This window comes from Carcharodon carcharias, chromosome 9, assembly GCF_017639515.1.
Source record: "Carcharodon carcharias isolate sCarCar2 chromosome 9, sCarCar2.pri, whole genome shotgun sequence".
Taxonomy (NCBI): Eukaryota; Metazoa; Chordata; class Chondrichthyes; order Lamniformes; family Lamnidae; genus Carcharodon; species Carcharodon carcharias.
This window is the reverse complement of record NC_054475.1, coordinates 42,047,907-42,192,085: the sequence shown is the minus strand read 5'-3', so window position 1 is coordinate 42,192,085 and position 144,179 is coordinate 42,047,907. Positions and strand designations below refer to the sequence as shown.

Below are 144,179 nucleotides of genomic sequence, written 5' to 3'. Positions count from 1 at the left end.
TGAAGTCAGGAGCTGGATGGCCCTGGCAGAACTCAAACTGAGCATCAGTGAGCAGGTTATTGCTGTGTAAGTGCCACTTGATAGCACTGTCGACAACCCCTTCCATCATGTTACTGATGATCGAGAGTAGACTGACGGGGCGGTAACTGGCTGGGTTAGATTTGTCTTGCTTCTTGTGTACAGAATATACCTGGGTAATATTCCACAAAGCCGGGTAGATGCCAGTGTTGTAGCTGTACTGGAACAACTTGGTTAGGAGCGAGGCTAGTTCCAGAGCACAAGTCTTCAGTACTATTGCTGGAATATTGTCAGGGGTCATGGCCTTTCATAGTATCCAGTACCTTTAGCTGTTTCTTGATATCAGGTGGAGTGAATCGAATTGGCTGAAGACTGGCAGCTGAGATGCTGGGAACTTCAAGAGGAGGCCCTGATGGATCAAGCACTCGGCACTTCTGGCTGAAGATGGTTGCAAATGCCTTGTCTTTTGCACGAATGTGCTACACCCCCCAACATTGAGGATGGAAACATTTGTGGTACCTGCTCCTCCCCTCTAGTGTGTTGTTTAATTGTCCACCACCATTCATGACTGGATGTGGAAGCACTGCAGGGCCTCAATCTCATCCTTTGGTCGTGTGATCATTTAGCTCTGTCTATCACATGCTGATACACTGTTTGACTAGCAAGTAGTCCTGTGTTGTATCTTCACCAGGTTGATGCCTCATTGTTAGGTATGCCTGGTGCTGCTCCTGGAATGTCCTCCTCCACTCTTCATTGAACCAGGCTTCATCCTCGTCTTGATGGTAATGGTGTAACGGGCAATATGCCAGACCATGACGATACAGATTGTGCTTGTATAGAATTCTGCTGTGGCTGATGGCCCACAGTGCCTCATGGATGTTCAGTTTTGCGTTGCTAGCTCTGTTAGTATGGTATTAATGCCACACAATACAACCAAGGATATCCTCAATGTGAAGATGGGACTCGTTTCCACAATGACTGTGCAGTAGTCACCCCAATACTGTCATGGATAGATGCATCTGCAATGGGTAGATTGGTGAGGATGAGTTCAAGTAGGTTTTTCCCTCTTGTTGATTCCCTTGCCACCTGCCGCAGACCCAGCCTAGCAGCTATGTCCCTTAAGACTTGGCCAGCTCGGCCAATAGTGCTACTAAGCCACTCTTGGTGATGGACATTGAAGTCCCCCATCCAGAGTACATTCTGCATCCCTGCCACCCTCAGTGCTTCCACCAAGTGGTGTTCAACATGGAGGAGCACTGTTTCAGCAGCTGAGGGAGGGCAGTACGTGGTAATCAGCAGGACCTTTCCTTGCCCATGTTTGACCTGATGCCATGAGACTTCATAGGGTCCAGAGTCAATGTTGAGGACTCCCATGACAACTCCCTTCCAAATGTATACCACTGCGATGGCACCTCTGGTAGCTCTGTCTTGTCGGTGGGACAGGGCGTATGCATGGTAGTGATGGTGGTGTCTGGGACATAGTCTGTAAGGTATGATTCTGCGAGTATGACTATGTCAGATTGTTGCTTGATTAGTCAGTGGGACAGCTCTCCCAAGTTTGACACAAGCTCCCAGATGTCAGTAAGGAGAACTTTGTAGGGTTGACAGGGCTAGGGCTAGAATGCACAGGAGAGAAGGAGGCAGTAGAGAAGTGCAGATTGCAGGAGGTCATACCCAGCACACAGGGTCTACAGGATGCTAGTTATCTAGGCTGTACATCCCAAAGACTGGTGGGTCATTTCAAACAGCATGTCCCAGCTGCTGTTCGCAATGGGCAAGGCACAAACCGTACCCAACCAGCCTGTGTTTGTAAAACTCAAAACATAGGGTAACATTTTTAGCTCGGTGGGCAATGCATGCCTGACCCACTCGAGTGTAAAATAATGCACATTGACGTTGGACGAACGTCCTGATGTCAACGCGCAGTCGCACGATATTTCATTTGGCGGGTATGCGCCAAAGTCAGCAGCGCACCCACTGACAATTAAAAGGCCTGTTAAAGTCATTAAATTATCGATTAAGTTGATTTTTTTGCTGCCCATCCAGCCTTACGGTTGGCAGGCAGGCGAAAAGGTCAAGCAGCCTTTACAAGTTTTAAAAAACCTCATCCTCAGGTAGAATGAGGTTTCCCAAAGCAAGTAAAAATAAAATAAAAATTTTAAAACTTAATTAATAACATGTCCCTGCTCATGTGACAGAGTCACATGAGGAGGCATGTTTTATAACATTTTTCTTTTTTTTTTATATAACTGCTTATCTCCCTGAGGCAGCTCTGTGCCTCAGGGAAAGTAGGAAGCATGCCCCGCTCGCCCTCCTCCCCCGCCTGAACAGGCAGCGCTGCCACTCACATTTCATGTTGGGTGCGCCTTAATTGGCCCACCAGTGTGAAATCGCCTCCGGCCTCAATCGTGGCAACAGTTGCCTTCCCGACCGTCCTGCCCACCCCCACCAAGTCCGCCTAGCGTGGGTGAAATTCTGCCCATATTGACCAACATTAGATGTGATTCCATGATTGGACAACATTTGCTAAATAATCCTCCGTTCACTAAAAATTACGCTGAAAACCAATTTAAGGTAGTCAGTTGTGGTCATAGTGTGGTGTATTTGTGTGTACTAGAAGCTATATATATAATGCACAGGGCCCTGTTCTTTACAGATAGAAAGAGCATGTACATTAATTGTGCTTGTTTCAGCTAAACAAAATAAGTGACATCCATTCGCTGACTCATTCCTCAGGGAAATGCCTTGACCAATCAGGGTCAAGATGTCTGGTTTAAGTTTCAAACAATGCTTGGCAGTTAACTGTCAGTTACCATCACTGGTGTATTCTCCATGACAATGCATCTACCAATCAGAGTCCACATGCCAAACAATCAGCACTCTCTTCACACACGGTATAAACTGTTGTTTTCCCCTTATATTGTCATTCTTGCGAAGTTTGCTGATGAGTGCTTTGATGAAGATGAAAAGCTTTGACATGTTTCTTTTTCAGCAATATTCAATGTGACTAGTGCAAACACAGTGGGCCAAATGGCCTCCTTCTGTGCTGTAACAATTCTGTGATTCTGTGATATGACTCTTCTTCGGAACCAAGTTCCAAAGAAGAGTAATGAACTCAAAATGTTAACTTTGTTTCTATCTCCAAAAGCACTCAAGAAACTTGACATCATCCAGGGCAAAGCAGCCCACTTGATTGGCACCCCACCTACAGGATGCACAGCAGGAACTCACCAAGGCTCCTGAGCCAACATCTTCCAAACCCACAACCACTACCATCTAGAAGGATAAAGACAGCAGACACATGGGAACACCACTACCTGGATGTACCCCTCCAAGCAACTCACCATCCTGACTTGTGCCTTGAATTTTCAGCTCAATGGGTGGACATGATTGGTGGGCTGGGAGCGGTCGGGAAATGGACTGCCGACCACGATCGGCCCTTGACCACTACCTCAGCGCTGCTGGGGTGGGGGGGCAGGAGGAGGGCAGGTGACGATGTCAACACGGGCATGGGCAAGTACTGACAGAATGTTCCCTGAAGACAGAGAGCAGCCTCAGGGAGCTGAAGAGCTGAAACCCAGGAAATAAAGTTTTTAAAAATCAGGAAAAAACTGTCCAGGCATCAGAATCAGGCACCTGAACATATAGATTATAAAAATGCAGTCCACAGATTTCTATTTTTGTTTTATTTTATAATGGAAACCTCATCCACGCTTGGATGAGGTTTGATGAAAAATGTAAAGGCTGCCTGGCCAATTCACCCGTCCGCCAACCATAAGGTTGGACGGCAACGTAAAATGACAGACAATTGCACCATTAATGGGCTTAATTGCCCTCTTAATTGTCAACAGGTGCGCCTCCGTCAACCGAAATATTGCGTGAGCGTGGGATGACGTTGGGACGCTCGCCTGACATCATCTTGCGCAATTTCACGCTCAATCGGTTCAGGCACACACCTGCCCGATCAGTGTAACATTCAGCCCCTGGAAATATATCGCCGTTCCTTCACTGGGTCAAAATCCTGGAACTCCCTTCTGAACAGCACTGTGGGAGTACCTACACCACATGGAATGCAGGGTTCAAGAAGGCAGCTCACCACCACCTTCTCAAGGGCAACTAGAAATGGGCAATAAACGCTGCCTAGCCAGTTATATCCACATTCCGTGATGAATAAAAAAAAGATACTGCCAGACCTGCTGAGTTTTTCCAGCACTTTCTGTTTTTAACCCAAGAAATCAATCAGCTCAAATAGGCAGTCATGGACAAGCACCTTAGTTTATCAGCAAAGATTGTTTTAAGTACAGTAAATGTTAATAACTAGCGATGGCAAGCAAAGTAAACAATGAGATACATGTTGTTTGCCCAAAGTTCTGCAACTGCTGTTTTATAACAGCCAGTATATGCAATTGTTTAACTGGATATTGGATAGCAAAGGATGCAGAGGGACGATGAGTTCTGTTTACGGGAGTGACAGTCTCAATAAAAACTGAAACTGTGACACCCCACAACAATACAGAAATCAGACAAGAATCTTTTGTTTGTCCCATTGTTACGTGTATCCACTTAATAACCTATCCATTAACTCTGTGTTTTCCAATCTACCTTAACAGGAAAATCTTCTGTCCCACTAATGCATAGATGAAGTGAGATTTGAGTTTTGTGATGTGTGTCACAAGGACCCCTGAGATGAACAGCTGTCAGCATGTATTTTTACTCGGAACATAACAATGGCTATATAACCATTTTTTAATCAGAGGTCATATCAAAAGTTTATTTATTTCATTAGTTTGCTATCAATTTTTTAGTTAGTGTGTAACTAAGCTAGTCATAGGGACACTCATAAATGCCCTAGACAGAAGTGGTTAGATAAAATGAAAATAACATGACGTAGTCAAGCTATACAAACATACACAGTAATGCTTTTCCCTTGTGACCCACGTGATTTAAGCTATTGTCTCCAACTTCAGAAAATGCTAATACAATGCGGCAATTTTCATATCAGCAAGAAATCAGTTATTCATTGGGAAAGTATAGGGAGAATAAAGTCGTTTAATGTCTTTTGTGATTATCTTTCTCAGGGATGGATCCTTTGCACCCCATTTTCATTCATCAGTTTTAGCATGAAATCTCCAACCACAGCTACAAATGTGTTACACACAGCATAAATCTGACAGCTTTCCAGAGGAGAAATCTTGTCCTATTTGTTCCCTTTCAGATGAGCTTTTTGATACCTTCCTCCACAGGCTTGGTGTTCTCAGATTTTGTCGAGTCCAATTGTTCATTTAACATTTCAGTTCCTGCTCTGTGTTATGAGAGAATCAATTACATTATAACCCCAGCAAAACTTTCAGCCAATTTGTATATAGGATATATACGTAGGATATACAGCAGAGAAACAGGCCATTCGGCCCAACTAGTCTCTGCTGGTGTATATTCCCCACACGAATTTCCTCCCATTTTATCTACCTCATCCTAGCCATTCAGTATCTGGTTCTATTCCTATTTCTCGCACGGTTCTTGTTTCCTTGATTTTATCCAATATTACTATGAAAGAACAATCAAGCAAATCAAACTATTAAGGATTATTATTAATAGTTCTATGAGGTGAAGTGACTAAACCTGCATGTCAAACTCCAGAACTGGCCTCAGCATTTATCCGCAGAATGTGAGCACACCATTTCAAGATGGACACTATATACCAACCAGATGATTTCAGAGTCTTACTAATGGTCACTCTGCTATTCCCATTTACATCTCCTCTCAAATCATTTTTTGTTTCTTTACCAGCTTTATTACTTTTCCCTTTTGCTTTACACCGTCTTCTATTCTATAATTTAATCTCCCATGCCTTCCAGCCCATCACAGACCATCCCTCTAGTGCTTTCCTGTCCTCCCCCTTTTCCCTGATTCTATACTCGCTTAAAACCTGTTACATCTCTAACATTTTCCCAGTTCTGATGAAAAGTCTTCTACCTAAAACATTAACTCTGTTTCTTTCCCCACAAATACAGACTCTCCTGCTCAGTATTTCCAGCAGTTTTATTAATATCTCTATAACCCGCTATCTCCTTATACAATAGATACTGATCCACTTTCTTTGAAAGGTCCCAGCTTCACCCAAACCAACAACCCTCACTGGGGTCTGTTAACAAATCCATTTTCTTCTGGGGATGGAGGGCTGATATAATCTTAAACAAAAACAAAAACACCTGGAAAAACTCAGCAGATCTGGCAGCATCTGTGGAAGGGAGCACAGTTAACGTTTCGAGTCCGCATGACTCTTCAACAGAACTAAGGAAAAATAGAAAAGGGGTGATATATAAGCTGGTTTAAAGTGGGGTGGGTGTTGGGACAAGAGAGCTGGATAGAGGGCCAGCTCTCTTGTCCCAACCACCCTCCCCACCCACCGCCCCCCTCAACCAGTTTATATTTCACCCCTTTTATATTTTTCCTTAGTTCTGTTGAAGAGTCATGCGGATTGAAGTGTTAACTGTGCTCCCTTTCACAGATGCTGCCAGACCTGCTGAGATTTTCCAGGTATTTTTGTTTTCGTTTTCGATTTCCAGCATCTGCAGTTTTTTGCTTTTACCTTAGTGATATAATCTTAAACATGGCTTGAGGAATGTGAACTTCATACTTGTGATCAGTTCTCTGTTCATGGTTTAAGTCTATTTTTTCAGATGATCTGGACTTTTCACTACTTTGAACAGATAAAATGTCCAAAGAAAATATATTCTTCCAAATAGTAGGCCAATTCTCTCCAGACAGACCCCAGTACTCAAATTAGTAATTGAGTCATACTGGCCAGGTGCCTTCAGAGTGTGACTACTCATCATTTCTAAATATTTTTGACCACCATTATCTGTTTCTACATACATTATCCTACGTTTGTCCACATTAAATACAGTTCGCCATGTCTCATACAAAGTAGCCTAAGCCTCGTCAAAGACAATCAATTTCCTTCCTACTATCTAGCTGCCCACTGAGCTTTGGGCAAACTGAAAATGCAGTGCAACTTCCACAGTCATCAGTTACAGATTACCTGTAAATGCTGTAAGTAGCAGAGCTTCAAGAACAAATATCTGTGGGTATGCACAGGCAAGGCATTTCCATTTCCATTTATTACCATCCACTTCTATTGTCAAGTCAATTCTCAATGTGTCACATTGAGAAAACTATTTGTGTCTCGGCTTTGTCTGGTCTCTCTGCTTTCAGCCGCATTGTCAAGACTTTCGTTCTGCATGCTTTCATTCATTCCTGATTGGTCCCCTGTTAGTATGTCAGTTGATACATTATTTGGATTCAAGAGATTGCTGTTTGAACTAATCTGCGAGCTAACTGAATCTGCACCATTAGATGGATTCTGCTGAACTCTTTGGTTAAGTTCAGAATCAGAATCATTATCCCTTAGAGAGCTTAATTCACCAAACCCTGTCATAATCTGATGAAAGACAATTAATTAACCATTTCACTGAACTTTAAGCCTTTTGAAAATATAAGGGTACCTCTGTAGCAGAGATTAGTTCTACTGGATTGTCCTCATCCATTAGTTTAGTTGCTTCCTTAAGGAATTTGAGTACGTTTGCAAGGCATTTCCTTCTAAGAAGAATCTGATTGTGCCCTATAAACAGCATAGGTATTAAGTATTCAGTTACAGTATTCTTTAGAACACTGTTAGGCTAAGTAGTCTGCAATCATCATATGATATTCATCTAATTGTTTTGCAAAAGTTTCAACAGAGAAAACAGCAACAGTCACTAGCTGGCACTGAATCTCCAATCGATATTTTTTCAATAAGTACTAACATAATTTTAGATATATTGTGGTAGGATTTAGTGCAGCCCACCACAGTGGGAACAATGGCAGCCAGGCCAATTTAATGGTAGGAGAGCTCCATGTCAGTCTCCCAGTGGTGATGGAAGCTCCCCCGATTAAGTCGGAGGGCAGAAGGGGCTGGCACGGGATTCGCGGCTGTCATGATTCTGAGGTCAGTAGATTTGAAAGGATAGGATAAAGGTGGCTTTCCATAAGTGTCGTGGTGAACCCTTCGCCACATTAGCATCTCTAAAATCCTCAAAGAGCAAGTTGGACTGTAACTGTCCAAGTTGTGATTCTAAGAGAGTTATTTGTACCCAGGCATATCAAAGGTAATTTCTTAAAAAGGCTCCTAACTCTTAAACTAGAATTGAACATAATTTTATGGCATCTGAGGATACTTAATGAACAAATTTAAATAAGGCTTCCGCAATGCAATTGGCTCATCCCAACACTGCATTATAGCTCTCCCATAAGGCCCTGCACAAGTTGGGCAGCACTAGGAATTCTTCAGTTTGCAGCTTATAACTGCCTCTGCAGACAGACTTCAACAGCAGCAGCACTGACAGAATTTGATTGGAGTGGAGACTGCATTTAATTTACATTTAAAGACCTTATTTTTTAAACTGTTGATTGACCCCACCCCTGCTGACCAGCCCCTCCCAATTGCCAGAGACCATCCCCAAGGGTCCCTGACTGGGGCCTCCTGACGCTGGTTTGCCCTCTCAGCCGCTGGCCAGGCTGTCAACTTGGCCAGATGCCAAGTGGTTAACAGAGCACAAAAAAAATTATGCTAGAGTCCAGCCACTTTGTTTAGCAAAGTCTCCGCATTCCCAGCCTTGCCAGGGTCTTTGGGCATTTTCAGCCTCCCTTACCTCCTGTAGATATTAGGGCATAAATCTGCATATCTCTTGAGTGGAGTGTGCTTGAACTCACAATCTTCTGACTCAGAGGCAAGAGTGGTATAACTGAGCATGGTACACTTATGTGGTCACATATACAATGTACAGGCTCCAACTCCAAAACCAAAGAAAGGCATAAGGTATAGCGTCTTATTATGTTCCCAATCTCTTTCCTGCCAAAGAACTTTACTATGTAGAGTTCAATTGTTGAACAGCTTCATGTAGAATCGAGTTATTGAACAATTCCAACAAATCCTTAACTGTGAATTTGAGCAATGCTTAAGCAATAACAAAGCAGGATTTTGTGGGTAGCTTTGCTTGTGGGGTGTCTGCAATGTGCTTCCTCCACTCTCAGTTTGTAGTTAAAATTAAACTCTCACTTAATCTAGTGCCAGTGGTTTCCACCTGGCCATCTCACTGCTGGCAGTCCCTTCAATATTCATCACCATCTGCTCTATTCATCCTCTTTGGAAATACTGAGTTATTATTGTTAAAGGACAAATCCTTGTTACAAAATGGTTTCTTCAATGATCGGCCATGAAGTTCTCTACAAAGAAGGCAATTTGCATTTAACCCTAGCACAAGGTCAATTCATATTTATAGTATATAAATTCCATAAATATGCAGTGGTCAAAGCACTTTTATGTCCAATTGGAATTATTTAAGATAATCTCTCACGGACAATTTTCCCCATAATTGTCTAGCATTTGGAAAATGACCCTCATTGTCTTGTAATGGTTAGTTAATTTCTGGCTTTGGAATAGTGTAAATCTCTCCCATTGATTGTTCTTTTATGTTTCTCTCTTTTTTGCTTATTTATTTTTAGGTGGAAGGCAACGGGTGGTGTGGTGGAGATAGAGCGTGCAATTGCTTGGTGATAAATTTGCAAAGATGACACACATTAAAAATGTGCACAAAGGAATTTATAATGGAAACAACTTGAAATTGAAATATGGCAGTAAGAAGTCAGGTTGTGCAGCCAGGAAATAGATGCAGATGTAAGTTATTTTATATACATTGTAAACAAATATTGCAGCCAAAAAGCAGCCAATTAAATTCAGTAGGCTGCAGGCACAGAACAAGTATGGCTAGGTGTTTTGTCTATAGCATTCATGGTTAGCGAGTATAAAATCTGGAAAGACAAAAGCTCATAAATGCACAATAAAAAGGACGTTGGAATGGTGGCAGAAAGGTCAACTAATTGTTCGCAAGGTCACAGTGAAGAAATGTAGGCAGCACTGTTTTCTTTGATGCTGAAAATCTTGTTGCAGAATATGCACCAAAGGTCAGATGGTTCTATTGGAGATGAAGGCCACCCTTAGTAAAAACACAGACACCAACTATATGGGAAGAGTCTGCAAACCAAATCAATGCAGTCAGCAAACTCCATCTTCCTCAGTGCAAATGAAGTCCAAGTGTATAGATATTTAGAGCAAAGGTGAAGATTAGTGTACTTCTCATTTTTGTACATATTTCTTGTGACACCCAATGACCATTGCATAAGTCTCAGTTGAGAACGGCCTCCTACACTCAGTGGGTGGGGCGGGAGGGGGGGGGAGGCGGCGGGTGGGGGGAGGGGGGTATCATTTGAAGCACTATGTGCAGCCACTTCTCTTTTATACACAGTGTTTCATCACCCCTAAGCTTCATGGACCACATCTTTTGAAGGTGGGGATAGCAGGTGAAGAGCAGCAAACAGATCATGGGGAGTCCAGAGATAAGTGCTCTACTATTGAGTTTTCAATGTACTTAATAACCATGGTTACAGAGGATAGCCTAGTTCTTTAAAGATCCATTTGTTGTACTTCTGTGTTTGCTTAATACAAACTTACAAACTTCACACAGGACTGGTAAACAAAATGTAGGCTCAGTATATTTGAAGATGTAGTACAGGATTGTTCAGCAGACCGATTTGCTATAAAGATTCAACAGCTATTATCAACAGAGAAGAACAGTTGCAACTCCTTCACATTACATGCTACTAGCTAAACTGAAAGCTCCTCTGAACAATGTCTGCTGGTCACATGGTTTACATCCTGGCTACTTACTCTTAAACATATTCTGTCTTAAGGCATTATCACACCATTCACCCAGTGTTTCTTTTCCTTCAAATAATGTGGATCTCATGGAAAGTCATAGATCAAAATGATTTTGCATGATTCCATATTATAGATTTTAATCTATAATATCCACTGACATGAATAGCCATGTCTCTTTGGTCAGATGCTACCTTAATAGGATAGTGATGGGTGAGACCAAAATACCTGCACCTGCATTTTCTAGTACTTCACGAGCACCTCTTCCTCAACTCAGTTACACAGCCTTGTTTTGAATCCCCATCCTTACCTCTTAGGAAGGTGCAGCATCAAAGCCAGCAGCAATCAAAAAAAGTGTTAACAAAAGTGGAGACCCACCCAAAACACAATCAATGTATGGAGCAAAATGCAGCAAGTAATACAGAGAAATACAAACATGTATTTTTAATTCTACCTTCTGTTCAGCTTTTTTGAGCAAGGCTATTGCTGTGGGCGAGACCCGAGGACTTAACCCTAATGTCTCAGTTAAACGGACTTTCATATTTAGATGAATCCATCCATACCAGGAGTGCAGCCTTATTGTTTATGCTTAAATCATCTGTCAGAAAACCACCACCACTGCCTCTCATCCAAAGGAAGTAAGGAATTGATCATGTGAGGTTGTGAGCCAAATCTTCTGACTCGTGACCTCTGTGTGCAAGGTTTACTTGACTACAGTGGTCCGTGCATAATTTAAACTTGGTTTTTGCATGATTCCATCTAAAATTCAATTGAAAGGCTTAACTGAATGTTGGTGGGAACTTAAAATGCCAAAATGTTAGTATACTTCCAATGTTCAAGCATTCCAAATATGGTCAGTGCACCCACTGTACATTGCCTAGACACAAGATAACTTAGTTATATCTTCTCAGGAATTATTATTGACCTACTTTTACACTGATGCTAATCACATGTATTATTTCTCCCAAGCAATTTAATCAGGTTATATTATGTGTTTTTAGTATTACTGCACAATTCTTTTCACTTTGCCAGGAGATCTGAAAAAGCACGCTTTATTAAACTAATTTGTTCTCTGGAAGGTTTGACGGGGTCAAGCACCTCTTGTAATCATTACAATCACTCCAACTAAATTTGATAAATATTCTATTCTCATTTTTGAAGATGAAGTCATGTAGTGTGAACTCTCTATTCAATGTTAGATTAAGTGAAATGGTGACCCAGATCTTCCCGGCTCCAGAATGTTGGAGATCAGGCGAATGACCCAAGATGCACGTCAGGACCGGTAGAAGTTCCAACAAGCTGGCCTCCATGGGAATTGCCCAGCAAGATTTGCCCAGGGCAATTCCCCTGCTCCCTGGGACACTCCGTGAATGGTTCTGACTCTCAGTTAGAGTTGGAGACTTCAAAAAATTCCATGGGATGTACTTGAATAGTTACCCAGGAAATGTTAGACAGAAAAATTCTAGTCTAAACCCTGGGTAGCTACAGAACTGCAACCCCACCCCCCTCTCCAATCACTTAAACTGACTCCCACTCCCACCAACACCCTGGCTATCCCCAAACCGCCTGACTAATGCCCCAACTACCCCCTTGCCACCCTACCCACCTACCACCTCATCCACTTGCCACCCTTCCCACCTACCACCTACCACTTGCCACCTCACCCACCTAACATCCTATCTGCCTTCCACACCACCCTCCTATCATCTCACACACCTGCCTCCCTACACAACAACTATCTCACCCACCTCCCACCCTAACCAGCTATCACCCCGCCCACCTGCCACCATACCCACTGCCACCCTACCCACCTACCACCCACCCACCTGCCATGTCACTCACCTACCATCTCACTCACCTGCTCACCCCCTACTCACCTTTCACCCTAGCTACCTGTCAGCTTCTACACCTGCCACCCTACCCATGCACCATCTCACCCACCTGCCACCCTGACCACCTGCCACCCTCCCTGTAATATAATGGTCTGGCACATATAGGGTTAATTTGGGACTGAGTACAATGTGCCCACACAATGATATAAGACAGCACATGACCCACACCTAAAGGTCAGTCTAGTATTGGACAGAGCCATGTGAACCAGCAAGCATGGAGGCAGCTCCTAGCTTGTATCCTTTACTATATTTTTATAAGTAGTTCTAATAATCAATAAAGACTTACTTATGAGTATGAAGGCTTCTTTGAGATTAATGGAACATGACCAATGCCCTACAACATTGGTGGCAGCTTGTGGAAAAAACTAAAACCTCACAGAAAATGCAGAGAACAGCTAAAATTCTAGAAGACTGAAAAGAAAATTCAACAAAACATTCTGACCTGAAAAGAAGCTCCTGAAGCAGAGGGGCAAAGGAAAAATCACCAGGAAAAAGCTCCAAAGAAAAGCTTACAAGCTGAAGGCAGAAATTTTAAAAATCCTTGCTGCAGCAGGAGACTCCATAGAATCTGTCTTAGTAGAGTTTCAAATCTCAGAGTGCAGAGCCAGCACACCTTCCACAGGTGAGCTAAATCCTTTAAAATTCCATGATAGAACAAGTCCTGAGAATCTTTTAACTAATTCAGTAGTCAGAAGTGCATTTTGAAAAAATCCATTGCTAAAATCCAATCCCCAAGTACGAGCTTGCTCTGAAACAAAATAATAATAATAATTTGGGATAATCGTGACTTAGAAACTCAACTAAAGGCAAGCAAAGGCCAGGTTTCAAGGAATTTGTGACTCAAAAAGTAAAGTGCTGAAGAGGAGAAGTCTGCAGGCAGTTGATCCAGGCAGCCATTGTTCCAAAATCTTTTTCAAGCTAGGCACGATTGCCATTGTAGCGGAAACTGCCAAAATCAGCAAAGGCAGGAAATCCCTTTGTCTTTAAATAAATGGTGATGCTATCTTGAATTTCAGAAATCTCTTAAAGCTGAAGCTACACTTTAAAATTTTAGCCATGGATCAGAATTCCACTCTTCCAGAACAATTTGGAATTATCCAAGATGCAAACCTAATGAAAAATCGGGCGTCCTGAAGAAGAGAATTTCTAAACTGTCGGATCACTTCTAAGTAGAAAGTCAGAAAAAGGCCAGATTAATACCTTTTTATACTGGTTTGGTGAATTTGCTGATGAAATAATCCTAATGCAGTGCATTGATGAGTCTTCAGCCAGCTTCGATTAAATATTAAAAGCCTTTGACAAATTCTTTAACCTTCAAGGTGTGGAGCGCACCGAGATTAAGAAGAGGGACAGAAAAGATTAGTCCTAATAGTCAATAAAGACATACAATTAATCTATAGATGACTACACAGACTTCTTCAAACCCTACCAAAGTGTAACCAACACCCTACAACACTACCCACATACTATCTCACACACCTGCCTCCCTACCCACTTACAACTTCACCCACCTGCCACCCTACCCGCTTACCTCATCTATTACCTAACCTACCACCATACTCGTTCACTCATTCATCCACTCAGCCATGCACTAACATTCACAGTGGACACTTAAACTTAGCACATAGCAGCTACTGCTGTAAAAAAGGGGCGTGGTTTCTCTCTCCCCACCGCCCCCCCCAGCCCCCCCCCCCACCAACTGCCTCCCACACCCCCACACCCCCCCACCCCCACCCCCACCCCCCCGCCGCCTCCCGACTCTACAGTGCAATGAAGTTCTCTGATGGACGCTGCACTCCACTTTTCTGGAGAAACCAGTCTCAGAAGACCCAGCAAGAAATGCAGAGCAGCATTGAAGTATGGAAAAGTTCGAGTGGACAGCAATCCAACAATGATTGCCACTTTGTGGAAGGTGTAGGCAGGTAGATTATCTACACTACAAACAAACCAGTAAAATGTTAGTTATATCTAAACCTTCATTGGTTGTTCATTTATCACTTGCTGCTTTTTTTTTTTTGCCTTTCCTCTATGTATCAATACATTTTGGGATCTGATTCTTTAAATGTTCACCCAGACACTAGTGTCTGCAATTTATTCTGCAATTAGTGGGCCAAGCTGAAGTTTGATCCTGTCCTTGTGTGGTCCATGTGTACTTTCCAGCAGTGGTCTGTGAAGTGTGACCAGAGCTCTAACCCTGGCTCCTTTCAAGGATGTCATTAAATATAAGCTACATTTGTCACGGTAAAACAAAAATATTCTGTGGGACCTACCCACTTGGCAATATCCGACCTGCACCACCTGATGCCAGTGAAGGTGAGTACTAAGGCATGATGCACTCTGCATTAGCAACTCCAGTGTTGGAGATTAGATTATACCGGAACAAGAGAACTGGTTAGCTTCCCCCTGCCCCACACACAATGCAGGTCACCTTACCAATCTTGTATAATAACTGTGTTATGTTGGAATGTGAAAATGACTTTAATGTGATCTATACTGTTGGCTGACAGACCATTTGTCAAGGTGCTACATGTCACCAATAACGGGGAATGAAAGTGTTGGTAGTCTACATGAATAGCATCACTTTCTTACCAGTTTGTTAAGGGAAGAGGGCACATCCCCCCCCCCCCCCAACCCCTTTGGCTAATTGAGAGTTAATGGGTCTGATAGTATAAATCTGATGCAGTACTACTGGGATCACTTTACCCAAAGCTTTCAGTGTGCCAAAGTGAACTGATCTTGCATAATATGACACTGGTTAATTTAAATACATCAGTGATGCTTCCAGCCAAAATATATGATGTCCTAAGAGCACCATGGGCATCTGGGGCTGAAAAGAAAGCGTTGCTGGCGACCAATTCACTGCTGCCATTTTGTTTTGTATTTCCAGCCACTGGAAATTTAAGACCTCTTACAGGATTTGGTTGTGGAGAGTTAGGAATCTTGGAATAAGGAGTAAGGATGAGGAAGATTAATTATGAGATCCGCACAAAATCATAGGCCCAAATCTTCCAGTCTTAGGATGGTTGCGCCCCAGAGATACCCCGGAAGATGCACTGGGGGATCTGTCAGAAGTTCCCAAACAGTACACAGGAATTGCTTGGGAAGTTTCAACTTCCAATGGCCAATTCTCCTACATCTGGAACCCTCTGAAACTCTGATTTAAAGTCGGAGACTTCGGATGGTTTTGACTCACTTAGCAGAATAATTACCCAGGAAAGGTTAGTAGGATTAAAACCAGTTCTATCTCCTGGGTAGCTATACTACTGACCCCCCAAATCCCCACTGGACCACCCGACAACCCTCCCACCCTACATCCCCCTGCCCCGACATCCCCCTAACCCCCGACTATACCCCCAACTATTCTCCCAACCTGCAGAATACCCCATGAGCCCCTCAACTACGCTCCCCAACCCTGACTATCCCTCAGCCCCCCTGACCCCTCATCCCTGACCCACCTACCTGCCAGCCTAACCCCCCACCCACCCACCTGCCACCCTATCTCCTCAACCACCTACCTGCCACCCAACCCCTCACCCACCCACTTTGCACCCTACTCCCGCACCCATTTACCTTACACATTTACATTCTTTCCATAGCTTGTCAAGATGCTTTTGGAACATTTAAACTTACTGGGGTATGGCAGCTGGTGCTATAAAAAAGACATATGATTTGACTTCCCTCAACACCCCTGCACTACGAGGGAAGGATTCCAGGAGCAGTTGTGCTCCACATTTCTCAGAAGGCCCGCTTTGGAAATCCAGGAACGAAATGCAGAGCTCCAGTGCAAGGTACGTAAGTAGGAGCAGTGACAATCAGACAGTGATTGATACTCCTCAGAAATTTTGGCCCAAAGAAATTAACTTCCCACATATGTTCCGTCTAAGTTGCCTGGCTATGCAGCAAACAGAAACCAGAAAATTATTGGGCAAGTGCATGCACAACCATGTAAAAAACAGTAAAAGGGCTGGACACTTAAACAAATCACTCATGCACTGAAAGAAAATTCGAAGTAACATTGCTCCCCACTAGTCTATCCAAATCACCTGTTTCAAATATTCCAGTTACATTATGGAGATGCTCTTGATTTAAATCATTTTGAGGGTTTTAATAAACCTGGATGACAGTTTGTATACAGGTTCCTAACACGTTATATATTGACAGACTACTGTATTATTTGCCCTAGGGACCTCAGGTATGTTATAGGCCTTGTGCCTCTGGTGTCCAATGAACCATCTTCCATCGCGTTATTGGGCCCAATGTATATTAGCGCCAATTTTGCTGTCACATCCTTGGCTGATTTCCCTTGTTCCCTTTATTGAATCCAGGAAAACTGGAGGCCAATTGTAGTGCCCCAGTTGCTGTTCTAGCAGTAATCAACAGCTAATGATCAGAGCTGGGCTCTTCCCGATTTATACAGGTCAGTAACAAACCAAACACCCCAGTGATTCATCAGCTGAGCCCTTCAGGAGCAATGTTACACCTCAGTGGTCAAAATGTGCCTTTGAAGTCAAACCCAGTCTACTTGCACATCCATTAGCTCTAGAAGGAAGCAGTCTTGGCTCATGTCTCTGCCCCAGCTCCAATTTCAATGCTCAACAGTTACTGTACTTACTTAGGTTATGCTCATGTATTTTTCATCAGTTTTGATTCACAGGAGTGAGCAGACCTTCAGGTCTTCTGAGTTCTCTGGTAACAACATCCATAGGGCCTTGAAGTTTAAAAAATTATTTATGTTACATTGTTGTCACCAGTGTAAACAACACACCAGCTGAATTTGTGATTTGAACAATGCTCTTTGATAAGTGTTATTTTGTCAACATAAACTGCAAAGGGCAACAAACTTTGGTTACTTATATATTACTTTTACATTTGTAGCAAGTAATACACAAGGAGGGAAAGTTAAACCTCATTCCCTGAGGTACGTTCATATTGTTAATAAACATTCAAATGATTTATTTGCGGTGTAAGCTGTGGTTCAGTAACAGCACTCTCATCTCTGAGGCAAAAGTTCGTGGGTTGAAGCCCCACCAGAGATTGAGCATATAATCCAACTTGATATTACAGAGTAATACTGGGGGATAAAAACAGAGATAAAAACAGTTCTGTGGAAGGGTCATGAGGACTCGAAACGTCAACTCTTTTCTTCTCCGCTGATGCTGCCAGACCTGCTGAGTTTTTCCAGGTAATTCTGTTTTTATACTGGGGGAGTGCTGCACTATCAGAGATGTAATCTTTCAGATGATATGTCAAACCGAGGCTCCCCTGGTCTCTTGGATCCCTAAAGAAGATCCCATTGCACTTCCTGTAGAAGAACAGGGAAGTTCTCCCGATGTCCTGACCAAAATTTACTTGACCTAAACCACTAAACCAAGTCATCTGATCATTATCCCATTGCTGTTTGGGGAAGCTTGCTGTGCACAAATTGGCTGCTGCAGTCCCTACATTATAGGAGAACATAAAGACATAACCAAATAGGAGCAGCATAGGCTATTCCAACCCTCTGTATCAACGCCACCTTCCCACACTACCCCATCACAACATAACTACACTTCAGAAAAAAGCTTCATTGGCTGTAAATTGCTTAGGGTCATCCTGAAGTCAGGATAGGTTTCAATTAATTTAAGCTCTTCTTTTTTCCTATTTTTCAATAGCTGCAACACAAGTCAGCATTGAATGTGAAATGGATGTTACTCTTTGAGCGGCATTTAAGTGATTTGCTGAAGGGCCACCATCCAGGGAAGACCCAGGTTTACTCCAGTTAGCTTATCTCTTATGTCACACTATTCTCATCTCTGCTTTCCCTTGGATAAGGTTATCCAGGTTTCCAGCTCCTGATTGATGTCCACTGAGCCCTTCTGGAATGAACAAGTGCAAACATCAAATGAAAATTGGCTCAGGCCTCTCCGTGATGCTCCCTATAGTCAAGGAGGCCATTAGCACTGACTATATACTAATGAATAATAGGACTCCTTGGGAGAGGTATCAGAGAGTTTTACCTGCTGCTTAAACTCTCATCAATGATTTTGTTACTTCGAGACTTGATTATTCCAATGCGCTCCTGGTTGATGCCTCAATTCTACCCTCTGTAAGTATGAGGTCATCCAAACTCTGCTGCCCATGTTCTGCTTCCCTCAAGTCCTGTTCATTTATTATCCTTGTGCTCGCTGACCTATGTTGACTCCCAGTTGAGTAGCACCTCAAATTTAAAATTCTTATCCTTGTTTTCAAATGCTTCCATGACCTCGCCTCTACCTATCATTGCAATCTCTGCCAGTCCTACAACCCTCCAAGATATTCCGCCAATTCTGGTGACTCGAGCATCTCCAATTTTAATTGCTCCATTATTGGTGGCCATGCCTTCAGCTGCCGAGATCCTAAACTCTAGAATTTCCTTTCTAATCCTCTCACCTCCCGATCTTTCTTTCCTCCTTTAAAGTGGTCCTTAAAACTTACAACAAGCTTGAGGTCATTTGGCCTAATATCTCCTAATATGGCTCTGTGTCAACTGTTGTGTGATAACAATCCTTTGAAGCACCTTGAGAAATTTTATTATGTTTATGGTGATACAAAAATACAAGTTGTTCTTGTTGCTGGTCCCATGGTAAAATACCCCAACATGAGTCAGAACCTCTAGAAGAGGAAGGAATGGTGGTGGGGTTGTGGGGGGACAGGGTAGCTGCAGTGGTAGGGTATAAAACTGTAAAGCTGCTAAGAAAGCACTTCATGGGAGTTGTAAAGGAATGAGTGAGCAACGACACAGATAATAATTTATTAATTTCTCTCTAACTGCTGTTTGTTGTGCACAGCTGACTTGTTGCACTGTGCAGTCCTTTTAAGATTGACAAGCAGCTGTGCATGTGCACCTCTTAAGAGGACCATTGTTTGTGCAAGGCTTGTTTGTTCACTGAGCTGCACATTTTGAATTGCTGTGTGGCCATTCATCCTTATAGCTCAGAGGGAACACCGAATACCATCTCATTCCAGATAATATCTGCCACTAGAAAATGTCAATGAACTTTAATTCAAAGCAAATCTGAAAATCATTGGATAGAACACCAGTTTCAGCCAGAACACGCTGGCATTGCAGAACCAGTTGTTCCTGTCTATTAACCAAATGTTCCCAATGTAATGCATGGTAAATGGTACACCATGAACTTATGCAAAGAAACTCAAACACTCTGCAATCCAGGAGCTTGTCACACAACATTTGGACTTTGCCCCTGATGTAGTGTAATTCAAGTCTAACATGAAACCAGGTACTCGTCCTAGTTTGTTGGACCTTGTGTATTTTATATACTCAAGCCTGCAAATTCTTCCTTAGGCACAAGCTGGAAGTCATACCCAAAATGAGCCAAAAGCTGTGTACCTGAGCTTTTCCAGCATTTTCTGTTTTTATTTCAGATTTCCAGCATCCACAATATTTTTCTTTTATATTAAAATGTGTGCAAAAAGGCATAATTCTTAGAATTTACATTTCAACTCAGTTAATCACCACTCCCACAGAAATCAAGCAGAGCATGTCTAATAATCTGCAATGGGGAAAGCTTTTCAATTTTGATGTGACTTGTAAAGGAATTTTAATGGTGAAGTATAAGAAACAGAAAACGCACAGCAGGTCTCAGTGAGAATTGTGTTTTTTTTCAAATGTTCAAAAAAACTGCAATTATAAGGGCAGAAAAATTACTTTATTTGCCAGAAGATCTGGCTGTAATGCTGAGTCAACTGCAATTGGAGGAGTCTTGCATTTGAGAATTGGGGGCATGAACATTTTTGGGTTTTTTTTCATATTTGCTCATGGGATGAGAGTGTCACTGGCACTTTTTTCCCGTCCCTAATTTCCCTTAAAGGTAGGGGGCGGGTGTAGTTTGATGGTCGAATCTATAAGACCAGGGAGGCTTGTTTGTGTTGTTGCACATGCAAATCAAGCTAAAGATTCCGCAACCCTTTACATTTGGGTGCAAATGAAAAGGAAACTCTAGACGTGTGCAGTATTGAATCATTTTAATGTTAGGAGAGCATGTGTGCTGTCATTTTACTGTGCTAACGTTAAGACATATTCTTGCACTGTAAGAGAAATTCACATTTGTTCCATCACCTTTACTTAAACTTAGGGTAGATTTTAAAAAAAAAGTGTTCCTAGCATAAAGTGCCAGATGATAGAAAAACATATCAGCATCAAGTTCAGCTGGAAAAAACAACCAAGGCATAAAATGCTTCATGCTTGAAATCCTGATGTGCTATCCTGTTGTGTGAAGCTGATCTGCATCTGATGTCATTAATTCTCAAACTCTACCTTATAAACAACAGCAACTTGCCTTTATATAACACATTTAAAACACTAAAACCCTCCAAGGTATTTTTTAGAAGATCAAGCAGACAAAAGTTGACCTCAAGCCAAAGAAGGAGACTTCAGAACAGGTGACAGGTCACGGAGGTAGATTTTGAGGTGTGCCTTAAAGGTGCAGCAGAGAGGTTTAATACGATTAATGCAATTATACTACAAAACGCATCTGAGATGTGATATGTTGTGCCATACTCTGCCCACCAGAGGACAAGTTACCTGTATGTGCAAAGCAGCTCCAAACCTATCCCCCGACACAACTGCCAATCCCTCAACTCCTCCCCGACCCCCATCCCCCACTGCCTTACTGGTAGCCATTTTTAATGTTAGGATGGTGGAAAGCCAGCACCATGATTTATTATGTTAACAGGACTAAATACAGAGCATATAAAATTCCCAGGAGATTCAGCCCTTTAACAGAAACAGTTAATAAAAATCAGACTTGAGTTACACTGTATCTAGTGTAAAGTCCAAATGGCATGAGACGACCTTGAGGAGAGGTCACACAACGTTTGGCTTTAAGCCAAGATGCACTTCCTCACACAGAGGATAGTAGAAATCTGGAGTTTGCTGCCCAAAAATGCTGCAGAGGCTGGGGTCAATTCATGCTTTCAAGGCTGGGATTGATAGATTTTTGTTAGCTAAGAGTATCAAAGGACATACAGCAAAGACTGATGAATAGGCTTGAGGTACACATCAGCCATGATTTAACTGAATGGTTGAACAGGCTTGAGGGGCTGAACTGCCTGCTTCTATTCATATTTTCCTACAAATTCTGGGGTCACATCTGAGCATTGCCCTTGACTACACACAACATGCACCCAAATCAGACTGGGATCGACACTGCAGTGAAGTTGCAGCCACAATTGTTCTTCCTTTTGACTGAAATTTCATTTACAAGGGACCCCTGGCTTTATAAATAGAGGCATAGAGACAACTGCAAGCATGTTATGATAATCTTTTAATAAAAACACTGATTTGGTCCCAGCTGGAGTATTTTAACGTATTCAGCACACCATATCTCAGAGAAAATTTCAGCCTTTAGAAAGGGTGCAGAGGAGATTTACTGGAATTTCACTAGGGATGAGAGACTTCAGTTATGTGGTGAGACTGGAGAAACTGGTTTCAGAGGGTATTTGCTAGAGGTGTTCAAAATCATTAATTATTTTGGTTGAGTAAGTAAGGAGAAACTGTTTCCAGTGGTGGATTAGAGAGCACAGATTTAAGATAATTGGTTAAAGAACCAAAGGTGACATGAGGAAAAATAAATTACACAGGAAGTTATTCTAAACCATCTGAACGTACAGTCTGAAAAGATGGCAGAAGCAGGTTCAATAATGACTCTCAACAGTGAGTGGGATAAATATTTGAGTGGCAAAATTTGCATGGCTATGGGAAGAAAGCAGGGGAGTGGGGCTAATTGGATGACTCTTTCAAAGAGCTGGCACAGGCACAATGGACAATCTGGTCTCCTCCATGCCGCATGACTATATAATTTCAAAAGGGAAACTGTTCTAATTTCAGTAAAGAGATTTGCATGCAGATAATTAAGAAGTGTCCACTCCCTGTCTCCACCACTGATTTGGTTACATACAAAACAATCCTGCATTGCAAGTTTCTTTATGAAAATGTTTTAACAATGCATTTTCCACCCAATGCAGTCCCAAAGGACACAAACAGAGAGCACATCAGGGTGGAAAAAAATACATTATATATGCATTTAAGAAGAAATTTGCGCTGCTGGCAACAGTTCATAGTCGCACAGATTAATACAAATTAACTGTGAAAATCTGGCGTCATCATACTTACAAGATTTGATTTTTTGGAGGTGGGTGTGGGGGAAGGATAAAGGAACAGGAAATAGTGGAAATTCTACACTTAATTCAACTGCAATCAGATGATTTTGATGGCATACTTGTGGAGGACTGGTATACTGGTGCCCTGTCCCAGGCTGCCTGCAGATTTCATTGATAATGGAGATTCTTGCATATTTTCCTACAAATTCTGGGGTCAAATCTGAGCATTACCCTTGACTACACACATGCACCCACACAGTACACTTAGACTGAGATGAACACAAAAGTAGCAGTAAAGTTGCAGCCACAATTGTTCTTCCTTTTGACTGAAATTGCATTTACAAGGGAGACTTGTCTTTATAAATACCGGCAAGCGTGTTATGTTAATCCATTAAAAAAAACAGATGAGGTTCCAAATGGAGTATTGTAACCAATTCTACACACCACATTTTGTCCCCTTTAACAGAAATGCATTATATTTATATCAGTTCTAGTGGAATAATTAAACGTTTAGCTCTTTGGGTCGTTTTAAGTCCACCTGCCTGTTTTTTTGTGAGATGTCGTGGGTTGGGAGCGAATGTGAAATTAACAATCCTCATCTGTTACCGGAGGGTAAGCCATGTTGATTTTCAGTGGCAAGGAAAAGTGGGAAGAAGTTGCAATAATATTTCCGATTAAATAGTTCGATATCAAACCGAGTTCTCAAATCGGTGGCGGAAAAGTAAATGTTTTGTTTGTGGCATCAGCGCCTTTCCACTCATTGTATCAATTGGAAGTGGCTACAACAGTTTGGTTGAAATGAAAGTTGCCACCGCCTGCCTTTATTTCAGAATAGCTCCCTCTGCTGCATCAAAGTGACATGTATGTGAAATCCCTGTTTCCCAGGTCACCCATCAATCATGAATGAACAACTTCAAAGATTGCTCGCTTGTGGGGACGTTTTGTCTGCTATATCGCTTCGCGCTCTCTAACATCTCGTTTACATTGAAGATTACAGCTAATGGACAGAAGGGACACCAACCTTGGCTATCCTAACTTATTGCACCACGTGGCTCCAATACTTTTTCTGACTTTAGATGGAAGTGCTCCCATTCAAATTTTAAAGCAGTGTCATGTTTGGTTTTCTTTTGTAATATGATTATCATACGGGGACCGCTTGTCCCTGTTATTGTGTGAAAAAGGAGCTAGGAGTAACCTATATTGTATCTCTTCCAACTATTATTAATTTATTCAGAGTGATTAATTTTCAAGTACACTATTGCATTCTATAATGTATTTCAGTCTATCTATAAATAGACAGAAAAGCAGGAACATATCACGTTTAAAATTAATTTGGCTCCAAATAGTAAGTTTACCTCCCCACACATTGTTCAAAGTATGTAAGTACATAAATTAATTTCCAGTTAAAAACCTTTCTTGTGCTCCCATTCTGGATTTGTATTTCCTATCGTTCAGAGAAATAACTGCTTACTAGCACAGTTACAGGTTAATTCTACACTGTAGGTTATATCTACTCCACTGAAGACTAATCAGAATTCCAGGGATTTGGAACTGGACAACTGCCGGGCACTCCTTTAACCTTTCGGTTCCCCTACAGGACTGCACCCATCTGACTGGGATTGAAAGGTGAGCATTGCTGTTTAAAATTACCACATAAACATACACTCCTAAATCAAACAAATTAAACGCACACTCAGAAATGCACTCACAAACCACGCACACTCACAAACACACAACTACAAACCAAACACACGACCAAGCACAATTGCAAGCCAAACACACTCACAAACCACATACACACATTCCCAAATCTCTCATTCACAAACCACATACAGACTTACAAACCAATTCACAAACCATACATACACTCGAACCACACACACACACTTACAAACCAATTCACACACTCACAAACCGTACAAACACAGCTCACAAACTACACACACGCTCACAAACCACACACATTCAAACCGTACAAACACAGCTCACAAACTACACACACACACAAGCTATACAAACACATGCATTCACAAACCACACACAAACTGCACACGGACTCACACACCAAATACACTCACAAACCGCACATATACACATCAAACACACTCAAGCACATACCACATTAATACCAAACGCACAGGCAGGCACACTCAGAAAGAGGGGTAGATGAACATCAATGGAGCAGCAAACACTGAAACGCTGAAAGCCACGGCTGATCAGCTAACCTGATCAGACTGGGAAGGACACAATTCTGCCGAAGTCAGCCTGAAACGTTAACTCTTTCTCAGTCCACAGATGCTGCCAGACCTGCTGAATATTTCCAGCATTTTGTTTCGATGAGAAAGAGCCTCTCCTTGCGTGAAGCTGCTTTTCCCGAAGTGAAGGTTTACCGAATGACAGCTGAATTGCAAATGTGCCATAAAAAGACTGAAAGGGCTGACACATTTCAGAGAGAGCCGCTGCTTCTGACTGCTGAGATATGGATGAGAGACTCCCTTAAATCTTGTCACTGTGAAGCTGGGAGTTGGCCAGTTACCAGGACCCGCTTATAGTGCCAGTCCCATTCCGGTAAGGCAAAGGCAGTGAGTGGGCGATCCGACCTCCAGCGGTGACCAGATGCAGGATAGTGGACGGGAGACAGGTTTGTGAAATCGCATAAGTCCCAAGGGGAGAGGGGGCTGAGAGCTGACAAGACAGAGCTACCTCTTCCAGTGACATTTGGTCAAAGCGGATCAGAGCTTGGCGCCTCATCCAGCACCGGACTGGGGCGGATTGTGGGGCGGATTCAGGATGACGGCTTCTCGGGAGGACGTAGCTGGGACCATCAACCCTTCTCTAGCCATCTACATCGGGATTGAGGTGCTGATCGCGGTGGCCTCAGTCCTGGGCAATGTGCTGGTCTGCTGGGCAGTCAAGATCAACCGGGCTCTTAGGGACACCACCTTCTGCTTCATCGTCTCCCTGGCCCTGGCTGACATCGCCGTGGGCTCTCTGGTTATCCCTTTGGCCATCACCATGAGCATCGGCCTCCAGATCCACTTCTATAGTTGCCTGTTCATCTCCTGCACCGTGCTGGTCCTCACCCAAAGCTCTATCCTTGCACTCCTGGCCATCGCTATAGATCGATACCTCCGAGTCAGGATACCGACCAGGTAACCTTCACCTTCCTGTGACATTCCTTTGAGTTATATAAAACTTGAGTGAAGTAGAATTGAGTACCTGTGTGCGGCTGGGACCCGCCGGCCTGCACGTCAGAGGGAAATAACCAACTGTCCTTCACCCATTTACTGCAAGGGCATGTTAAACTGATAGGAACCGACCAACCGCCGCTCTGTCTTTCCAACGCTCATTGTAGATTTCTTTTGAGAAATAACCTTAAATGCCGATGACCGTAAACGCTCTGTTATTAATGAGCACCCCCAGTCCCGTGACAGTGAAAAATTGCCCGCATTGCATTATCATCTCTCCCCATGCTGGGATATTGTTTCATTCCTACGGTAGATCTGGTTCATTTGCTTTTAACCTCTTCTCAGCCCCAGCTCCTGCCAATATGAAAGTGTATCTGTGGATAATACTTTTACCCTCATTAATAAGACTCGTGCTTCAAAGCGAGTTAAAATGAAACCTACAAATTGACTTCTCGGCTGATAGTGATCGTGTTGGGCATTTTAATGTAATGTTGGAAAACCCCAGGGACCATCATTAGACTGTAGCCAGCAGGGAAACCATTGTCTAATACAGGATTAGACCACGACCAGTTTCACTTGATTACGCTTCGGGGTCAGAGAGAAATATTGCCAGTCCAACATGCAGTAAGGTGGACAGGGCCATTGTGAAACATCGGCCCCTTCTCCCGTTGTATTTTTTCTTATGTTTGAGAGCACTGGAGGGCGTCTTCAGAGCATTTTCATTGAGAGATGCCTATAGTTCCGATAGAGTTCGTGACTGGGGTTGTGAAGCTAAGACCTGCGGGGAGTTGAACTTCAGCCTGAGTTAACATCCAAAGATCATGCACAATGGCTGAACTGGAAGAGCTCTCAGATCCAGCTTGTTGCTCCAGAATGAAGCAGCATTAACAGTAGTTGTACGGTAATTGTTACTGCCCTTTAAGATCAGGACTAGCGTGGAGCTGGGGAAGGAACGGGGCGGCAATATAATTTGAGGCGTTTAAAGATGTTGAACGTCCAATTGAAAAGTGGTTTTTGATTTCCCATCAGGTTTCTGGTTTCCTTCACGATCAAATATCACACAGAAAAGTGCTGGTAAAACTGACCTTATCAGCATCCCAGTCTGTTCTATATAGTAATCAGCCATATAAATAAATCTAAATTAAAAGACCTTCATTGCAGTCTTGGTTTAATTTGAACGTAGGCAACCTGCAATGCAAACATTGTTGTTTAATAATCTAGAAGGCTTTATTGGATTATAAACAAGTTTTAGAAAATTATTTCATTTCATCAAACAGTGACCTACTATTGAACATGCCCATTATTGGAAAGATTAATGTTATGTATTTTCCAAAAATCAAGTAGGTGGTTGTTTTTGGTTTGTCATCACTTAAGCTACAGCCAATGACTAATAATACAATTGAAGGATTTGGTTCTCTGAAGGCTGGTGCAGCATTTAATCTCAGCATCCAAACTAAAAAGCCAGCTGTTTACATTATTCCCCAAATACTGTGAAGTAAGGAATCTTCTTATGCATAGAGAATAAGAAGTCAATCTTACATTAACCACTGAGGTTGTTTAAAATTCATATCATTACATATTTCATTTACAGGAAAGGATATTTCTCAATATCTTTCCAGATGTGTGGCCCTTTGAGATATCAATTAATATGGCATTAATTGCTGAAAAGCAAAACAAAATAAGGATCTGGACTCGAAGGATCTGTTCTTCTCTCCACAGATGCTGTCAGACCTGCTGAGTTTTTCCAGCAATTTTTGTTTTTGAAAACAAAATAAGTGACAACCACTTGCTGGTTTATTCCTCAGGGCAATGATTTGACAAATCAGAGTTAAGCTTCCTAATTTAAATTTCAAACAATGCTTGGCAGTTAACGGTCAGTCACCATCAACTGGCACATTTTCCATGGCAATGCATCTACCAATCACAGTCCACTTGCTAACCAATCAGCACGCACTTCTCATTTGTACAAATTGTTGTTCCCTTCACAGCTCATATTCTTGCGAATTGTCCTGATGAGTGCAAGATAAAAAAGCTTTGACAAAAAAGTCTCTTTTTTCAACAGTACTCAAGTTCTGTACTACCAAATGTCTATGGCATTAATTATAATGACTCAGTAGGTATTTGATTATACTTCATACTACGCCATAGTTGTCACAAGTACTCAGCTCTGGAATTTCCTCCTTTAAGCTTTTCTGTCTATCAACCTTTCTTTCCTCCTTTAAGACATTCCATAAAAATTGCCTCTTTGACCAAGCTTTTGGCCATCTTCTCTAATACCATCTGATGTAGCTTGGTGTCAAATTTTGCTTCATAACATTATTGTGAAACAGTGTGGGATGCTTTATTACATTAAAGCCACTATATAAATGCAGGTTTTTGTTGTAATTTACAGGAAATAATTTCTGCAAATATTATGTATTGCATTTATTTTTATTTTCCAGGCTATTCCAAACATTAGCAACAATTCATGTGCCGTGTTTTTGCCTGCAATGTGAGTAGAACATGTAGGGGACACACATACACACACTCCCCCCTCCCCACACACACAGACACCCACATACACTCCCCCACACATACACCCACCCACACACACACACACACACAGACACATACACTGCCCCCCCCACACACACACACACCCCCTATACACACGCACACGCCCCTGCACACATATACCTACCTACACACACACACAGACACATACACTGCCCCCGCTACACACACACATACATCCCCCACACACACAACCTCCCCACACACACACACCCTCTCCACAAACATACACCTCCCACACACACATACAACCTCCTTCCCCCCACACACACATACCCCTCCCCACACAAACGCACATATGCATGCACACACACACCTCCCCCCCACACATACACACACACTTACAACGCCCTCACACACAAACACAGATACACCTCCACGCACACACACAATCTCCCCACATGCACACACCCTCCCCACACAAACACACACACACACATCCACCCCCCACATATACACACACACACACACACACACAGACACATAAACTGCCCCCTCACACACCACCCCCCCACACACACAACCTCCCCACACGCACACATCCTCCCACACACACATACAACCTCCTTTCCCCCCCACACACACCCTCCCCACACAAACCCACATAGACATGCACACACACACCTCCCCCGACAAATACACACACATACAAACCCCTCACACACACACATACACCCCCCCACACACACACATATACATAACCTCCCCACATGCACACACCATCCCCACACATGCACACGCACACATACAGCCCCCCACACATACACACCCCCACACACACAGTCACATACACTACCCCGACACACACACACATGCACAAGCTCCCCACACACATACACATACACACAACCTCCCCACACACACATACACCTCCCACACACACATGCAAACCCCTCCCCACACACACATACATCTCCCCTCCCGTGCGCAAACACACACACACAACCCCACAAACACACTCACACACATACACCTCCCACCCTCATACACACATGCCTCACACACACACCTCCCCCCACACACACACCCAACACACAAACCTCCCCCCCACACACACACACCTCCCCCAACACACCTCCCCCAACACACAAACCTCGCCCCACACACATACCTCCCCCCCACACACCCCACACACACATATACCCCCCTCCACACACACATACACATCCCAACCCTCCACACACAGGCACAAACACTCAACTTCCCCACACGCACACACCCTTCCCACATGCACACACACCCCCACACACACACCCACGCACACACTTCCCCCCACACTCACACCTCCCCGCCCCACACACACACACCCCACACACACACACACACACACATCCCCCCTCCCCACACATAACTCCCTCCCCACACACACCCACACACGTATATATACAAACCCCTCCACACACACACACAAAACCTCCCCACATGCACACACATACACACACCTCCGTCCCCACACACACACACACACACACGCACACCCTCCCTACATTCACACACACACACACACACACACACACACACACTTCCACCAAGATAAAGCACATGGCGTTGCTTGTCATGTGGCAGTTGATTGGGCGCAACCTCTTGATGAATACTGTAACATAAATTCTGACATGTGGAGATGAATAAAACACCTTAACATATGATAATATTAGAGACTAATCATGTTGCACATATAGTTTGAGTTTAGGAAACTAAATCTAGATGACTGTTAGGTACTTTTCACCCAAGAATTTATAACATGTATTAATAAATCTTCCTTGACATTGCACACAGTCAGGCAAGTCAAAGTAGTCTTCAGGTGAAGTGTGATTATTGTACAAGGAATAATGCAACTAGGATGCACAGAAGTAAATTGTTATCCATGGTTGAAGAGCAAGGAGTGCAGTGGTTTTGGAAGTAGAAAAGTAGAGATGCTTGGCTCATAGAACTGTCTCTACAATACAGGTCAAGGAGCTGGGAAGTACAAAACTCAGGTTCTACAGTACCACCAGAGTGTAAATAGAGCATGACATGATTGCATGGGCAGTTTCCATTACAAATGTGGACATAGGAATTTATAATGGTTAAAAACTGATATGGGAAGTACATACAGATGTAATATTTTTAATGTATTATATTGGTTGATCTCCTAACTGTGGCACAGCACATGGTAAGTCAACACCAAGTGCAATCTTCAGCTAAAATAGTGTTAGAGGCCAAGGGTTAATTGGACAAGGTGTACAAGTGTTAAACAGTATCAATTCTCTAAACATATACTCTACCCTTCATATATTTTCGTTATAAACTCTCATGTTCCTCTTAAAAATGGAAACTGCCTATCTAAACTTGTCACATTGTAATTATAACCTCCTGACTCAAATGACATTGCCTGCAATGGAGGGAGGGTGTAATTGCAGCTCTTCAACTTTACATAGGGCAGAATCTTCGGCTTGGTGAGCAGGGGCAGGGCCCACTCGCCAAGGCGTAAAATGATGAGCGATGACATTGGGTGTGCATCCTGACGTCACTGCGCGAGATTTAGACATTCAGTTCAGCGGGTGCGCAGCCGAGTTGGCTGTGCACCCACCGACCTGTCAAAGGACTATTAAGGCCATTTAAAAAGTCAATAAAGCAATTAGCTGAGCCGCCCGTCCAGCCTTAAGGTTGGCAGGCAGGTGAAGAGCCCAGGCGGCCTTCGCATATTTCATGGAACCTCATCCATAGGCGGGATGAAGTTTCCTGAACATTTTTAAAGTGTTTGAAAAATTTTTAATAAAATTAATGGACATGTCCCAGCTCATGTGACAGTTTCCCATGAAGGGACATGTCCTGAAAATTTTTTACCTTTCTTCAATGTTTCATAAATGAAAGTAATCTCCGTGAGGTACCTCTGTGCCTCAGGGAGATTTCTGCGCTCTTTCTTGCGCATGCATGAAAGAATGCACTCCCTGATTCAGGCAACCTCCCCCACCTGCACAGGGAGTTCAGTGCTTTCGGGTGTGCGTCATACCCGCCTATGTAAAATGGCAGCCCCCAGCTGATCGGGGGACACCGATTGGCTGTGCGCCTGCCCCCGCACAAATCGCCCTGACAGGGAGAAAATTCTCCCTATAGCTATAGTTTTGGCTTCAAATGTGGACCTAGAAATTCAAAATGAAAAAAATATTTCAAGTATACTTTTTTTTTATATGTTATATATGCATAGATAAGGTTCTTCAGCTCCATTTATTTGTAATATACTCAGATGGACAGAACTGCAAGGTATATAAGCTAACTCTTTTTCCATGCATTGGTTCGATCTTTCCATGACCCCAATCCATGTGATCTCTTCTGATTTTTTAAAGCAATTTTTTACAGGCTAGGGGAACGGCTGTTCTGGTAGGTTAGAACAGCATTCTGTCACGTCTGGTATCCATTCAAGACTGATGTATTGAAAGTTTTATTTTTCTTGGCATCCGTTAAAGTTATAATTGAAATTAATTATGACAGTCCTGATTCAGCTCAAAGTGGTTGTGGGCTTACAATTAAAACACTTTTGATTTTATACTAATTGCTATTAAATTAGTTGCGCTCAAAGTGGTCACAAAGATGGGTTGTATAAGAGATGGAATTATGTACCGAATGAGTGAATGAGAGAGTGAGTGAAAGTGAGGTCTCTTGGGGTAAGGGATGAGGCACATTGATGAGGCATACAAAGGAAGTTTTAACCTGGATTTAACCTATTTAATCTGAGGTTCCTGACAATGCCACTGAGTACAACAAAAGAAAAAAAACACTAGTACAATTGCCAACACTGACGTCTTTCACCATGATGTATAAATAATAATTTTCTTTTCTTACAGGAAAAGTTTGTACTGATTTTGTAAATATGGTTTCAGTCATCTAACTCCACAAAAACTGAATATGTTAGCAGAAAGGAATAAAGTAGTTATGGTGAGGATTTAGAGGTGAAGATACATGAGTGCTGTCATAATGAAGCTTAGTCACTGTAGTCTTTTCATGTCAGACAACACTGAGTTTAAACATTTATAATGAGTTACAAGGTGCATAGATGTTTTAATAAATTTAATGACGCTGTACCCTTGCAAATAAATGAACATTTTGTCAAAGTCAATGATAGGATTTATTTTGTATTCATAAAAAATGCAGAGATATTTTATATCTTTATAAATTAACAATCTGCAAAAATGCAGCGGTTATCTAATAGGCAGCTAATTATTTTTTAAAAAATCCCTCTACAGGCATATCTAATCCAATCAACGTGAATCATTCCCAATGGATCAATATCTTAGATGAAATAACTGTGTATTACCAGAGGTGTTTATAACCCATAGTTTAGCAACAAAATATTCCATTCATCAAACATAAGATCTTGATTGCTATTACAAGGAAGGTATAAATGTTTTTATTCTTTCACAGGATGTGGATGTCACTGGCTAGATCAGCATTTGTTGCCCATTCCTAATTGCCCTTGGGAAGGTGGTGCTGAGCTGCCTTCTTGAACCGTTGCAGTCCATGAGGTGTGAATACACCCACAGTGATGTTAGGATGGGAGTTCCAGGATTTTGATCCAGCCTCAGTAAAGGAACAACGATACAATTCCAAGTCAGTATGGCATGTGGCTTGAAGGGGAACTTGCAGCTGATGGTGTTCCCATGCATCTGCTGCACTTGTCCTTCTAGCTGGTAGAGGTTGTGGATTTGGAAGATGCTGAAGGAGCCTTCTGCAGTGCATCCTGTAGATGGTACACATTGCTGCGACTGTGCATCAGTGGTGGAGGGAGTAAATGTTTAAGGTGGTGGATGGGGTGCCAGTAAAGTGGGCCACTTTGTCCTGGATGGTGTCAAGTTTCTTGAGTGTTGTTGGACCGGCACTCATCCAGGAAAGTGGAGAGTTTTCCATCACACTCCTGACTTATCTCTTGTAGATGGCAGACAGGCCTTGGGGAGTCAAGAGATGAGTCACTCACCACAGAATGACCTGTAGCCATGGTATTTTTATGGCTAGAATAGTTCAGTTTCTGGTCAATGGTAACCCCCAGGATGTTGATAGTTGGGGATTCAGCGATGATAATGCCATTGAATGTCAAGGGGCGATGGCTGGATTCTTTCTTGTTGGAAATGGCCATTGCCTAGCACTTGTGTGGCATGAATGTTACTTGCCACTTATCAGCCCAAGCCTGGATATTGTCCAGGTCTTGCTGCATTTGGAGTGGACTGCTTCAGTACCTGAGGAGTCACGAATGGTGCTGAACATTATGCAATCATCAGCGATCATCTGCATTTCTGACCTGATAGAGGGAAGGTCATTGATTGAGCAGCTGAAGATGGTTGGACCCAGGCCCAGGGGTAATGATCAATTAACAATATTATCATTTATATCTTCTCCATTATCATGCTATTCATGGAAAGATATTCTGTACCCACTGCAACCCCCATGGGTTATGTGATGTTCTGGTGACTTCCCAAACACACCTTAAATAACAAAATATTCAAAATAACGAAGCAAGCAAGCTGGAATGGTGTTTGTGGCCCTTTTGCAATTGGTTCATCAATTGAGTTCAAATAATTAATCAATGGCCAGATGATGGCTACAGTAGCCACGTTTACTTTGACAAATACAATTTATATCCTGAATTTTATGAGCACAGAATTATGGTGAGAACCCTCACCTGTTACCATCACATATCAAAGAATCACAGGCTTCAGCATGTACTGAGAAATTAACTCCTGGATACAATCAATGGTAAACATAGAGTTGGGTCTTGACTAGCCTGTAGATTCTCTCCTGTCATCAAGTAAGCTACAATGTCACTTGAAATTTTAGAACATATTTTCTTCGCTTACTTGGAATATTATTATTATTATATTAATATTATCTGTTGGATTTGACCCAAATGTTTATTTGGCACCAGAGAAAATTAGATTGTCATACTGCCAGGCAGTGTTGATCAAAGTTTCAGTGTATTTAGTAACATAATCCTAGTCAACCTAAGAGTCACATTACAAATCTAAAGTGGTTTTCAATTTGGAGGAGTGTGGGTTGAATTTGATGACAGTAACATAGTTGGTTAATGGCATTAATGTTATGATAATTAATGACAGCAGCAGCATTTGAATGCAAAAATAGCACAGTATTTTAAACACTCAGTACAAGAATCTTATGTTACTTTGATTTCATGGTTCAAATTCAAAGCAATAGGGTTTAATGTAGCAATTGCTTTCTCCCATCTCACTTCACTTGTGTTAACTGCAAAAAAAAAGCTTCCATAGTCGCTCTGCACCTTCTATTAACTAGAACCTGCAACCTTATGTGTGATGTGAATGGGGTAAAATGACCCAGAATGAAGAATTTCTCTTTTCTGATGGGATGATGTACCAGCGATTACATGGATTGCCATGTAAGGGTTTGAATCTACTTTGAAAGGTGGAAAATTCTACACTGTCACTGTTGTGTTCAAACCAAACTAATAGTTGAATGTAATTACAAGCAGGTTAATTACACAGAAGTGAGACACAAAGGGAAGCTAACAATCCAAAACAATAAGGAGTTTGAAATCTTTGGAAATCCATTCTACTGTTTTTGATTTGAGCCTTTCCTGGAATTTTAAGTGGGCAGACGACTTACAAACCTCTTTAACTGGAGACAGATAGGAAGGCACAAGAGTCTGCAGAATCAGGGGAACAAATGTAATTCTTTTGGATCTCCAAAAACAGATTTCAATATTGAAGATCAAAGGCCTTTTCTTACATTCATGCAATCAGCCTATTAATCATTACTACTATTTGAATAGATGAAGTGTGAACATGAGATTCTTCATTGTCAGCTATAATCATTCTAAAAACCTAATGCAAGTTCAGAAGTTGCATACAATAACATTTTAAAGAATGACTCATGAAACGCAGCAGCCAGTTTTTGCAAAGCAAGCTCCCACAAACAGTAAAGTGATAATCACCAAAGAATCTGTTTTAGTAATTTTTATTGAGGCATAAATATTGATCAGGGCGCTTGGGATAACTCCCCTGCTCTTCTTCAAACTATGGCATTGGGATCTTTTCTGACCACGTGTGAGGGCTGGTGGGCCCTCATCCAAAAGACATCTCCACTGACAGTGTAGCACAGCCCTAGTACTGCAATGGAATATCAGTCTTGATTTTTATGTTTAAGTCCTGGAGTGGGACTTGAAGCCAGAACCTTGTGGGTCAGAGGTGAGCCACAGCTGACAACTGCAGCTTCATGTCAGACACAGTGCAGATTAAACCTTTCTACGTCCTCCAACAGTTTTCATTAACCTCATCCTCCAATATGCTAACGTATATCTGGTGCAAACACACATTAAAAAAGAAGAATATAAAAAGACTATCCCATTCAATCTGTCCTATCCAGTTATGTTACAACTAGCCAACATAGCCCCTAAGGTCCCCAGCACTAGCAGCCATGTAATCTGCTGGGAGAGGCAAAAATGACATATAAAAAACAAAGTCTGGGTCAATTAAGGGGCAAAGGGATTCTGGTCAATTCCTCTATGACACTAAAGGTTATCAATAACAAATTCAATGAGACTTACTCCCTGCAGCTTCTCTGAATTCATATTCAATGCCTGTTATTGCTGAATTATGAAAAGCATGAATCATGTCCTCTGGGAGCTGGGTTACAAATTCCTTTAAGCAGTTAATCAAATCGAGTATGAGAAGTGAGGCATTAAGGAGTCATTTTTTGACTTATTACTCTCACCCATTGGGAGCGCACATCAAAAGTGAGGACACAGGATGTGTTTTTCATTAAATATTCCTGTTGCATTTTGGAGCGCTTACCTGAAATGATCCAAAGTTTGCAAGCTCACCATATTATCTGCAGAATCTTGAGCTAAGCATGTTCCTGATTAAAGGCTAATATTATGCAGGAGCACCTTCGGTATGTCCGCAAGCATGACCCAGACCTTCCGGCTGCTTGCCATTTCAACACACCATCCTGCTCTTATGCCCACATGTTTGCTCTTGGCCTGCTGCAATGTTCCAGTGAAGCCCAATGCAAACTGAAGGAACAGCACCTCATCTTCCGATTAGTCATTTTACAGCCTTCCAGACTTAATATTGAGTTCAACAACTTCAGACCAAGAACTCTTTCCTCCTTCCTCATCCCCTTTTTTAATCCCCTTTTTCTACATTCACTTTAATTTTTTATCCATTTTTATTTTAATTATTATTCATTTATCTGTGGTTTTATCCTCTTTTTTTATCTCCCCTTCTATCCCATTTTCTATCCTTTTTTTCCCTACCACTGCCCCCTCCCCCCACCCCATCCCCGACAGGGCCACCTGTTACTTGTTCCATGTTGATCATTCACACAATGCTACCCTTGTTCTGCTATTACCACATTTTGTTTTCTTACTTTTATGCCACTATCAGCACTTATTGTTAGCACTAACCATTACCATTAACACCCACTTTGTCCTTTAGTTCATGACATCTTTCTCAACCCCTCTTTTGTCCCCACCTATCACTGGCTTTCTATCCAGCTTCACCTGCCTCACCCCCTTAAACAGTATAAATTTAATCACATTTCCGCTTCTCTTCAGCTCTGAAGAAGGACTCGAAAAGTTAACTCTCTTTCTCTCTCCACAGATGCTACTAGACCTGCTGAGTTTTCCCAGCATTTTCTGTTTTGTTTCAGATTTCCAACATCTGCAGTATTTTGCTTTTATCCAGGAGCTGCCTAGATGAGTGCAGCTCCAACCACACTCAAGAAGCTTGACACCATCCAGGACAAAGCCCATTTGATTGGTACCCCGTCCACAAACATTCACTCCCTCCACCACCAACCCACGGTGGCAGCAGTGTGTACCATCTACAAGATGGGCTGCAAGAATTCACCAAGCCTCCTTAGACAGCCCCTTCCAAACCCACGAACACCACCATCTAGAAGGACAAGGGCAGCAGACACATGGGAACACCACCGCTTGGAAGTTCCCCTCCAAGCCACTCACCACCCTGACTTGGAAGTATATTGCTGTTCCTTCACTGTTGCTGGGTCAAAAACCTGGAACGCCCTCCTTAATAGCACTGTGGGTATATATACACTACATAGATTGCAGCGGTCCAAGGAGGCACCACCACCTTCTCAAGGGCAATTAGGGGTGGGCAATATACGCTGGTCTAGGCAGCAATGCCCACTTCCCATGAATGAATAAAAAAAATTAAGTAGCTACAAATTTGTACACTTAACAACGTTCAGATGCTATAGTAATTCATTGTATTTTTTTTGGAGTTTCTAGAAATTATGCATTATTTGATGAAAACTAGATTGTTGAATTGCTGGAGTTGGCTTTCCTGAGTGATTTATATTGCAAGCAGGGTTCTGATAATTCACCTGCATTCTGAAATACACCCCTTGCGTTCAGCTGGTGCACATTGCATCATTGGTTTGGATTTTAACTTAGCTGACATGCCAATGTGTGGTGTGCGAGGCAGAGGCCTGTGGGGAGAATTAGAAGCATCGTAGGGAAGGCCAGGCAGAAATTTGAAGAGTATGGAGCTGCCCTGTCATGTGTGGTTGCCCGTTTGTGCAGGGTTTGCCCAGGTAGGCACACTAAATCCAGCAGGTAATTGAAAACGCGCTCACTCCTGGATCCATCAACCCCCCAACTGGGTTTAGCTGCTGGGTTTCCTGGTCATCCACAGTTTAGTTTCAAAATAATGAGACTCATAACGAGACTCACAACCTCATTATCATGTTCAAAGTGCCCACCCACCTCCTTGGAACAGGCTGGCCACCTGCCCACCTTTACACCAGAAGTGAATGGGTTGCAGGAGGGCTTGGGTCACAATTCAGGTTTTTAACACTTTACCCTTCTTCTTGTCCCAAATCCATCCATTTTTTGAGTTAAAACTCTCCCCTTGATCTTCCAAAACATATAGGCTAGGATTTCCCAGTCAGTGAGCTGGGTGGGGGGGCAGGGCCCACTCAGCGACACGTAAAGTGACGCAGGATGACATCAGGCGGAACTCCCGACATCACCCCGCCTCATTTCAATTTTCAGGTTGGCGGGGGTTCAGCTGAATCAGCTGTGCACTCGCCGACCTGTCAGTGGCCTCAATAGACCATTGACAAATTAGTTAACGTAATTAATGGGCCTGCCTGTCCAACCTTAAGGTTGGTGGGCAGGCCAGGAGCCCTGGCGGGTTTAAAAAAAAGCATGAAACCTCATCCTTGGGTGGGATGAGGTTTCATGCAGGTTTTTAAAAAGTTAATAAAAGTGTAAGTTAAAGTGATGGACATGTCCCAACTCATGTGACAGTGTCACATGAGGAGACATGTCTGGGAATTTTTTTTTTCTGTTTTTAAAATTTTTTATTGTAGAACTGATCTCCCTGAGGCAGCACTTAGCCTCAGGGAGATGAGTGCTCATGCGTGAAAGAGTGCACTCTTGGCTCAAGGGAACCCCCCCCCCCCCACCTTCCGCACAGGACGTGATGCTGGGCGGGCCTTAATTGGCCTGCCCACTTAAAATGGTGGCATGCCCCCGATTGGGGGCGCCGATCAGAGGCACACCTCCACGTCCCGCTCCTCAACTTCCCCCCCCAAACGGGGGGAAAATTCTGCCCATAATTGTCAGTGAAATCCTGCTCTGTTCAATGAGCCAGAGTCATACTAAGTTGGCCAACTAGGATCAGCTCATTAACGTGGCAGCATGGTGAACAATGGTGAAAGGAAAGAGAAAGCAAACTACTTATTCATATCATTTAGCTAAAGTGACATCTCCCACTGATTTATAAGTGATCAGAATTTGTGGCAAATAATAGGAAGTTAATAGCTGAAATCATGGCATTCGTTGCTGAAAGCTGTGGGGAGGTGAGAGGGCTCAGCAGGAAGATGGAATTTAAAAAAACCTTCCCTTCTACTCACCATCCCTTGCTCCTTTTTGTGGAATAACATTGACAATTTTTTCTCTTGTCTGTACAGAATTGGGAATGCCAAACTAAACACATTTCAGTTTATTTTGTGCTGGAAACACATGCCAGTGAGACTGATACTGGAACAGTCTACATCCTTTCTGTTAGTTATTCGCAGTCACAATGAACAGTTACTCACCTTTATGTCTACCACTGTCTGGATTCTACTAGGAGACTTTGATTTCCAACCATGTTTTAGACCGAGTCCAGACCACTTCCCAACAAAAATAGCCACGTGTTGCCTACAGCCAGACACTTTCTGTCTGATCTTTGCTTTATTTCATTCCAGTGAGAAGATATCATTAAACTAAATAGCCATGAACAGATTAAATTCTGATTCACCTGCGGGGTTATCAGATCAACAGCATTGTGCAGTGATTTAGTGACAAAGTTCTTCTTTATAACAAATTATTATGGAATCACTGAAGCAATTGGCATAAATATAACTTATAAATATAAAAAGCATTAAAACAATAATTTCTGGAAACCGAACATAAAATGTCAACCTGCCTTTCACATTCATATGATAACTGACCAGCTATACATTTTTCAACATTTTTTGTTTCACTTTATAATTTTTGTTTGAGATGTAAAAGCATTAGTTTACACAGTTGATTCTCAGTTTATGTTTAAATTTTAAAAAAAGCAATAAAGGTTTTGTTGAACACAATATTGATTATTTGTGAGCTACGGTTGCCATGAGACAATAAATCAATTACAGTGAGTGAACCCATTCAGCCCATCTTAGTCTATCCCTTCTTTGCAGCATTCAGTTGTTTCTGAAATATCTTCAGGGCTTCCATCTCCACCGATCTATTTGGGAATCTATTTTTTTCCTCTTCATTCTTTCATGGGATGTGGGCATCACTGACAAGGCTAGCATTTGTTGCCCATTCCCAATTGTCCTTGAGCTGAGTGACTTGCTAGTGCATTTAAGAATCAGCCACATTGCTTTGGGTCTGGAGTCACAAGTAGGCCAAGACAGATAAGGATGGCAGGTTTCCTTCCCTAAAGGACATTAGTGAACCAGATAGGCTTTTGCAACAATTGGCTACGGTTTCATGGGCACCATTACAGATTTATACTCCAGATTTTATTAAATGAATTCAAATTTGATTAGCTCACATGTTGGGACTTGAACCCATCTCCCCAGAGCATTTGCGTGGGCTTCTGGATGACTAGTCCAGTACTGTTATCAGTAAGCTCCCATCTCCACATTTGTTGATTAATCTTGGTACAAAGAAGAATCTCCTGATATCAATCATAAATTTGCCTTTTACTAATTTGAACCAATGTCCTTTGACCTCCCTGAAAATGTATTTTAAAGTAATATTCCAGATTATCTTTTCCATGACATCTACCCCTTATATGGTCCTTTTATTTGAAATCTCAGATGCCTCCTGTCAAGGGTTGAAAAGCTTAAGGTTCTCCAGTCCCTCCTCATAACTCAGACATTGAACACTTGGAATCAACCTTAGCTCCCTCCCCCACCCTCTTCTGTCTTGGTGTCTAGAACAGGACATTGTTTAAATGCCTTTTGAACAGACAAGTGTATATTTGCTCACCACTTCCTCTAACTCATATTCTATGGGGAGGATTTTCCCCTCGTCAGGTGGGCATGGTGGGTGGGCCTGGGAGCGGCCGCAGTTGTGCCCCAACCATGATTTCACACTGGCTTGCCAGTTAATGGTCAGCCAGTGTGAAAAGCGCACTGGGAGCCTCAGCACTGTGGGGGTGGAGGTGGGAGGAGTGCGAGCGTTGAAGTTTGCGTATGCGCACGAGTGCATTCACAGAAAACTCTCTGAAGGCACAGAGCTGCCTCAGGGAGCTGAAGATTTTTAAAATGAAAAATAAAGATTCGAAAAATAAGGAAAACATGCCCCCACATGTGACTCTGCCACATGAACAGGCACATGAAAAATGAGTTTAAAAATTTTTATTGTTTGTTCAGTCATTGTTGGAAACTTCATCCCGCCTGTGGATGAGGTTTTGCAAAAAATGCAAAGGCCGCCTGGCCCATTCGCCTGCCCGCCAACCGTAAGGTTGGACAGGCGGCAAAAAACACCATTTAATTAATTGATTAATGGACTTAAAAGCCCTCTTAATTGTCAGCAGGCGTGCAGCCGACTCTCATGCGTGCCCACTGATTGAAATATCACGTGGGTTCACAGTGATATTGGGGCACTTGCCCAACGTCATCGTGTGCTATTTCATGCTTATGCATTTCGGGCGCTCACCTGTGCGCTGAGCTGAAAATCTGGCCTTATGATTTTTGCTGTATGGCTCAAGATTCTGCTGGCTTTGATGATTGTAGATCTGTTTAGGTTAAACATGTAGGCCCAGATCATCCAGTCCTTCTTGAATAATGGGACATCCACAACCTCTGAAGTAGAGAATTCCAAAGACTCTCAACCTCTGAATGATGAGATTTCTGCTCATCTCAGTCCCTCTATCCTGAGACTTTGCCTCTGTGTTCTAGTTTACCAGGCAAGCGAAACAGACTCTCAGCATCTACCCTGTCAAGCCCTTCCAGGATTCAATGAGATAATCTCTCATACTTTTAAACTCCAGACAGTATAGGCCCAATTTATTTAAACCTTTCATCATAGGACAATCTTCTCATCTCAGGGACCAACCTAATGAGCCTTCATTGTACACTTCCAATGAAAATATATTCTTCCTTAAATATAGAGACCTGCTTAAAGTACTTCAGGTGTGGTTTTATTAAAATCCTATACAATTGTAGGAAGATTTCTTTATTCTTGAACTCTAACCCCCTTTCAGTAAAGACCTATATGCCATATGCCTTCCTAATTGCTTGGATGTTAATTCTTTGTGATCCTCGTATGAAGGGTAAGCTGGTAATGCTGCAAAGCTTGGTGGTACTTTTTTTATTATTGCTATAGTATCTGTTATATAGAGACTTGTTTTTCTACTTTGTAATCTGATTACTTAATTTTACTTTCTGAAAATACAATGAATTGCAGCACTGATAAAGAAAGTGCACGTGGATGGAATTTTAAAAGGTGACTGATAAAGTGCCTCTGAGCTTAAGCAACATGATATTGAAGGAAATGTGGATAGGAATTGCTTCAAGCACAGCCATTGGAAGGTTGTGTAATTGTCAAGATTATGGAGAACATATAGAAGAGATTCACTAAGTTATACCAGGGTTGGAGGGCTTTAGTTATGAGGAAGGATGAGAGAAATTGAACTTTTTTCAGTAGAGCAAAGGTGCTGAAGTTTCCCAAATAATGAGAGGCTTGATGAGGTACATCAGAAAAGCTAATTTCCATTAATTGTTTATTCCATTGTCGGTGCAGACTCGATGGGCTGAAGGGCCTCTTCTGCACTGTGTGATTCTGTGATTGATAAGGCAGTAAATAAAGGGTATAAACTTGGGCAGTTACCAAACACATGGAAAAGGTGCAGGAAATTATTTATGCAGAAGCTAAAAAACAATGGAAGCAAAATCCATAATAACTTAAAAAGGAAAATTGATCAATATCTGGAAAAACAAGAGAAGTAAATTAGTGGGTAAAGCAACAGGCAGTTGGAATAAAGTAGATATCTTTATCAGAGATCTAGCAAGGCACAATGAGTTCTTTCTGTGTTCTGAAATGTTACGACTACATGACCCCCATGAACGTTTTGATGGATATGGGTGGACACTAAATCCCTACATATGCTTGATGATTTCTTTTTTATCTGGTATTTAAATCAATGTGAAAATAACCAAAGAAAAATAAATACTGAATGACGTTATTAAATTAGTGGAGGGTAATTCAGTGAAGATTCTGGCCAGACCACAACAGGAGTCCAGATTTAGTTGTCAAAGCACAAGAGGAACTTTCAAACACTCAAGGCAGTGAGAACTGGATGTATAAGGCTAAAGCTTAGTAATAGAGGATTGAGTTGTGAAGAAAGGTGGAAGAAATGGCTTTTCAATCTTGAAAGGAAGTGGCTGAGAAGGGACCTATATTGTATATGTTAAAATGACATGGTACAATGAAAGTCAATCTAGAGCACTGGTTCCAGATAATTCAGAACAATAGTTGAAAGGTAACATTGAGGGAAACTTTTCCACATAAATTGGGGTAAAGTAGTAGAGGCAAAATCTCAGATTAATTCACAACAGAATTAGATTAGGAAATGTAAGCTTTTTATTGGTGAATGAGCTAGATCCCTCATCTGAGTCTATCTTGTGATTGTGAAAATACATATTGTAAGATTTTGCATAATCTCCAGTGTCTGTTTGGTTTACAACTGTCCCCTTACTGAAGTCTCTGATGAGGTGTGCAACTTGCATGGGATTGATTTCTCACAAGCAGGATATTAGAAAGAGGTGCTAGATGGATAGAAGAAAGGGGTGAGGGCAGATGCAGATCCACTACCTCTCTCTCCTCTTTTAAGACACTCCTTAAAACCTATTCCTCTGACCAAGCACCTGTCCTATTATCTGTTATGTGGTTTAGTGTCAAATTTTCTTTGACAACACTCCTGCGAAGCACCTTCGGATGTTAAACAACATTAAAAGAGCTATATAGATGGAAGTAGTTGTTGAGAGCCCTGGAATGCAACCACTTTCTAGCTCTCCTGTTGAAAATTGATTGCTGGGAATTATGTATCAGATTCCTGAATGTCTCGCGCTGATCACCCCTCCTTCCAGCTCAGCACCCTTCCAATATATGTGGCCAAGAAACAATTTCAGCTTTAAAGATAATGGGGGTGGAATTGGTCTTTAGAATAACGTAAAAAGCTGTGCAATGGATCATTAATTTTACATCCAATTTTCCTTACCATTGACTTCAGCTTATTCCATTGAGACTGGCAGAGATCAATTTTACCCAGTAATATTTTTAATTCTGTCTAACGAAATTATGTGAACACAAGTTGTGATTGATATTAGTAATTGTATCTATGCGTTTATGTATGTGCACAAATCTCTTGCTTCTCGCACAACATGAATGTAACAGGGTGGTATAATCAGCGTTTCCCAGTGGCATCTCTGATAAATATAGTCAAGAGCATACTGATGAGTGCTGCACTATGTGTACGTATAATAACATAATTGATATTTTGACAGAAGGGGGAATTCCTCTCTTTCATACAGCAGGTCTAAAATGAAACATGATGTAACATCATTTACAGTTACTAGTGATATTTTTTATTTTAATTCAACGTGGGTCTATCTTCTGAGGAGCAGCAATTGCCATCAGATTGACATTCCACTGTGTTTTTTACACACACTGCTGGAGCTCCGCATTCTGGCTTGGACTTGTGAGCCGGGCTTCTTCAGAGATACAAAGCGACCCTGTTCTAGGAGTCCTTCCTTGTGGTGCAGGGTTGCCCGGAGAAACCATGGCATTCCCCCCCTTTCTACAGTACTAGTTGCCATATTTTGGTAACTCTTCATTCACTAACACAATGAGAAGGTTTGGGATATTTAAATAGCTTTTCAGGCTGATAGTGAATGAGTGTGAGTGAGGTAAGTGGGTAGGGTGCGTAGGGTGGTAGAGTGAGTAGGGTGCCAGCTGTGTAGGGTGGCTGGGTGGTAGCAGGGTAGGTAAGAGGGTGAAGTCAGATCAGGTTGGGTTGGGGGGTGTCAGAGGGTCAAGGGTGATCAGAGGGTCAGGGAGAAGCCAGTGGGTTGGTGGAGTGTGGCAGGAGCTGGGGGATGGGGGGAGGCATCACAAGGTTGTGGAATTCGGAGAGTCAGGGGGATTGGGGGAATCAGAGGGTCGGGGGGAGTCAAAGGTGTTGGGGCTAAAGGGTCAGTGGGAGTCGGAAGTTGGGGCTAGTCAGGTGGGAGGTCAGTGGGGAGTCATTGTGGGGGGTCGGTGTCAGTTTTATAGTTAGGCAGGAGTTAGACACAGTTTTTTAGTCTAACATTTCCTGGGCAACTATCCAGGTAAGTGAGTCAGAACCATCCAAAGTCTTCGGTTACAACTCAGAGCTGGAGACTTTTTCGGAGGTCCCGGGTGGAGGGGAATTGCCCATCAGAGGTTGAAACTTCCTGGGAAATTCCTGTGGAATCCTTGCATTGAGACTTCTGAGGGGTCCAGTGGATATTGGAAGATCAGGGCCAATATCTCCTCATCGCATTTGATTAAGTTTCCTCAGTATTTCCAAGAACAACAATGGCCTGAATTTTTGCCAAGTCAAAATGGCTCCACGCCTTAGCCAAAATGGCACCAGACTCCTAAAGCCACATGCCCTGCCCCCATATCTGTCACCCATCATTTTCACTGGTGTGAGGGAATGGGGGGGGGGACATACTTTGCATATCCATGGTTCACCGAGGCAGAGGCACATTTAAAAGTGCAGCTGCCTTCACTTGGAAGCAGTTTTGGTCATCTGGACCTCGGAAAAATGATGTGTGAGCTTTAGACATTTGAAGAAAATGTCTAAACCTGTCAGAGTTCTTTGGAGAAGTAATGTATCCTTTTTGAAAGGTAAGTTACCCCTTTTGGAGAGGTCAGGCACCCCTTTGGGATTGTTGAGAAGACATGAATGTGCATAAAAAGTGAATAAACTCTGTGGAGCTGTCAAGTCATTTAAATCCGCTGCTCTTTAAAGTTTTGAGAAAAATACTAGCCTGCAGTTGAAAAAAAATGCTTGCAATTTCACTACTGTTTATTTAGATAAGTCAGAGGGCTATCATTATAGGATTGGTGCTGCCTGACCACTCCCACAACCTACTGTTACCATGGTAGGGGGCCTTATGTTCACACTTTGACAACACCAAGTATTTATAAAGAGATTAGCTGTCTCCGATGTGGGGCTAGAGGGGCCAAACACCCTACTTCTGCTCCTATTTCTTATGTTCATACGTACTTGAAGGGATTTAAATATATTGAATGGGCTTTAATCAATGATAATTTTTTTAATATAGTGAAGTATGTAATAAATACTTAGAACTCTATTTTATGTCATCTCAGCATGGCTCCTCAGGATGGCCTTGGTGGATACTGAGTAGCAGTAAGGACAAATGATGATGTGTGGGAGGACATAGGTTGGCATGAAATGGCACTAAGTTGTTAAAGAGGCTATAAAAGGGCCATGGGGTTTGATAGAAGGACATGGGTTAGCATTGAGGGTATGAAGGGCCATGGGAGTGTGTGGGGGTATGAGGTAGCATGAGTTGGCATGAATGGGGCATGGGGAATGTGTGGCCCATGAGGAGAGGTGAGGGCTAAAGGGCTGCTTTTTGTTTACTGGTCTAAATGTTTGTAAAGGTGGAAGGCCCCTGCTGCTTAGCTCAAATGGTGCTGGAGCCCCTATTCCAGAAGTCCCATCCCTGAACCCAGCACCCACAATTTTTGCAAGGATGGGGAGAGGTACTGCAATACTTCTACACATCCGTGGTTCATTGAGGCAGCTAGTCTCAGTAATGGTGACCACGACAATTATCATCAGTTGTTGTAAAGCCCCATTGGGTTCACTAATGTCCTTCTGGAAAGGAAATCTGCCATCCTTACCCAGTCTGACCTACATGTGACTGCAGACCCACAGCAATGTGGTTGACTCTTAACTGTCCTCTGAAATGGCCTAGCACGCCATTCAGCTCAAGGGCAATTAAGGATGTGCAACAACTGCTGGCCTTATCAGCAACACCCACATCCCAAGAAAGAATAAATGAAAAAAAAAATGTACATGCCTTCAAACAGAGGCAATTTTTGTTACAGGGATGTCTAAGGCACAACTGTTGGGCTTTAGACATTTGATGGGGGGGAAGAGTTATTTGAAGAGGTGAAGTAACCTTATAAAGAGGTCAGGTACTTTGCGCTTCCGACTTGGGACCAAAAACTCAGCCCCCTCTTTTTATTACAACTGTGACAACATCCCTGAACACTGAGGCAAGCCTTTTAACCAGCCCACTTGGCAACTGGTAGCCCCGGTGGCTGTCGCCGCATTGTTTCCTGTGTCGGCTGGCCTGACTGCGGTTTGCACCTCCCCTCCCAGCACCTGAACAAACAACCAACGGGTTGCGGCAGTTTCTCCTGAATTGGGTTTGCAGAGTTGGGAAATTTCCCAACTTTGTGTTTCTGACTCAGGAACGAAAATTTAGCTCAATGACTGTAAATGGCAGATATTGTAGTATGAATCTGAAATGTGGCAACTTCTTTTATCCCCAAAGGAAATGGGATACTTTTGAACATTGTCACATATTTTAGAAAGAAGAATGGTGCACTTTAATGATGGAATCGTCAAAATAAACAAGGAATGAGTCCTTGTTTTTAGTGTACACAGATAAAGGAAATGGAAAATCCTTGCCAAATTCCTTCACAGAATTAACTTTGATTTTAGTACAAAGAATTATGAATAGCTGGCCCTGTATTTATTTATCGTTTAAGAATGTTCAAATGGAGTCTGCAAAATAGGCCTTAGTTCTGTCACTTGACACGTTCCCTGTGGAATTATCAAATATGAGTGTTTCTAGAGCAATCTTTAATGGGTTCTTTAGTTTCTTTATAGTTCCAGAATTGAATTCATTCAGAATTGCTCAGGATCTTGAGACCAAACATGAAACAGCATTTTCATGGAAAAAATTGACTCTACCAATCCACCAAAACAGACACCCAACTACATGTGAATTTGCTTTGCTACTTTAGGAAGTCAGTGTCATTTCTTTCATTGGAGAATGCAATTAATCAAAAGCAAAACTTACTCAAAGCTAGCACACAATCAAAATGAGCAACTCTTGCAACTGCCAATTAACATACAGTATAATCAAAAATATATGGTATAATAATGTAAAAGAAACACTTAAGTATGTCAAACCAGAGAGGGATCTCATTTCATGCTGTTACACTCCTTTCTGAACAAGAATGAATTATCCTATTTATGTATGAAATAGAACAAATATACTCAATAACATTATGTTGCATATTTTTGATTAGAAGAGTCCACTTATCAGTAATAGCAACCATCTTTTTTCAAAAGGATTATTCATAAAAATGCATTTGGAGCCTTTTTAGATTAGAAGTAAATAAGGTTAAGTGATCTGGAGCAGGGCGTTACAGCAGAAATGTTTTATGAATTTTAGAATTATAGATGATCAAATCTCTCACTGATGAAGTGTGTTGTCCATTTGAAGCCCAACTTGATAGGCTTCAACAGCACCTCTTCATTTGATGAGATCTGATTAAAGGTATTGGAAGGTTGGTTATTACAATTGCTGACTGAATCGTTATCAGCACTAATATGTACAGATGTGGTTGCCCTTTTCTTTAAACCTCTGAAAGGGTAAATAAATGCCCTTTTTTCTGTAAGATTGCATTTGCCAACCAGTGCAAAAGTTATATTGAATATTGTGTCAGTCTAACTTTGGAACATTAGCAGTGATTGAATATGGCAATTTTGTTTTTAGTTTAAAAAAAAGTCAGTAGTTTGGTGAACTGATTAAATGTACAAATTCAGTTTCCTTTTCAAAGGAATTCCCAAGTCCACAAATCACATCTGTAAAAAGTCAGAAATGTTGTTGCCTTCCAGGAAGTGACTTCTTAAAGGGGCATCGGAGGTATTTTTCAGTTGCTAGCACAGACGTTTCTAAAATGGGTATTGCGCCTCTTGATTGAATGTTTGGGGAGCTGAAAGAAGTGAATGAAAAAAGACATGTGAGGGAAATGTACCCTAATTAGAAGAAGTGGTCTTTCTACTACCATTCCTCAAGCAGCTCTACTACTGAGGAATCTCTATGGCGAACTGCTTTTGCTGGCTACAGTTTATTGGTGAGGTAATGGTGGAATTATGCACCTGCAACAATAAATCCTGCGTGCAACCGTCATGGCAATTCCTTCCAAGCTACTGCATACAACAACATCTGCAACAACAACCGATAGCTGGTGTATAGATATATCAAGCAGATCACTGATATAAGCTCAAATCCTAACGTTGCAAGTTGAGAGGCTGAATTAAATAAATTTGACAATTTAAGGGCTAGCATCAGAAAAATGATTATAAACCTGCCAAATTGAGACAGAAACCCAATTGCGTGACTGCCATGTGCCTACAAGTGACCAGTAACCTAATTCAACGCATATATCCATGTTAAAAATAAATGCAGTTCAATATGCTTGAATCAGATTACAATCTGTGTCATTTTTACTGATCACGAGCTGATATAGTGAGGAAAAAGGAGAGACATAGGCTAGGAGGTGGAAAGAGAGCGCAAACAATTCTGTTGTAGAAGGGGCATGGAATATACAGAAAGATAAATAAGAAAAGCAGGAAAGAAAATAAGAGTTAGCACTGGAGTCAAGATTGAGTACGTGTGTAAATTCATAATGCATTCAAAACAAAACCTGGGAGCTAGAAGCATTACTAGCTACAGAGGATTATGATATAGTTATTCTCTGTAGGGGGAGATGGTGATGTAGTGGTAATGTCATGGAGCAGTGGTCCAGACTAATGCTCTGGGGACGTGGGTTCAGATCTCATCATGGCAGGTGATGGAATTTAAATTCAATCAATAAGATCTGGAATTGAACACTAGTCTCAGTACTTGTGTCCATGAAATCATTATCAATTGTAATTTTTTAAAAAACCCGTCTGGAAGGAAACCAGTCTGGCTTATATGTGACTTCAGACCCAGAGTAATGTGGTTGACTCTTAACTGCCCTCTGAAATGGACAAGCAGGCCACTCAGTTAGTTTTAGGTTAAGGGGTGGTAGATTTAAATCAGAGATGAGGAGGAATTACTTTTCTCAAAGGGTTGTGAATCTGTGGAATTCATTACCTCAGAGTGCAGTGGATGCCGGGACGCTGAATAAATTTAAGAAGGAGATAGACAGATTTTTAATTAGTAACGGTTTGAAAGGTTATGGGGAGAGGGCGGGAAATTGGAGTTGAGGACGAAATGAGATCAGCCATGATCATATTGAATGGTAGGGCAGGCTCGAGGGGCTGAATTGCCTACTCCTGCTCCTAGTTCTTATGTTCAGTTTAAGGGCAATTTGGAGTAACAAATGCTGGCCAGCAACACCCACAACCCATAAAAGAATACATTTTTAAAAAGTTAATTTGGCTGGAAGAGTGTAAGAGCCTTATTCTGCTCCCATAAAATTATCAACCTCTACCAAATGATTTATTGTAAAATTGCAGCATCCTCAATCTGGCCTCCACTGCCTCTGATATCAGTACATTTACTTCAGAATCATAACCACAAACAAATGCAGGGTGGTATGTGCTGTGATCTATTTTGGTAATGCTTTTATCTGGCCTGCAAGAAACAGATTTTTTCTCGCAAAGTGACAAGTTAGAGATTAGAGATAAAAGCTTTAAAAGTCTATTTATAGTTTACAAAGCTTTAGATAAGAAAACAACTATTAATGTACTCATGAGGTCTCCTTAATTACAAACACCACAGTCATTTCATTAGCTTTGAAAGTGATATAATGGAATGTATTTTCCTGTGTGTTGAAGTTCACTCGCCTGGAGCTTTCACTCAATTGTTCTGGTTTTCTTGGCATGTTTTAGCAGAACTTGGCATAATTCTACCCTTAAATTTTAGGTCAGCCAAAACTCTGCTGTCCATGTCTTAACTCGCACTAAGTCATGTTCCCCTATCACCCCTGTGCTTGTTGACAAACAAGGTTTGATCTCTAAATTTTCATACTTGTTTTCAAATCTATCCATGGTCTCACCCCTAAACAAAAACAGAATTACTTGGAAAAACTCAGCAGGTCTGGCAGCATCGGCGGAGAAGAAAAGAGTTGACGTTTCGAGTCCTCATGACCCTTCAACAGAACTAAGTAGAAATAGGAAAGGAGTGAAATATAAGCTGGTTTAATATGTGTGTGTGTGGGGGGGAGGGGGGCGGTGGTGGGGTGGTGGGGGGGTGGGGGTGGGGTGGAGTGTGGGTTGAGTGCGGGGAGACAAATGGAGGGGGGTGTGTGGTTGTAGGAACAAGCAAGCAGTGATAGAAGCAGATCATCAAAAGATGTCACAGACAACAGAACAAAAGAACACATAGGTGTTAAAGTTGGTGATATTATCTAAACGGATGTGCTAATTAAGAATGGATGGTAGGGCACTCAAGGTATAGCTCTAGTGGGGGTGGGGGGAGCATAAAAGATTTAAAAATATTTAAAAATAATGGAAATAGGTGGGAAAAAGAAAAATCTATATAATTTATTGGAAAAAAAAACAAAAGGAAGTGGGAAGAAACAGAAAGGGGGTGGGGATGGAGGAGGGAGCTCAAGACCTAAAATTGTTGAATTCAATATTCGGTCCAGAAGGCTGTAAAGTGCCTAGTCGGAAGATGAAGTGTTGTTCCTCCAGTTTGCGTTGGGCTTCACTGGAACAATGCAGCAAGCCAAGGACAGAAATGTGGGCAAGAGAGCAGGGTGGAGTGTTGAAATGGCAAGCGACGGGGAGGTTTGGGTCATTCTTGCGGACAGACCGCAGGTGTTCTGCAAAGCAAATGCCCAGTTTACGTTTGGTCTCTCCAATGTAGAGGAGACCGCATTGGGAGCAACGAATGCAGTAGACTAAGTTGGGGGAAATGCAAGTGAAATGTTGCTTCACTTGAAAGGAGTGTTTGGGCCCTTGGACGGTGAGGAGAGAGGAAGTAAAGGGGCAGGTGTTACATCTTTTGCGTGGGCATGGGGTGGTGCCATAGGTGGGGCTTGAGGAGTAGAGGGTGATGGAGGAGTGGACCAGGGTGTCCCGGAGGGAACGATCCCTATGGAATGCTGACGGGGGGTGAAGAGAAGATGTGTTTGGTAGTGGCATCATGCTGGAGTTGGCGGAAATGGCGGAGGATGATCCTTTGAATGCGGAGGCTGGTGGGGTGATAAGTGAGGACGAGGGGGACCGTATCATGTTTCTGGGAGGGAGGAGAAGGCATGAGGGCGGATACGCAGGAGATGGGCCGGACACGGTTGAGGGCCTTGTCAACGACCGTGGGTGGAAAACCTCGGTTAAGGAAGAAGGAGGACATGTCAGAGGAACTGTTTTTGAATGTAGCCTCATCGGAACAGATGAGACGGAGGCAAAGGAACTGAAAGAATGGGATGGAGTCCTTACAGGAAGCGGGGTGTGAGGAGCTGTAGTCAAGGTAGCTATGGGAGTCGGTAAGCTTGTAATGGATATTGGTGGACAGTCTATCACCAGAGATTGAGACTGCGAGGTCAAGGAAGGGAAGGGAAGTGTCAGAGATGGACCACGTGAAAATGATGGAGGGGTGGAGATTGGAAGCAAAATTAATAAATTTTTCCAAGTCCCGACGAGAGCATGAAGCAGCACCGAAGTAATCATCAGTGTACCGGAGAAAGAGTTGCGGAAGGGGGCCGGAGTAGGACTGCAACAAGGAATGTTCCACATACCCCATAAAGAGACAGGCATAGCTGGGGCCCATGCGGGTACCCATAGCCACACCTTTTATTTGGAGGAAGTGAGAGGAGTTGAAGGAGAAATTGTTCAGTGTGAGAACAAGTTCAGCCAGACGGAGGAGAGTAGTGGTGGATGGGGGTTGTTCGGGCCTCTGTTTGAGGAAGAAGCTAAGGGCCCTCAGACCATCCTGGTGGGGGATGGAGGTGTAGAGGGATTTGACGTCCATGGTGAAGAGTAAGTGGTTGGGGCCAGGGAACTGGAAATTGTTGATGTGACGTAAGGTGTCAGAGGAATCACGGATGTAGGTGGGAAGGGACTGGACAAGGGGAGTGAGAAGGGAGTCAAGATAACGAGAAATGAGTTCTGTGGGGCAGGAGCAAGCTGAAACGATCGTTCTACCAGGACAGTTCTGTTTGTGGATTTTGGGTAGGAGGCAGAAGCAGGCCGTCCGAGGTTGGGCGACTATCAAGTTGGAAGCTGTGGGAGGAAGATCCCCAGAGGAGATGAGGTCAGTGACAGTCCTGGAAACAATGGCTTGATGTTCAGTGGTGGGGTCATGGTCTCACCCCTCCCTATCTTTGTGATCTTCTCCAACTCCACAAACCTCCAAGATATCTGCCTGCACTAATTTTGGCCTCTTGTAAATCCCTGATTTTCATTGCCCAACCATTGGTGGGTGCACCTTCAGTTGCCTCGGTTCAAATCCCAGAATGCCCATCCAACACATCTCTGCCTCCCGACAGCGCTTACCTCCCTTAGAACCCTCCTTAAGAAACTACCTCTTTGACCAAGCTTTTGGTCAATGACCCAATATCTCCTTACGGGGTTCTGTATCATATTTTATTTTATAATGCTCCTGCGAAGCATTTTATTCCATTAAAAGTGTTATATAAATATAAGTTGTTGTTATAACTGTCACAAAAGATTCTGGAATATTAAGCACAATTTTCATTCAGAGTGACTCAAGATTCCAAGTTTATTTGTGCTAGTTTTAAAAACATCACACGAAAATCAGGCACCACCCACAAACCTGGCCACACCCTGAGGCTGAATTGATCCCCATTCGGGTTTCTGCTGATCGGCCTGCAAATGAGCACATTCAGGAGGCTTCAGAAATTAAACTGGATCTTTTGGGCTCAAATTCTCTAAACAATACATTTTAAAACCTCTTAAATGTGATTTTTGTTTTAATTTACTAAGAAACTGACTAACACGTTAATTATTTACTTATTGTGTTTAATTGTGTGCAAATGGTGGGCATTAACTGGGGATTCACTTGTGCCCCTATAATTAGGCACAGACAAACCATGGTTGTTGGGTTAGAAGGTATGTGCTTGTATTCTGTAACTCTAAATAAATTCTTCTATCCTTCACTAATTGGCTTTATGGAGTATTAAGTAATGTAGCCCAATATAGCTAGAAAATAGTTTTATATATTTTAAAATATATTTTAAAAGTGAATTTTAGTCATTTAAAATTGGGTAGTGGGTTGACACTACGACTAAAATGGTTATGTTTTGTGATAAACCTATTTTCAAAAAATTTAATTAAATTTTATTTTACAACTGAAGGAATAATTTAAGGTTAAATCCCTGCTCGACTGCATTGGTTCATGGCAATTTTTTGTTCAGTAATAGGCAAATGCATTTGAGTAGAAACTCAGGAGAGGGAACACTATTCAAAAGGATTGTCATGAAAATATTATAATTCTCATAATATTATTGTGATTTATTGTAAAAGTAGGTTAATAGTGTGTGCATGCACATGTGCGGGGGGGCGGTATTTAATTGAACAGGAGACAGATGGTCTGGAGCCTTTGACTCAAAAGAAATGCTAAATACGGAAACATGGCTGAAGTCATAGAATATGAGGTGACAAGAATTTGCATTTAGATCAATCAGTTTAGTTTGAATTTCAAAAGAGATAGTTGGATGTTACACCTAGCCAGAGAAGCTAAGCCAAGTAGTGTGTTTATTTTTCCCAAAGGTTACTGATAATATTAGCACCATGAAATGATTTATATTATGAGAAAGGTAAAGTTAAAAAGACATATGGGAACAATGGGATTTACATTAAAAGGGAGAAACATGTATAAAGGATTGAGGCTGTGTTAGGAAGGCATTGTAAGATCCACCAGAAGTGTGAAAAGCCTCCAGTATTTGTGCATCAAGCCTGTTGTCAATCGAAGCTGGGAAAAGCCACTTTGAATTCTACTGTCCAGGATATTGTGTTGACTTGCCTGGATCTGTTTAAATCTATTTGTTTTTCCTGTTGCCTTAACAGGGGTGTAACTGGAAGCCCGATTAATTAGGGGCTTTACAAGTTATTATAGTAGTAATTTGTAGATCTCTGTATGTTTTCTTTTGTTAATAATTGTTTAGTTTAGATTTCTAAAAAAAACTCAAGTCTTGGTGGGCTTATTACTACTGAATTCAGGGCACACATCTTAAAATAAAATATAAATTGCAAAACCGTTGTGACCACGTGATCAGGTTTCCCTTGTGCATTTGATCTGCTGACACACATCATCTGCCGCATCATAACAGGATACAATATTGGGCCAATTTATGTTAGAATCAGAAATTGAGCCCAAAGCAGCAATTCTACCTCACTGTATTTAATTGCCATTATATGCTTCTTACAACTAAATGAAAGCTCAAAGAAAATCTTACCCATTCAGACATGTTCCGATTTCTCATATCAATGCTTTATCAATCTTTTTTTTTTTAGCCTTATCACCATGCTTTGTCTTGTCAACAGAAACTTTGTAATCGATATTGTCATTGAAAAATAACTTCCCTGAGAATCCACAGGCTACAAACTGTATAACTGCTGGGATCACACTGGCCGTGCTGTCAATTACTCAGATGGGAAGAATGTGTGGGAATAGTGGCAGTGACCTCACTTGCTGTAGGTTATTAGGTGCTTGTGGTGGTGCAGGGGGCAGGGGATCAGGGTGGGGGGGGGGGGTACCCAGGGGCCCTCACAAAGACCCCTATTAAACTTCTCATGTAAAAGAGAAGGTCCCCAATTTCTTTAAAGATTACTACCCACTTGCACTCATCTGGAGGCTGCCAAGCTTCATTGCTGTCAACATACTAGCTTCTAGTAAATATGCCATGTCATTTCTGAGCCAGTGAAAGAAAGAATTTGAATTTATATAACACCTTCCACAACCTCAGCTCATCCCAAGGCAGTTCATACCCAATAAAATACTTTAGAAATGAAGCCACTATTGTAATGTAAAAAAATGTGGAAGTGAATTTCTGCACTATAGAATTTCAAAACAACAATGAGATGATAGTCAGGTAAGCTGTTTTTGTGATATTGGTTGAGGGATATATATTGGCTAGGGTACTGGGAAGAACTCATCTACTCTATTTTGAATGGTAGCATTGGATCTGTTACACCTAAAGAGGGTAAATGGAGCTTTGATTTAATGGTTCATCTGAAAGACAACACCTCTGACAGTGCAGCACCCATCAGTACTGCAGTGTAGCATCCACCCAGATTATGTCCTCTAATCACTGAAGTGGGGTTTGAATCCTTCTCACACAGAAATGCTACCATTGAACCATGGCTGACATCTTTACAGCTTCTCACCTTGTATATTTTTCTAATATGTAATTTTGAAGGTTTTTTTAAAAACACAAACGACCATCCACCTACCCTATTTCGTAAAGCATTGCTAAAATATACCTCTAAATTTAGCCCCACTTTTTTTCTGCAGCCTGACCCTGTTTTGTAATATTAGTGCGCTAGTTGTTATGAGACAGCCTTTTGGTAAAGCAGAGTTATTTAAGAATTCCAGAGGGAAACTTTAAACAACTGTCATAACCTATATTTTTAAGTGGCATGTTTGAAATGCAACTCTAAATTCAGGAATCAGACCACCAGTTCGAGAGGTCTTATATTAAACTAAATGTAACCTTTCATTAATTTCCACAAGTTAAAAATATATAAACATGGCTCCAAATTACAACTATCACAACTTTTAACAAATTACCAAATTAATCTCCATTAAGCTGACAGCAACCCATAGACTTAACCAGACACCAGGCAGAGCACTTTCACCTTACAAATTCAAAATTGGGTTCTTTTCACTTAGGTTCCTGTGGAGGCAGTTGGAAGTTTACAGCTGCTTTGATATTACATTGCCTCTGCCCCGCACATAAAGAACTGGCATCCTTATACCTAGCACATATAAAACTGCTATCCCTATACCTAGCATATCTCATTCAACTTAGATTCTCATTGTCTCACCAGACTCTTTGAACTTCACCTCTTCTAACAATAAAACCCCTTTCATAGCACCAATCTTATTAGTAATATAAACATGTTGCTCGGTCTCTGTTAGCTAGATGCCAGATTTGCCCCACTTCTTGAATGCTCTATTCAAAAAATGCAAATGCACTCTACCTCTCTTACATCTCAGAACTAATTCTCAAAGCACACAGACTAGCTGGTTTTAATCTAATTAAGACATCCACAGACTGAACCTCTTGTTTTAAAAGAAAAATAGTTTCCAATAATATTTATACATTACTAGCTTCATGACATCCGCTTCCCAATTGAAGAATGAACCATCATAATTCTAAAAGATAGCTTCATTTTTAATAACCCATCTCACGTTATCTCCTATACTTATTATGCTATTACATTCCAGATACGTGTATTAACATAATATATATCAACAGAAATCACTCCAGTTCAGTGTCCAGGTTTTGAAAAAAAATTTCCATTTTCCTATAAGCTTCAAACTCTTGATTACATATATGTGAACAGATTCTCTTCCAGCAATATGTATAATACATAGATTAAATGGTTGCGATAATAGACTCCATCTGAAAAACCTTGCATTTTATCTCAAAATTTGTTCAAAAACTTTAACGGATTATGGTCTGTACAAACAATTGTTTCTGATGAATTGTTTGCAACAAACTCAAAGAGCAGAATTTTCTGCTTGTCGGGCGGATGGGCCCGACCCAATCTCCTGCGGGAGAAGCGGGCCCCACGCCATTTTATATGGGTGGGTCAATTAAGGCCCGCCCAGCGTGACGTCCAGTGGGAAGCGCTATGCTCCTTCCTTTGCGAGCGGGGGGATTCCCCAAAAGCGAATGTGCACTCTTTTGCAAAGTGCTGCCTCGGGGAGATCACTGACACTTTTAAAAATATTAAAAATAGAAAATAAAAATTCCCTAACATGTTCCCCTCATGTGAAAATATCACATGAGATGGGACATGTTCATAATTTACATAATAAGTTTATTAAACTTTTTAAAACCCTACATGAAACCTCATCCCACCGGTGGGTGAGGTTTCATGTCTTTTCTATTGACCGCTGGGGCTCCTGGCTGACCTGCCAACCTTAAGGTTGGACGGGCAGGTCCTTTAATTGTATAATTGATCCTGTCAATGGCCTCAATTGGCCATTGACAAGTCGGCGGGCCCGCAGCTGATTTTGCTGTGCCCCCACCTTCCTGAAAATTTAAATGGGCCGGGATGATGTCAGGGGTTCCGTCTGATGTCATCCCACGTCATTTTACGTGTCGGCGAGCGGGCCCCGCCCCCTGCTCGCCGACGACAAAATTCTGCCCAAAGTCTCTTTTTCGATCATTGAATATCTTCTCTGTTGCACATTCAGCTTCCGTGAAAAATACCCTGTCGGTTTTTCAATTCCAGTGTCATCTTCATGTAACAGTACAGCCCCAATGCTCATTTTGCTTTCAACAACAGCCAACTTTAATTGCTTGGCATAATTGGGTACTGACAAAACTGGTGTCATAGTTAATACAGTTTTCAAACTATCAAATGACTTCTGACACTCCAGTGTCCATTAAAACTTTTGTTCTTTAATAGTTCAGTCAGTGGAGCAACCACTTGGCTAAAATTTGGTTCAAATTTCCGGTAAAACCCATTCATGCCCAAAAATCTCAAAACTTCTCATTTTGTGGTAGGCACCGGAAATCCACGATAGCCTTGTCTTTCCCATCTCTTGGAGCCACCTCACCATGTCCAATGGTATGGCCTAGATATTCAACTTATGCTTTTGCAAATTCACTTTTAGTCAGGTTCATCACCAAATTAGTTTCTTGAAGTTGAGTAAATAACTCTTCCAGGTGCTGTAAATGTTGCTCCATGTAGGACTGAAAATGATTAGATCAATTTAAACAGCACAATTGTTTAGACCTGCAATTAATTTGTGTGTCAGTCTTTGAAATGTCACAGATGCATTCTGCAAACCAAGTGGCATGACCTTAAACTGACATAGTCCATTTGGCATTACAAAAGTTGATATCTCCTTTGCTCTGTCTGACAACAGTGCTTGTCAATATCCTTTCAGCAAGTCAGTCTTTGTAATAAATTTCAATTGTCCCACTTTCTCAATGTAATCTTCCAGTCATGATATGAGATATGAATCCACTTTTGTCACCACATTCACCTTTCAATAGTCCAGATGTGTGTTCTACCCGGTTTCGGCACCAGTACAATCGGTGAACTCCAGTTACTGCAACTAGATTCAATATCATTTTGAAGTATGAAATCAATTTCTTTTTGTAAATGTGATAACTTTGCCAGATGTAATCTATAAGGAAGCTGCCTTATTGAAAATGACATTTTTATACATATATCATGTAAAGCTAAATTCGTCTTTCTCAGCTTATTTCCACAAATAGGCTTGTGTGACTGCAATTGCTTTTCCAAATCACTTTGACACTTGCGTGGAAGGTAACTCAATACTTCATTTAAATTTTCAAGCGCCCCTTCATTATCCAATTTGATTAGAGGAAAATCAGTTTCAGAGTCCTGCACTTCTACCTCTTTCTCATCATCCACCATCACCAATATCTCATTTTGTTCCCCTTCCCTGTCAAATTCCTTTCAACACATATTTACATGACACACTCTGTTCTTCTTTCTTCTATCTGGAGTATTTATTAGATAATTTACTTCACTCAATTTCTTTTCAACCATGTAAGGCCCACTAAATCTTGCATTTGATGAATCACGTAGTACTGGTAACAAAATTAGTACTTTCTCCCCAGAAACAAAACTGCGAGTTTTAGCTTCCTCATTTGCGATCCAGCTATATCATTACCCAGATTAAATTGTACCCCTGCAATGGGTAATTTTTCCACTACTCCAACTACAACTTCACCTGTCTTTCATTAGCTCTTTAACTTTAACTTCCACAATGGAATAGATTTAGCATCACCATGAACCCCACTTACCCTTTCTCTTTCAATACTCCCTTTGAACAACAAATATCACTATCCCACAACATTAAGGATTGATTAGCCCCGTCTCTTAAAATTTAAGATCTTTACCTACTCCACCCTGTACACATGGAAAGACTTTTCCTTCACAAACAAAGTCTTTAAACATTTCTGCAACCTGCTCCTCAATTCTCGAGTAAATTGTGAACACACTCCCACTTCTTTACCTATCATCGATTCTCCCTATTTCACTTGTACACAAACCATGGGTTTCTGCTGTGCCTGAACATCAGAACCCACAGCACTTACTTCCAGAGCTTTCCGGTATCCCAATAATTCCTACAGATTTTTCCTGCAATCTCCAGCACACTGACTTCATGTGCCCCACTTTATTACAATGAAAACACCTCAATTTTCGAATGTCACTTCTAGCTTCAGCACCTTCCTTTTTATTCTGAGAAAAAAACTTCCTGGGAACTTCCAGCTACTCCTTCTCTTCCCTGACTATCTGCTTTCCTTTCACCTTTTCCCTTTCTATCCTTTTCCAATTTAAAAGGGTGACGAGAAAAGGTTTAGCTCTGTGAACTAACTCAATCATCAGCTATCTCTGCTGCTTGTCTGACATAATCAGCCCTCTGTTCCTCCACATGAGTTCTCACTACTGAAGGGATTGAATCTTTAAACTTTTCCAAAATAACTACTTCCCTAAGAGTTTGGTTCTATTTTTAACACCCATATCCATCGGTCAAAATTACTTTGTTTTACTCTTTCAAACTCAATATAAGTTTGCCCTGGCTGTTTTCTTATATTCTCAAGTTCCTGCCTGTATGTTTCAGGAACCAACTCATATGCACTCAAAATATCCTTTTTCACTCCATCATAATTCACCAACATTTCTTCTGATAGAGAAGCATATACCTCAAGTGCCCTAACTAACTTAGACTGTAATAATAACATCCAGTTTTCCTGTGGCGATTTCATCTGCTTAGCTAGCTTCTCAGATGAAATAAACGACGCTTCAATATATTTTTCCTCAAACTTTTGAACCAAACTTGTACAAATCTAAATATCTCCCCACTTGGTTCGACTCCAGAGATAAATCTTTCTTCACCTACAGGTATCTCTTTTTTAACTGCCAAAATTTTCAGTTGGAATTCTCTCCTTTTCTTTCCTCCTTCTCTATCTTCATAATTTCTAATTCCCCTTTAAAAGCCATTTCTCTGTCCTTTGCTTCTAATTCAAACTTTTTCATTTGCAACTGAAGTCTTGCTACCTCCAGCTGTGACTCATTAGTATCAGGTTTCACTTCCAATTGTAGATGCTGTGCTATACTTTTAATTATATTGGATTTCCTAGCACCCTCAGGTAACCCCAATTTTAACTTATCTACCAAATCTGTTAACTTACTTCTGGTTGTTTCTTTTCCAACCCGATCAGAGTTCTCTCTTCTACTTCCAGGCAAGCCTTAGCAATTGCCAAAGCCATCTTGTAGTCTCACCACTTCTAAAATACCTCACCAACTCCTGAATTCAAAGTGCTTCTCATACTCGTAACCTTAAGATTCACTAATTCCAAACCAATCAAGGAATTAGAAATATTTTTATCCCGGACAAGCCTCCAATTGCTATGAGACAGCCTTTCGGTAAAGCTGAGTTATTTAAACAACTGTCATAACCCATATTTTTAAGTTGAATGTTTGAGATGCAATCCTAAATTCAGGACTCAGACCACTAGTTCAAGAGGTTTTATATTAAATTAAATGAAACATTTAATTAATGTACACAAGTTAAATATATACACGTGGCTACAAATTACTACTATCATAATTTAAGTTCCCAAACTAATCTCCATTAAGGCAACAGCAACCCATAGACTTAACCAATCACCTTGCAAATAATTTTCACCTTACAAATTCAAAATAAGGTTCTTTCTCCTTTGGTTCCTGTGGAGACAGTTGGAGGCTTACAGCTGCTTTGATCTTACATTGCCTCTGCCCCACAGACACAAAACTGCTATCCTTATACCTAGCATATCTAATTGAATGTAAATTCTCACTGTATCACCAGCCTCTTTGAAATTCACCTCTTCTAACAATAAAACCCCTTTCATAGTACCAACCTTATTAGTAAAATAAACATATTGCTTGGTCCCTATTAGCTAGGTGTCAGATTTCACCCCACTTCCTGAATCCTCTATTCAAAAAATGCAAATGCACTCTACCTCTCTTACATCTCAAAGCGCCCAGATTAGCTGGCTTTAATCCAATTAAGACACACCCACAGACTAAACCTTTATTTTAAAATAAAAATATTTTCCAATAATATATACATTAATAGCTTATATGACAGTGTATAAATGTTTGAATGAAATTTCTGTGCTATTTTAACAGAAGGGTTTAACCAACAATTTCAGGATCCTAATACTTTATCCCTTTTCTGTTCAAAAAGAGAAACATTGCATTTTATTTAACTTTCTCCTACATTATGGTTCTGCCTACTTAAGAGATGGGGGTAACTTTGCAAAATAGCCTTTCAAATTATTGTTGTGAATGCATCAACCTCCAATCCTTTTTCACATGTTAAATTAAAAACTTAATGGGATAGAATATCAACTTGGTAGTGAAGTGATTTGAATCCATCAAAAGAAAGTTGATGTCATCACTACCTAATCAATCAGGACTGACTGCAACTGACATGGTGGGATATTGAGTTTAATCAGAGCTTAAGACAGGATGTAATATGCTAATTAGATTGCGAAAACATTCAATTATGACAAGTCATGAAACCTGGTCCAGATCAGGCAGGAGTGCTGGCATGCACGAACAGCTCTTTCTTTCTTCTTCCTCCACTTCTTTTCTCGGTGCGCCAAGTCTTTACGACTTCTCGAACCACTAAGGAATGTTTGATCATTCTCTACTGCCTACTGCACTGGGCTCTCCTAAAGTCTTTTAATTTTACCCTGTTTCAGGGGTGGTCCTGAATGGTTTATTGCCAAGGTCTTTTTGACCTATAATGGTTTATTTTATTTCAAAATAATCAAATGTGGAATCCTTTATCTAAGCCTCAATTTGAAAACCCCACCTTTAATGTTGTTCACTACCTGTTAGCTTCTTGAACATTCGCATGTAGCTTCTGGTCCTAATAATCACTCTTACCTCATCTTTCCCTCATTGCATCTCAAGCTGTCCTCCCTGGCAGTTTCATCCTCCCAGTAATATTCCTTCTCTGATATCAAATCAACTCCCAAAAGTTTTGTTATTTGTATCTATTCCACGATTAGTTATTTCTGTTCAAGGCTGTTCAAAAGACCTGTGAACAAGCTGCTCATGATGGCCTGTCAGTTCAGCTGTTCTCATTTCTTATCAAACTTTTGAACCATGAAGTTATTCACTAAAGTAACTTCTATTCTACTTCCGCACAATAATGAACTCACATAACCATCTTAAAGCCTAGCACAGCTTTGTTGTTTGGTTGTTTTGGGTATCTGTTGCTGTCTCACTAGGCCTCCTCTGCCCATGGACCCCTCTTCAGGCAAGGTACTGCTGTAATCACCTAAGAATAATCATTCCATTGGCTTTGTTTCTATGGAAGTAAAACCTTAAGCAATTCTAGTAAAACAAACTTCCAGCACTAACTTATTCCTGTACCATTAGCACATCCTTTAGCTAATATCACCACCATCAACAACCCTTTGACCTTTTGTTTATAACGTCTTTGGCCATCTCTCCTTTGCCTCCACCTATTATTGGCCCTCTATTCAGCTCCACCTTAAACAGTTTATATTTCACGACATTTCTATTTCTCTTTAGTTCTGATGAAGAGTCATACAGACTCGAAAAATTAACTCTGTCTTCCTCTCCACAGTTGCTTTCAGACCTGCTGGGCTGAATTTTCCCCCCGTCAGGGGGGAAGTTGATGGGCGGGCACATATGGGTGCGCTTCTGATCGGCACCCCCGATCAGAGGTGCGGTGCCATTTTACGTGGGCGGGCCAATTAAGGCCCGCCCAGCGTAACGTCCATGGGGAAGCGCTATGTGCTCCCTGTGCAGGGGGGATTGCCAAAATCAAGAGTGCACTCTTTCACGCATGTGCACGATAGAGCGCACTTATCTCCCTGAGGCTAAGTGCTGCCTCAGGGAGATCACCTCTACTTCCAAAAATATTTAAAATAGAAAAAGAAAATTTCCCTTACATGTCCTCTCAGGTGACAAAGTCGATAATTTTTACAAAATTTTTCTTAAAATATTTTAAAGCCTTCATGAAACCTCTTCCCGCCCGTGGATGAGGTTTCATGTTTTTTCTACTTCTTGCTGGGGCTCCTGGCCTGCCTGCCAGCCTTAAGGTTGGACGGGGAGGCCATTTAATTATTTAATTGACCCTGTTAATGGTCTCAATTGGCCATTGACAGGTCGGTGGGCGCATAGCTGATTTCGCTGTGTTCCTGCCTTCCTGAAAATTTAAATCGGGTGCGGTGACGATGGGAGTTCCCCCCGACATCACCGCAAGTCATTTTACATGTTGGTGAGCGGACCCTGCCCCCTGCTCGCTGACTTGTAAAATTCTGCCCGCTGAGTTTTTCCAGAAATGTTTGTTTTTGTTTCAGATTTCCAGCATCCTCAGTGTTTTGCTTTTATTCCTGTACCTATTTAAAGCTGATTATAAATACACACATATATAATAGGTATTTGCTTAATTTCCAACAGTAGCCCAGGGAATTTAGTTGCACCCAGAAAACGCTGGTGAATTAACAGGGGCGGCGCATCCTCCACCGCAACCCCCCTCCCCACCCTGCCCCCCCCAATGGTAGAAAAGTCAGTCTAAGGACATCGACTTTAAAAAGGGCTGCCCCACAGCGATAATATACTGGGGGCAGCCTTAACTAGGTAATAGTGGGACTTGCACCCCTCAGAGGCAGCAGGTCTTGCCCTCAAGAACTGCCAGCCAATCTGATTGGAGCTGAAATGTGGGTTTGGGCTCTAGAGGTCAGTTGGTGGGTGGGTGGGGTGGTTGGAAGCACAAAATGGGGTGCTCCAATGGAGGCAGGGGACCCCCAAAGGAGGTACTCCTCCCTTTCCTTCCCTCTTTTTAACCGGAGTTGGTAAAGTAGCAGGCTGGCCACTTTCCTTTCCTCCACCCACCGTATTATGGTGGTGTATGTAGGAATAGGCCCGTACAAGCCTTTAATTGCAACTAAATTACCTTAATAGGCCCAAGAGTGGGCATGCTGGCTGATGCCTTACCTACTCACATTAATATGGTGGACAGCTTGGGCATGGACAGGAAGGCAGTGGGCTAGTCACCCAATTTATTTTCTGTGCCCACCCCACCTTCAGTTATGCCAAAGAAGGGCCGTAAAACTCCCCCCACAATTTGTCCATCACATACTAATGTTTACTGCTCTATTTTTGTTCCTTCTATGTTTATCCATTTTGCATAACAGTGGTTTCATCAATCATGGTATGCAGACGTGGCTGTCTCTTTAGGCAGTAGATCACGTCAGACTCTGTACTCTTTATGACGAAGAGCTCTCAAAATCAAAATCTCTCCAAATGCTTTGTTCTCTTGTAATCCTGGACGAAAAGTAGCTGAAAAAATTATATGATTTCCCTGTGTAGTCTAGTAGGGCACTTAGTAATTACAGTTACCACAACCAGAGATCTGAAGCAATAAGTTTGTTTGCTCAATATGGTATCCTTCTCCTGATACTCCATCTAATCAAAGATTAATCTTGGATTGAGAATAGAGCAAAATTAAATTTATATTTTCAAAATAAAATCTCGACAAGTGCAGAACTGTAATGTGATATTTTCCATATATTATAAATAAAGTTACCATACAAAGTTTACTTTTATAGGCTGGAATGAGAAATATCAGTGACATTAATACTTATGATGGAGTCAGTGCTGATAGGGGTCTTCCTTTGATTCCCCTGCCTTTCAGAATAAACAGCATTTACTTCAGGCTGGACTTACACAGCAATCTGAAAAGAAATATAATGCACCAATTATTCACGAGTTCCACTACCTCAAAGCAATGTGAAACAGCACCCACAATCATTGGTCTGAATTGTGCGCTCAGCTGCAAAGCAAGCATGTGCTTTGCTGTTGACCTCCAAGAAAGTAGCTCACAAAGTGCTGGTGATCTCTGTGGCAGAAATTTTGCCTTTCCCCTCGGCAGTTTAAACTTGGCACTAAGTTAACGGATGTCTTGGCATGCAACAGCAGTGATATCGGCAAGTAGGTAGGCAACCAAATTTTGGATATTCACGCACAGCAAACCAGGAAGTTAGAAGCACTTCAATTCCTCCATTTTTAATTTAAAGTTTAGGAGCAAAATAAATGCACAACTGCATTAAGATAGAAGTTAAAATAAAGTTAAATGGACTGTTAAAAAGTTAAAATAAAATGATTTTCTTAAAATGTGGAACTTTTAGCTATAGTGTTAGAAATGTGATACTTCATAAATATAAAATTAGCTTTTCAGGGCCAATGAGGCTGTTTAGGAGTATTTATGAAGTTAGTGCGGCATTAGTAATCCATTTATACCCCATTCAACAAGGTGTCACTTTTTCTAGGGCTTTCCCTGTGAGACTAACAGTATAAGAGTAGAAGTTCTCATTAAATCATGGTCGCAAGGGAGTTAGCAGTCTATGGGAAACCTTACAGTGCATGCATGATAGCGCTGACAGGACATCAACTTCTGGATTTCAAGTCAGGAGCATGCTGGAATACTTTCCACGTGCCTGGAATGAGTACAGCTCCAACAACACTCAGGAAGCTTCACACCATCCAAGACAATGCAGCCCACATGATTGGCACCCCATTCACAAACATTCACTCTCTCCACCATTGATGCACAGTGGTAGCAGTGTGTACCATCTACAAGATACATTGCAAGAACGCACCAAGCCTCTGTAGATAGCACCTTCCAAACCCATGACTGCTATAATCTTGAAGGACCAGGGCAGCAGACACATGGGAACACCACCGCCTGGAAGTTCCCCTTCCAACCTGACTTGGAAATATATCGCCATTCCTTCACTGTCTCTGGGTCAAAATCCTGGAACTCCCTTCTTAACAGCACTGTGGGTGTAGCTACACCATATGGACTGCAGCGGTTCAGGTAGGCAGCTCACCACCTACTCAAGGGCAGTTAGGGATGGGCAATAAATTCTGGCCTAGTCAGCAATGCCCATATCCCAGCAAGGGATAAAAAAAATTCTGCATTATTCTGTGCTTATCTGAGCCTGAAGTTGCTGTCAGTTTCAGTGGAGTAATGACAGCAAAAGCTGACAGTTTTGCTGTCTTTACCCGAGCAAAATCCAGACCATTAATTGTTTTCATTAGATAATTATATAAACGTTATTTCTAGAATTTGCTTTTGCCCTGCAGTTATAGGTTAGGACTATGAATCATATCCTCTTCAGACTGTAATGTGGTTGTCATTTTGCAAGTATCGTTTCAAATAAGTCCACTCCTAGAGCTCATTTGTTCAAATAAATCATTACTTTCCATGTGCTAATCCAGTGCATTCACTTGTAGGATATTTTAATTTGATGGTGTCTGTACAATTCTTTGAAGGATTTCAATTCTTATTGGAAGCTTCTGCAAGTATTTTATTGCTCAACAGGGACAAACAGGTTTTAATTGTCTAAAAATGCTGGAAATAAACAAGGAGTTAGTCAAGGTCAAAGAAGAGAAAAAATAGGTTCTCATTTCAGGAATGTACTCCTCATCACAAATAAGGACTAGGAAAATATGAGCAGGCATTATGGTAAGGTGGAAAGAAAAGCAAGAAAAATGTGAGGAGGAGAACCAACAAGTTCATTAATCACACCAGACTAATTAGACCAGAGGGCTGTTGAATGCCCTGCAAAAAGATAAGGCACTGTCCCTGGACCATGAGGGATTTTCACCAATTCTTAGAATGTAGGCATTGTTAATATGGTCGGTATGTATATGTAATTGGCAGTTTTGATTCAATTGAATGACTTACCAGGTCATTTGAGATGAAATTTTCAATATTTGTTCATTGGAAAGAGTGTGTTGCTGGCAAAGCCAGCATTTTTTGCCTATCCTTAATTACTCTTGAGGTGGTGGTGGTGAGCTACCATCTTGAACCGCTGTAGTCCATGTGGCTAGGGACAGCCACAGTGTTGTTAGAGAGGAAGTTCCAGGATTTAGACTCAATGACAGTGAAGGACAGGAAAGTAGGGAGGGAGTTCCATAGAAATTAAAAGAACATCCCTAATGGGTCAGCAGAGGGAGAGGGGCACTAAGCAATGATGTTGAGTTGGAGAAGCAAAGCATCTGTTTGAGATTTACAGCTGGAGAAATTTAGTAAGGAAATAAAACAAGATCATGGAGTTAATTGGAAGCAATGGCCATGACCTTGAAGTTGACGCACAGGGCAATAGAACATTTATGATAATAATTCCTTGCAGCTACTTAAGTTTAGTATTGAGAATTTATAATCTGTTCCCTTCATCCCACCATTGGTGGTTGTGCATTCACTGCCTAAGCCCTTCAATCTAGAATTCCTCTCAGCCTCACCATCTCCACCCCCACCTTTGAGGTCAATCTTAAAACTCACCCATGACCAAGCTTTCCCTTACCTCTCCCAACATCTCCTTCTTTAGCTTTGTCCATTCTCTCAATTGTGCCTTTGCAGGCTGCCTTGAGTTTGAACTATTTTTCTATGTAAAAGGGGCTGTGTAAAAGGGACTGTAAGTTGCTGCAGTAATCACTTAAATAAATGTTTTACACAAATCTGTCCAGAACAAGTCTTAGTGCAGCATGATATACAAACAAAGCATAAACATAAATAGCAGGATTAAATTAACAAAATGTGAAGAATACTTATTCATTCTTCCACATTATTCCAGCAGTGAACTTCCAAGAAATCCTGCAACTCTAAAGGAGAATAAACAAGTCATGCAGATACCTCCACTGCGCTGTGTTAACTCAATGTCATTACAATTACACAGCTCTTCTGGAGGCATTTTCCTGCCAGATTGATACTCTTGTAAAGATCCTTGGCCAGACCCCAGGTTCTGGTGGAGATCCAGTTCGGGACCAATGATATTTTGTTTAAAGTTGACAAAGTTTGAGATTCAAGGTGCTTACTAAGTGAATAAAGCCACAAGATTTCATAGGTTTTGAACAAACAAAAATAAACTTTACAATACAAACTCAGAAAGACAAAAGAATTTACAACATCTATCTTATACTCCAATATTCAGGGCAAGTATGAGGTGCATGTGAATTAACATGCAAACTGTGGTCGAATACACAACAATGCACAATAAATGACAGCTGCAACCAAAATGAATTCCGTAGATTTCTCAGCAACCCACCCAGACGTTTGTCAGATTGTGAACCAACCAATCTCACTGGCACTTCATCTTTCTCACGAGGATTTCCAATCTCCATGTTCGAAGATCTTGCCTTGCAATTCTCTCCATCAGTCACCCCCCTCGAACAGCATCAACAATGGCCCATCTCGCAGTGTTTCAATCTCGCCTTCTGAGATTTCTTTCCCCGGATTTCCTGAGTGCACTCAAGCATCAACTTACAAGCACAATTTCAGCCCTTTAGCCCTGCCAAGCAGATCACCACTGCTCCAAAGGGGTACCTTCGACCCAACATCCCACAGCATGGATTCACCAATCTTAGACTTCATCTTGGAGCTTCAGGGCTTCTCTTGAGCTTTCTTCAACTATCAGGGCTTTTTTTGAGCCTACTTCACTCAAAATCTACTCCTTGCAGTTTTCTCTAATTAGTGACGGGTTTTCCTTTTTTTTAACTCAAATGAGACCTCTTCCTGTCTCCTCGCTCTCATCTCTGCATCTGGGACAGCCTGTGGATCTCTCCATGCACCCCCCTCCCCCCCCATCCCCCACCGTCCCTTGAAAATGGCACTCCACAACTGGTCGCCTGACCTGGGTTTTTGCACTTTTTTTCCCTGTGCACAAGTGTGTAAGGCCAGTACTCAACCTGAAGAATGTAAAGATGTTGAACCATGCATGCATAGGCTGGTTCTGGCCTACCCATTCACAGGAGGCCCAAAGACCGTCAGGACTTGAAGTTTTCAATCTCTGTTCTCAACAAGTAGATAAGCATGAGTTTCATAACACTCCAACAACAAAGCTGAAAAATAAATATTTTTATTAAGGGCTTGCATCTCACTGAGGATGCTTAAGGAAAATCCACATCCAAGAACCTACTCTGAAAACTCTGCTTACATCGTGACAGCTGTAACAAATTGCATCACAGAAGCTGAGACATCTATAGCATTCTAAAACAATCAACAAAATTCTAATTGAAACAACACACAACATTTTAAAAGAAAAACATCAATTCTCCCTATATTAATAGATCTTTTAAAACATTCATAAATCTAGGTCCAGGTCTGTATCTTTGCCAAAAATAGATAATCTTTCCTTGCTCTATCTGTATAGACAAGGATCTGTATACAAAGCTTTGTTGAAAACTATCCATTAGTTTTTGAGATACTGGACCAGATTTTTGTAAAGTCGGGCCAACTCTGGAGACCATTAAAAATGGTGGGAAGAACCTGATGGGCAGTAGCCTCGCTTCCATTTCCATTAGTTTCCATTTTTCCTGGCAGTGGGAAGGGTGCAGGGTGTGAATCACACAGGCAGAAAACACAAATTCCGTGGCATAATTTGAAATTAATGCTTAGTTCAAACGGACCCCATTTTCACTGTTCCAAGTGCCTTAACCCACAGTGTGAGAGTCAGGAATTCATGAGTGGATATAAATGTTCTTGAAGCATGGATAAGGTCTGTTTTAAGTATCATCTGAAGTTTCTTAATTCACTAGCTCTTTAAAAATGAAGAAAAAAAACAGACTGAGGCTGTCAGTTGGCATTAAAATAAACACCAGCAGCAGGACTAGCTTGGTTGTCAGACCATCTGGTGTAGGATTGGAAGAAAAACTTTCCATCTGTTCCTACGGTTTCAATAGAGTTTATTGTTAACATTGTTATTATAGCTGAGGTTATTATGAATGCTTATCAGTGTTTCAAAAACTTATCTCACAAAAACACACTTATCTCAGCAGGAGGTTGAGTTCACATTCCAATTGGCAGCTTAAGGAGGCTATTAAAGGATTATCTGTCTTTTATATGGTCATTCAATATGCATGTTTTTATAACTGATTGACCACTTGAGGGGATGTAAAATCTTTGAATGGGTTTAATTAATGAGAATTATTTTCTGCATCAAGTGTGAATGAGTGAGAGCTTGATCAGATTGTTAGATTTATTCCTTTTTCAATCTCCATGTGGGTCCTGAAGTCTGCCCATATGATACTGGGTGAGTGGCTATGAAGTGGGTGGGCATGAGGTAGCATGGAGAATATGAGGGGGGAAGGGGTATGAGGGGGCCTGGGGGGGTTGGGTGGGGGCATGAGTTGGCATGGAGGGTCATGGAGGACTTGGGGATGAGGTGATGTGGAAATGGCATGTTGGCACAGAGGGGGCATGGCAAGTGGATGAGCAGTGGGAGGTGTGAGGGGTGAGAGCTAGAGCACCTAACAGCTTGTAAAACAACTGGGGCAAAGTCCTAGTGAACTGAGGTGGGCCTTCTAACTAGCTCACCTTGGCATTTGCCTGTAGTTGGCAGGCCTGATTCCATCCCCCCACTACCTCCCCAGAGAAAAAATAGGATGCCATGGGACCCTATAAACAGAGGAGTGTCTGCTGATTTCCCAAATCAAGTTACCAATCCCAATAGCAAAAACCTGGGTCATATTGTTTGCAGACTAACAGACTAACAGGGGTGAAAACATTACATCTGGCCACCTTCCATGGCAATGGTAAAAAGAGAGGCAAAATCTACATTTCCCATTGAGCAAGCCTTTGAACCTGGAAATTCTTTAAAATGTTGCTCAGGCTTTTGAAGTCCCCAATAAATCAAAACTTTTAACCCCATAGTGATTAACATAACAATAGGCCCTGTGATGTATTACAGTCAGTGGAGTATTTAACCACCATTACACAGTGAAGAACTGGCTGAAATCAACTTCTCAAATAATGCAGCAACATTTCTATAATACGAACATACAAACAAGGAGGAGTAGACCATTCAGCCCCTTGAGCCTGCTCCGCCATTTAATAAGATCATGGTTGATCTGCATCCCACCTACTGCCGATAACCTAACACCCCAGTGCTTACCAAGAATCTATCCACCTTTCCTTAAAAATATTCAAAGTCTCTGCTTTCACCATTCTTTCAGGAAAAGTGTTCCAAAGACTCATGACCCTCAGTGAAAAAAATTCATCTCATCTGTTTTAAATGGGCAACCCCTTATTTTTAAACAGTGACCCCTAGTTCTAGATTCACCCACAATAGGAAACATCCTCACCATATCCACCCTGTTAAGACCCCTTAGGATCTTATGTTTCAGTAAAGTCACCCCTTACTCTAAATTCTAGCAGATATAAGCCTAGCCTGTCCAACCTTTCCCCATAAGACAACCCATCTATTCCAGGTATTCATCTGGTAAACCTTCTCTGAATTGCTTCCAATGCATTTACATCCTTCCTTAAATAAGGTGACCAATACTGTACACATACTCCAAATGTGGCCTCGCTAGTGCCCTGTGCAACTGAAGCATAACGTCCCTACTTTTGTATTCAATTCCCCTCGCAATCAATAATCACACTACTAGCTTTCCTAATAATTACTTGCTGCACCTGCATAACTAGTCTTTTGTGATTCATGCATTAGGGCACCCAGATCCCTCTGCACCTCAGTTCTGTAATCTCACATCATTTAGGTAATAGGCTCTCTTTTATTCTTCCTGCCAAAATGGACAATTTCACAATTTTAGAAGTTTGCCACATTGCTGTGGGGCTAGTGTCACATCTAGGCTAGAGCAGGTAAGGACTCCAGATTTCCTTCCCTAAAATGCAGATGGGGTTTTATGACAATCTGGTAGTTTTATGGTCACTTTCATTGAAACTAGGTTTTTATCCCATATTTATTAATTGAACTTAGATTGCACCAACTGCCATTGTCGGATGTGACTTCATATCTCTAAACATTGGCCCAGGAGTCCAGATTGCTAGACCTGTAACATTACCAGGGACAATGGCACAGTGGAGAAGGTTACATTGTTTTTCTTTAACCAAATGAATATTGCCCTGGATAGTCCTTCATTTAAACTGAATGTTAATGGTGATAGTGATGGACATCTAATAATGTGATTTATCCAGCACTGCTATTCTTGACATTTGTTGCCAGAGTAGAATGAGCTAATCAGGTGACTTAATAGACCAGACAGGTTATCTCCCAAACTTAGAGTATTTAACATGCAAGAAATGTGAAAGCCTATAAAGGCTGACATTTGTTCCACACAACTGAGTCTTTTTAAAATAGCTAGTCAACTCTCAGTTACCATTGGAGACTTGCCCTTAAGAGGGAAAGGGCACAGGTTGTAGTTTGAGTTGGAGCAGTCCAACATACTTCTGTGTTGACCTTAGCCTCAACAACCCCATCCATGGCCTCACCGCTCCATATCCTTGCAACCTCCCCCAGCCTTACAAACACCCAAGATCTTTGTTCCTGCAATTCCAACCTCTTATGCATTCCTCAAATTCATTCACTACATTGGTGGCAATCATACCTGCAGTCACCTAAGCCTTACGCTCTGGAATTCCTCCCTTAAAGGAGGAAAGGGATGGAGAGAGTTTAAGATGCTCTTGTGTAACCAAGCTTTTGGTCAACCGTTCTAATATCTCCTCATTCGGCCTGGTTTTAGTTTACATTTGATTAGACCCTTCTGTAGCACCTTGGGACATTTTCCGACATTAAAAGGTGTTATATAAATGCAAATTTTTGCCATTGTTGAAACAGTTGCTACTCATCTGCTCAGTTAGTTTTCAAGAAGCAGTGGCTGTATTTAAGAAATAGACAATGTGAAAATGCTGATGAATGCTAGTTTGCATAATCTGATCAATAACCAGCATTGGATAGGGAGAAATACAGATGGCAATAAAATGTTATTGCCTACTGACCATAAGGCCCAGTCCATTAACAATCATACAATATTTTAAACTGCCTGTTGGTGTCAACATTTGTAACAATTCATTTACAGTCAGTCATGTCATGTTATGTGGACATCTTTTGCCAGCAATACTGGCTCCTTATACTGTGCATCTTTTCACGCCAAATACTGAAAAGCTCAGCTGACCTCACAAGTAACAGAGACTTGACCCTATGACATACTGCAGTCTCACAGTCTACTGCTGTAACAGTTATTTGTAAATTCAGATTCTGAAAGCTTATAATAAATTAAGAATTTTTTTTCAACAAATGCAGTAAAGTCTGAATCTTCCACTTTTACATTTCCAGATGAGAGCACTTGACACCAGAAGCAGCAATTGGGCACAGAGATCTCTGTGTGCAAAAACAGAGAATATAACCAATAATGTATCTTTTTTTCCCTAAAATTTCCTGAAGTCAATCTAGGGAACGAATTCTACAGAGGGACAGTGGATTAATATTCATTCAGATACAAATTAGATATGATTCTTTCAGAAAGGAATATTTTGGGATAGAGTACATGAGCAATTTTGACATATGCTAAGTGTTGCAGCTTGGGAAGAACAGGTGACTTTGAACCTATGGCTCACAAAGCTCTATCACTAGGGGCTTTCCTCCTGTGTTATCACTGGGTCTGTTGTAGACTAATGATAGAGATTAATGGCCATGCTTAGTTAACAACTCCATTGCATCATGTGATACAGGATGATAGAAGATGAACCAGAGGGTGTTGGTCTTTTTTGATTAACAATGCTTATGTTCCTAAGTTTTCTTGAAGGGCTCTACGATTGTCCAGCCATTTGAAAAGCAGTGGGTGGCCATATACAGTAAATGGTGAAGTCTACATGTTCAATTCCTGGACTATGCTAAATCAGCTGAATTCATTATGGGAGCAGAACCAAGCACCAATTAGGTTGTGTACTTGCATCATGGGGCTTTGTAAAGGGTTCACAAAGGGTTCACACTCATCACTGTAATATCATTGTAAATATCTAGCTAAGGGAGCGTTGAGCTTATTTGTGTTGCCTCTTGTAATGGAATAACGTCTGTGGCTCATTCAGAAGAAGTACCAGATAGTAAGCAATGCTGAGAACAAGCTCACCCACCCCTCAACCCTTAACCCCAGCCTGGAGAGATGAGGGAGAATTATCCAGAAGAGAAATCAGAAGCTTTGCAGCTACAATTTAGGGCTGAATTTTATGTCCCATGGCTGTGAGCGCACCTGACCCCTTTGGGCGTAAAATCGGGCGATATGACGCCAGGCGAGTGTCCTGATGTCATTGCACATTCGCACTATATTTCGCTCAGCGGGCGCACGCAAAAGTCGGAAGCACAACTGTTGACAATTAAAAGGGCAATGATTCCCATTAATGGGACAATTGTATCCAATTTTTCGTGGCCCATCCAACCTTAAGGTTGGTGGATGGGTGAATCAGCCAAGCGGCCTTTGCATTTTTCATCAAACCTCATCCAAGGGCGGGATGAAATTTCCATTATGAAATAAAATGAAAATAAATATCTGTGGACAGCGTCTTTATCAGCTATATTTTCAGGTGATTGAATATGATGCATGGATACTTTTTTTTGCAGCTTTTTAAAATTTTATTTGAGCATTTTCAGGTCTGCAGCCCACAGAAAAGTCATCACCCGCCCCCACATTAGCAGCGCTGAGTTTTTCAGTGCACGTTTCACACTGGCTGGCTGTTAATTGGCCAGCCAGCATGAAATCACGGTCAGGGGCCTGTTTCCTAACTGCTTCCGCCGATTGCAGGCGACCAAAGGTAAAATTCAGGCCTTAGTGCCAGCCTGGTCAGATGCAGGCTTTGGAAATTTCTTTGTTTTTATCTGAACAATAAATTGAGACTATTAATGTGAAATTGAAGTAGGCTGAATATAAAAATAAATGTAACCCATTGATTACCAGCCAGATCAGGAAATTCCAGTCATCCTGCATCAGTCATAGAAAGGAATCATAGAATGACACAGCACAAGAAGAGGTCATTCAGCCCGTTGTGCATATGCTGGCTTCTTGAAAGAGCCATTTTTAAAATTTCACTCCGACAAGGAAGTAAACTCTGACTTACAACAACAGTTTATGTAACAAAACACACAGTGGTACTATACAGGAGACCAGCAAATGAGAAATAAGAAAAATAGTAACGGGAGATAACCACAATTGCAGTCAAAGAGGTAGATTGCGAGGAATATTTTGAAGGAAGGGACAAAGTGCTAAAATGTACTGGCTTAGGGAGAGAGTTCCAAGAGTGCGGTGATGTAGTGGCTGTCATCTCATCCGCTGACAGTGGAGGGGACTGGAGGATAAAAGAAGCATGGTGTGGAGGGTGTGTACTTGACATAAATCTCAAGGAGATTATAGAGATCATGTAGAACACAGTCATGCAGCAAGATGGGAAGGAAGATTTGTATGATACATCCAGGAGGGGAGGTCAAAGGGGTTGGGTATGCTAGGAGGTCTATGAGGACAGGCATGATAGATGTGTAGGGTTAAGTTCAGGAGAATAATGAAGAAACCATACTGTGAGGTGACAAAGGCATTGATGTTGGGTTCAGCAGCAATGGTACAGAGTTAGGACATAGATAAGCAAGATGTGGTGGTGAAAAAAGCTGGTCTTCTTGTGGGAGTGGATATATTTGAAGGTCAGCTTGTTACTTACAATAAGAGGTTATAGTAGAAAAATTAACCCAGGCTAATCATTTGGTTCAAGCAGGTTTATTTTCAACACAGCTCCTCAATACTATTAACAGAGTATTCCAGCCGTATCTTTTTATTCTGTTTAGGTGGGATAATCAATGCCCATCATCTGTTTAACTAGCAATTGCCTTTAACATGGTGGTTGCCATGCAGTGTGATTATTTATACATTGACACAGCTTAGTGTCAAATAGTACTCTTGAGATTGCATTCAACCATGTTCAGTTTAAACAAGCACTTGGGAAAGTTGATGCATTTGGCCCATGAGATACAAAATTCCTGTTATGAATCAAACGTCATATTGTGTTACATTGAACTTACCAAAACAAATCTATTCAGGTGTCACAATAACTTTTTATGTTGTAATATTACTCGTAAATAACCGTAACACCAGAAAGATTTTAAATAAGATGTTAAAAGCCTTAGCATTTTCTTTTTGTACTAGATTTCTGTTTTCTCTATTTCTCTCCCCTTCTCTATTCTTTTCGCTATTTTTATTATTTTAACTTAATTTTGCAATTTTTTCTTCAAAAATGATTTTGAACATTAGGTTTCATTTGTGCCTGTTTAAACATCTCCATTTTCCAGCAGTTCTCACTGAATAGCAATCAGGATGGGAACCCTGGCAGATTGTTCCCCTCTGTTGTTAATGGATTCTGAGTTAAGTTGTGTTGTCTGAGACCCGGAATTGAGCAGGGTTTTCTCGGTAACATGAAGGGCAGAATTTTCCGTGCCAGCTGGCGTCAGGCTTCTTTGGCGGAATGAGCGGCAACATGGTGAGTAGGCCAAAAATTGGTTTCACACCATCATGAAACCAGTCTGCAATTGTCTGCTCTGCCCGTCAATGGCGGGCCGTGTTTCCCACCATTAGACATCGGGAGCTTCATTGTAATACATCTGCATATCATTATGAGCCCAGCTCGCCAGAATCATCCTCCCACGCTGGAGGTGAATGCACGGTAATGTTGTTCAGTGCTCGCGAGGGTTAGCTGTTGGACCTCAAGGTTGATGCGAGATGTGGAGGGGCAAAGGCTGCCCTGTGCTTGAAGGAGGTTGGTGGGGGGCAAGGGCTGCCTGCAGTTGATGGTAGTGCACAAGTATATGCGGGGTGGTGGAGGGAAGCGGCCACACATTAGGGACACCTTGTATAAAGTGACTGTTCCTCCGCAGCTGAGACAACTCAGGCGTAGCCACATTGATATGCCTGGAGTTGGGCCTCTATTTTATGTGCCCACTCAAGCAATGCAGAGGCATGAAAGTGCCACCAAAATGCTCCAGGGCTTTACACCCCTTGGGCACAGACTGCAAATGAATGAGCATTTTAGTGGATTGCAGAACAGTTGGATGATTGGGCACATTGTACAACCTCCTTGCGAAAGCTGAGCATGAAGCAGTCACTAATAGAGATGCTCACAGCCACTTGCAATGTCTTCATTCTGATTTGGACCAGTCTCCCCCATGGCTCAAGCTAACAGTGCTGCCTTGCAGTTGGGTTAGGAGAATGCCTGTGCCTGAGCTGAGAGCACAGCATGCAATCCAATGAGCATAGGTGCCACCAGTCAGTCAGGTGGAGTGGGGCATTGTTGAATGGGCACTCAGGCAGCCATGCAGCACACTCAACCCTGGACATCCAAGTGGTGGCCAGCACCCTCTGGGATGCGGTAAGGGGCCTTCAGACTTAACCAAGAGAAGTTCTTAGTATGCCCATGTTAACCCCTGCATCTCTCTCTTTTATCCTGCAGGAGGAGTACATCAGGAGCATGGAGCCTGGTGACCTAGCTGTATGTCTCATGGCTTATAGAGAGCAGAGACGAAGGAGACAAGAACGACAGAGACGCTGGCTGGGCAGAGGGAGGAGCAGCATCCTCAGGAAGAAGGGGCAGCTGGGGTTCCCACACACGCTGCCAAAGAACCACAGTGAGCGAGCTGGATGCCGCATTTCTTTCCTGCAGATGACCGTGAACAATGTCGCTGAAGACTGCACATGTTTAGGGAACAGGTTTGTCACGCCTGTCACCTGCTGCAGTATTTGGCACCATGGGAACATGGAGGTCATCCTCTGCCAGTGGCCGTGAAAGTGAGCATGGTGTTCAATTTTTACACCAGTGGCTCCCTTCAGGGCTTCACAGGTGACCTCTATGGGTTATCGCAAGCCTCCACCTACAAATGAATCCATGAGGTCACAGATATCATTTTCACGAGGGCACAGGACTTTGTATATTTTGCCCGGGACCAGGAAAGCCTGGAAGCAAGACCGCTGGGATTTGCCTAGATCTCGGGTTTCCCAAAGGTGCAGGGTATGATCGACTGCACTCACATGGCGCCCAGATCTCCATGGCAACAAACAGTCAACCATGTCAACCATAAGGGCTACCACTCGCTGAATGTGCAGCTGGTGTGTGGCTACCACAAACACATCCTGCAGGTCTGCACACAATTCCCAGGGAGTGTCCACGACCCCCACATTCTTATTTCGATCTCAGATTCCTGACGTTTTCCAGTGCACACAGAGGCTACAGGGATGGCTCCTCAGGGACAAGGACTACCTGCAGAGGCTGTGGCTGCTGACACCCATGCAGCGGCCTCAGACTGCTGCAGAATGACGGTATAACTAGGCTCATGCTGCAACTCGTCCCTTGGTAGAGCAAACCATTGGGATGCTGAAAATGAGGTTCCAGTGCCTGGACCGGTCTGGTGGAGCCTTGCAATACAGTCTGCAGAGAGTGTCACACATTGTCGTCACCTACTGCACCCTTTACAATCTGGTGCTGCAATGAGGAGAGGAGGTGTTGAGGAGGAGATGAAGGAACAGTCACTGGTGGAAGTGTCAACAGGGATGAGGGTGAGGAGGTCCTCGAAGATGAGGATGACGGCGATGAGGTCATCGCACTGACGAGATGAGGGAGGTGTGCTCAGGAGGCCCTCATAGCTGCTAGATTTGTGGAGGATGATGATGATGACATGTAGTGAGCAGACACCACAGGTCCTCACATTGCATCGGTGAACATTTGACTCCTGTCTGGCCGAGGGCAGCTCGCTTGCACTGTGATCAAGGTCATATCATGGCGACGCAGCCGTGAAACTTTAAATGCACCTGATCTTGTCAGCCTTCAACACCTGACACCTTCAGGAGCACAGAGTCACTGGTCACAGATGCTAAAGGGATGTGGGCTAGCCCCATCTCAAAGGTGCTAAGAGTACACGGGGAGAATGACGGAACCCACGACATTTTGGCAGCAATGATAAGCACCATCGAGGTGCAGGTGTCACTAATGTATCCATTGAGCGTGAAGCCAGACCATCACTTTGGTCTGAAGGTTACACACTGCACAGGGAAGAGACCCTAAACTGAGATACCTGCCTTTATCTTGTGTAGAAACCAAGGTTTCACATCTAAGTGACACAGACACTGATCATCAGAACAAGGAGTCATAGGCAAAGAGGCATTCTTAGGAGCTTACTTACAATAGTGAACATTATGTACAAGCGATTAACACCCATGCCCAGGCTGTGCAACTACATTTTCTTAACACCCGGTGCGGAAGGGGGTCGGGAAGGAGGAGGACCTCCTCGTGAACCTGCTCCTGGGCCTGACCAAGTTGGCCATTAACAGGTCCAGACAGCGGGCGGTCGACGGGGGAGTCCTGCCCGATTGTTTGTCCCTCTTCCGCAGCTACGTTCGCGGCCGGATGTCCCTGGAGAGGGAGCACGCGGTGTCTGCCGGCACACTCAAGGCCTTCCGTGCTCGGTGGGCACCACGGGGAGTAGGTTGCTTTATCGACCCGTTTTATCACATTTTGGTTTAAAGTTTGTAAAGTTCCTTTAAACTTTGTTCTTGGTTTTACAGCTGACCTGAATTAGGGGCTGTGCCTGATTTATCCCAATTTTGTTAATTTAGTTTAATTGTTTTGACTCAGAAAGGGTTACATTTTCTTAACACCCAGTGCGGAAGGGGGTCGGGAAGGAGGAGGACCTCCTCGTGAACCTGCTCCTGGGCCTGGCCAAGTTGGCTATTAACAGGTCCAGGCAGCGGGCGATCGACGGGGGAGTCCCGCCCGATTGTTTATCCCTCTTCAGCGGCTACGTTCGCGGCTAGATGTCCCTGGAGGGGGAGCACGTGGTGTCTGCCGGCACACTCAAGGATTTCCATGCTCGGTGGGCACCGCGGGGACTGGGGTGCTTTGTTGACCCCTTTAATCACATTTTGGTTTAAAGTTTGTAAGTTTCCTTTAAACTTTGTTCTTGGTTCTACAGCTGACCTGAATTAGGGGCTGTGTTTGATTTATCCCAATTTTGTTAATTTAGTTTGATTGTTTAACTCAAGAAAGAGTTACATCTTCTTAACCTTCCTAACCCTGCCTCTATGTCTTGGTGCTCCCCTGACATCGACCGTGGAGGCGGAAACAGAATGCTGACTGCCAAGTGTTGTCTGTGATGACCTTCGTGGTCACCTTCTGGAGGGCCCGGCCTGCTTCCAGGGTCCTGCTGTGTGGCAGTGACACCCTCCTTGGCCTGCGGAGCTGGGGCTGCTAGGGTCACGGGAAGAGGGGATTTGGATGGGCCGGACACTCCCGGAGTTATCTGGATGCATGGCCCTGGGATATGCATCTGCTGATCCTCTTCCCAATGGATGCCCTCGGGCCTTGGCTGACTCCTTGAAGAGAAGGCAAAGCTGGAGTGAAATCGAGCTGCTTCACACTCTTCTTGATTTGAAATTGCTGGAGGCCAACAATAGCATCAGCGATAGCATTCAGCCTGAGCTGCTGTGCAGACCAATATCCTGGACAAAGGTCTCAGTGGTGGCTGTCATCTTATCAGTGTTGACCTTGGCATTGGAATACCAGTGCTATCGCCTCAGACTGAAGGTGGACGGCCTCTTTCATCTTGCATTGCAATCTGAGGAGTGCAGCAGACATCCCTTCCTGACGTTCCCGAGCTTGCCTTTACAGCTCCAGCAACTGAGACATGATTGAGTCCAGAGGCTCATCACCTGACTCGAACCAAGCAGATTTCTGGCCTCCAGCAGTGCCTAAAATCCGGGAAGTCCCTGCCACCGCCTGCTGTGGATGAGACAGTGCGATGTGCTCACCAGATTGTGACCCCGAGGCTACTCTAGAACTAGGACCCACCGAGGCATGTGTCTCTGCACTGGTGAAGGGCGTGGGTAAGTGCTGTGATGGGTCTTTAATGAGGATGCCTTCAAATTTTTCTTCCGCGATGTTTCGGGGCTTGATTGGAGGTCCTGGGTCGTGGACTCCCTTGGATGTGTCTGCAAAAGCAAGGAGAGATAATTAGTGCATGACAGTGGCCTGTGAAACAGGACACATCACTCAGCCTGGTTGATGGATGTTGCACTGCTGGATCCTCACTTGGTAGAGCAGCGCCGACCTCATCGCCAGCACAGGACCAGTTCAGATCATCACCGGCCAGCTGGATGGTTCTGTTTTCAAAGTCCATGAGGACCTTGATTTCTGGCATTCCACCGCCAGTCTGCAACTTCTCCCTCTTGTTGTGTGCCAGCTTATCCTGCATGAATACAGATGGGGAGAGTGTGAGCTGGACACCTGCCAGGCCAGATGATAAGTATGCATGGAATGTGTGGCTGGTGAGTTGTCCCACGCGTGGGATGAGGAGGACAATGAAGATGTGCATGAGAGAATGAATGGTGATGTCCCTTGAACTGTCAATGAGTGAGGGCCCTATGATGGGTTTGTGAGTGTGTGAGTTGAGAGCGATGAGAAGAGTGACTTACCCTGGCAGAATGGAAGAGATGATTCATCCTCTTGCGGCACTGAGTAGCTGTCCTCTTTTGCAGCGGATTGACACTGACCACCGCTACCACCACCTCCCACGCCGGATTGTTGCTCCCTCTCCTGAACGGGGATAGAGGACATCATAGTGGGCCTCCACGGCATCCAAAAGATGCTTGAGGGAGACATCACTAAACCGGGAGGGCTGCAGTTTTGCTGTCTTTTGGGGCCATGTCTTCTGTGCAGCAGTCCTGGTTTGGAAGCACTGAGAGGCGTGCATGTGGCTGCAGTTTAAATATGGCACCCAATGTGTGGAATTAGCGAGGTGAAGGCGTAGCAGGCAAATGAGAGCCCATCCACCATCGAAACGGTGTGTTTCCCGAGAATGCATAATTAATGAGGTGGGATCAGTTTGAAATGGCGTGAAAAGCCGCCATTATGGTGGCAGTAATAATGTCCTTTTTCCCGCCCGCTACTGTACTTAGTGCAAATCTGGGATGAATACACCTGAAGTAGGTGGTAAGTCTTGCCTGAGGATATATTCTAGTGGACAAATGGAACACTGTTAGATTTTGTACACCTAAAGCCCTAATAGAGTATCATGTAGAAAAATATGGGCAGGATTTTCTGGCCCTAACGGCCACCCAGGATCATCAGGTCGCACTGAAAGTTAACGGACTTTTGGTTAGCCTGCCACATTCCCCAGAGCGAATCCTGCCACAACAGGGCTGGAAAATCCTGGCCTATGTCTGAGGAATGTGCTAGGCTTTGATTCTTATGAAGAGGGTCTGTAGCCAGATTCAGGTATTTACTTAAAATTAGTTTATTTGCACCATGTACAACATATACAAAGTGTGTTACTGAGTAGACACATCTCCTCTGAGTGCTGCCTGTCTGCTGTACAGAGTCTCTAGCACATGACTGCTGATGCCATAGTTACATCACGGTCTATATCACTCAAAAGCATATCTATTTTATTAACCCATTACGGTACAAAATACTTTACAAACTAGAAGGCATGGAATAGGAGTGAAGTTTTTCAAGTGGATAATCAAATGATTGGGTCAGGGGATACAAGTGTGATTCAGGAGTAACCATTGTCGAACCGGAAGGAGATGAGTAGCAGGATACATAATCGGGATCATTTCTGGTCCCATAGAGTTTTCAGTGTATTTTAATAACTTGACGGAAAAGTAACAGAGTTTTCCAGGTTTGCTAATGATAACTACATTTGGAAAGATTATAAGTAATAGATAATAAACAGGCCACAGGAGTCTTGGTTAATCAGGGAATTGGATCAAAAGTTGGAAGACTGCCTGATTGACCAATTTGGCTTCCACTTTCGGGGGGAAGCACTCTACAGGAGACCAATGACTAGGTACAACCGACCACCCCCCACCCACCTCCCACACTAGTTGGGCAGGGTCTTATACCAATCAATTGCCTGATCTGGGGAAGGGGTGCTCTGATTCCCAAAGGGGGTTCAATCCTTGACCCCAATCCAGAAGTGGTGGGGAAGACATTGAACCAACACCCACCCCGGAACAAAAATATAAAAACAAAAGAACTGCGGATGCTGGAAATCCAAAACAAAAACAGAATTACCTGGAAAAACTCAGCAGGTCTGGCAGCATCGGCGGAGAAGAAAAGAGTTGACGTTTCGAGTCCTCATGACCCTTCGACAGAACTTGAGTTCGAGTCCAGGAAAGAGCTGAAATATAAGCTGGTTTAAGGTGTGTGTGTGGGGGGCGGAGAGATAGAGAGACAGAGAGGTGGAGGTGGGGGGTGGTGTGTGGTTGTAGGGATAAACAAGCAGTGATAGAAGCAGATCATCAAAAGATGTTAATGACAATAGTACAATAGAACACATAGGTGTTAAAGTTAAAGTTGGTGATATTATCTAAACGAATGTGCTAATTAAGAATGGATGGTAGGGCACTCAAGGTATAGCTCTAGTGGGGTTTTTTTTATAATGGAAATAGGTGGGAAAAGGAAAATCTTTATAATTTATTGGAAAAAAAAAAGGAAGGGGGAAACAGAAAGGGGGTGGGAATGGGGGAGGGAGCTCACGACCTAAAGTTGTTGAATTCAATATTCAGTCCGGAAGGCTGTAAAGTCCCTAGTCGGAAGATGAGGTGTTGTTCCTCCAGTTTGCATTGGGCTTCACTGGAACAACGCAGCAAGCCAAGGACAGACATGTGGGCAAGAGAGCAGGGTGGAGTGTTAAAATGGCAAGCGACAGGGAGGTTTGGGTCATTCTTGCGGACAGACCGCAGGTGTTCTGCAAAGCGGTCGCCCAGTTTACGTTTGGTCTCTCCACCCCGGAACAATCCTGCTTCTTTTGGCCCACAGGGAGTGCTGTGAAGGCACTTGGCCCCTCCCAGAGGCTGTATTTCATGGTAACTAATGGGTTTCCAGCAGGCCACAGTCAAAACTGCAAAGCAGATTAAATCTGAGGCACCCAACCTCATTAACACGTTAAAATACCAACCCACCTCCAGAGAGCGGATTGGCCACCTGTCCCTCAGTAAAACCCTGAATCCTGGAGGTTGGGACCGACTTCCCAAATCACTTGGATTTTTTGTACGCTAAACCCCCCAACCCTCCCATACCCAATCCCACCTGTTTACCCATTTTAAATTCTCCTTCCAGAATTAGGACTAGCTCAATGAATACAGATGGCTGTTTCTACTTTCATAATTCAATCATTGGCGCTAACCATTATTTATAGAATTCTTGGAAGATTTTTATCAGTTAAAGAAGTTAATATAGTAGTTTGGGAAGTGATGAGCTGTTCTCAGTCAGAGTCTGGCCAAGTACAACAATCAGCTGACAAACCACCCACTGAGAACAGAAAAGTGAATAAAGCATCATATTTTTATTTCTCATTTTCTTACTGAGTGAAAGACTAGGAAGTGTAGAGAGCAAAGGGATTTGTGTGTCAAGCTACAAAGTTCATTAAAAGCGAGTGCACAGCTACAAAAATAAAAGGAAGAATGGAAGGTTGTTCCTTATCTCTGGGGGGCTGAACTACATTGCAGAGGAGGCGGGGCTTTAGTTATACAGAGCCCGATCATCCAGCTTTGGGTGTGACACCACAAGATGAACATCTGGGCGTTGGAAGGGTTACAGTGCGTACTCAGTAATAAGATATCAGGGTTTAAAATTATGAGGATGTGCAAGCTTGGCTTGTATTTCCTTGAATTTAGAGAATTGAGGGGTGATTTAATTGGACCATTTGAAATGATAGAAGTTTTCAATAGGGTAGATACAGAGAAATTATTTCCTCTTGACGGTTCCAGAATAAGAGGAAATGTCACCACCATCAACCCCCCACTCCCCCCCCACCCCGCAGTTAGAGGGGACGCGCGGGAGCAGGCACAGGCGGCTCACCTCCGATCGGCGCCCCCAATTGGTGGCGTGCCGCCATTTTATTTGGGCGAGCCAATTCAGGCCCACCCAGCGTGACGTCAACCAGGGAGTGCTATGTGCTCCCTGTAAGGCGAGGGGTGGGGGGGGGGGGGAGAGGTGTGGATTCTCTCAGCAGAGAGTGTGCTCTTTCATGCATGTATGCGAAAGAGTGCACAGATCTCCTTGAGGCTAAGTGCTGCCTCAGGGAAATCAGCTCCGATTTAAAACTTTCATTAAACACGTTTAAAAACTTTCCCTGTCATGTCCCCTCATGTGACACCGTCACATGAGTTGGGACATGTCCATAAGTTTTATTGAAACCTCTCTTAAAGATTTAAATAACCTCATGAATGCTTATCCCACCCATGGATAAGGTTTCATGCTTTTTCCGAAGCCCGCCAGGGCTCCCAGCCTGCCCGCCAACCTTAAGGTTGGATGATCAGGTTCAATAACAACCTTAATTATCTTTTCAATGGCCTCAATAGGCCGGTAACAGGTCGGCGGCCGCGCAGCTGACTCGGCTGTACCCCCGCCAACCTGAAAATGGAAATGACGTGGGGCAACATCGGGAGTTCCATCCGACATCATCCTGCTTCATTTTACCTGTTAGCGAGTGAGCCCTGCTCCCACTCACCAACCAGAAGATCCTGCCCTAGGTTGCAAAACCTTAAAATTAGAATTAGGCCATTTAATGACAAAATAGGGAACTACTTTTTCATACAAAGGTTGGTGGATTTCTCTCACCCAAAACACTGTGGTGCTGGATCATTTGAAATTTTTAAGACTGAGATCGATAGATATTTTATCTAAAGCTATCAAATGGCATGAATCAAAGGAGGGACGGAATGGCCTACTCTTGTTTCTATGGGCTGAATTTTACCGAGTGCCATGGTCCCTGCACCCCCTACCACTGGCTAAAATGTCAGGGGGCAGCCTGACCATGACCATGGCAGCTTTGCTTTTATTCTTTTATGGGATGTGGGCACCGCTTCTTGAAACTCTGCAGTCCTTGTGGTGCAAGTGCACCCATAGTGCTGCAAGGAGGGGAGTTCCAAGATTTTGTCCCGTAACAGTGAAGACACAGCGATGTAGTTCCAATTCAGGACAGCATGCAGCTTGGAAGGGACCTTCCTGTGCATCTGCTGCCCTTGTCCTTCTAGGTGGTAGAGGCCAAAGGTTTGGAAGGTGCTGTCAAAGGATCCTTGGTGACTTGTGGCAGTGCATTTTGTATATGGTGCACACTGCTTCCACTGTGTGTCATTGCTGTCACTGTGCATTTAGACGAAGGAAGTGAATGTTTAAGTTTGTGGATGGGGTGCCAATCAAGCAGACTATTTCCTCCTGGATGGTATCAAACTTCTTGAGTGTTGTTGGAGCCACACTCATCTGGGCAAGTGGACAATATTCCATCCTACGCCTGACTTGTGCCTTGTTGAGTGTGAATAGGCTTTGGGGAGCAGGAGTTGACTTACTAGCTGCAGAATTTCCAGCCTCTGACCTGCTCTTGTAGCCACAGTATTTATATGGCTGGTCCATTTCAGTTTCTGGTCAATGGTAACACCAGGATGTTGACAGTGGGGGATTCAGCAATGGCAATGCCATTGGATGTCAAGGGGCAATGGTTAGATCCTTTCTTGTTGGATATAGTCATTTCCTGGCACTTGTGTGGCATGAATGTTACCTGCAACTTATAAGCCTAAGCCTGAACGTTGTCCAGGTCATGCAGCATATTGGCACAGACTGCTCCAGTATCTGAGGAGTCGTGAATGTACTGAACATTATGCAATCATCAGTAATTATCCCCAATTCTGTCCTTATGAAGGAAGGTCAGGGAGCAGTGCTAATTGCTTGAAGGTGAGACTTCTTTCTTGGATGAAGTCCGGCCTTAGAGAGCTCTGTAGTCCCAGTAGCACCAGCCGAGAATGGTGCTGGGACTAAAAGCAGCCCCCAAAGCTGAGGAGCCCAGACTGAAAGGTAAGCCCAGAGTCGGAGGTCTTGGTGAAGGGGGTGAGTGAAGGTGTGAGGGGACTGAGTTCAAGAGGGCAGCAGGGAGGGTTAAAGGGAGGGGATGACCCTGGGGAGTGCCTTCCAATATATTTAGGAGGCCTCCTTTTCATTATTCTAACCCACGCAGCTAAAGCTACCGGGCTTCATACATGGCTTAGGCCTCCCCTCACCATGGGTAAAATACCCGTGGCAGCAGGATCTAGGCCCTTAAATTGCCAGTAATTGACCACTTAATGGCCTCAAAAGGCTTAAGGGCAGGCGGGCCACCTGGATTTTATGTGGCCTCCCATCTTCAAACTCGCCAGCGGAGGAGTGCAAAATCCAGCCCTCTGTTTCCAACTCTCTCTCGTTACACACATTTCCACACTCATACTGATGGAATGCTGTTCTTTTGGAGGTACCATATTTTGAATGTGACGTTAAACTGAGATTCCGTTTGCCCTGTCAGCTGGACATACATGATCCCATGGCAGTATTCAAAGAAGAGGAGGGGAGTTATCTCCAGTTTCCTTTCCAGCATTAATCCCTCAACCAACTTTGCTAAATACAGGTTATTTGGACACTAACACATTTTATGCATGTGGGTTGCAGTGTGCAGATTGTTTGCCACCATTCCTACATTTAAAAGAAACTAATTGCCTGTAAAGCACTTTGGGACATCCTGAAGTCATTAAGGGCACTTTATATGAGGCACTATATAAATGTAAGTTCTTTCTTTAGGAGTATCAGAAGTCCAAGCATGGACAAAAGAGCTGAACTCCTGATGTGATGTGAGAATGACTGCCCTTGATATCAATGCCGCATTTGACCGAGTGTGGCATCAGGCAGCCTTAGCAAAACTGGAATCAAAGGGAATCAGGGAAAACTGTCCACTGATTTGAGTCATAACAAGCACAAAGGAAGCTGTTTGTGTTTGTTGGAGGTCAGTAATCTCAGCTCCAGAAATCACTGCAGGAATTCCTCAGGGCAGTGTCCTGGGCCCAACCATCTTCAGCTGCTTCATCAATGACCATCCTTCCATCCTAAGGTCAGAAGTGGGGATGTTTGCTGATGGTTGCACAATGTTGTTCACCATTTGTGGCTCCTCAGATACTGAAACAGTTCATGTCCAAATGCAGCAAGACCTGGACAATATCCAGGCTTAGGCTGACAAGTGGCATGTAACATTCATGCCACACAAGTGCCAGGCAATGACCTTCTTTAACAAGACAGAATCTACCCATTGCCCTTTGATGTTCAATGGCATTACCCTCATTGAATCCCCCACTATCAACATCCTGCGTGTTAGCATTGACCAGAAACTGAACTGGACCAGTCATATAAATACTTGACTACAAGAGCAGGTCAGAGGCTAGGAGTCCTGTGATGAGTAACTCACCTCCTGACTCCCCAAAGCCTGCCCACCATTGACAAGGCACAAGTCAGGAGTGTGATGGAACAATACCCACTTACCTGGATGAGTGCACCTCCCACAATACTCAAGAAGCTTGACAAAGCAGCCCATTTAATTGGCACCAGATCCACAAACATTCACTCCCTCCACCACAGATGCAGACTAGCAGCAGTGTGTATCATCTACAAGATGCACTACAGGAATTCATCCATACTCCTTAGACAGCACCTTCCAAATTCACGATAACTACCACCTAGAAGGACAAGAGCAGCAGATAGATGGGAACACCACCACCTGAAAGTTCCCCTCCAAGTCACTCACCATCCTGGCTTGGAAATATATTGCCATTCCTTCACTGTCACTGGGTCAAAATCCTAGAACTCCTTCCCTAACAGCACTGTGGGTGTACCTACACCACATGGACTGCAGTGGTTCAAGAAGGCAGCTCACCACCACCTTCTCAAGGGCAACAAGGGATGGGCAATAAATGTTGGCCCAGCCAGTGAAGCCCGCATCCCGGGAATGAATTTTTAAAAAGTACATAGTACTGTCTGTATTCACTTATGATACATGTGTTCCTCGCTAGGGTTAATGCCAGGACATAAACAAGAAAAATTGCTGCAATAAGAGCCACAAGTCCTTATTTTACTAATCCCCCATTTCTAGACCTATTTCATCTGTTTTATCATTGCAGAATAGGCCAAAGATGCCTATAATGACCTGTCCGCAGGCCATTACCAAATGCTATATTCTGTAAGTAGCCTATGCTAGGGACATTATGTTAGGCATTATTTGCCTAAATTTTGCTTACTCCCTCTGGAGAAATATTTTGCCCCAGCTCAAAATCTCTTTCAGTCAGCCTGACCCAAACTTTAGGTGTAACTAGTTTGAATTATTAATTATGGGAATAAACTGTTACTTAGAGAATTATAGTTGTAATTCTGCATGTTACCAGCCTGTGCTACAATTAACTCCTTAATAGTTCAAAGAACTGCTTCAGGAGCTTACTACACATGTTTTAACAAAGTATAGTATTAGTGGTTAATTGTATCAATTGAGGTTAAGTACATACAGATGGAAGGCATTGATTGGACAGTTACTTGAGGACATGTAAAGAGTTATTGACTCAAGAATTGAGTGGAGTCAGGAGATATATACCTGTAATTTTCATTCTGTGAATAAATCTATCCCATGTAAAGACTGGCTTTGGTTTTTTCTGTCGCCAACTGGCTATCAGGAATATAAAAACAAAAAACTGTGGATGCTGGAAATCCAAAACAAAAACAGAATTACCTGGAAAAACTCAGCAGCTCTGGCAGCATCGGCGGAGAAGAAAAGAGTTGACGTTTCGAGTCTTCATGACCCTTCCACAGAACTGTTCTGTGGAAGGGTCATGAGGACTCGAAACGTCAACTCCTCTCCTCCGATGCTGCCAGACCTGCTGAGTTTTTCCAGTTAATTCTGTTTTTGTATCAGGAATATAACATCAGTATTCTGAGGACATGCAGTATTTAAGTAGATGATTGAAGAACAATGTGCATTGGGGACTATACCAGAATTTCATCTCCCTGCCTGGGATCATAATCCTTCAAAGACTGGTAGGTGGATTATCTTTCTATCTTTAAGGCTTAACATGTTAAGTAAGTTTGGACAGTCAAAGTCCCAGAGGTGACGAGTATGGTCAACAATACAAAAACACTCTGACAATAATTAATGGTGAATTGGCACATTGCTGAGAGAAACCACAGAATGGCTGATGTGTGAAATGGAGAACTGTCATACTGGTGCCATAGGAGGTGCTTTGTATATCTGATCTTGCAGCACTGCCAATAAGCACCTGAAATATTCTGTGTCTCAACACTAATATATCACACCTTAGAGCACACAAAATAAAGAATTAAGCGGAAGTTGCCTTTGTTTCTGTTTTCTATTTAATGAGAACAAATTCTCATGCAAATATGGGTCAGTTCTAGATCAACAGTTCAAGTGGAAGAAGTATACTATTCTCTACTAGATTGTTGTTTCCATACCCTATGTAGGTCAGACTTTTATAGCACGGTTTATGCTTATAGAAACTAAGGTGAGTTTCTTTATGGTTCTGATGGGCTTCAGTGTAATAATATTATGCTGCAATGAAATGTGCAAACCATAGATAAAAGAGGTTGTTAAAAGAGAGGATAGATCGAAATTTTGTTCACTTTTTATTATTCTCATTCAGTAAATCCTTCAGTCCTTTTATTTCTCTCTTATCAGCCTTGGGTCATTTTAATTTGTTTAATTAGTGAATTTTGAGCTCTGGCACACAAAGAGGCAAAATCTTATTATTCAATTTGTTTCACTTGCTCAGATCCATTTCTACACCACCCTTTCTCTCAACTTGGGGCAGAGGGAGGTTGGGAGGATAAGGTGGGTGGGTGCCAGTTTATGGAAAATTGTGGTACATTGTAGGAGACTGCCTCACAAGCCATGAGAAATTGGTAGGCTCTGTTGTAAGATTTTGTGTTGTGACAAATGATATACAGCAGCAGTGTTTCATCTAAAGATGATTCAATGGCAAGAATTTTCTGGCTGACGTGCGGGTGGCGTAGCCCGCATGTCAGTGCGTAAAATGATGCGCACTGATGTCGAGTGAGCATGCCAACTTCAGCGTGCGCGATCACGATATTTCCATGGGTGGGCGCGCTCAGTTCGCCCGCCATTAATTGATGGGCTCATTAAGCCCCCTAACTTGCCAATTGTGTACAATTTTGAGGGGCCCGTGCGAACTTCGGGTCAGCGCACGGGCCCAATAGGCAGGCGGGTAGGAGATTATTTAAGAAAACTTTTGCAATGTCGGGATCTGTGGACTCAGAGGGGTTGTTCATGTTTTTCACAAAGTTATAATTGATGAAAAGTGTTTAAAAGTTGCCTGTGTGATTGTTAATAGTTCTCATCGATTTCCAAGAGCTTCTTGTGTACTTTGAGACCAGTGTGCAGACAGTAATCTTTCTCGGGCCTGCAGCTTTCCGGAGGCCTCCATTTAGCCTGGGGATATGGGTTCTGACCTCTCCACTGGAGGCAGCTCCCCTGAGGAGGAAGGGAGGGATAGAATAAGGAGGAGGCCAAGACTGGACAATCAACCTCCAGGAGAGCCACCTTTGGGAGGCCAGGCGCAGGCACAAGGGGTTGTCCAAGGTGTAAGGGTCGGCAGAAGATGCCACTATCCTTCTGCCAGGGTATATAGGCGGCGAAGCAGCTATCTCAATATGACTGAGGTGCAGTGCCAAAGGAGGCTCCGACTCTCAAGGGAGACAGTCAACTATATCTGTCAGATGATTGGCCCTGAGATCTCCCCTAACTGTGTGGGTCAACACCCCATGCCAGAGACTCTGAAAGTCACAGTTGCCCTCCACTTCTATGCCTCTGGTTCCAGGGCTCGGTGGGTGATCTTTGCAGTGTCTTCCAATCAGCTGTCCACACTTGTGTCAAGCAGGTTACAGACGCTCTGTCCAGACGGGCATTGACCTTCATCCACTTCCGCTGCGACCAGGCAAGTCAGGCACAGCGAGCCAGAGGCTTTGCAGCCATTGCTGGCTTCCCCCGCGTCCAGGGTGCAATAGACTGCACACATGTGGCCATCAGACACCAGCAGGAGAGCCCGGTGCCTTCATCAACAGGGAGCGCTTCCACTCCATGAACCTGCAGATAGTGTGTGATCACAGGATGCAGATTCTGCAAGTCTGTGCAAGGTAACCAGGCAGCTCCCACGACACCTACATCCTCAGACACTCCCAGATGCTGGGGCTCTTCAGTGCTCTGGCGCGGCTGGATGGATGGCTGCTGTGGGACAAGAGCTATCCCCTCAGAAGGTGGCTCATGACACCTCTCCGCCATCCAAGAACAGAAGCTGAGCATTGGTACAATCAGAGCCAGGGCACCACAAGGGCTGGGGTGGAGAGAGCCATTGGTCTTCTCAAGATGTGCTTCCATTGCCTGGACCGCTCAGGGGGCGCATTCCAATAACCCCCCAGATTGCATCTCTTTGATAGTGGTAGCATGCTGCACTCTGCACAATCTTGCGCTGCAGTTGACGATGAAGACCTTGATGCAGTGGATGAGGCTGCACATGAAGAATCCAGCAGTGCCTCAGAGGATGAGAAAGCGCAATGATGAGGGGCAGAATGATGACCTGCATTTACACCAAGGAGGCAGGGCACCTGCGACAATTTAATCCAAAGAACCTTCAGCTAGCTCCACACACATGGATTAGCAGGACCAGCATTGCCTGGCACTTCCACACGTGGCACTTAGGTGCTACATCTTCCACCTTATCAGCTGCAACTAAGGGCTTAGCACAGAAACATCAATGTCCACTCAAACACTCATGCTAAATATGTGAAAAAGAAAAATGCAGCACAAACAAAATATTCTCAGCCATGGTTACATAGGTGGTCTTTAATTTGTCCAAAACAAAAACACACACCATTTGTTAGCGATCACAAAAATATGGGTCCCTATTCTAAGACCAACCCAAAATCACCAGTGACATACCCGTGGAGTGCCTAAGGTGCCTTATGCTCGCAGCGACGACAGGCAGCTGCTGAGCCGACGTGAGATCCAAATCTACCTCCCTGCTCACCGCAGATGCATGGGCACCGAGTGCCGGCGCTTGGTGACCACAACATATCCCACAATGGAAAACACCACCTGTGGCCAGAGTCCACCTGTGTAACCATGGCTGAGGGTCTTTTGTGAGGGCTTGCAGGTCAGAGCGTAACCCAATCATATTTTAATCCATTTGGTGGAAGCCCCTCACCATGAGAGTCGCTAATCTCTCATTGAAGGAATCCTGATGCTCTGCCCTGAGGGCAGATTCTTTGTGTGCATTCTGCCTAGACTCCTCCATTGCAGAGAGCAACTGAACCATTCCCTCATGCAACCCTGCCAGATGCAAACGCACTTCCTGCCACCTTTCCTGTAGCTGCTGCAATAGGGACTACTCCAGAGGCACGTCATCAGTGCGGGATTCAGCACATGCCTCGTCCCCTGCAGCTCTCCGGCTGCTGGAGCCATCGGCACTCTCTGCCGCTACCATCTCCCCCAGCGATCGTGATGTGCCTTCTCCACTGTGACCCGGGACACTAGCCTACGGTAAAGTCCCCACCGAGGTGTGTGTGTGTCTGCGCTGGTCCTGGCTGGCTGAAATGATGTGCCGCAAGTTGCACATGTTGCCCCTCAGGTGTGGAGATGGGGCCGCGGGGTCGAGGCGCGGCTTGGTCTGGTGGCGATGCTGAAATTAACAACAAGAACAGTGCATCAGTTAGCGTACATTCAGTTCAACCTTTCATCCCTTTCCCCCCCAGCCTCATAAGTCACTCACCCTTCAAGACCCTAAGGAGAAGAGCATTGGTGAGGTGGAAAAGAGTCAAGATGAGCCCCAAACATTAAACACACATGCAGACAGACTGGTCAGATGGCCTCAGGAATGCCACATGGCATGTTATGTATCATTGGAGTGGGGAGAGTGCAGAGGTACCTGACCTGGCTGCATTGTGGCCTGGATAGTTGCGGGGCTGAGGAAACATCGCAAACAGTAGCGACGTTTGCCGTCGATCACAGGAGATCGAGAGGTCACATTATTGGCCTTCATTCCGTAAGGAGGGGCATAGACCGAGTGGGCAGAAGGCAACATTTCCCCTTGGCGCAGGGATGAGTAACGTGGTGGCATTCATCTAAGTTGAGTGCCATGAGGTTCACAGCTGAGGTGCTGAGGACCTTTTGGACAGAGTAATGTGGGGGGCACTGGCTGAAAGGGTGCTGGAGGTCCCAAACCCCCTCAGATGAAATAAGTATTTGGCTGTGCAGCAGCGATGCCATGGCATGTTAGATCATGGTGATAGTGGTCACAAATGGGATAAGGTGACTTTGGAAGGTGGTGGAGACGCGATTCCTCAATGGGACGAGGGTCCCTTCTGTATGACCACATGTCAGAATGTCTCAGTCTGCGAATGAGCATTGTTTCAGCATTAACAATTGTTGCAACCATCAGTGGTTTGGATGGTGGGCAGACAGAGTGAATGGGACTGTGGACCTCAAATACTTGCCCGCTGGACCCCAGCCTCATTGCCCCCAGCCGCCCTGACCTCCTGACTTCTGCCCAGCTCCATGGCTTGCTCTTCAAAAGGCCTGAGACGCTGCAGGAGGGTGCACCCACCTCCAGTCCTCTGGCACTCCTGGGCATTGTGGTGATTTTTTTGCCTGCAATACAGAGAAGAGGATTTATCGGGGCTGCTCTCTCATGTACTCTGCACGTGCACGCTGCACCCCAACCACAGTGGCCCATTTGAGGCCTCCAGCGGCTCCTGTCCACACTACTGGTGGTCAGAAGATAACACAGCTGGACCCAACTTCCTCCCCCAATGGCCACCTTGGACACATTCGCGTCCATCACTTTGAATATCACATGGCTCTTAGCGCCCACGGCAAGGAGGCGCAACTAGGTGCGGCGCCGATGCCAGCAGATGGGTCTTGGCCAAAACAGCTTGAGGCATCCCTTGCACCATCTCATTACCATCAATATGACATGTGTTGGAGTTCTGAATATGTGTCTAGTGGCCTCACCTGCAGGTTGCCCCCAGACTACTCAAATGCCACAAAGACCAACATATGCTGCAGGAAGAACCCTTCTTCTCAACCACTAAGGCTGATGTAAGCATGGTCAGTACCCACTTGCCCACCCAGCTTGCGACAGATGTCCAATGCAGTAACGACAGCAAGAAATGGTGGCGGGGGGGTGCAGTTCAAAGGCTAAGGCTGCCTTCTGGGTCAAATGGCCAAGACCGACATAGTACTCACCCTTCCAGAGCGCAGTAAATCATTGAATCGTTTCCTGCACTGTGTGCCAGTGTGCCGCACACTATCATGGGCGCTTACAGTATCACCCACCGCCTCCCATGCCTGGCTGGTGACATGGGAGGCCCTACTCCTCCCATCCTCCTGATACAGGAGGTGCTGACGGATGCCCACCTCTTGCAGGAGGACAGCAAGGCATGCATCGGAAAATCTGGGGGCACAGTGGCCCCCGCTGGCCTCTCCTGCAGTCTGCCCTGCTCCTCCTGCTCATGCTGCTCTCCACTCCCTCTCTCCACGAGTGGCCATGGTGCACTGCGCCAGGCAAGCTGCCTGGCCACTCTTTATACAGGCTGCCAGCTCCCCATTGGAACTGGCAGTCTGAGGCCGCCTGCCCCGTGACTATTTTCCCGTTCTCCACAGGAGTTGCTTACCCACGGGGCGGGCCTTAATTGGCCCGCCAGCGGAAAATGCTGGTGCAGCCCATTTCTTGAACGGCAATCGGTCAGGCAAACGGAAAATTCTGCCCAATATTTATCAAACAATTTGTTTTCCTCATGTCAGGTTTTTCATTTCTTTATTTCCAGCGAAGATGACTAGTTAACAAATTGAATAGCCTCCCATACCTTCACTTATACACAAGTATATGAAAAATGATGGACAGGGAAAGACCCTCTAGTCCATCCAAACTGTCTCATACAATTGTGATGCCTTGTGCATCACAATATTTACACACCCCACCTCACTTTCAAACCATGGGCAGAATTTTGCCCTCAGATGATGGGCGGGCCCCACCGGCTCGGCGGTGGGAGGGCAGCTGAGCTCTGCTGCTGAAACAGGGCCGGTCACCATTTTGAGTGGGTGGGCCAATTAAGGCCCGCCCAGCGGCCTGCCCGACAGGAAGCGCTATGTGCTTCCTGTGCGGGGGTGCGGGGGGAGGGAATCCCCATCTGTCAAAGTGCGCTCTTTCGGCATGCGCACGAAAGAGCGCACTGCTCCCTGAGGCAAAGGCCGGTCTCAGGGAGTTTACTGACAAGTAAGAAAAGTAACAAAATAGAGAAATATTAAAATTATTAACATGTCCCCCTGATGTGACAATGTCACATGAGATGGGACATGTTAATTAGAAACACATAAAAGTTTATTAAATTTTTAAAACACGGACATGAAACTTCATCCCGCCAGTGGATGACGTTTCATGAATAATCTGGAGCCCGCTGGGGCTCCTGGCCTGCCCGCCAGCCTTAAGGTTGGACAGGCAGGTCTTTAGTTATCTTAATTAGCCTGTCAGTGGCTTGAATTGGCCATTGACAGGTCGGCAGGTGGACAGCTGATTTCACTGTCCGCCCGCCTTCCTAAAACTTTAAAGGGACCGGGATGACGTCGGGGGTTCCTCCTGACATCATTCCGCGTCATTTTCCCCTCGGTGAGCGGGCCCTGCCCCCAAATCGCCGATGGGAAAATCCTGGCTCTTTTGACTTGTGAGAAACTAGACAAAAACTAGCAAAATTAGATAAAAAACCCAGGCCAATTTAGCAAAAGAAATTGTGTACCCTTGTGAATTCAAATCTTATTGAGGTTTAAATAAATATACCACACACTCCTACATAGTGAATCTCAAACAGTTATAAAATAAACCCCAGTTTACTGCATTGTAACAATCATTTTGAAGGCTTACCTGATGTAAATACTTTTTCACTGCTCTTCTCCATTCCTATTCTTGTAAATTTTAGCTGTGAAGCTGATTTTCCTATAAGCACTATGTACTGTGGGTGAACCACATTTCACACTGCTGCTGATTGGCCAAGACATTCTGGCCAGTGCATGTGCACAATGTAGTGATGTCATGATGGTGCATGACAGTGTCACTTCAGGAGAGGGGCATGGCCATGTTATGATATTTGGTGACATCACCAGCAAAGCCACCTCCATCACCAGGGCATGCTCTCAGCAGTCAGGAAAACCCAGAAATCGTGGTCTTGGCTGCGGGTTGACATTAAATGTCCAAGAGGTTTATTTTGACACAGGCTCTGTGAGAGTTGAATAATGGGAGCTGACGATTTAAGGCCCATCTAAGGCTTTAGTTTGCAATTTGCCTTTTCTCAATGCATACCATTTTCAGTTAGGGGACTGGGTCAGGTTACAAAACTGTCTCCTGGCTTTGTGTTTCCTTCTTGTATTTGTGATCAACTCGCATGGATATTTTTAACAAACATGAGACAAAAATACAAGATGAAAGACATATCAAACCAAGCATTGTTCATGTAGAAGGTGTCCAGCATGCATGGTTCCCATAGATAATATAGTCTGAAGATTTGTGGCCCCCATTGTAGGGTGATTACTCATGTTACCATATCAGAGCATTAAGTGCATTGGTGATGGTGCTTAATGGGATGCATTGTAATTTGAATGCTTTCATTGATATTTAAAAATTAACGTAGAGGACCATGATACCATAAATGGTGGCTGCAATATTTATTGACCCGGCCCTTAAATAAATTAAAGATGCAATTTAAATTATTTGTAGCAGGCGTGCTATGGATTGCATCTCCAATGTAACTAAATCACTGCAAATTTTGAAATATTGAAAATACAACTGTTTGTAATTATCTATATTATTTAAATAAAATGAAGCAGTTTAACAAATGAGTCAGATTTATGATGAATAGTTAACTTTGAACAGCAGTACAGCAGAAGATAAAATTGGAAAATCTGTATGGGCAATAATGTAATATATCTTTACCCTTTATATATTTATTTTTAAAACTGATATTCAAGAATCACATATTCAGTTAATTTATCTGAAGTGAATCTTGATATGTTGAATTAGCATCTAATTGTTTGTAGAGCAAGAAGGAAGGATTATCAGGGAGTCAACCTAAAATGCTCTAAAAATATTAAAACAAAATACTAAAATACTACGCTGAATAAATATGGGAATAATATTCTATGTTACAATAGCACAGTTCAACATTCTTTAAAAATTCTTGCTACAAAAACGTCAAGAGAGTGAACATTTCCTTTTACCCAGTTAAATTGTTGAAATGAGATCTTCAATAGAATAAGTAGATTTACTGCATAAATATGGGAAATTTTCCACTTAAGTATCCCTTTCTGGAACCTGGCCAGCTTTCCAATAGCACAGCAGTTCACTGGTTTATTAATCAGGCAGCCATATTCCCTGACTGCAAATGTACCAGGCTGTACCAGTATTTTAATTTTGCTGGGGATTTGTGTATTGTTACCAGTGCCAGGCTTCCTCTTCTTCAGACCATTGACTAATGAATATACTTTACAGGAACCTGCTGATGAGATGTAGAGTATCATTAGTGACACATTGATTAATTCCAGGTACTTCCCACACACATTCTTTTCATGAAATCCACTGTCTACATATAAATATCATTGCATAGACAAAAAGCCAGGCTTCTGGGCAGTGCCATTTTAATGCATGCAGTAACAGGTTTAGAATTACTGGTTTACCGTTAACAGTACTTAGAAAATGTAGGCCCAAGGCATGGCCAATTTAAAGAGATTTAGCTCACCGTGAAAATAAGAATTCCCAATTTCAAAAATTTTGCATTTAAATGCAAAACCATGATGCCTAATAGTTAAGCTTATTGAATTACCTGGCAACCGCTTATTCCAATGTGTGTTTATTATGAATTTTGCTGTAATGAGTCTCTGTGTACCAGTGAAATGATTCAAGGATTCAAAGGCATGAAAATGATTGAAGGAAACTAATCTCAGGAAATTAAGGTGACAGTTGTATGTGTATCTGTTTAGCATGGATGTGGTAGGGCCATTAATAGGACTATGCGCCAGTGTGCTGTTGTAGATTGCAAGGACTTCATTGTTGGGAGTGAAGCCCTGTGCCCACCTTTAACTTTGATGTGCAGCCATGATGCACACCCTATAGTTGAAGTCTGAGCACTAGAAGGCTGCAATCCACACTGCAGCCAGCTATTTCCATTGAATGAAGGGGTTTCTCAATAATATGTTTTGGAGGCAGGAGCTGTGTGCTCATAGGTTCTACAGCACCTTCCAAATCCCTAATCTCTACCATTTAGAAGAACAGGAGCAAAGGCATGGGGACACCACTACCTGCAAGTTCCCTTCCTAGCCACACACTTGCCTGACTTGGAACCATTTTGACGTTTCTTCACTGTTACTGGATCAAAATTCTGGAACTGCCTTCCTAACAGCACTGTGGGTGTACCTGCACCACATGGACTGCAACGGTTCACCGCCATCTTTTCAAGGGTACTTAGGAATATCCAACAAATGCATGCCTTGCTAGCGATGCTGACATCCCAAGAAAGAATTTCAAAAAGAATAAATACCTAATTCAGTTAGTCATTTCCTTGTTTTTAAAATAACTGGTGTTTAAGCTGCATTCTGGGAGTTTGTTCCTGCACAATTTTCCTCTTAAAGCACAACAGAACTTATTGGAATTAGTTGTAAATCAGCTGATATTTCCTAAATGTGATGTTACCTACATAGCTGTTAGACAGCTATCTATCTTCCAGTATGGGTATTCCTAATTGTGCATACCTCACAGTTTGTAGATTCTGACAGAGGAGGTGATAAGGTCAGAAAAAGCATGAAAGGTAAACGAGATTTCACCTGACTGGCCTCTGCTAACAATCATGTACAGTGTCATGCATGTTAACATATCAGAAGAAACTTGGCAATACCCACAACTTGAAGGAAGCTAACATGCAGCTATGCATCCTCCTGTGATCTGTTCCAGTGCAGGAAGGGCCTTCTGTGTTACAGGTAGATTAATATAGTAAGATCCTCCTGGCTAACTGTAGAAGATATCTGATCATTTGTGACTACAGGAGCAGAATCATGTATTTAAGTGCACATTTCTCTGCTAGTTTCCATCATCCATTTACTCTGCAACTGACAACATTAATTGAATGGCCAAGGAGAGTCCAATGATGGCTTTTGGAATCAGAGATCGGCTTTGCAGCCATTCTTCAAAACACTTCTGCACTATCCAATGAGAAGAGAGCAGAAGATGTGCCATGCTGCACAAACATCCACCAAACTCAAAGTGAAACACATCCTCAATGAGCACTTCAGCCGTTTAGTGGAGTTTCACTGTATAGGCTAATTCCAGAGCATTAAGAATATTGTTGGTTTATGTGTCATAGCAAACATCCCTGTGCAAAGGTCTCAAAATTTTGATATAAAGAAGAAAAACAGCTGGACAATAGCAAAGAATGTGATGAGCAGAATTGGCTGCTGAGTAAGATAAAGAGACTGCTGAAGTCATTAAACAATGTAACACCATTACTACTTTAATTTCCTTTGCTCACGGATGCGCAGCAGTCCTTCTGGAAATTCTGAACCCTCGTTCATATATTGCTTTCCATTCATTGGGTCCAGGTGTACATTAACGAGTGTAATCTGAGCTGTATGGAAGACATTGGAAGTCATTATAAGGGTGTAATTTATTATCTGTGAGGAGTCAACAAGAACTTGACAGTCCCAGCATGAAATTAGAAAATGAAGTTTCTGCCTCACTGCTCCAATTGAGATCTTTGAGTGAGTGACCGAATTAATGAATGATGACATTCTAGTGTATGTATAATCTTGATCTCCAAAAGGCTGACAATGAAATAGAACCTAGAATATTTGGCAGCATCATTGGTTTCCCTTCGTATTGAAGATGGTCATTTCTTGCATGCGTAGAGTCATTTGTTGTGCATTTTGATGTGCCTGCGGAACCTGATTACATGGCCAAAGATGAATTGTCAGATTTTTTTGGGACTGCCTCGTCTTTCTAGCTTGCCTTTTGTCCTTTGCTGCCTGTATTCTTTGTTATTCGAGGGAAACAACACCACTACTACAGTTTGCTCCCCAGGTAGTTCTTTCTTTGCATTTCTCCCCAGTCTGCGGTGGACATGCCACATTTCCTGAGGTTTGCCTCCAAGGTGCCCTTGAATCTTAATCTCATCCTATCTCGCTGGCACTGTCCAGGGTAAAGTTGTGAATGCATGACTGTCATGAAGAGATTAATGTCTATGATGTTATTGGAAATTATTTTTTTAAAATAGATTTAATGGTGTCTGTGTTTATGTGTGTGTCTTAATTGGATTAAAGTCAGCTGATCTAGAGGCATTGATGTATAGAGAAAAGTAGGTTTGAAATGGTAATTAGATAAACAGGGGGAAGTTTAGAAACATAGGTGTCAAGGGGGCAATTTGCATTTTTAAATAAACCATTCAAAAGAATGGGTGCAATCTTACAGCGGGCTAGAAGACACCAAGAAATGTGTTTATTTTTTTTCATTACTAATAAAATTGGTGGAATCAAAGGATGTTATTGTAGAGGAGGTAAAATTAAAAGCCTAGTGATACAATGGAAAATATATGTTCAAGGAGAAAGACATGTATAAAGGAGAAAGGAGATTGTGTGTAAGGCAGAGCCATTTTAAGGTCCAACAAGTGTGAGAAGCCTCCAGCCTGTTAAGCCTCAAGTTGCCATCTGCAAGGACCCAGAGGTGAAAGAAAGTCATTTTGAATGCAACTGTCCAAGTTGTGCTTTGCCAGGTGTCTGTTTAAATCTGAGACATACTGTTGCCTAACCAGAGGTCTAACTAAGAGTCAGATTAAGTAGAGGATTTTTGTAATTACTACAGTAGTAATTTTGTAGACATATGTACGTGTTTACAATCTTTCTTGTATTAAGAAATGTTTAATTTAGTTTTATAAAAAAAAGCCTGTCGAGACTCGGTGATCTTATTATTACTGAATTCAAAGCCTGCATCTTGAAACATACAAATTGCAAAAATGGGTTATGACAGCTGTTTCAAGTTTCCCTCTGGGATTTGAACAACACAGCCTTTACCACCGGCTGTGTCATAATAATGACTGCCTTAGGGATTCTAGCATCAATCATACTTACTGCATGTCCACTCCAGCTGAGCTAAGCTTTGATGAAGGGTGTTTCAGTTCCAGACATTTCTGTTCTTTGAAGTACACTAGTGTTAGGCACTCTATCCTCCCATTTGATGCCCATGATGTTCCAAATGCATTTCTGAAATGCTGAACTTGCTCTGGCAATACTATTTGCCACCTCACTGTCACTGCAGACACTTCTGGAGGTTGTGCTTTTGAGATAAGTAGAGTTATCTAAAACCTTCAGTGTTTTGCTTAAAAGGTCACTGCAAAAGATTTCATCAGGTGAATCAGATATTATTCTGGACAGAAGATTGGTTGTAATCCTGATAGCAGAGAGTTTTCATCAAGACGAAAGCACAGATCTGCAAGGGGACAGGTCGCTCCTGAAGTTTGGACTAATGCTGTTCATTATTTTTATTGCTGATTTGGAAAGGGCACAGTGTTGTACAGAACTTGAGAATCTATGTCAAATAGTTTACAGGGTGATTTAGAGATGTTTAGGAGAATAGACCATGTATAAAATTATCTTTCAATGTAGTTTATTGCAGTGTTATGCATTTGGGTATGCAAAATTTCAGACCCCTGTAAAATGCAAGGGCTCCCACTAAAGAAGTGCAGAGCAAAAGGGGACATTTTCTCATCAGTGTTCAAAACCATTGGGAAGGCAAATAAATTTCATTTTTAGGAGAATACAATATCAAACAAAAAATGCTATACATAGACTACACAGGGCAGTGGTGCACTCAAGCTTGGAACAACTGTGTCCAGTTTTAGTTCCCACACAAGGCATAGAATATTGAGGCCCTGGAGGAGGTGCAGAGAAGGGAAATCCAGTCTAATGGCCCTTACTTTTTTATGATAGACTCAATAAGTTGAATCTACTTTCATTAGTGATACACAGGCTTAGAGGAGACATAGTTGAGGATTATAGGAGACATGGTTGAGGATTTAAAAATTATAGAGGGAGTAAATTCCATCCAGATTGATGGCCTATTTGAGGTAGAACAAGAAGAGGACATGCATATAAAATACTAAGCAAGGATTTTGGTTTGATATGATAAAGCATATCATTCTACAGGAAGTTATTAGCCTCTTGAACGGATTGCTAATACTTAACTAAAAACAGAAAACGCTGGAAAAACTCAGCAGGTCTAGCAGCATCTGTGGAGAGAAAAACAGAGATAATGTTATGAGTCCATATGATTCTTCTTCAGAGCTAAGGAGAAGTAGAAATGTGATGGATTTTATACTATTTAAGAGGGGGTGGAGCAGATGAAACAAAATAGAAGGTCAGGGATAGGTGACAGCTAATGAGAGATTACAAAGATGCCATGGACACAAGACAAAAGGAATGTTAATGTTAGTGGTAAAGAGTAAAGAAGGTGCTGATAGTGGCATAAAGGTAAGATAGCGGAAGGTGTTAATAGCAGAACAAGGGTTAGCACACTGTGAAAGCAGAGTGACAGATGGTGCTGTTGGGGGAGGGGGTTTGGGGAAAATTGATTAAAAAATGAACAAATAAGTAAAATAATAAAATCCAATAAATAAATAATTCTTTTAAAAATTGGATTAAAAAGGAGTCAAAGGAGTACAAATATAGTCTTGATTTTTATTATTTGCGCTTCTAAAGTAGGACTCAATGTTGAGTCTGGATGGCTGTGAAGTGCCTAATCGGAAGATGAGGTGCTGTTCTTCCAGTTTGCGTTGGGCTTCACTGGAACATTGCAGCAGGCCAAGCAGGACATGAGAGCAGGATGGTGTGTTGAAATAGCAAGTGACAGGAAAGCCTGAGTCATGCTTGCGAACTGAGCAAAGGTGTTCTGCAAAGCAGTCACCCAGTCTGCATTTAGTCTCCCCACTGTAGAAGAGACTGCATTGGGAGGTACGAATACAGTAACCAAATTGAAGGAGGTGCAAGTGAAGCACTGCTTCACCTGAAAGGAGTGTTGGGGGACTTTTCTTAATCCTTGTTTATCCTTTTCCCCAATGCCACCAACACCGCCCCCCACCCGCACCCCCCCCCAACCCTACCACCACTCTCCACAGGGCCATCTGTCACTGGTTTTTATGTTTTGCTTTCACAGAGTGCTGACCCTTGCCCTGCTATTAATATCTTCTGCTATCTTAGATTTATGCCACCATCAGCTTCCTTACTCTTTACCTGTCATCAAGTGATATTAATGTCTATAATGTTATTGGAAATTATTTTTGAATTGGACTTGTAGTTGGGTCTGTGTCTGTGTCTGTGTGTGTGTCTGTGTGTGTGTGAGAGAGAGAGACGTAATTGGATTAAAGCCAGCTAGTCTGGGTGCATTGAGGTATAGTAATTTTGAGGTGTTAATTAGGTAAATGTAAGGAAGTTAGAAAGTGGAGTGCAATTTGCATTTTTTTTGAATAAACCATTCAAAAGAATGGGTAAATTCTTGCACCTAACTGGGAGACGCCAAGCAATGTGGTTATATTACTAATAAAATTAGTGCGATGAAAATGTTCTTGTCAGAAGGTGTGACGTTAAAAGCCCAGGATACCATGGAAAATTTACATTCAAAGGAAAAGCTAGGTATAAACAGAAAGGAGTTTGTGTGTATAAATCAGAGGCACTTACGATCTAACAAGCCCCTTAGCCTACAACTGTCTGCAAAGGAATCAAATTGAAAGGAACCTCATTTTGAATTTGTAAGGTCAAATATGCTTTGCTTGGTGTCTGTTTAAAGTCTATGGGTTATTGTTGCCTTGGTGAAGATTTACCTCGGAGTGATTAATTTGGGGATTTGTTTAAAAGTTATTATGGTAGTAATTTGTAGACGTGTATGTGTTTAATTGGTTGTTAAATTAATAAATGTTTAATTTTGTTTTATGTAAAAACCTTTTGAGGTTCAGGGGTCTTTTTCCTGAATTCAGAGCTGCAGCTCAAACATACCAATTGAAAATATAGGCTATGACAGTTGTTCAAGCTTCCCTCTGGGATTTAAACAACTCAGCCTTCGCCAACTGCTGGGTCATAACATTACCACTGCCATTAACACTCCCTTTGTCTTGTGTCCATGACTTCTTTGTCAATCTCTCCTTTGCTGTCAACAATCCCTGGCCTTCTTTCTCATTCCACCTGCTCCACCCCCTCTTAAACAGTATAAAATCCATCACATTTCCACTTCTCTTTAGCTCTGAAACAGTAACTCTGTTTTTCTCTCCACAGATGCTGCCAGACCTGCTGAATTTTCCAGCATTTTCTATTTCTATTTCCAATTTCCAGCATCCACAGTATTTTGTTTTTATCTTGCCAATGCTTAAGACTAGGTTAGAATCAAATCTCCGCAGTCCTTCAATTAGGAACTGGACAAATTGCTAAGGCCTTTCCCAGGAAACTGAATGACTAGCAGTGGAGGAGAGCTGGGGGCAGAGGTGAATGCAAGGTTAATAATGTTATTAACCACACCATTTTTACTTTGTAACCTTGTGTTCCTTCAAAGCGATCTGCAAGGGAATAAAGGTGACTGAGTTACCTCTTCTGCTGGGTTTGAAGATAGTTCAACAAATAAAGATCCATAGATGAACTTGCATCCAGCACCTGGACAGTGAAAATTGTCTTGTAGCCATTTGAGAAGAATTACAGGGAAATACAAATGTACCCTGAGGGGACATTGTATTACCAAGCCAGTTCCTGACATTCCCCTGCTGTTGGTGCCCCAACCTGCAGTAGATTGGAGTTTAATGTTTTCAAGAATTCCTGAGAAAATTAATGCCTTGTTTAAAACCTCAACTAAGGAGTGTTCCAATTTAATTGAGTTCAGGAGTGGAACTGTTCCAATGTAAATGAGCTCAGGAGTGACCAGCCTTAGCTCTAGGCAGTGGGTATCTGAAAAGTGTGGACCCCTGTGGATAGAGGATCTCTCTCCACCACCTGTCCACCTCCTGCACTAAGATCTCCGGTGCTGCATTGGAGATTCTCGGAGACACATGCTCCCCTGCTCTGCACAGTCACTCTCCTTGATGGTGAGACTCTCTTGCCAGCAACTTCTAGAACCTGCTCCAGTCAACATGCACAGCCTCTTTGAATAGCGCAGGCTAGCTTGAACTCATGCTAGCCTCTCCTGGTTTTGTACCTCCTCCTCTGGAATGTTGCCCCTCAACAGTGCATTTAGCACTAGTTACATGTTACAATCAGGTAAATGAGCTGGCAATATGATGTTTGCCTGTTGCCTGAATTGGAAGCAATGGGCACATGCTAATCACACATTGCAACCCCCTCACCCATTTTTGGGACTTATCAAATTTCACAACCAAAGCATGCACTAAAAGTGATCTAATTGAAGTAACTTAAATGTGCAGGTCTAGAGTCAACTGAATAACCTACCATAGAAACTACAGTCTGGATATTTGCAAACTTGGGAAGACTTCTGAAGACCTTTAAAAATGGCAGGTGGAACCCAGATCCAGAAGTCCTGCCACCATTTCTGACAGATCCAATTTTTACCGGAAGGGAGCGGCGAGTGACTCACACAGGGAGGAAACCCAAACTCAGTAGGACTGTTTGAATTTAGTGCTGATTTCAAAAATAACACACTTTGGCTTGTCCAAGGGCCTTAACCCATAGTGTGGGAGTCACAGATTAATGGGGTAGATATAAAAGCTCTTGAAGGATGGATATGTTCTGTTTAAGTGTCATGATCTGAAGTTTTTAAAAATTTCCCACTCCTTAAACGTGAAAAAACAGGCTTCAGCTGTCACTGAGAATTGAAAAAAGCCATCGGATAGGCTGCTTTAATTGACAGGCCATCTGGTGTAGGTTGGAAAAAGCAGTATGATTTGTTTGTGCAATTTCAATAGGGGTCTTTGTTGACATTTTCCAAGTTTATTATGATGTCTTTATAAATGCTGAACTATAACTATCTCAGCTTCTGAGTTCACAGTTTTATTGACAGTTTAAAGAGGCTATTAAAAGATTAGTTGCCTTGATGTGGGGTCTGGATAGAAGTTTGTTTATTTTTATAAGCAATTAACTACTTGAGGAGATTTTAAAGCTTTCAGTTGGTTTCATGGATGAGAGTTTTCACTATCAAGTGTGTACGAGAGAGTGCTGTGTTAAATTGGTACAAGTTTTTTTTTCATCTCTACATAGCTCCTGAAGTCTGCCCATGCTGGATACTGGGTATGTGGCTATGAGGGTGGCATGGAGGCTATGAGGAGACATGTGGTTTGGATGGGATAATGAGTTGGCATGGAGAGGTAATGGGTAATGGGAGGGGGAATGTGATGGTTCTAAAACAACTGAACCGAGGTGGTCCTTGTAGCCAGCCCACCTCAGCAATATCCCAACCCTGTATCTGTCTACAATCTGCTTCTGGGTCTGCTAGCCCAGTTCTATACCTCCCCTGCCTCCCACCAGGAAAAATGGTATTTAACAGGGCCCTTCAAGCTGAGGTGGGTCTGCCAAGTCGAGTAATTTCCAAACTCGAGCTACCCGCCTTGGCAGAGACAATCCAACCCTAAAAATCTCATCAGTTCACTTTAGGAGAACTAAGTTGCAGACAACACTGAAAAAAGGAACTCTTCTCATAAACTATAGACAACTGCTCAAGTTTGTCAATACTTTCCTGGTACAAAAAGAATGTGCAGCAAGAAGCTATCGATTGTCTTAAATCCTCAACTTCAAAATTGCTGACAAAACCCAAGAGCAAGCAGTTCACCATGGTTTTTGTAGCCAAGTGGACAATTGAATATTTATAGAATACATTAACATGTCCCTTATGACTTCTAGGCATTTGTAGTGTAGTGTACATGGGATCAAAATATTCAAAGCACAAATTGTCAAAATATTATGGGAATTAGCATGAGATTTATTTTCTGAGTAGATCTGATCCCTGATTTTTTTTTTGTGTATTTGTGTATGTTTTAACTGGCTTGACTTACTTCTTCAATGAATAAGGATTTGACTTGGAATTGACCTTAGAAAATGTTCTCATTTCTTTCATAAATAAATTAAGTATTAACATTTCATGTTGTGTATCAAGTCACCTTGTGACCTAATTTGAAAAGAACCTAGGGACGAGATAGCAGATGCATTTCTACACATATTTAATAATTTGTTGGACAAATAGGCGCAGTGCCTGAGAAATGGTAAATAGCGATTGTAATTCCTATGTTAAGAAGGGGGACACAGCATGTCCAGGGAATATGGACATATGCTTTTGGAATCCTTACTAAAAGAGAAAATAGAAGTTTTGGAAAGAAAAATATAACACTGAATATAGTGAGCATGAATTTCAAAGGGAAAATCTTGCTAGACCAATCTTATTGAATTTTTTCAGGAGGCAACAGAGAGAGTGGACATACAAACACATGAATTAAGAGCAGGAGTAGTCCATTCAGCCCCTCAAGTCTGCTTCGCCATTCAATATGATCATAGCTGATCTGTTGTGTTTGGAATTCCACATTCCCATCTCCACCCGATAATCTTAGATTCTGGTTAGGCAAGGGAATCAATCTACCTCTGCCTTAATGTGATGGCTGAGGGCTCTGTCAATGCTAATACAGTGGATGTAATTTACCTGGATTTTCAAAAGGCCTTCTATAAAATTCCCCAAAATCAGAGAATGCGGAGTCAGGGGACAAGTAGCAGAATGGATTTTTAGCTGGCTTCAAGACAGAAAGCAGAGTGTGGGACTCAAGGGTAGTTATTTAGTGCAACAGAAGGTGGGAAGTGGTGCCGCACAAGCATCTGCTGAGACCATTGCTGTTCACAATTTACATTTACAATTTGGACTTGGGAATCAAAATCAATATTTCTAAATTTGCAGATAACACCAAATTGGGGAGAGGCCAGTCAATGCTGAGGAGGATTGCAACAAATTACAAAAGAATATTAATAAACTTGCAGAATGGGAAAATGAACAAGGATTGATGCTCAAGTGTATAAGGGAGAACCAGGGAACCATATGTTGTAGCTGTACAGAACTGTAGAGCTCTAGAGTGAGAGAGTTAGTGTGACTGGAACATACGATGTTAGGGTGATTTATTTGCTGCTGGTTCCACTTGTTCAGCAATGTGCAATTGACAATTTTTTTCCTTAAACACAGCTTTCTACAATACTGTTGACCTGACTGAAACAGTTATTTCCTCCACACAAAAGTTTGTTTGCAACAAATCTAGGCACGGATTTTAGCCATTTTTTTTTTAGTATGCCAATGCAGGTTATGTCAAGATGCAGCATCGCACCATGGGAAAGTATATCACAATTTTAGTGGAGTTGTTGTTGTAATAATAATGATGTGCAGCTATTCTAACCATTTCCAATTCCTACATCAAGAACAGTCCCATTTTTAACAGTATAATATTCAAAACCTTCTAATAGTTCTGGGCAGGATTTTTACTTCGTTGGGCAGGTGCGGCGGGTGGGCCTGGGAGCGGCCGCAAAACCGACTGCCGTCCGCAATCGGGCCCTGACTGCAATTTCACACCGGCTGGTCAATTGACCGCAAGCCGGCGAGAATCGCACGCTGAAATGCTCAGCGCTGTCCGGGTGGGGCAGGGGAGGAGCACGAGCACGGATGTCAGCGCAGGTCCGGGGGAGCGTGCAGTGAAAGCTTCCCTGAAGGCAGAGAGCTGCCTAAGGGATCTGAAGATTTTTAACATGAAAAATAAGGTAAACATGTCCCCTCATTTGACTCTTCCACATGAGCAGGGAGATGTTAAAGATGAGATTTAAATTTTTTTATTTTATTTTTAATTGACATTGGAAACCTCATTGTGCCCGTGGGATGAGGTTTCCTCAAAAATCCAAAGGCCGCTCGGCCTTTTTGCCCGCCCACCGAACATAACGTTGGACAGGCAATGAAAAATCACCATTGGTTCCTACATTAATGGCCTTAATATGCCTCTAATTAATAGGCCTGTTAAGGTCATTAAAGTAATAATTAAATGCACTTTATCGCTGCCTCTATACTTACCTGGCAGGGGAGAGACCATGATCGGGAAGGTGGTTCTCCCAGGACGAGGCTAGCCCATTGCACTTCGGGTGTGCTGACGCCTGCGATGTCCCCAAATGCGGGATACTCGACTGCAAAATTTGTGGTAGTGGGGGACTGTGTTCGCGCTCTCCCCTGATTCACAATTCAAAAAATAGACTTCCAACCTATGCTGGCTGGTTGGGCGCTCCCAAGCCTGGAATGTGTCTCCTTTGTGCAGTGGGTCCCAGTTAATCAGGAAGTGCAATTGGGGTCTGCTGTCCCACCCATGACCGGCATCCTCACTGCTATACCCATGATGGTGTGGTTGGAGCGCCCACAATCTGCTGGGACAGGGACGACAGATTTGCAGACGGAAAACTGAAACCAACAAATCACACGAAGAACTGGCAGAGTCACTCCAATCGTCAAGGCCTGAATATAATTGGCCTTTGAACTTTGAAGGAGAGATGTTAGTGCATGGGAAAAGATTCCAACCTTATGCTGGGCAGCAGGCGAATCAGCCAGGCAGCCTTTGGATTTTTTATGAAACCTCATCCACGGGCGGGATGAGGTTTCCAACAGGAATTAAAAATAAAATAAAAATGTTTAAATCTTATTTGTAACTTGCCCCTGCTCACGTGACAGAATCACGAGGGGACCTGTTTATAACATTTTAAAATTCTTTCTTTATATTTTTACAATTCTTCAGCTTCCTGAGGCAGCTCTGCACCTTCAGGGAGCTTTCAGTGCGCACACCCGCACGCATGCGCAAAATTCCGCGCTCACCCTCCTCCCGCACCATCACCCCCCCCAGCAGCGCTCAGCATTGCAGCGCGCGATTCACGCTAGCTAGCGTTAATTGGCCAGCCAGCGTGCAATTGCGGTCAGGACCCGATCGCAGGCGGCAGTTGGTTTCGCAAAGACCCTGCCCTTAATCTATCTGCATTATTTAAAAAAAAATTGGCTGCAAATTCAGACGGGCAGTGCTGTGTTTTTAACTGCTTTGCATCCAAAATACAGTCTGCACGATTAGACATTATTTGAGGTAGGTGTGAAGCAGAACTAGGCAGATGCAGATTAGGCAGATCATAATGCCTGTCAGCATGCTATGCTGTTTTGGCTCTAGTGGTGTCATTTTCAACCTCAGTGCTCCTCTCTTAACCTCACACAGCTGAACATGTGTCTAATAGGAGGAAAGACCCCTCCCACCAATTTTACTTAAAGGAATCATCAACCACCTCCAGCTATGTTGCAAATTGATCTCTACTGGCTGATGCTGAGTGTTTTTTGATTTGTACTCCTACTTAAAGTTAGTGAAGTCTATGCAAGCAATGGCTTTGCTCAGACCATGTGATCCCAGTCACCAGAGACTGTTGTTTTCATCCCCTTTGGCCTGCAGCATGACAGGGAGAATGAGCAAAGGTGAAAGAAAGGAGAACAAACTGTTCGAAGAGGAAGGAGGAGGAGGGGAAGAATGATTCCCGGGACGTGGCCCTATTCACTCAGGATCTTCAGGGAGCAAACCTTCTACCACAACCTCAGCAGGGAACAGCGCGTTAGACACCCCAGTTTCATGAAGAAGGCCCTCACTGAAATCTCCCAGCTGTTACAGCCCGAATTGCAACTTCAGAGCAGGATGAGGAAGGCAATGCCAGTGACTGTGAAGATGGCCATGAGTAACCTCTGGTCAGACTTCTTCCAGTGTAGAGCAGGGAACATCTCCAAAATTTTGCAGTTCTCCCTCCACTGTTTTTTAAAGGAGGTGACAGATGCATTGTATGCAAAGAGAGGGAAATACATTGAATTTCCCTTTTCCAGAGAGAAGAAGGCAGGGCAAGCATGCATCTTTGCCAGGATGGCAAACTTTCCCATGGTGCTGGGAGTCATTTACTGGGCATATGCCACTTCATTGATGCTGCATGTACATTCACAGATGTACTGCAACTGCAGAGACTTCTACTCCTCAGTGTTCAGTGTAACATGCAGGCCAATGCCCAGCATCCTAACAGCAGTCATGGGCAATGCTCTAAGCTATACAACCTCAAGGTTATGCAGCAACCTAGAAGTTTCTGTACATTTTGAGGACAGGTTTCCCCCTTTAAGTTACCACCCATGTGTGGCCGCGCAAACCAATTTAAAAGGTTCACACACTTAAAGGAATGGGCCATGTGCGGCAAGAAAAAATTAGAAGGCATGTTGGTCATGATGCCAACATTCTGTAAAAGTTCACTGCACTATTAGTATTTGGGCCAGCACAAGGCCAAAGGTGGCTGAGGTGACCAAAGCTATCTGCTGACCACCTGGATCATAACTTCAGTGTGCAACCTACATACATATGTAGGCAGCATGCAATTAACTAGAGCCATTCTGCGACACACAGTCTCATTGAACAGACCACTGGAGTGCTTAGGCAAAGCTTATTCTGCCTGGACTGCTCTGGAGGAGCCATGCAGTACTCAACAGAGTGTGTGTCAAGATTCATTGTGTCTGCTGCACACTGCTCAACCTCATCATCATGAGAGGATAGACCTTGTCTCCAGGTGTACGGCAAACAGCTGAGGAGGAGGAACAGGAGGAGGAAGGAGAAGGCAGAGGCAGGAAGGAGACAACCAATACATCCTGTTGCCAACTGGGCCATCTGTGATTAGTTCATCCAACTGTAATACCAGTAAGTGTAACTTTAATTCCCCATTCAACAACAGTCCCATACCTTACTTTACCTCTGTATTGATCATCACAGCATCCTCTTGACTACAATGGTAAAATAAAGTCACCAGAAAAAATACATCCCAAACCAACTTTGTCAATCACACCATCCTGTATTCCATACAAATGACAACTAATCACGCTTGTGCATTCCCTTAGTGCCTGCCTTCAGTGTTCCTAAGCAGTGCTACCCCAATGACAACAGCATGGCTGGTTGAAGGCTCATGATTTTCAATGGGGAAGATCTCACCTGGTTTTGTAAAATGATCTTGCTCAGCTCTGGCCCTAGAAGGCCTGTTTTTCAACTGCTTCACCTCAACAGGGGTGGCAGTAGACTGAACCAGTTGGCTGACAGGCAACAGCTAGGGCACAGACTGAGTAGCAGAGGCAGAGGATGGCTCCTGCCTTTGAAAGAGGACCACAGGTTTGCACACCACAGAGCTGCTGCCATTCCCACAGGGCAGGGTCTCCACAATTCTGGCAATGTGTTGAAGCACAGATTGCTGGACCATTGTGACATCTGCAAACCCTTTGTGTACTGGCACCCACAGTGAATGATGGCAGCAAGTTGAGCTTGCTTGACTTCAGCTTGAGCTTCCGCTGCAGCAGCCTTATATGGGGTGTCTTCTACTTGTGCTGCAGTGGACACTGAGGCATTGGCCATCAGATACTGCATCATGATTGAGTCTGCCAATGTGCTAATGGAGGGTCACCACTTCCATGGCGGAAATGATAGGCTTCAAGCTCTGCACAAAGCCATGTGCTGGGTTGGAGCTGGACTCCTCCATGCTCCTTGACAGTGACTGCAGGCTTTCTGGCAGATCTATCAACGCACCAAACATTTCATTGTGCATACCCATCAACTTCTTTTCTGTTGGCCACTCCATCAAAGTCCTTTATCTGAGTCCTATGCAGCAGAATTCACATAGGACCTTGGCTGGCAGCCAGCCCCTGTGGTACATTTTTTCCTGGCCTGGCTGTAGGCCACCTCATGCCCAGTGTCTCACCATGAGCAGATTCTGCCTCTAAAGTACCCGCATTATCAATATCTGAGCTGGTGGCTGAGAGTGTGAAAGCGTGTAAATGGTGATTCTTCATTGACAGTCTCTTCTCCAATTTCGACTCCTTGCTCTTGCTCCTGCCTGCCCAGGTTCCAGTTTCTTGGGAATCTGCAGGAAGAAAGGCAGAAGGGTAGGGTTGAAGTGAGAGGAGGGGTGAAAGCAGGAGGTGCACACTTACACCATCTGCAGTTTGTGTATGAGAATAGATTGTGGGATGAGGAGGAAGGGTCCTGCAAGAGAGAGAGGAAAGCGTATCAGTGAGAGTGGTGCAATGCATTGGGCTGATATAGGAACATAGGAGCAGGAGTCGGCCATTTGGCCCCTCAAGCCTGCTCCACCATTTAACTAGATCATGGCTGATCTTCTACCGCAATGCCATCTTTCTGCACTATCACCCTATCCCTTGATGTCATTGGTATCAAGAAATCTACCAACCTCTGCTTTAAATATACCCAGTGACTGAGACTCCACAGCCCTCTGAGGTAGAGAATTCCAAAGATTCACCACCCTCTGACTGAAGAAATTCTTCCTCATCCCAGTTCTAAGGCTCTTATTCTGAGGCTTGCCCCTTGGTTCTAGATGCCCCCAACCAGGGGAAATATCTTACTTGCATCTACCATGTCAAGTCCTGTAAGAGTTTTGTACACTTCAGTGAGGTCACCTCTCACTCTTCTAAACTCTAGAGATTTGTGGTAATCTGAGGTATAATACACCTTTAAGAGAATGTGAGCAGATTGACCACATGACTGTAAGACCCAATGGCTGTGTAGCATGGGCTACAATGTTAATCAGTAGTTTAGAACAGGATCTGGTTTGAGAAGCACCTATTGTATTAGTGCTCTGTTATGCATTAGTGCTCTGTTACTTGTGTAAATAAACACCATGTGCTTCATCTTATATTGGTCTCTGCATCTGCAGTATATTATTTGCCAACTCCCCCACCAGCAGATAGGTGTGCAACCGTGTTCGTGAGCAAAGCGACCTGACAGGAGGAACATAACAAGAATACAGGCCCAGTCTCCTCAAACTTTTCTCATAGAACAATCCCGCCACCCCTGTGATGCAGCAAGACCTGAACAATATCCAGGCTTGGGCTGACAAGAGGCAAGTAACATTCACACCACACAAGTGCCAGGCAATGACCATCCCCAACAAGATAGAATCTAACCACCATCCCTTGACATTCAATGGCAGTACCATCACTGAATCCCTCACTATCAATATCCTGGGGTTACCATTGACCAGAAACTGAACTGGACTAGCCATATAAATATTGTGGCCACAAGAACGGATCAGAGACTAGGAATCCTGTAGTGAGTAACTCACCTCCTGACTCCCCAAAGCCTTTCCACCTGTGAGGCACAAGTCAGGAGCATGATGGAATACTCTCCAATTGCCTGGCTGAATGCAGCCCCAACAACACTCAAGAAGCTGGATGCCATCCAGGACAAAGCAGTCTGTTTGATTGACACGCCATCCACAAACATTCACCTCCTCCACCACTGATGCACAATGGCAGCAATGTGTACCATCTATGAGATGCACTGCAGAAACCCACTAAGGCCCCTTAGACAGCATCTTCCAAACCCATGACCACTACCATTTAGAAGGACAAGATCAGCAGATGCATAGGAACACCACCACCTGGAAGTTCCCCTCCAAGCCACTCACCATCCTGACTTGGAAATATATCACCATTCCTTCACTGTCGCTGGGTCAAAATCCTGGAACTCCCTCTGTAACAGCACTGTGGAAGTACCTACACTATGTGGACTGCAGCGGTTCAAGAAGGCAGCTCACCACCACCTTCTCAAGGACAATGAGGGATGGGCAATAAGTGCAGCAACAATCACCATAGAACCATAGAAAGGCTACGGCACAGAAGGAGGCCATTCGCCCCATCTTGTCCATGCCAGCCCGAGGACACGTAGGTGCCTTTTCTAATCCCATCTTCCTGCACCCGGCCCATAGCCCTGTAGCTTACAGCACTTTAGGTGCAGATCCAGGTACTTTTTAAAAGAGTTTAAAGTTTCTGCCCCTACCACCAACTTGGGCAGCAAATTCCAGACACCCACTACCCTCTGCGTAAAAAAGTTCTTCCTCATGTCCCCCCTATACCTTCTGCTATTTATCTTGAATCGATGTCCCCGGTTCTAGAATTCTCCATCAAGGGAAACAATTTTATGCTGTCCACTCTATCTATTCCACTCATAATTTTGTACACCTTAACCAAGTCACCTCTCAGACTTCTTTGTTCTAAGGAAAATACCCCAACCTATCCAATCTCTCCTCATAGCTACACTTTTCTAACCCTGGCAACATTCTTGTAAACTTCCTCTGCCCTCTCTCTCCACAGCTATTACATCCTTCCTATAATGGGGTGACCAGAACTGCACACAATACTCCAGTTGTGGCCTCACCAGTGTTTTATACAATTCCAACATTATATCCTTACTTTTATATTCTACACCTCTGCCAATGAAGGAGAACATTCCATATGCCTTCTTTACAACCTTGTCTACTTGAACTGCTGCCCTCAAGGACCTGTGTACTTGTACGCCAAGATCTCTCACTTCATCTACCCCTCTTAGTATATTCCCATTTATTTTGTAATCCCTGTAACTGTTTGACCTCCCTAAATGTATGCCTCACACTTCTCTATGTTAAAATTCATCTGCCACTTTACCACCCACTCCACCAACCCATCTATATCATTTTGGAGATTATGGCTATTCTCCACACTATCTACTACTTGGCCAATCTTTGTGTCATCTGCAAATTTCCCAATCGTGCCCCCCATGTTCATGTCCAAATCGTTAATATATAACACAAGCAAGGGTTCCTACACCGAGCCCTGTGGAACACCACTTGAGACAACTTTCCATTTGCAAGGGCATCCATCGACCATTACCCTTTGTTTCCTGTTACAAAGCCAACCTTTTATCCAGTTTGCCACATTACCCTGAATCCCATGGGCTTTTACTTTCCTGACCAATCTGCCATGTAGGACCTTGTCAAATGCCTTGCTAAAATCCATGTACAGAACACCCTTCATCAACCCTTCTTGTCAGTTCCTCAAAGAATTCAATCAAATTTGTGAGGCAAGACCTTCCTTTAACAAATCCATGCTGACCATCCCTGACTAGTCCATGCCTTTCCACATGACAGTTAATCCTATCTCCCAGGATTGATTTTACTAATTTGCTCAACACCGATGTAAGACTAACTGGCCTATAATTGTTTGGCATTTTCTGTGATCCACTTTTAAACAATGGAATTACATTTGCATTTCTCCAGTCCTCCGGTACCTCCCCTGTATCTAGTGAAGATTGGAAAATCATCCTCAGAGCATCTGCAATCTCCTCCCTGACTTCCTTCAGCAGCCTCAGAAACAATCCATCTGGCCCTGGTGATTTAGCAACTTTCAAGGATTTCAATCCTTTGAGTACTTCCTCTCTCTTTATGATTATCTCGTCCAATATCTCGCAGTGTTCCTCCTGGACTACTATATCTACATCCTCCCTTTCCTTTGTAAACATGGAGACAAAATATTCATTCAAAACCCTTCCCACAGCCTCTGCATCTACACACACATACAAGCTTCCATCTTCATCTCTAATAGGTCCCACTTTCTCCTTAACTAACCTTTTAGCATCACATCCCATGAATGAATAAAAAAAGCCTGGTGAAACATTGTTCTAGTCCCTTTATGGCCAGCATATCCTACCTTAGGTAAGGAGACCAAAACTGCACACAATACACCAGCTGTGGTCTCATCAAGGCTCTATACAACTGCATCAAGACGTCCTTACTTCTGTACTCAAATCCTCTTGTAATATAGGCTAACATAACATTTGCCTTCCTAATTGCTTACTGCACCTGCATGTTAGCTTTCAGTGACTTATAAACAAGAACACCCAGATCTCTTTGGACATTAGCACTTCCCAATATCTCCCCATTTAAGAAATACTCTGCATTTCTGTTTTTCCTACCAAAGTGGATAACTCGCAGTGCCAAGTTCCATCTGCCAAGTTCTTGCCCACCCACTTAGTCTGCCTAAATTTCCATGAAGCCTCTTTCCATCCTCCTTACAACTCACATTCCCACCAAGTTTTGTGTCATCAGCAAACTTACAAATATTGCATTTTGTCTCCACATCCAAATCATTGATATAGATTGTGAATAGCTGGGGCCCAAGCACTGATTCTTGTGGTAACCCAGCAGTCATATCCTGCAAACCTGAGAAGGACCTGTTTATTCCTGCTCTCTTTTTTTGTCCATTAGCCAATCCTCAAGCCATGCCAGTATATTTGCCCCAATCCCACAAGCTCTAATTTTGCTTACCAACCTCTTGTGTGGGACCTCAGTAAAAGCTTCTGAAAATCCACTGGTTCCCCCTTACCTATTCTGCTAGTTCTGTCCTCAAAAAATAGGCTTGTCAAACATGATTTCCCTTTTATAAATCCATGTTGACTCTGCCTAATCTCACCATTATTTTCTAAGTTTCCAGTTATCATATCTTTTAGAATAGATTCTAGCATTTTCCCTACTCCTGAAGTCAGGCTAACAGGTCTGTAGTTCCCTGTTTTCTCTCTCTCTCCTTTCATCAATAGTGCATTTACTACTCCAATCTGCAGGCATTGTTCCAGAATCTATAGTATTTTTAAAGGTCAATACCAATGCATCCATTATCTCTACAGCCACTTCTTTCAACACTCTGGGTTGTAGGTCATCAGGTCCAGATTATTCAACTTTTATTCCCATTAATTTCTACAACATTACTCTTTCACTTATGCTAATTTCTTCCAGATCCTCAATCTCACTCATCCCTTGGCTCTCCAATATTTCAAGGAGGCTTTTTGTGTCTTCCTCTGTGAAGCCAGACTCAAAGACTGGGATTTTCTGGTCCTGCTCACCGCGGTCAATGGACCTTTGGCTGGTTCATCAAATTCTCCTTCCAACTCGTGTCATTCTTGCCATGGACAGGACTGGAAAATCCCAGCCAATGTATTTATTTAATTTCTCCGGCTTTTCCTTATTACCCTTTATAAATTCTTGTCAATTCTCTGCCTGTAATTGGCCCACGTTTGCCTTTACTAACCTTTTCCTTTTTGCATAACTATAGAAGCTTTTACAGTCTGCTTTTATGGTCCTCACTAGTTTAATTTCATATTCTATTTTCTCCTTCTTTATCAATTACTTGGTTCTTCTTTGCTGAATTTTAAAATGTTCCCAATCCTCAGGCTTACTACTTTTCTTTGGCAACTTGATTTGCCTCTTCCTTTGATCTGATAGAATCCTTAACTGTTCTTGTTAGCCATGGTTGGATCACTTTTCCTGCTGGCTTTTTGCACCTTTAAAGGAATGTAAATTTGTTATCATGATTGAATAGATGGCAGTGTCTGTAAGCTGTGAGATGTGGGTGTGAGGATTGCAGCCATGCTAAGTGTGTGAGGGTGAGTTGAAGCTACGAAAGTGAGGTCTGAGCCATAGAGTTTCTTGATGGGTGAGTGGAGGAGTTGCAGTGAATCAAGCAGTGTGTGAGGTCAGTGGTTCATTCATAAGAATATAGCACCTGAAGATGCATTCACTCGCCTTGACCACTCATATAAGGTCATCAAACTTCTTGTGGTAGTGAAGCCAAGTCATTGGGGCTAGTCTGCTGGCATTGACTGCAACGAATCTCTGCTCCCATTGTCTTTGTAGTGTCTGTCTGGAGGACCTCCTGGTCCCCTTTGGATGAAGCACCTCTTGTCCACCTCCAGCACCAAGGCCTCTGGTGCCGTGTTGGTCTGCCCTGTTGCTCCATCTCTCAGCATATTTTTTGCTCAGGCATACTTGCCCCACTATTTCCAGCCCCTACTCCAGTCAAAATCCACCCCCCTTAAGAGGTATCCAGCTGGCTTTAAACAATGCAAACCATCTTTAAGCAGTGTTAACCTCTCATTATTTTACACAAGAAGAAACAGGTAATCATGCATTGTGATCACAGACCAATTTTTAGGCTTTATAGCATTTCGCAGCTAATGTCTTCAGAATAGATGAAGAACAGAGAAAGTTCTTGAGAATTTTTTTCTGAATGTCATGCGGCACTTTTATTAAGATTGAAAATGCATCATTATTGCGGCATAGGTCACATGACTGCCATAATTATGGGTTTGAGATCAGTGCTGGCTGATGTTTGAGCCTACTAACAATAGTGGGCAATGCAGCTTACTTTTCTCAGCTGAGCTGTCTGACCTTGGGAATGATCTCTGCTACTCAGAGCCTGGGCAGAAATGCTGGTACTGTATGGTGTCAGGTATCCTGAAATGAAGATTGCAATATCAAACCCAATTGAGATCCCTTTGTAAACCACAAAGATTCCACGAATGTAGCTCAAATCTGTGATCTCATTCCTGCATTTAAATTATAAATGTGAATGAATGAAGACATTTTAAAATATGTACATTGATGTTGCTTTCCATGTAATAAATGCAATCAGTACAGTTGCAGCCTTTATGCAGTACATTTACAATTTTTTAATATATTCATTCATGGGATGTGAACATTGCTGGCAAGGCTGGCATTTATTGCCCATCCCTAATTGTCCTTGAGAAGGTGGTGGTGGGCCGCCTTTTTGAACCGCTACAGTTCATGTGGTGTAGGTACACCACAGTGCTGTTAGGGAGGGAGTTCCAGGATTTTGATCCAGAAACAGTGAAGTGGCTTCAGTAGAGGGTAACTTGCAGGTGGTGGCATTCCCATGCATTTGATGCCCTTGCTCTTCTGGGTGGTAGAGGTCGCAGGTTTGGAAAGTGTTCTTGATAAAACCTTGGTGAGTTGCTGCAATGTGTCTTGTAGAGGCAGGTTGATGCCACTGTGAGCTGGTGATGGAGGAAGTGAATACTTAAAGTAATGGATGGGGTGCCCATCAAGCGGGCTGCCATGTCCTGAATGGTGTTGAGCTTCTTGAGTGTTGTGGGAGCTGCAATCATCCAGGCAAGTGGCGAGTATTCTAACACACTCCTGACTTCTGCCTTGTAGATGTGGACAGGCTTTGGTGGTTATGGGAGGATTCCCAGCCTCTGATTTACCTTGTAGCCACAATATTTATAAGACTAATCCAGTTCAGTTCCTGGTCAATGGTAATCCCCCAGGATGTTGATTATGAGGGATTCATTGATGGTAATGCCATTGACTGTCAAAGGCTGAGGGTTAAATTCTCTCTTGTTAGAGTTAGTCATTGCCTGTCACTTGTGTGGCATAAACATTACTTGCCACTTATCAGCCCAAGCCTGAATGTTGCTCAGGTCTTACTGTATGGAGACATAGACTGCTTCATTATTTGAGGAGTTTTGATTGTTACTGAGCATTGTACAATCATCAGCAAACATCCCCACTTCCGGCCTTATTTTGGTGGGAAAGTCATTGATGAAGGTGGTTGGGCCTAGAACACTAGCCTGAGGAATTCCTGCAGCTATGTTGTAGGGTTGAGATGATTGGCCTCCATCAGCCACATCCATCTTCTTTTGTGCTAGGTATGACTCCAACCAGTGGAGAGCCTTCCACTGACTCCCCTTGACTCATTTTTTCTAGAGCTCTTTGATGCCACAACCACTAAAATGCTGCCTTGATGTCAAGGACAGTCACTCTCACCTCACCTCTGGAATTCAGTTATTTCTTCCATGTTTGGATCAAAGCAGTAAGGATGTCTAGAGCCGAGTGGCCATGGCTGAACACAAGCTGAGCATCAATGAACAGGTTATTGTGGCATAAGTACCGTTTGACAGCACTGTCAATAATGTCTTCCACCACTTTGCTGATGATTGAGAAAGGCTGATGGGCTAGTAATAGGCCAGAACAAAAAGAGAATTACCTGGAAAAACTCAGCAGGTCTGGCAGCATCGGCGGAGAAGAAAAGAGTTGACGTTTCGAGTCCTCATCACCCTTCGACAGAACTTGCGTTCGAGTCCAAGAAAGAGTTGAAATATAAGCTGGTTTAAGGTGTGTGTGTGGGGGGCGGAGAGATAGAGAGACAAAGAGGTGGAGGGGGGGGTGGGGGTGTGTGGTTGTAGGGACAAACAAGCAGTGATAGAAGCAGATCATCAAAAGATGTCAATGACAATAGTACAATAGAACACATAGGTGTTAAAATTAAAGTTGGTGATATTATCTAAACGAATGTGCTAATTAAGAATGGATGGTAGGGCACTCAAGGTATAGCTCTAGTGGGTTTTTTTTTTATATATAATGGAAATAGGTGGGAAAAGGAATATCTTTATAATTTATTGGAAAAAAAAAGGGAAGGGGGAAACAGAAAGGGGGTGGGGATGGGGGAGGGAGCTTACGACCTAAAGTTGTTGAATTCAATATTCAGTCCAGAAGGCTGTAAAGTCCCTAGTCGGAAGATGAGGTGTTGTTCCTCCAGTTTGCGTTGGGCTTCACTGGAACAATACAGCAAGCCAAGGACAGACATGTGGGCAAGAGAGCAGGTTGGAGTGTTGAAATGGCAAGCGACAGGGAGGTTTGGGTCATTCTTGCGGACAGACCGCAGGTGTTCTGCAAAGCGGTCGCCCAGTTTACGTTTGGTCTCTCCAATGTAGAGGAGACCACATTGGGAGCAACGGATGCAGTAGACTAAGTTGGGGGAAATGCAAGTGAAATGCTGCTTCACTTGAAAGGAGTGTTTGGGTCCTTGGACGGTGAGGAGAGAGGAAGTGAAGGGGCAGGTATTGCATTTTTTGCGTGGGCATGGGGTGGTGCCATAGGAGGGGGTTGAGGAGTAGGGGGTAATGGAGGAGTGGACCAGGGTGTCCCGGAGGGAGCGATCCCTACGGAATGCCGATAAGGGGGGTGAAGGGAAGATGTGTTTGGTGGTGGCATCATGCTGGAGTTGGCGGAAATGGCGGAGGATGATCCTTTGAATGCGGAGGCTGGTGGGGTGATAAGTGAGGACAAGGGGGACCCTATCATGTTTCTGGGAGGGAGGAGAAGGCGTGAGGGCGGATGCGCGGGAGATGGGCCGGACACGGTTGAGGGCCCTGTCAACGACCGTGGGTGGAAAACCTCGGTTAAGGAAGAAGGAGGACATGTCAGAGGAACTGTTTTTGAATGTAGCATCATCGGAACAGATGCGACGGAGGCGAAGGAATTGAGAGAATGGGATGGAGTCCTTACAGGAAGCAGGGTGTGAGGAGCTGTAGTCGAGATAGCTGTGGGAGTCGGTGGGTTTGTAATGGATATTGGTGGACAGTCTATCACCAGAGATTGAGATAGAGAGGTCAAGGAAGGGAAGGGAAGTGTCAGAGATGGACCACGTGAAAATGTTGGAGGGGTGGAGATTGGAAGCAAAATTAATAAATTTTTCCAAGTCCTGACGAGAGCATGAAGCGGCACCGAAGTGATCATCGATGTACCGGAAAAAGAGTTGTGGAAGGGGGCCGGAGTAGGACTGCAACAAGGAATGTTCCACATACCCCATAAAGAGACAGGCATAGCTGGGGCCCATGCGGGTACCCATAGCCACACCTTTTATCTGGAGGAAGTGAGAGGAGTTGAAGGAGAAATTGTTCAGTGTGAGAACAAGTTCAGCCAGACGGAGGAGAGTAGTGGTGGATGGGGATTGTTCGGGCCTCTGTTCGAGGAAGAGGCTAAGGGCCCTCAGACCATCCTGGTGGGGGATGGAGGTGTAGAGGGATTGGACGTCCATGGTGAAGAGTAAGCGGTTGGGGCCAGGGAACTGGAAATTGTTGATGTGACGTAAGGTGTCAGAGGAATCACGGATGTAGGTGGGAAGGGACTGGACAAGGGGAGAGAGAAGGGAGTCAAGATAACGAGAAATGAGTTCTGTGGGGCAGGAGCAAGCTGAGACGATCGGTCTACCGGGGTAGTTCTGTTTGTGGATTTTGGGTAGGAGATAGAAGCGGGCCGTCCGAGGTTGGGCGACTATCAGGTTGGAAGCTGTGGGAGGGAGATCCCCAGAGGAGATGAGGTCAGTGACAGTGACAGTCCTGGAAACAATGGCTTGATGTTCAGTGGTGGGGTCATGGTCCAGGGAGAGGTAGGAGGAAGTGTCTGCGAGTTGACGCTCAGCCTCCGCGAGGTAGAGGTCAGTGCGCCAGACAACAACAGCACCACCCTTGTCAGCGGGTTTGATGACAATGTCAGGGTTGGACCTGAGAGAACGGAGTGCAGTAAGTTCAGAGAGAGACAGGTTAGAATGGGTGAGAGGAGCAGAGAAATTGAGACGACTAATGTCGCGCCGACAGTTCTCAATGAAAAGATCGAGAGAAGGTAAGAATCCAGAGGGAGGGGTCCAGGTGGAGGGAGAATATTGGAGATGGGTAAAAGGATCCGTTGAACTGGGAGAGGACTCCTGCCCAAAGAAGTGAGCCCGGAGACGAAGACGGCGGAAGAAGAGTTCAGTATCATGCCGAGCCCGAAATTCATTGAGGTGAGGGCGTAAGGGTATGAAACTAAGTCCTTTGCTGAGCACTGAACGTTCAGCATCGGAGAGGGGAAGGTCAGGGGGTATAGTGAATACACGGCTGGGGTTGGGATTGGAAGAAAGGGTGGGGACGGAGGAACAGGCAGGGGTGGCGGGTCCTAGATGGGTGTTGGTGTCGATGAGTTGTTGTAGCTTGCGTTCCTTAGCACTTGAGAGAAAGAGAAAAAGTTTCTTGTTGAGGCGTCGGATGAGCCGAAGGATAAAATGAAACTGGGGGCACGCGCAGCTTTGAGAAAGGGTACGGCGGTGCTGCTGGAGGGAGAGGTCGAGTGTGTTCATATGGCGGCGCATGGCACTGAGTGTGGATTTCAGAATGTGACGGGAACAGCAGTCCGAGAAACGTTTTATGTCCCGGAGATACCTGTAAGCTTATATTTCAACTCTTTCTTGGACTCGAACGCAAGTTCTGTCGAAGGGTCATGAGGACTCGAAACGTCAACTCTTTTATTCTCCGCCGATGCTGCCAGACCTGCTGAGTTTTTCCAGGTAATTCTGTTTTTGTTTTGGATTTCCAGCATCTGCAGTTTTTTTGTTTTTATCTCTGTGTTTAATTGACTGCCACTGCTCTTCAAGAAATGCCTACCTCCTTGAAGAAGTTCTGTTCCTCTCTGCGACAAGATTTCCGTATCTCTCTGTTGTCTTGCTCACCTTCTTTGCTTTCCATTTCCCTCCTAGTGTTTGACAAGGTGTTTACTAAAACCCGCTTTCACAGCCATATCTCCTTTCTCAGTGACTGTCTCCGTCTCCGACTTACCCCACGTGGATTTCAACTGAAATTCCACCCCTCATGTTTCGAACCCACCCAGGATTACAGGTATCTCCGGGACATAAAACGTTTCTCGGACTGCTGTTCCCGTCACATTCTGAAATCCACACTCAGTGCCATGCGCCGCCATATGAACACACTCGACCTCTCCCTCCAGCAGCACCGCTGTACCCTTTCTCAAAGCTGCGCGTGCCCCCAGTTTCATTTTATCCTTCGGCTCATCCGACGCCTCAACAAGAAACTTTTTCTCTTTCTCTCAAGTGCTAAGGAACGCAAGCTACAACAACTCATCGACACCAACACCCATCTAGGACCCGCCACCCCTGCCTGTTCCTCCGTCCCCACCCTTTCTTCCAATCCCAACCCCAGCCGTGTATTCACTATACCCCCTGACCTTCCCCTCTCCGATGCTGAACGTTCAGTGCTCAGCAAAGGACTTAGTTTCATACCCTTACGCCCTCACCTCAATGAATTTCGGGCTCGGCAGGATACTGAACTCTTCTTCCGCCGTCTTCGTCTCCGGGCTCACTTCTTTGGGCAGGAGTCCTCTCCCAGTTCAACGGATCCTTTTACCCATCTCCAATATTCTCCCTCCACCTGGACCCCTCCCTCTGGATTCTTACCTTCTCTCGATCTTTTCATTGAGAACTGTCGGCGCGACATTAGTCGTCTCAATTTCTCTGCTCCTCTCACCCATTCTAACCTGTCTCTCTCTGAACTTACTGCACTCCGTTCTCTCAGGTCTAACCCTGACATTGTCATCAAACCCGCTGACAAGGGTGGTGCTGTTGTTGTCTGGCGCACTGACCTCTACCTCGCGGAGGCTGAGCGTCAACTCGCAGACACTTCCTCCTACCTCTCCCTGGACCATGACCCCACCACTGAACATCAAGCCATTGTTTCTAGGACTGTCACTGTCACTGACCTCGTCTCCTCTGGGGATCTCCCTCCCACAGCTTCCAACCTGATAGTCGCCCAACCTCGGACGGCCCGCTTCTATCTCCTACCCAAAATCCACAAACAGAACTGCCCCGGTAGACCGATCGTCTCAGCTTGCTCCTGCCCCACAGAACTCATTTCTCGTTATCTTGACTCCCTTCTCTCTCCCCTTGTCCAGTCCCTTCCCACCTACATCCGTGATTCCTCTGACACCTTACGTCACATCAACAATTTCCAGTTCCCTGGCCCCAACCGCTTACTCTTCACCATGGACGTCCAATCCCTCTACACCTCCATCCCCCACCAGGATGGTCTGAGGGCCCTTAGCTTCTTCCTCGAACAGAGGCCCGAACAATCCCCATCCACCACTACACTCCTCCGTCTGGCTGAACTTGTTCTCACACTGAACAATTTCTCCTTCAACTCCTCTCACTTCCTCCAAATAAAAGGTGTGGCTATGGGTACCCGCATGGGCCCCAGCTATGCCTGTCTCTTTATGGGGTATGTGGAACATTCCTTGTTGCAGTCCTACTCCGGCTCCCTTCCACAACTCTTTTTCCGGTACATCGATGATCACTTCGGTGCCGCTTCATGCTCTCGTCAGGACTTGGAAAAATTTATTAATTTTGCTTCCAATCTCCACCCCTCCATCATTTTCACGTGGTCCATCTCTGACACTTCCCTTCCCTTCCTTGACCTCTCTGTCTCAATCTCTGGTGATAGACTGTCCACCAATATCCATTACAAACCCACCGACTCCCACAGCTATCTCGACTACAGCTCCTCACACCCTGCTTCCTGTAAGGACTCCATCCCATTCTCTCAATTCCTTCGCCTCCGTCGCATCTGTTCCGATGATGCTACATTCAAAAACAGTTCCTCTGACATGTCCTCCTTCTTCCTTAACCGAGGTTTTCCACCCACGGTCGTTGACAGGGCCCTCAACCGTGTCCGGCCCATCTCCCACGCATCCGCCCTCACGCCTTCTCCTCCCTCCCAGAAACATGATAGGGTCCCCCTTGTCCTCACTTATCACCCCACCAGCCTCCGCATTCAAAGGATCATCCTCCGCCATTTCCGCCAACTCCAGCATGATGCCACCACCAAACACATCTTCCCTTCACCCCCCTTATCGGCATTCCGTAGGGATCACTCCCTCCGGGACACCCTGGTCCACTCCTCCATCACCCCCTACTCCTCAACCCCCTCCTATGGCACCACCCCATGCCCACGCAAAAAATGCAATACCTGCCCCTTCACTTCCTCTCTCCTCACCGTCCAAGGACCCAAACACTCCTTTCAAGTGAAGCAGCATTTCACTTGCATTTCTCCCAACTTAGTCTACTGCATCCGTTGCTCCCAATGTGGTCTCCTCTACATTGGAGAGACCAAACGTAAACTGGGCGACCGCTTTGCAGAACACTTGCGGTCTGTCCGCAAGAATGACCCAAACCTCCCTGTCGCTTGCCATTTCAACACTCCACCCTGCTCTCTTGCCCACATGTCTGTCCTTGGCTTGCTGCATTGTTCCAGTGAAGCCCAACGCAAACTGGAGGAACAACACCTCATCTTCCGACTAGGGACTTTACAGCCTTCTGGACTGAATATTGAATTCAACAACTTTAGGTCGTAAGCTCCCTCCCCCATCCCCACCCCCTTTCTGTTTCCCCCTTCCCTTTTTTTTTCCAATAAATTATAAAGATTTTCCTTTTCCCACCTATTTCCATTATATATAAAAAAAACCCCACTAGAGCGATACCTTGAGTGCCCTACCATCCATTCTTAATTAGCACATTCGTTTAGATAATATCACCAACTTTAATTTTAACACCTATGTGTTCTATTGTACTATTGTCATTGACATCTTTTGATGATCTGCTTCTATCACTGCTTGTTTGTCCCTACAACCACACCACCCAACCCCCCCCCACCTCTCTGTCTCTCTATCTCTCCGCCCCCCACACACACACCTTAAACCAGCTTATATTTCAACTCTTTCTTGGACTCGAACGCAAGTTCTGTCGAAGGGTGATGAGGACTCGAAACGTCAACTCTTTTCTTCTCCGCCGATGCTGCCAGACCTGCTGAGTTTTTCCAGGTAATTCTGTTTTTGTTTTGGATTTCCAGCATCCGCAGTTTTTTTGTTTTTATATCTAGTAATAGGCCAGAATGGAATCGTCCTGCTTTTTGTGGACAGAACATACCTGGGCTCTTTTCCACATTGTCGACTAAATATCAGTATTGTAGCTGTACTGAAACAGTTTGGCTAGGGGAACACATAGTTCTGGAGCACAAGTCTTCAGTACCATGAGATGTCATTAAGGCCCATTGCCTTTGGAGTATCCAGTGCATTCAGCCATTTCTTGATACCACACGAGTGAATCTGGCTGAAGACTTGCATCTGTGATGTTGGGGGCTTGAGGAGAAGGTTAAAATGGATCATTAACTCAGCACTTCAGGCTGAAGATGGTTGCGGATGCTTAAGCCTTGTCTTTAATATTGGGGATATTTGTAGAGCCTCCTGTCAGTTGTTTAATTGTCCACCTCCATTTACGATCAACAAAGAAGAACCTGCAAAGATCTACAATTGACATGATCTTCTCAGTCCAGCAGCTGCAAGGGAAATGCTGTGAACAAAGGAGAACTCTATATATTGCCTTCATTAATCTCACCAGGGCATTTGACCATATGAGCAGAAGCAATTTACTTAAGCTGCTGGAGAAAGTTGGCTCCCCACCAAAGCTGCTCAATGTGATCTCCTCTTTCGATGACAACATGATGGGTAAGATCAGCTATGACAGGGCAACATCAGAGCCCTTTGAGATCTGCAATGGGGTCAAATAGATTGTGTTCTGGCACCGACACTCTGGTATATTCTTCTCTTTGCTGCTGTCATAAGCCTTCAGGTCATCTACAGAGGGTAGACTTATGTACCAGAACTGACAAAATTGTTCAGCCTTGAGGACCTAAGATCTAAGACAAAGTTGAGCCAAGTCATTATCAGAAAGTTGCTCTACGCTGACAATGATGTACTAGTCTTCCCTACCGAGGAACACCATTATCAAGAAATGGACAGACTCTTTCACACCTGTAAAGAGTTTAGTTTGACTATCAGCATCATGTCAGGGTCAAGGATGTTGCCATACTGCCATCTATCAGCATTGACAATGTGACGCTGGAGGTTGTTGATAATCTCACATATCTAGGCTCCACATCACCAACGACCTGTCACTTGATGCTCAAATCAACACAAGCAAAAGCTGCTGCTGTTACGTCCAAACTGAGTAAGACAGTGTGGAACAACAGCAACCTGACTGAGAATACAATACTGCCAATCTACCAAACCTGCATCCTTAACACATTCCTCTAAAGTATAGCTAAGCTAGGCAGGAGAAAAGGCCGAACAGTTTCCACCTTCACTGTCTCAAGCAGATCCTCAGCATCTCTTGGCAGGAGAAGGTTACCAACTCAGAGGTTATGGAGCATGCTAATTCTATCAGCAAACACTTATTGATAACCCAACAGTATCTGCGCTGGCTTGGTCACATTCATTGGATGGATGGCAGCTATATGTCCAAAGACCTTCTGTATGGTGAACTGGCAACACGGTCGTGACCTCTTAGACGTCTATTCCTCAGCTTCAAGGACACCTGCAAGTGAGATATGAAGATGGCAGACGTGGACACTGACAACTGGGAGACAATGCCTGATAGCCATGACCTCTGGAGACTGACAGTTTGCAAGGGCTTTGAAAGAGGTGAGCAGAATCAAAAAGCTAGAGGCCAGAAAATTGCTCACATTCTCAGCCCACTGTTTTCCCCTGCAGCAAATGCAGCAGACTCTCATAACAGAGTGGGGCCCCTGAGCCATACCAGATGAAGCTTAATACAGACGTGACCACCACGGCACAAACCATTGCCTTACGAGACGGGGGGCCACCACCATTCACAATGAATATGGCAGGACGGCAGAGCTTTGATCTGATTGGCTGATTGTGGGATTGCTTGGTTATGTATAGCATGCTGCTTCTGCTTGCAGCTTTACCAGGTTGGCATCTCATTTTTAGATGTGCCGGGTTCTGTTCCTGGCATGCTCTCCTACACTTCTCGTTGAACATTGAAGTGTTACTTGTGAAACAATAAAGAAACCAGCAGCAGAATTCACCTCATGATTTGTGTATCTGAGACAATGAACAGGGTGCCGCTTGCCCAAACAAAGTTTTACTTCCCTGTATTAGCTGTAACAAGCTGGCATAACTTGGATATCAACACCACAGAGGAATGTGGGCTGTTGGACTTCAGTTCAGGCAGATAAATGGGTGGTTGTTAAAGTACAAAAGTAAATTAGATAGAGCTGGCAAAGGCGAATAAATTTCATAAAGTATTTCAAGTGATTTGTACCCAGTACTGTGTTTGACAACGTCTGGAATTCAGCCAATTGCAAATGTCAATGTTGTCTTAGTTAGTGAACAGTGTTTCCTGAAGCACGGTGTCTGCTGCCCAGAACTGATGATCAGCATTCAATTCTTGAGACTCTTATTACTAATCAAGTCGATGTTATTATTATGCGATGACCTCGCCTGAGCTAAATATCCAGGAGGAAGTTGGACTAGCCCAATGTCGGGCACGCAAGCTTTGTGTATCGAAATGATTTCAGCACTCATCCCAGCACAAAACGCATTGCTGACATAAGAACATAAGAACTAAGAGAAGGAGTGGGCAATTCAGCCTCTCGTACCTGCCCCGCCATTCAATACAATCATGGCGGATCTCATTTCGGCCTCAACTCCAATTTCCCGCCCTCACCCCATTAGCTTTCAACCCATTTCTAATTAAAAATCTGTCTATCTCCTCCTTAAGTTTATTCAGCGTCCTGGAATCCGCTGCACTCTGAGGTAGTGAATTCCACAGATTCACAACCCTTTGAGAAAAGTAATTCCTCCTCATCCCTGATTTAAATCTACCACCCCTTAGCCTAAAACTGTGGAGTCTCGTTCTAGAATGCCCCACAAGGAGAAACATCCGCTCCACATCTACTTTGTCTATCCCCTTTAGCATCTTATATGCCTCAATTAGATGTCCTCTCATCCTTCTAAACTCTAGCGAGTATAGGCCTAAACTGCTCAATCTCTCCTCATAAGACAAGCCCCGCATCTCTGGAATCAATCTGGTGAACCTCCTCGGAATCGCCTCCAATGCAACTACATCCTTCCTCAAGTAAGGGGGCCAAAACAGTGCACATTACTCCAGGTGCAGCCTCCCCAATGCCTTGTACAGTTGCAACAACTATTCCCTATTTTTATACTCTATTCCTTTAGCAATAAATGCCAAAATTCCATTTACCTTCCTTATTACGTGTTGTACCTGCATACTAGCTTTCAGTGATTCATGCACGAGGACACCCAGATCCCTCTGCACTGAAGCATTCTGAAGTTTCTCTCCATTTAAATAATAAGTCACCTTTTTATTCTTCCGACCAAAATGGATAACCTCACACTTATCCATGTTTAACTCCATCTGCCAAATTTTGGCTCATTCACCTAACCTGTCCATATCTATTTGTAAATTTCTTATTTCTTCATTACAACTTAATTTCCATTTTGGTGTCATTTGCAAATTTAGCCACAGTACCTTCTATTCCTGAATCCAAGTCATTAATATAGATTGTAAATAGTTGGGGCCCAAGAACCGAACCCTGTGGCACCCCATTAGTTACAGCTTGCCATCCAGAAAAAAACCTATTTTTGTGATGTTGATTGAGGGATAAATATTGGCCAGGACACTGGGGATAACTTCACTACTCTTCTTCGAAATCATGCCATGGGATCTTTTGCATCCACCAAAACAGGCAGTAGGCGTTTTGCTTTCATGGCTGGAATTTTCCAGCCCCATTGATGTGGCGGGAGGGGAGGAAGGGAACAATATGGTGAGGAGGCCAAAAATCGGTTCCACTCCATCGTAAAACCTGGTTGTGATCGTCTGCTCCACACGTCAATTGCGGGCCGTGTTTCCCACTGCCGTATGTCAGGAACATAATTTAAAAACGTTTGCATCTAATTATAAGCCCTGCTCACTGGAATCATCCGCCCCCACGTCAATATTACTCCACATGTCGGAATGACTTCAGAACAGCGCACTTCACGACTGCCTTTAAAAAGTGTGCACCTGGGAATCCAAACTTTGAGGGGAACTCTGAGGTGAGTGCACACAACCTTGCACAGCACTTGCGAATATCACCCATAGGACATTAAGGAAGAGGCGCTGCACATTCGCGGGGGAAGCAGGCAAGGCGCTTTTTCCCGGCTGGTTTTCAGTGCAGTGCAGGGGCAAGGGCCCCAGTGTGGGTCAGACCAGGGTGTGGGGGGTTGTGGGTGGGGGGGCAAGGCAGGACAGAGAGACTGAAGGAAATACTCAAATACATGTCGGGGGGTTGGGGCAAGGCAGTGCACCCTGACTGAAGGGTGGCCGAGCTGGGGGGAGGTGGGGTGAGGGAAGCGGCCACGCACTTGGAAAAGCTTGTCAAAAGTGAGCATTTTTCCACAGCTGAGACCATTGAGCTGCAACTTCATTGATATGCTTGGAGTTGGGCCTCTGACGCTTTCAACTTTTCAGCCCTCAGGGCAGACTGCAAATTAAAGTGTGTTTTAGGAGCAGCAGAGCAATTGGCCAACTGGGCAAGTTGTACAATCCCCTTGTGAAAGCTGGCCATGGCGCACTCACTGGTGGAGGTGCTCACAGCCCCTTGCAATGTCTTTATTAAAGTTTGAAGCAGTATTCATTATGGTTCAAGCTAACAGTGCAGCCTGGCAGTGCAGGTTAGGAGAATGCCTGTGCCTGAGCTGAGAGTACAGCATGCAGTCCAGTGGGCAAAGCTGCCACCAATCGGTCAAGTGGACTGGGGCAGAGGTGTGTGGGGTTTTGGACAGTCAATAAGCACACTACACACTGGCCATCCAAGTGGTGGCCAGCACTTTCCAGCATGCATTGAAGGGGCTTTCAGACTTAACCAAGAGAGGTTCTTAGTACACCTATGCTAACCCACGCGTCTCTCTCTTTGATCCTGCAGGAGGAGAACATCAGGATCATGAAGCCTGGTGATTTAGTAACATGTCTCATGACTTACAGGGAGCAGAGAAGAAGAAGTAGAAGAGAGTGGTGGAGGCACCTGGCTTGGTGAAGAGAGGAGCACCTCCCTCGAGGAAGGGGCGGCAGGACCTGCTGCACACGCAGCTGAAGATCCACAGAGATCCGTCACTTGTAGGTGCCTCGCTAGATCCAGGGTCTATAGATGGTACCTGTCATTCCTGCAGATGACCAAGAACCAGTGTCGCTAAAGGCTGCACATATCCAGGGAACTGGTCGGTCACACATGATCCCGCTGCAGGATTTGGCACCACGGGGACATAGAGGGCACCCACTACCAGAGGCCATGGAAGTGACCATGGCGCTCAATTTTTACAGCCGTGGCTCCTTCCAGGTGACCTGTGCGGGATTTTGCAAACCTCCACGCACAAGTATATCCAGGAGGTCATGGGCGTCATCTTCTGATAGCCACAGAACTTAGTGCATTTCAGACTGGATCAGAAAAGCCAAGAAGCAAGAGCGCTGGGATATGCACAAATCTCAGGTTTTCCATAGGTGGAGGTTGACATCGACTGCACTCATATGACAAGCAGTCAACTATGTCAACCACAAGGGCTTCCACTTGCTGAATGTTCAGCAGTTGTGTGACCACAATAAACACATCCTACAGGTCTATGCATGGTTTCCAGGGAGCATCCATGAGTCCTACATCCTTAGCAGGTCTCAGACCTCTGTCATCTTCCAGGGTGCACACAGGCTGCAGGGTTGGCTCCTCAGGGACAAGGGCTACCCACAGAGGACATGGCTGATGACGCCCGTGCAGCAGCCTCAGACTGCAGCAGAGCAATGGTACAATAAGGCTCATGTTGCAACTCACACCTTGGTGGAGCAAACCTTCAGGATGCTGAAAATGATGTTCTGGTGCCTGGACCAGTCCAATGGGCAGGTGTCCTCTGGGGGACCGAGAGCTGGAGGGCCTGGCATGCTTTCGGGGCACTGCTGTGTGGCAGTTTGGAGCTGGAGCTGCTGGGTTCACAGGAAGAGGCGATTCGGATGGGCCGGACACTCCCAGAGTCACCTGGGTGGATGGCCCCGGGATGTGCACCTGCTGGTCCTCCTCCCGATGGGTGCCCTAGGGCCCTGGCTGACTCCTTGAGGAGAAGGGGAAGCTGGAGTAAGATTGAGCTGCCCTGCACCCTTCTTGCATTGACAAGTTGGAGGCCAACTATGATGTCAGTAGTGCAGGATTGATGTCCTGCACCAAGGTCTCCATGGCAGCCGCCATCCTACCAGTGTTAACCTCGGTGCATTGGGATGCCGCACAATAACCTCAGACTGAAGGTGGGTGGACTCCTTCATTGTGCCTTGCAACCCGAGGGGTGCAGCGGACATCCCTTCCTGATGTTCCTGAGATTGCCTTTGCAGCTTCAGCCACTGAGACATGACCAAGTCCAGACGCTCCTCACCTGACTTGAACTCAGCAGATTTCAGGCCTCCAGCAGTCCCCAGAGTGCTGGACACCTGGGAAGTCCCTGCCGCCATCTGCTTTGAATCAGACAGTGCAATGTGCTCACCAGATTGTGATCCCGATGTCACTTTAGAACTAGGTCCCAACAAGGTGTGTATCTCTGCGCTGGTAGAGGGTGTGGGTCAGCGCTGTGATGGGTCTTCATTTAGGGTTTCATTAGATTCTTCTTCCAAGGTGCTTTCAGGGCTTGAGTCGAGGATCTGACGCGTGGAGCCCCCTCAACTGCTTCCCAGATGTGCCTGCAAAAGCAAGGAGAGATAATTAGTGCATGACAGGGGACTGTGGAACATGGGAACTGACTCACAGCATGGCTGTCTGATGGATGTTGCACTGCTGGACCCTCACTTGGTTGAGCACAACTGACATCACTATCAGCACAGGAAAGGTCCAGATCACCGCTGGCCAGATGGATGACTCTATTTTCAAAGTCTGTGAGGCTCTTGATGTAAGGTATTGGCACTGACCACTGCTGCCACCACCTCCCATGTGGGAGTGATGACCTTGTTTCCTGGTCTTTGCCCACAGCAGAGGTAGAGGACTTCTTCATGGCAGCCCTCCACGGTGCCCAGGAGGCACTCAAGGGAGGTGTCCCTAAATTTGGAGGCAGCATGTTTTCTTCCTACAGCAGCCATGACTTTGCAGCAGCTTCCGATGCCTTAGAGAGTGTTAGCTTAGTGCAGGGGCACCCTTTAAATATGGCGCCTGGATTACTGAAGGCCTGAGGTGATGGTGGGGTGGGCAAATCAGAGGTTGACCTGGCTTGTTTCCTGGGAATGCATAATTAATGAGGTGGGCGTGCCAAGAATGGAATACTAAGGCACGAAAAACCGCCATTGCAGCCAGCGGGTAAAAAGTCCTTTTTTTCCCACCTTCTACTGCATTTTCTGCAATTCTGGGATGATTCTGCCCCATGTCTCATCTGAAAGACAGTACCTCTGACAGTCCAGCACTTTTTCAGTCCTGCACTGGAATGCCAGCCTTGGTTTTTGTTTTCAAGCCCTGCAGTGGAATTTAAACCTAGAAAACATAAAGTGAGCTGTATGCACGCTCCAAAATGACAGATAGTGTGCCAAATCAGTGTTAGAAACCATTTGAAATCACAATCTTCCCACATTGTGTGCTTCCAGCGCCAGCACAGCGCACCCACGTCAGTGTATTGTCAGTCAGGGCATGGATCGCGCTGGAAATAGCTGAGAGAGTCCTGCCCTGCAGTTTCAGGCTTCCCTGGCACCAGCAGAAATGTTGCGACAGAGCCTAATTTTGTGACCGCAAATTACTGTGAAATCTTACGTGACCATGTCTTCTACTTCCAGGAATTTTTAGCAGCAAAGCATCAAAGGAAATAAAATACTGTTAAATTGAAACTAAACTGAAATTGTCACTGACATCGGCACCATTCCTGTATTTCTCAACTTATCAATCCATTCATTGTTTATTAATTAAATGCATGTTTCTCATAGATCCTTGAATCCAGAACAATTCCTTTACTTTTTGATTCTGCTGTGTGAATGCCTGAGTACATTAGAAACCAATCATTCCCTAAGCTGTGCTTTTCTTGTGCTGTATTCCATTTCTTTTGTTGAGCTGCTTTGGGCTCCATTTTGAATTGATATGAATCTCAAAGGCTAAAATCTGTCTCCTGTTTATGATAAGGTAAATAAAGCTTTAGTCATTCCGGATTAAAATGAAGATGTATGCTTGCAATTAGTTCCAAAAGTTTCATCACCATTAGTCCCTTTGCCAGAAAGTTCCTTGGGGATACTTAACATTAGCCAAGAGTGAATGTGTTTTCCATTTTTCCTCATTTGCTGAGGGGAAGCATTGGCTTCTGATTGGCACCACCTTTTTTAAAAAAAATGTCTAAGAATAATGGAGAATTAATTTATACTCTATCAGTCCATGGTCTTGTGCATTGTTGCTCAAGCATTGTGTACTTGCCGATATCACAGTAATTCATTTTAGAAGGAAATTTGTTACAATCAGTTTAAATGTGGAGTTGATAATCTAACCTGGTATTTTTACTTCTGTTTCACAGCTACAAGAGTACTGTCACACAGAAACGAGCTGGGACCGCTGTTATTCTGTGCTGGGTTATATCTATAATTGTTGGTATGATCCCAATGTTTGGATGGAACAATTATACTGAAGCAACTCAAGATGGAGTGAACTCGAGTCTCGTGAATAATATAATTGTGTGCCGATTTGAGACTGTAATCAGCATGGACTACATGGTCTATTTCAACTTTTTTGGATGGGTGCTGCCACCTCTCGTGTTGATGTTTGTGATTTATGTGGAAATATTTAATCTTATTCGGAAGCACCTGAATCAAAAGGCAGTGTCAATCAACAATGCCGATCCAAGCAGGTACTATGGGAAGGAATTGAAACTTGCCAAGTCACTGGCTCTAGTGTTGCTCTTGTTTGCAATATGTTGGCTTCCTCTTCATATCATCAACTGCATTACACTATTTTATTCTTTACATGACAAACCAAATGTAGTGATGTACATTGCCATCTTTCTAACCCATGCAAACTCTGCTGTAAACCCCATAGTTTATGCCTTCAAGATAAACAAGTTCCGAGTGACTTTTCTCCAGATTTGGAGCCAGTACATTTGGTGTAATAAAAATCACAACTCAAATAATTTAAGCAGAGAACAGTCAAGAGCTATGAGAGAACAGAAGAGTACTTTGTAATTTATTTACTTTTTAACCTGAAGCAATTGGCCTGGATAATCAAGTGCAAAATCATTATCAAAGCTGATTTTGACACATTGCCATCGAGCTCATTAACTCTTAAAATGCTGTGTGTTGCTATGGTAAACATTCAGAGCGAATCCTCAGCTGTCACCTGACCTCCTAGCAAAGAATGTTTTATTTCAGGATTTGAATCATAGTTGACAAAATCTTTACGAGCCTTTATTTTTCCACTGTTTTGCTGTTTTTTCTCTCCTTGTCATGTTTACATATTCTCAGAATTTAACAAAGACACTGACTCAACAACAGGGTGAGCACAGGCCAAGATACCTGGCTGTCACAGCAACGGAGTTCAGAAACACAGCAGGTGACACACTGCGGATAGTGGCTTTAGCTTCCACTTCACCAATCACATCTACAAGGAAAAGAATTCCAGCTCCCAAATAAACAAATCCTTTGCCATAGCAACATCATTGCTAAAGTGCCAAGATTCTATATTCCATGTGTACAGTCAACTTTTCTTGAAGGATTCATTTATTTTAACAGACTGGAATTAATTCAGATCAAAATGCTGATGTACTTAAATAGACAAATTGAAACTGCTGCTTAAGACCGTCGCTGTGCATCATTTTAAGGAATGTGGTGTCCTGACAATATGCTTTATCAGCAAGTGGATTTTAGAACATCATGAGTGTACTTTTGCTGATACAGGTGGTTCATTTCGCTGTATTACTCTGTAAGATATAGCCAGCAGGCCTTATGTTTAGCTGTAAACTATTGTTGTGGTAGTTTTAATCAACATTTTAATCTTTAGCAGTTCGCTAGAAGACAGAAATCATTGTTATTGACCTAAAATTTGCACTAAGACATTGGAAAACATCAGCTGTGTTGATTGCCCATGTTTATTTCATGCAACTTAATACAGAGTTTGGAAAGAGCAGAGTGTATGTGACGCTCTTCTGTATTTAACCTGAACATTTACCTGCATTCAGATGCTGTAAGCCAACAGCACAAATGAATCATTTTTATTTGTAAATTACATGCCATGTAATGGTCACCATTGATACCACTTCACCACTTCATCATGCAGGTTAACTCAATACCATCAATGATTTATATGCACAGAGTGGCTCTGAATGTCTATCTGATATCACTTATCATTATTGTTCATTCTGATACTATTGGTGATGTGTATTCAGCTTCCAATGCCATCACCAGCTCATATTTACCATGAGTTTTTCCTTGGCAGTAAATCATTTTCTTTTTGTTTCAGTTCTTTATATAAGCTTCAGGACAGAGATCTATCTCAGGCGCTGCATCTGATATACTGGAGCAGTGCCCACTTGAATGCTAAGTAGGAGCTCTAAATATGATGGCATCAGTGTTGCTACCAGTAAGAATTCGAAACATAAGTTACTTTCAATGCTACTTTTCACTCAGGCATTACAGTCTTTAACTGGAGCAGTTTGATAAAGGATTGCATTACCTATCAAATGGAGATTTTTTTTCGCCATTGGCTTTGGGCCTGCATGAGCAGGACTAGCTGTTCTTTAGGAGCAACTCTCAGTTCATTGTAGAAAGTGTGATGCCAGATCTTCTCCATGTCTCCCACCTACTTTGCACTAATTATTGTAATACTCATCTAGTGTTAACAAATGACTATAATGGTGGAGTCAATTAAACAGCTTTATTGCGATTACTATGATTAGTACCAAAGCTCTCATGCTTCATGAACTTATATCTTTCCCATGATTTCGTCATAACAAAAACAAAAGCAGATTATACTTTCCTACTGATTCAGTGATTTCTTCACATGTCAGATCACTTCTACTTGACATAATGTTGCTTTTAAAGCTAGTTGAAAATTCTTGTTTGCTTTGTAAAAAAAAATGTTGTTTGCTTTACATTATTCATGATAAAATAAATTGTTTGCTTAAGCCCTACTGGAAGTCCTGCCACCTTAAACTCATTTGCTGACTCAGTGATTCCTATAGGTACTCCTCTAAGCCATGTTTTACTCCCTCATCAGTTTCTAAAAAATAAGTTTAGTTTGTTTTTTATATGTTTGACTTTAAACCTGGCCTTGTTACAGATGACACTAAATGCTGGGTATCAATCGTTTTGAAGCCATTCATTAAGAAACTCGGCTCCCTTGATAATCCAGTGGAACCAGGAGTAAACCACCCAAAGTGGAATGTTTTTAGTTTTGATGCTGAGCCTGTCCTTTGTTGGTTGATCTCAGCCAGAGCACCAAAAAGACTTCTACACTTGGCTTCAGCACAACAGAGAAGAAAAATTAGCCATAGTTTTTGCACGTGCTTATTACTCAGTGCTTCATGGTGGATTGTGGGCATGGGTGGGTGCTGGGTGAGAGCAAAACTAGACATGGTTGTGATCCCGTCCTCAGTGAAATAATGTTCCATTACTCACTGTCTAGACTTCACATACAACAAATGACCATTTGTGTGAGGTACCAGATCATTGCTGATGCCACTGGAGCTATACCTCAGGGTGACTCACTGCTTTCAGGAAAGGAGCCTGTACCTTTCAGGCATTTCACATTGTGCATCCTTTCCAAGGCTAGGATAATGTACTTCACTGTTGCTAAAGGATTCTTTAGGAATGTACATTTGGAGGTTGAGGTGCTTCATAGAGTGTTCTAATGAGGAATTACTTATTTTAATACAAGAATAACATCCTGATAACTCTATGATTTTGAATCAATCAGTTAGCCTGTGCAGTTTAAAAATAGATTTATTACATATGTGACCATAAATTTCCCAAATGCACTTTATTACAATTAGTAGTACAGAATGGACACCCCTTTGTAATTTTGTGAAGCTTATGAATAGGGAAGTCAAAATGAGAAATGAAATAATAATGTAATTATTGTAACAGTAGCTGTTTCTATTAGCCTGGACTTTATTAGCAGAACACCTCTTTAGCGATGTAGATTCCAACTGATTTCCAGTATCTTGATTCATTTCATGATGGTAACCTGAAAAGTAGACCACTTTCATTTTATTTCAACAGTTTAATAAGTATCGACTGTAACAACTTTCCAAGTTTCAAATCGGGTATTAGCAGAACCTGGGGCTTTGTCATGTCTGAGACTCTAATGAAAAATAAAACTTCCTGTTAACCTATTTGCCTTTTCATATGTGTATTTAAAACAAGATGGGCAAGACTCTGGTAGCACCATTTCTCCATACATTTAAAGTCCATTGAATTGACAGTTTTGTGGGCAATGCAGAGGATGGTTGACTTTGTTCAGGCACCACCATTGCATGTGTGAAAAATGACCATTTAATAAAAACCTTTCCTAAAAGAACACTTTGTATAAATATTTCTTCTACTCTATTCCAGTTTGCTTGGTTTTCTTCTCTGAGTCAAAAAGTAATTCTGCTATTTTATAGGAAAATTAGTTTTAAAAAAATGATTAATCCATCATATGCAACCTAACTCTAGACCAACTTCAGATGGCTTTCCTATTTCTATTGTACCTCTGGACATTTATTCTCATATACTTAATAGAAACCCAAAGCAATGATAGTCTTCCATTGAAAAAAAAGGGCTGTGTAATAGTGTAAGACATTAACAGAATCACAGAGAGTCATATGGTGCTACAATTTATAATGAAAGTACTTAACAAAAGGACAGGGAAGTGGTGTAAATTGTTCAGATAACATCTTATCACATGTATTTGTGAAGAGTTGTCTGTGTTTTCACACACACATCCTTCCTCATGCTAATTTATTGAATGGGAATGATTGGACAGGTTGAGATTAATTAAGTAATAAATGACTGAAATTTGGAAATGCTACTTCGTAGTTGATTCTGTTAAGTGACAATGGAAACCATCAGTATTCTTAAGGTGGTAAATGTTTATGTGTTATTTAACTTATGCTTTTGGGGATACAACATCTGGAATCAAAGGGCATCTGATGTGGAAAGTAAAAACTAAATAATATGACTGCAGCAGGCCACAGTTGCTTTTAAACTTGGACATGAAAAGGGACAGAATTACCTGGAAAAACTCAGCAGGTCTGGCAGCATCGGCGGAGAAGAAAAGAGTTGACGTTTCGAGTCCTCATGACCCTTCGAAGGGTCATGAGGACTCGAAACGTCAACTCTTTTCTTCTCCGCCGATGCTGCCAGACCTGCTGAGTTTTTCCAGGTAATTCTGTTTTTGTTTTGGATTTCCAGCATCCGCAGTTTTTTTGTTTTTATGAAAAGGGACAGGGTGATTTGACATAAAACTTGGAAAAATAGCAGAAAATAAATCAAACTCATGCAAGGCCTTTCAACTGGATCATACCACAAAACAGTGGTCTTTGAAATGGAATTCCATGGCATACTTTACTTGAAAGAATTATTTTTGAATACAAATTAACATTGTGTTGTAGTAAGTATGAAATGAGCTATCGTATTTTAGGTAGTGTGATGAATGCATCAGATTTGTCATATTGTTAAATATTCTCACGCTTTCCCCCTAGTATCTGTTAAAATGTTTTTCATCAATGTGAACTGAGCTCTCATTTTCAAGCTGTTTTGAGCCTATGTCCTCTTTTCACCAGAACTCAGTTAAACCTCTCACCTTCTCATTGTTGTTCATTTGAGTGCTCGTTTACTGTACACCAATGTTTCCTATCAAATATTGTTTTGTCAAAGTGAAAGGAATTTCAGAATGGCACAAAAGAAAAATGATTGTACATATGAAAAGTATTATTTAAATTAATTGGTGAATGCAAACGTCCTGGGTTAATGTAATAAAACTGCTGTATTGACAGTAGGTGAATATGTAAATAAAATATATATTTCCAGAAGTATTAGAATAAAAAAGGCAACTAATCATTCTGGTTGTACATTTTGTTATTTCCATTCTCATTTTACAGGTTTGTTTCTCTGACCTATAATTCCTCCCCATCACTCTGGGACTAGGTGGGTAGACAAACAGCCTTGCTGAATGGTGATCTACAGTTGTCCAGAGCACAAGAGCTTCCTCTTTTGCTTTATTGAAGGGTGATCGGAATGGTTTTGCAATCTACACTTGACAATAAATAGACTTTGGGACATCAATTTTCAGTGCAATGGTGCACATTTATCTGCACATTTTATGCAAGTCCTTGCTGCAAAACCATGTTGTTCAGAGCACAGCAGACCACAAAAGTCTCAGACACTCCTTCTGGGCCATATAGATAGGAGCATCTTGATCTGCCAGTGCCAAAACTCATCTTGGGCAAGCCAATGGCTCGATCAATTGTTTTACTGGTTCCTGTTGTACCTAACCTGTAGCTCTGTGGTAGGGTTTCTCTTTGGGGTCAGCGGCCAAATCTTGAGTTGGCATCCTTTGCCACCCAGGAGCCAAACTCCAAGACTATCTGGTGGAGAGAAAACCTACCTGAGATTGCTGAAGGGTGCAGCAGACATGATAATTCCCTGGATACCAGCCGCAGGCGCATAGGATGTTTTTGCATTGATCACAGAGCAATTAAAGGAGTGGAAATCCTTCCAATTAACAAAGATGCTTGGCTGATCTGTTGGCACCTTAATTGCTACATGAGTGCATTCAATCACCACGTAGACCCATGGAAATCCCATGAGGAAAGCAAAGCCAACAGCCCCCCCGGGCTTGACACACCTCATCCATCTCAAAGTATAGTTGGAGGTCTTGGCAAACACGGCATCAGTCACCTGGATGATGCAATTGTGTGCTGCGGATTGTGAAGTCCTTTAGCTGTCATAAGCAGCTCCCTGGAAAGAGCAGGACACAAAGAAATTGAGGACTGTGATAACCTTAACTGCTGCAGCCAATGTATGGGCACTTGCTCCTCTTGGGCAGAGGTCTTCC

At 43.3% G+C, this 144,179-nt stretch overlaps 1 protein-coding gene and 1 non-coding gene across 2 annotated transcripts; both read left to right on the top strand.

The window, feature by feature from the left end:
• Positions 1-24,872: 24,872 nt before the first annotated feature.
• On the top strand, positions 24,873-142,341 carry LOC121282605 (adenosine receptor A1-like). The gene is made up of 2 exons (XM_041196377.1): positions 24,873-25,952; positions 137,668-142,341. The coding sequence occupies exons 1-2, from the start codon at positions 25,591-25,593 to the stop codon at positions 138,326-138,328; spliced, it is 1,023 nt and encodes a 340-aa protein (XP_041052311.1). The 5' UTR covers positions 24,873-25,590; the 3' UTR covers positions 138,329-142,341.
• LOC121282683 lies at positions 111,054-111,217 on the top strand. The gene has a single exon (XR_005944108.1). It is a non-coding gene; the product is annotated as a U1 spliceosomal RNA (small nuclear RNA).
• Positions 142,342-144,179: the final 1,838 nt, after the last annotated feature.

Excerpts from the sequence above, each read along its gene's own strand:
- LOC121282605 (XM_041196377.1), top strand. The coding sequence starts at position 25,591 with ATGACGGCTTCTCGGGAGGACGTAGCTGGGACCATCAACCCTTCTCTA. Across the intron at positions 25,953-137,667 it reads CGAGTCAGGATACCGACCAG|CTACAAGAGTACTGTCACAC; the intron begins GTAACCTTCACC and ends TCTGTTTCACAG.